Source organism: Augochlora pura, chromosome 10 (assembly GCF_028453695.1).
Source record: "Augochlora pura isolate Apur16 chromosome 10, APUR_v2.2.1, whole genome shotgun sequence".
Classification (NCBI taxonomy): domain Eukaryota; kingdom Metazoa; phylum Arthropoda; class Insecta; order Hymenoptera; family Halictidae; genus Augochlora; species Augochlora pura.
The window spans coordinates 23719506-23863684 of record NC_135781.1 but is presented as its reverse complement, the minus strand read 5'-3'; the positions used below and the strand labels follow the sequence as shown (position 1 = coordinate 23863684).

The 144179-nt window shown below is 42.5% G+C and overlaps 7 protein-coding genes across 10 annotated transcripts in view; 3 read left to right on the top strand and 4 right to left on the bottom strand.

Moving 5' to 3' along the window:
* LOC144476450 (U6 snRNA-associated Sm-like protein LSm6) overlaps nucleotides 1–163 on the top strand; it is a 696-nt gene extending 533 nt beyond the window's left edge. Inside the window, exon 3 of the mRNA XM_078193396.1 lies at nucleotides 1–163. This exon is cut by the window's left edge and continues 96 nt beyond it. Coding sequence (XP_078049522.1) covers nucleotides 1–53 — 53 coding nt within the window. The 3' untranslated portion in view covers nucleotides 54–163.
* LOC144476447 (TIMELESS-interacting protein) lies at nucleotides 69–1159 on the bottom strand. The gene has a single exon (XM_078193393.1). It carries the CDS (start codon nucleotides 1157–1159, stop codon nucleotides 245–247), a length of 915 nt encoding a protein of 304 aa, XP_078049519.1. The 3' UTR covers nucleotides 69–244.
* A 1710-nt stretch (nucleotides 1160–2869) lies between these two features.
* On the top strand, nucleotides 2870–17652 carry Bgm (acyl-CoA synthetase bubblegum family member 1). 4 transcript variants are annotated; one of them, XM_078193387.1, is made up of 13 exons: nucleotides 2870–3083; nucleotides 13032–13099; nucleotides 13196–13250; nucleotides 13339–13546; nucleotides 13705–13839; nucleotides 13912–14107; nucleotides 14174–14275; nucleotides 14354–14500; nucleotides 14570–15045; nucleotides 15168–15382; nucleotides 15475–15626; nucleotides 15699–15824; nucleotides 16086–17652. In XM_078193387.1, the coding sequence occupies exons 1-13, from the start codon at nucleotides 2885–2887 to the stop codon at nucleotides 16278–16280; spliced, it is 2274 nt and encodes a 757-aa protein (XP_078049513.1). In that variant the 5' UTR covers nucleotides 2870–2884; the 3' UTR covers nucleotides 16281–17652. The 4 variants fall into 4 exon arrangements, with proteins under 4 accessions (XP_078049513.1, XP_078049515.1, XP_078049516.1 ...); XM_078193389.1 differs by having other exon boundaries at nucleotides 3022–3216; XM_078193390.1 differs by lacking the exon at nucleotides 2870–3083 and adding an exon at nucleotides 3321–3343.
* Nucleotides 16196–20559, bottom strand: Endos (endosulfine alpha). Its single transcript, XM_078193395.1, has 3 exons — nucleotides 19856–20559; nucleotides 18950–19066; nucleotides 16196–18566 (listed from the first exon to the last, which is right to left on the bottom strand). Exons 1-3 carry the CDS (start codon nucleotides 19895–19897, stop codon nucleotides 18396–18398), a joined length of 330 nt encoding a protein of 109 aa, XP_078049521.1. The 5' UTR covers nucleotides 19898–20559; the 3' UTR covers nucleotides 16196–18395.
* LOC144476448 (uncharacterized) lies at nucleotides 20149–21811 on the top strand. The gene is made up of 3 exons (XM_078193394.1): nucleotides 20149–20247; nucleotides 20736–20979; nucleotides 21044–21811. The coding sequence occupies exons 2-3, from the start codon at nucleotides 20962–20964 to the stop codon at nucleotides 21809–21811; spliced, it is 786 nt and encodes a 261-aa protein (XP_078049520.1). The 5' UTR covers nucleotides 20149–20247; nucleotides 20736–20961.
* Nucleotides 21811–23512, bottom strand: LOC144476446 (proline-rich protein PRCC). Its single transcript, XM_078193391.1, has 3 exons — nucleotides 23073–23512; nucleotides 22935–22991; nucleotides 21811–22772 (listed from the first exon to the last, which is right to left on the bottom strand). Exons 1-3 carry the CDS (start codon nucleotides 23418–23420, stop codon nucleotides 21894–21896), a joined length of 1284 nt encoding a protein of 427 aa, XP_078049517.1. The 5' UTR covers nucleotides 23421–23512; the 3' UTR covers nucleotides 21811–21893.
* Nucleotides 23513–51877: 28365 nt separating this feature from the next.
* On the bottom strand, nucleotides 51878–114854 carry LOC144476119 (fibroblast growth factor 8). Its single transcript, XM_078192724.1, has 5 exons — nucleotides 114808–114854; nucleotides 66379–66424; nucleotides 62852–62984; nucleotides 53253–53359; nucleotides 51878–52549 (listed from the first exon to the last, which is right to left on the bottom strand). Exons 1-5 carry the CDS (start codon nucleotides 114825–114827, stop codon nucleotides 52106–52108), a joined length of 750 nt encoding a protein of 249 aa, XP_078048850.1. The 5' UTR covers nucleotides 114828–114854; the 3' UTR covers nucleotides 51878–52105.
* Nucleotides 114855–144179: the final 29325 nt, after the last annotated feature.

The window sequence follows — 144179 nt, the reverse complement described above, 5'->3', positions numbered from 1 at the left end:
TTATTCGTGGTAACAATGTATTATATATAAGTACACAAAAACGTAGAACCTAAGTAAAAAGAAATGTATAACTTTTATGAAGTTTTTATTCATTCAACCTACATACGCGAATGCTTAAGAAGAACTACATAATTTTTTATAATAAAATCTTTTATTTACTGTACTTATCCTTATCTAAATGCAATGACCAATACTTTCGTTTAACAAAACTTATTCAAAAAGCAATTTTAACGTAATGATTTTCTCAACTCTCTTTTTCATTTTCTACTTTCCGTAAATCTTCAACTTCCATATTCTGAGTATCGTTCAATATTTGTGCATTGTTTGAAATATTTGTAAATTCTGTACCACTACTTCCTTCTAACTTTTCCCTCTTGTCTTCTTCCAAAGCTTTCAATCTCGCTTGTCTTCTTTGAAGAGCTTGTTGCCTATTCCTTTCTATTTGTTCTTTCACTTCATTGCTTAGCTGGGAAGGAGTAGTATTTTCCTTCACAGGCTGAGAGGCCTGTGAATTATTATTCGATTGTGACATTAATTTATCAAACAGATCATCGGCTGTAGACTTGTTAGCTGATTGTACATTAACTTGTTTCTGTTTCTCTATCTGTTCAGCAATTAATAAATCAAACTCATCTATTGGCTCATCTTCTTCCTTCTCATTATCATCGTCTCCTTCATCCACATTCAATGCAACATCATCTGTATTAATCATACCCATTCTATATTTTTTTATAAACACCTGAAGATCTCTTTTGGTACCCAGTTTTTCGACTCTCTCCAAAAAAGTATCGAATTCTAATTTTGGAAATAATCTATGCGACCAATGTTCCATTCTTTTTAAAATTCTATCCAAATCAGATTTCTCATGTCCTTTACCATAAAATTTAAATCCTTCGAAGTATTTCTCAATAGTTTGCAATCCTTTAGGGCCTTTTAAACGGTCTGCATTTAATGTTGGTATAGGGTTTCTCACGCTCGGCTTTTTAGAGGAAGAAGGATCAACTCTTCTGGGAACATTGTTCTGATCTTGGTTCTCCTCATTATCAGAACCTATATCTCTTTCTTCAGTGTTCTGTTCTGCATCCAAATCATGTCTTTCATATTCAGCTACTATATCATCCTCGTCGTCGTAGTCGGAAGTATTTGACAAATTTGGCATATTCAACAAGTAGTACTGAAACTGGTTTCAGTGTAAACAAAAAGGCAATTCTTTCACTATGAAATCGAAACTCCTCGGCTTTAGTTCTCTTGAATAAATTTTAAAAACCCCTACAGGAGAAATTCTTGAACTATGTTTTCTCCTCATGAACGTGCCTCAATAATTGCACGTAACGGTAATCTTGTCGTTTAGTGGTATGTTAGGTTATGTTTTACAGATAGTACATAGAGTTTCAGTTAAAACTCGCTATCATCCTGAGAATTACGATCGAAGATTTCTTTCTCCAGAAACTTGTCGAACTCACCGTTTGACTTGTTCATGCGTTCCAATAATGATACCAACAGTTTTTTATTCAAATGATCGGTTTGTGTGATTTCCCGCACAACGGGAACGGGCTCGCAATTCGTATTCGGTTGCCGTTCCGTCGTTTGAAGCTTCTCCAATGTATCGTTTTGTTCCCTCATCGGTGTGCCTGGCATTTTAATAAATAGATTGAAATTTTATAATCCAGAATATGAAATCTCTCGGTATTCTCAGCAATTCTATTCGGCCAGCAATTAACAAACTTATGCGCAAGAACAAATACTGTACATATGTGTATCGTTTCACTTGGCTGCGATTTGTGTTCGTGATGCGATGTATATGTATCTGACATCGACTGCGCATGCATCCATAATCCACGGGTATCTTACGCGCCATTATACAACTCTGAAATTGTATAATGTTATTTCGTTAAAGTTCATAAAGTTTACATACTGTCCTATATTGTTTACATATTGTCCTACCAATTATTTTTGTATAAATGAACTTTGTACTTCCTATTCTATGGAAATATAAATATAATTGAATCTTTTTATTAGGCGCAATCAAATTAAAACATTTTGCATTTGAAAAATGCCTTTATTTTCTGCAGTCTCTAATCGCGCTTATTTATGTCAATTTTTGAAGAGGATTTTATGCTACTTTTAATGATTCACAATTTTTATTATCCGCTAGATATAGATGGTTCTGAGATTTATTTTGATCACTGTATTCTCCGTGACACTTATCTCTCGGTGACTCATTTATTCCACAGAATTCTCTATTTAATGATCACTGGCTTCTTTTCTAATTAACAAAACCGATATGATCGCGCTATGTTAAAAATAATTATACGAGCATCCCTGACATTTTTAATTTAATAATATTAATAAAAACCCCATAACCGAGTTCTCGAATTTGCTGGATTAGTGTGTAGAGGCTGTCTTATAGAACGTTTTTTCTAGAGAACGTTAACATTATGTACATATTACAATGATTTCAAATTTCAGATTTTGACCCGACTCCGTATTTGCATAACTATACATTGTAGTCTCATTTCACAAATTTTAGTTCCAGATAAAACGAAGACTGTGGAACTGATAAGTTTATTGACTTTCGCACGCTTAAAAAAATCTGAAGAAAATGTGGTCTCGTAGTTTTTATAAATATTCGTGTTGCATTAACATTTAATCGACTATGTTTTATTTATAATTCGATACTGTCAATAGGCATATCAGAATCGTAGAAATGTGAATAACAAATCATACGATAACGATAATTTAAAGTTTTGCAATACGCATCGATAAATGCATATTTTATTAAATAGTTCTGTTTATCCGATTAATGGATATCTTCTGTTAATCATTCGAAAAAAAGTCAGAGTTAAGCGACCGGCAACTCGTACGACCAGCCGGTCCCCGCCACATGCTCACGGACAAAGGGGCTCCGGGATCGAGACTCACAAACTCACGGAATAGCGGCAGTGTTCCGTCGTTCCGTGTCCGTGTAGATCCGAGTAGATCGCGAGGCGAGCGTGGATTATCACGGCGGAGACGGCGTGTCCCTGTCAGTATCGCAAGAACGTTCGTGTCGCGTGGAAGTTGTCGGCCGGAAGGAGCGGAAGGTACAGAGTCAACGTGAATTGTTCGTTCGTTTGTTTTTCAATTGGTTCGTTCGTTCATCGGTTCGTTGCCTCATCATTTCGTTCATTCCTTCGTGGTCACCGTAACATTGAGATTCAACGAACGTCACATCAGGTACGTGCCCTTCAAAAGTTGCTACGACTCTGAACAATTTCGCGATCTACCTTACGAGATACATCATTTTTTAGAAGACATTAAAGAGAAGAAAAACGTAGAATCGGAAAAAGAAACTCGAGAAAGGGTGAGCCTGCAAATATTTGCACGTCGTCTTGGTCGACCCGTCATTTGCATATTCTCATGTCCCATTTTTTGTTGTTTTTCCTAATTTAACAATAACTTTATTGTCAAGCGATACTGTTAGACGAGCAAACGATGAGGATTTGTAAGTCGTGAATACGGCACTGATTTCAAAACACTGAGCGGATTCCGATGTGGCGTGATCGTCGGTAACGGGTTGTATGCTCGTTCCCCACTTTGCGGAGGATCCGCGCCGATATCGCCTTATCTTGAGAATTATAAATTCTCGAACCAATACATGGCGTTTACCATGCGCGTTGTTTCATAAATTTCACGCAGACGCAATCTTGTATATTGTATACTAGATTGTAAATGATCGTTCTCGTTGTAGAAGCAAAAATGTAACTACGTCAGACGATTAGCGCGAACGGTAACCCGGAATCGGATGTTCGAATCGACAACGGGAACGGACCAATCGTACCGCACAACGTCAATGAAAAAATTCAATGATTTCATCTGCTAGATATTACTATCGTTTACTTTGAATCAAGCATATCGTATGTAGTAGAAAATGAGAGATATTCGCTGTCCGTGGATGGGTTGCTGAACGCAACGTGTTCACGTTCACGGTCAACACGTGCTCGGTCTTCAACTTTTCTTTTTCGGTCGAACGAGAGCTGCTACGTCGACTTTCTTTCGATGCAAACTGTTCGGTCCAGTGAAATTAATCAGCGAACTGGTACCAAGTATAATCGTCAATTTCGTTACAGATAACTAGTGACGATATCAGAATATAGTTTTTTCTGTAATGAACGTCACTTTCCTGCTTTCAGCTTTTATTTACTTATTTATTTGACAGTGGTCGTGTCAACATGCTTGACATTGTAATTGTAATTTTCTTAAGGGGTTAGTATTAACGATCCGCGAAGTGTCCGAGTTTTTACGTGACCAACTGTTTACTATATGTATGACATTAGTACTAAAAATAATGAAATTAAATAAATGAACTTGAGTAAAAGGTTCCTGTAGACAACTAATTCTCAAATATGTATATTTACTGAACTCTGAATTAACCCCTTGCCCTGCCATTTTCTTTAGAAGTTATATGATTAGAATTCCTCCGATCGCACTAATTTCTTAGATGAAAAAGGAAATTTTATATTTATCGTGCGCTTATATCTACTTGAATGTTTAAATATTGGTAACGAGAGAATAAAATTTTATTCCTAGTTAAAGGAACGGGTGAATATTCATACCTAATAGCTTATTACTAGAAATCTCCGTCACTAGTCTGACTCGTTAAAGTACGGCAAGGGGTTAATATTACGCGATGTGATTTATCAGAAATGTAAATTACCGTTATTATATGTTATCGATGCATGTTCATATTTTTCCCTATCTTAATGCAATCTGTTATCGAGTGGATGGTTCATAATCTAATACTCCATCTTCAACGCTACAGCTGTTCATCAGTAACGTTATCACCATTCATATTTTTGTGCTCCGGCTTATGTTTAGATATCTATTTACAATCGTTTTAAAATACCATCATGATTAAAATTGTTAACTAGGTTGAATACGTTTACATTTTACGTTTTCCATTTAACGAAACTTGGTCACATTTTAATTTTATTTACCTCATTTCAATACACGTGTAAATAATATATGCAGTAACATTATCGCAGAAATTGTATATTTAGATATACATGCGAACAAGTTTATGTAGTAAACGGTAGTCAATGACAATTTTTTTTAATCACAAACAAAGATACGAGTACATCGAAAATTCATTATTCTCGTGTACGATAATACCTGTTATGCGTGATTAGATCTACTCTTACGAATGAAAATAATCATGATACGTAAGTTTTAATAAGGGGATATTGATCAATCATGACACAACAACGCATTTCCTAAAACAAACAAACATGATTCGTCGTGTTGTTTTTATTGTTCATGATGTAATACCTGTAGAAGCACTAATTATGCAAAGTAAACTTGAAATAGTATCATTGTCAGGATGCTGGGTAATTGTACATATACACCTATTACGTCTAATGCAATGACTTGAATATTCAATATTTAATTGAATGCTTCGTTAACATGTCCTGCTATGTCATTACCTTCTGTCGCGTGATTCCACTAACGTTCCATTTCATTTGTATCGCGCTATTTCGTAGCTATCACTGTACTAATATGAAGTCTGTGTAAACACTGTGTACTAATTTTAACAATGTCTGTTCAAACATGTTACCACCACCCGGCATTAATTGTGATATTTATAAGAATATGTTTTATCGTTTGGAGCTTTCTAATGACTTCGAACTTCGCTGGCTCAAATGATTTTTCAGACTAAATAAAATGATATTTTGTAAGAAATCTCATATTACTATCAATTATAGTATTATAGAAATTACTGTCCTCATCCCCGTATGTATAGTCACGCTTCGTTGCAATGCAAATCATAGATCATTGTTTGCGATCGATATAAGTGTTACTCGTCCTCGTGGCATAGTAAATAGCAGAAATTTCTATGTTAGGTGTTTAAAAAAAATGCGGAATAAAATATTCAAAATGTTACTTTAAGTAATAAATGCAAGCTTTTAGTAAAACAACAGTCTAATAGCTATAGATTGTAGTGTCAATGCACATGGCATGGTTACAAGTCAATTCTACTGACTCTAAACGGTATAGAAGGCAACATTTTTCACTGATAATATATTGTAAATCACTGACATACACTTACGTTGAACGCGGAAGTGAAAAGAAAATGTTTGTAAAATATGCGCGAGTTGGTGTACTTATCACGGAAAAAAAGTTTTCCGTCCAGACTTCGAACCGAGTTCCAAGCAATTTTCATAAATGAAAAACCATTTAATTGGCTTCCGGCCATTACGATGCCATTGGAAATTATATTAATAACAATGTACAAGTTCTCTTTATTTACATCATCTTATACGTCAATATGTTAGCGCATATACACAATTCGATGCGTTTAATTACACAATTTATAACAATTCTAGTTTCTTGCAATGGATGCAGGAAAACTTCAATAATCAATTTCGATAAAAATATTTCACATTAATATTATTCTCTTGCAAAGACTACTATTTTTGCAACATTTATTATCCATTACGTTTTACTATTCTTTACTGAGCACTGAACTTAACGTTTTTACGTGTAGCTTTACTCCTATTATGTGGCTACTACTGTTTGCTAATATAAATTCAGAATTCATTACGCTATTATTCATACATGGTCATACAAATACCAGGAATATCGTTGGTCAATGAGACTATTATAAATTTGGAAAATAGTTTCAATGTCTTTGTTGGATATTTTACCGATTTATCGGAAGTTCTTTATTTAGTACGTCGGCAACACGTCGATACCAGTAACTGGACTTGGTTCGGTAATTCCATAAAGCAAATTATTCGAGCGCATAGACCCACTTTTCGCGTTCAAACGAATCACCGGCGCGGCGTTTAACGGTACCATCTTCAACAGAACACGGAGGAAGAAAATTACAATAGAAGAAATGTCTGCTACGACAATGTCAGCGAAAACACATTATTCTTAACTCTGCATATATATATCAATCCCGAATCTTTTGCAAAACATTGTTTAAACATAAACACCGTATAATCGCAACCACACCTATCGCTTTTGACCTCGAAACACACGGATTTTGAATGGGTCATATATTTTTAACCAAAACGAGTCGCAAAGTTCTGATAACATTTCTTACTTCTTGTTTATTGGCTTCTGGTATCCGTGTTTATTATCCAAGATTTTACACTTTGCACAATCGAAAAAGCTATATTTAAATTGTAACACGTGGATGTTAACTTAATCGATACGACCTAATTAATTTTAACACTGCGAAAGGCGTTGCAAATATTCTTTAAAGTAACACATACAAAATGGTATCATTAGAATACGTAATTGACAAGGAATTTAATATTGGTTCACAAACGATATTGCTACTACTTCCTGCGTCAAAAATTACTATGCTAATTATTCTTACGTTTCGGTAAGTTAAGATTATTTCAAGGCTAAAAGCATTCAAAAGAGTCAAAAAAAAAAGTAAACAATATTTAATATGTATAATTGCATTCCTAAATTCCGGCATACCAACTATTAACACTTTATCTATTAACTGAAATAGAGTTTTTAGTTTGTTGTTCTTTTACTTGCAATGATTGTTACAAAAGAAGAAATCAAAATTGATGTAATTATTTCGTCGTGTCAATTGATTATCGTATGGTTCAGGGAATATAAAACAGATTTTTCGGAAGAAAAGTATTAGAAAAAGTGAATTTAGCAAAAACGATGGTCGCATCCACTATAAACAGTTATATTGGCAACTCCTTCGTAACAATTAATGGATGTGCACAACGTAAAATACATAATGTGCATATATTACATGTACATATATTCAATTTACGTTACAAAAGAACATTCTTGATATTTTTATGGCCACGCAAAAATACATAACAAATTTACTTACAATTAAATTATTTGATTCAATTAAATTCAAATTTCAATGCGTGTAGTCAATTATCCAAGAAATACTAAAACCTACAATCTTCTACTACGAGCTCTGGATGGCTACTGAAAAACAAGTCACCAATAACATCAACATGTTTGTCAGCCCCGAAATAGTAACCGCCTAGAGTTACTTGCGTTTTTACTAATACGTCAAATATTCCTTCATAAAAACTGACTTTATGTGCTCATTAAAATCTACTATAGAAAAACTAAGGTGTCCAGGAATACCTTAAAAAGTATAATGGCAAGAAATGGATAAAAAAGGATTATAAGTGAACATAAGCTTATTGAATGCGAATTTATTGTAATTATTAGACGCCACGAGGCGGTCTTGACCAATGTTCTTTTGCTCCGTAATTGTTTCGCGATGTCAAATAATATTTATGATGTCACATAATTGACCTTGCCGTACACTGTTTCAAATTGCATAATTTGCATATGCATCCTCCGTCAGCATTTTTTTTTCCAGCTGTGGGTCCAATGACGTGCATACCTGCCGTATGAAACCATGCGACTCGACCGCTATGATTCGTTTCATTCCAGGTTTTTTCAATCTAATGAAATATTAAAATTCGCTTTCGTCATGTAAGCAGATAGTCATCAGCTACATAGCTCGCTATGGCGTTATGCAATACTACAAAGGAAATCGTTATAGTGTTTTGTTTTTTGTTTGTCATCTAAATATCTAACGCAGCACAGTTCGCATGTGCTTGACGGTTTAAAGTTTGGATGGTGATTTATTACCATCCTATCGTGTACCATAAAAATTCTGGTCGCTTTTGTACAGTTTGTACAACTTCTATAGTTTCTGCAACACGGCTCTCGCGCTACTATCTGCAACCGAGGGGCGATTATGCAAGTACTCATGTGTTGCATAGCACGTTTTGCGAAGTCAACAGGCTGCAGTTTCGGCTCATTACAATGAACCTTGGGTCGTGCAAGGTTTCCGTAAACAAACTTCCCCCGATTCTCGTTCAAATTATTGTTGTGATCGGACACCGGGTTTTATTCGCCTAAACAATACGAGAAACTCGAATTTTTTGTTTCATAGTTACTGAAATAACGATGATCATTTTCTGTTTGACGTTATCGAACTCTTTGATTTACTATCTTGTTATACCTACACGCTTTATAATACCATGATTTATAATACAAATTTGTTCACTTGTTTTGTGTCTGAAAAATTCTTAAAATTCTTATTGATATTCGAACCAAGGTTTTCTAAGCAAAAATTGTTTTGATTACGACACCGTTTAACTTCTGACAACAATATGTTTCTCTGTTTAATTGGCGATTGATAAATACGCTTATATTTCTTCGCCATGATCGCGTACCTGTCACATTGTGTTTAAAAACAGTTCTGAAAATTATTCAGTATCTTCAGCAAGAGAAGAAGCAATATTTTGATAAAATATATAAACTAAGTAATAAATAACTTTAGAATCTATAGGCAGTACTCTCATTATACAAGAATGGAGAATATTTTAAGCACGTGTTAAAAAAAATTTAACACTTAAAAATTACCAGAGATGTTTCCCTAAAATCGAAACTTTACTACTCGTCCAGCAGTTTTTAAGAAATTTCTTTACCGACGCTATCGATTAACAGATAGCGCGCCTGCACTGGTTATTTAAACTTTAAAGTCTAGATTCTAGAACAACGTGCGATTATATAATCCGAAATACAAAATAGCGTCGTTCTAATTATTCGGAGAGTCAACTAAATACTTCTGTGCTGTAGAGATCTTAGTGTTCGCTGTTGTCGAAACGAAATATCGAACTCGTGAATAAAAGATGACAATAATTTTAATTCTAATATTATTGTTAATCAACCATCTCTAACTAGCAAGTCGTGCAGTAAACGTCTCCCTTTTAAGCTTCGAATAATGGATAAGAGATCTGCCGGTGAGGTACTGTCTGTGCAGAAAATAGATTCTACGCTGCCGCAAGTGCATCTAGCACCCCAGTTTGTTTCCACGGTTCTCAGGGAGACAAATGCAAGTGCAAACGAATGAAATATCCATTCTACGTTTGAATGTGCCGCCGAAAGGTGGTGTGATGTTCTATTATTGATTTTGGCGAGTCCGTCAGTTTCGTTTCGCTCGTGGAATCCTAACGCGCTACCTCGAAAGCCGCCAAGATGGTTATTCTACTTTTTAAAGGTAATTCCACTAATTTAATTACACCGAACGGCTCATCCCTCAAGCTAAACATTTGCTATCCGAATATCAAAAGTGCTCCGAGGTAGCATCGCTTTCAACGCAGATATTCGCTTCTGGGAAGATGGCACTGTCAAGAACACATTCGTTCGGCCAATCTAACGTTAATAATTTAATAACTACGCATTACACTTTTTTGTTGTTGCACGAATTTCTATCAGAAACGCGCGAAAACGTTTGCAGCAATCAACGAATTAACACTCGTTGCTGATCCGCGACTACTTCATTAATGTTTCAGAATTTTCGGCTAAATAATTTGTCGTAAATTATTCTCGATCTACGATATAAATTTCTCTTCGCCATGAAATGTAGAACATTGTTAAATAAATAACGAATTTATTCAATGGTGAACAAAAGGAATTTCAAATTCCTTCGATTTCCCACAAATTTAGTCGCGGCTTTTTAAATCTCGAATATTGTCCAATCAATTCAGATTATTTTCATGAAGTTCTGTCGATCCTTTATTGGCGAGTTATTAATTAAAATTACAAATTAAAACGTAGTTTATATTTTCGGAAATAGATTGCAAATGCGTGAAAGTGCTCGCTATTTTACTGATTTCAAATACAAGAGAATTTGAAAATATGCTTTTCAATTTAATGAACCGGGTCATTTGTGTCTATCAGTTTAGAAATAAATCATTTTTTCCTGACCTACATATTACCACAGCTACGGTCGGCCCAACGCGACGAAATTATTCAACAAGATTCATTATATGTACAACAGTGGCGTGATAGTCATTGAATAAATAAACAAGTTGGTCTTCCGGGTGTAAGTCGTAAGTATAAGTACATAGATGCTATAGCAAACGTGACTATGTTAGAGACGCGTGCTAGTATTCGCGGGGCGGCAATTTCAAAGGATTCCTAAGTCTCTATATTCCGCTGAAAAAATCTTTACCTATACGACATTAGTTGCAACAAAGTATTCGATTTGTGTGACATAGCACTGAACTTTAGATTTTTAAGCTCTACTTTAAATTGTAAGAATTGTAAAAAGTGATCCTTGGTGGTTAAAATATAAAATTTACACGAAATGAGGAACGATTAATGAAATCATTTGATCAGGTTATCAATTCTCTTGATGGAGTAAAGAACACAAACAAGACATTATTTCACTATTAAATGATTTCTGAACATTATTATTCGAACATGCCAGCACTTTTTCGAAACGTTCGAAAACCATAGTTTTATTATTACATTTTATATTTTGACTGTGCTAGTATCGTTAGCACTCAATTATTGGTGAGAAGTACATACTTCCATTACGTATATGCGCATTGAATCCACTATGTAGTGAATTCAATGCTTTATGTTTCGTTATCAGCGGCCTCGGAAATGCACTCGATATTACTAATCGCATGTTCGGATAAAGGTTCAACGAAATAGCGAGTTGTCGCCGATCTTTCGCCGACTGTTTCAAAGATTCTAGCTGGTCTGTCGCACGCAAATCAATTGTCTAATTGAAATCGATCGGTTTCATTGGATTGCGGGCTCTATGTTGACGTTGACCGGTAACACGCGCAGCAAATATCATCCATGTCAACGATTCGGAACAATAAACGTTTCCAGTGTTGTTGTATCGATATCGTCGGTTGGACGTGCTCGATACGAAGCCTAGCTAACAGCAGGCAGTGATCTATTCGCGCGTGATGATTTCACGACTCGAGATCCACGATCGACGACCCTGGGGCAACCACAGGCAGGGTCGGTCCCAAACAAAGTCCCTCCATTTTTCGAAATTCAGCGTTTGTTCGAATGATTTATCGATACTTTACGTAAGAGACTCGCGAACGCCCGTAAATGGTGATGTATAGCATGTGCACTTTGCCCGTGCATCGCCTGATACACGCGGACCAGTGTTAAGACAAAAAAGGAAGCACAGAAAAGGAGAAACGATACGTAATATATTCAAAACACCGTTGATAATAAACGACTCTCCATTGAGATAGTCGCTTTCTGATTTAGAAAACATTGCAAAATAGCTTACAATATCGTCGTCTACACTTATTTTGGAAACATTCTTCACGAACAGGTTGGGATCTTATCTCGACGACTTGGAATATCTTATTAACTTGAATAATTTCTTAAATTTAAAATATTTCACTAACGTGAGAGATTACTAACAGTCCATTCGCTTCTCCATCGATCATTCGAACAGTATCATTTAAATGTTCTTGGTTGTGTAGTCAGAAAGTGATACTATGACAGAAATGTTGAAAAACTATGAATTACAAATGACATGAATTACAAAGTTCAATTGCCTAGAAAAAAAAACTTGACTCTACCTTTCAATGATCGGTTATCTACACGGATCCATCAGAAGTTTTCCCACAATTACCACTTGATCTTTAATCTTATCCGATTTCCTTGGAATATTTCTTTTTTTATCGCATTTCCGCAGTTCACTAGACCAAATAAATAATAGAGTCTGCAGTTCATTATACATATGCATCGAAAGAGACGGTACGTTATTGTATTGTATGTGGATAGTGGGCAACATGTTGTTGTTTTCCGCGTTTCGGTAAAAGCTTGTCACTTCTATAATCAGAAATCAATTATCTGTGTAGCCAAAATAAGATTTGATTCACTGTTATCGGCATACGAGCAAAATATCATCGATGACCTTTAACATTTTCTAAAGATGAATCGTCAGAATATAACGACGAATCAAACATTTCTTCGATTTAATAGAATCGTGGAAATTTATACATACGTGGATTTGTATTTGAATTTTTCATGAATTCATTCTACAATAAACGAAATACTTTTTTAAAATGTTGCTATTACTTCGTATAAAAGTAATATTAAAGAACGTCACTTTTTTATCTGAGCCTGTAATGAAAATTTTAAAAGATATATTTGGTATTTTCGGTGATTAATAATTTCATTAATATTGATGTGATAATTATTTATTGTTTCAGAAAACATGACAACTGTGCAGCCGATTCAATCGAACGGGGCGGTAAAAGGATTCGCGTTGAACGATAAGGTAAAATAATTTCGATAGAAACTTGGAAAATCAATAAAAGTTGAAAAATAAGAGAATTGTTTTATTAATTCATTTTTCAACGATTAATTCTGTTAGGATAAGATGGAAAAGAGTAGCTATCATGCAAATCACAGCGTTACCGGTCTCGATGGTATGTACTCGCAAAATGTTTTATTTAAGAATAGCATTTCTATCGGAGTGTGTTACATACTATTTTAACTTTGCACTTGTTGCTGCAGGTCCGGATCAGATCTTGTCAGCGGATTCAACGGTCGCAACGCTACCGAATGGACGCGTGAAAATCAAATTAAATGGCGAGGGCATTAAATCGGTACCACCGATGTCGGTCCCTGGATTATTAACAAGGATAGCAAACACACAAGGTCATCAAACTGCATTCGTAACGAGACCCGATGCTGATGGAAAAAGAAAGACGTACACTTACAAGTGCGTATCCTACTTGATTTTTGAAAGTGGTCCAAGCCTTTTGGTTGATTTAACATGCTCTATTGGAATAAATATTTGATTTTTGTTTTTTGAAATTCTCCTATGAAAGCATAAAATGGTAACTGGAATTTATTTATTTGTTGGATTTTTTATTTTAGGGAATACGAGAGCCAAGTGAGAACTGTAGCAAAAGCTTTTCTAAAACTGGGTCTGGAACGTTATCATGGCGTTTGTATTATAGGATTTAATAGTCCAGAGTGGATTATCTCAGATATTGCTGCAATTTATGCAGGGTAAATACAATTTTATCGAAATTTATACTAAAAGGTAATATAAAATAATACTCTCGTTTACTACGTTTTTAGAGGTTTCGCTGTTGGAGTCTACACAACAAACTCTCCAGAAGCGTGTCATTTTTGTGCCGAGAACAGCCGAGCGAATATAATAGTTGTTGAAGATACAAAACAGCTGGAGAAGATACAGAAAATAAAGAAAGACCTACCTTTATTGAAAGCAATTATCATGTACGAGGGAGAATCTGAAGACAAGGATGTCTTAAGTGTTAGTAATTAATTTTATAATATACAATCATTTGCAGAACTTCGTTATAAAATTTATCTATTGTAGTGGAACGATGTGATCAAAATGGGAGAGGCAGAGTCTGATGATAAATTGAACGCAGTTCTAAAAACTATCGGCATCAACGAATGTTGTACTCTCGTTTACACGGTATGAAAGTTCAAATTTATTTGACTAAAAAAAAGTTTAATTAATAATAAAGTTAATCAACTCATATTCTGCTTATAGTCCGGTACAGTTGGAAACCCAAAAGCTGTGATGCTGAATCATGACAACTTAATATATGATGCAAAAAATTTGATTGATGCTTGTAAATTTGAGAGTAGCACAGAAGTCTTAATTAGCTATCTACCATTATCTCACGTTGCAGCACAGGTAAGCATTATGTTTAAAATAGAAACAAATTTCAATTCAGTATAAACATGCAAATCATGATAATTTCAGGTTATTGATATTTTTTGCTGCATGACAATCGCAGGCACGTTGTACTTTGCCGACAAGAATGCACTGAAGGGTACCCTAGTCGAGACCTTAGTCGTAGCGCGACCTACTGTTTTCGTTGGCGTGCCCAGAGTATGGGAAAAAATTTATGAAAGAATGCAAGCAGTCGCACGGAACAATGGCATAATAAAAACTTGGATTGCTTCTTGGGCAAAAGCACAAGGCCTTTATTACAATCTGAATAAACTGAAAGGCAACGATTTTAAGCACTGGGGCTACTTGATCGCTAAATGGTTAATTTTTAGCAAAGTGAAAGCGGCACTTGGACTAGATAGATGTGGCGTATGTGTCACTGCAGCTGCACCTTTAAGTACTGAAATTAAACAGTATTTCCTAAGTTTGGATATTGTTATATTGGAAGCATATGGAATGTCAGAATGCGGTGGCGCACATACTTTAAGTACAAATGATCGTTGCAGGTAAAATTTACCACTTTACTTCTTGAAAAGTTTTTAAGAAATTGATCACTTTCACCACTCTAGCATAATACTGACATAAAAGCATGGTGCTTCATAATATCTTTATACATATATATATGTAGACTTGGTGCTGTTGGCCCAACACTGGATGGGTTTGCCACAAAATTGGATAATCAAGATAGTACTGGTGAAGGGGAAATTTGTATGAGTGGCAGACACGTGTTTATGGGATACTTAAATGAACCAGAGAAAACTGCGGAAGTATTTGATGAAGATGGATGGTTGCATACTGGTGATTTAGGAAAGGAAGACTCAGACGGATTTTTATATGTGACAGGTGAGTTTCTTTGAAATACAATGTAGATATTGTATGTTATTTTAAATCAATTGATAGTGTTCCAAAAATATAATCATTTCATTCAATTTTAGGAAGAATCAAGGAATTGATTATCACTGCTGGTGGTGAGAATATACCTCCTGTTCACATAGAACAATTAGTATTAGCTGAATTACCTGCACTGAGCAATGTCTTATTAATTGGCGACAAACGAAAATACCTTACTACGTTGGTTACTCTAAAGGTAACACCTTTGTGATTATATTATTGTTAATTATATGAGCATTATTTCTAACAATTTATTAAACATTTTCAGACTGAAATGAACAATGAAACTGGTGCACCAAAAGATGAATTTACCCCAGATACACTGAAATGGTTGCAGTCTATTGGAAGCAAGGCAACAACAGTTACTGAAGTAATACAAACTCGTGACCCTCTTGTAAGTTGATCGTTACAATTCATTAATTACATTGTTTAAAGCTAACTTTCTGTTTGGAGGAAATGTCTTGCAAGAAATATTCGTGTGGTTTTTACAAATAAACAGACAAAATTCGTAATGTTGAAAATGAAAGGAAAATTGACTTTTGAGTTATTGTTTAACATATTGAGATTTAATAGAATCGTCTATTGGTTAACATAACAAAAAATTGTATCCGACAATAACATTACAGTTTATATTTTATCAAAATATTTTTTTCAGGTATATGCTGAAATTGAGAAGGCAATTAAAAGAGCAAACACAAAAGTTATAAGTAATGCACAAAGGGTTCAGAAATTCCAAATTTTGCCACACGATTTTTCAGTACCAACTGGCGAATTGGGGCCAACCCTTAAAGTTAAGAGGAACGTTATTCACAAAATGTACGAAGGCCTGATAGAAGATATGTACAAGTAAATATGTTACATAAAAAAACGTGCTAAATGTCCGTCAAAAAAAGTTCCAATATTATCACGAAAATACATATTGAAGCAACTGCCAATCAGCCTATATAAAACGCTTTAATACTTAAAGTAATTGTGATATTATACAAATTAAAAAAACGAAGAAGAAAACGTACTTTTACGGCAATTTACTTTTCACATTTCTCAATAATTAATATTTGAAGCACCAAATTGAATTACGTTTTTGCATCAAATAGCACAGTCCTAATTAGTCTATATTTCGATGTAAAGAAATTAATATGGGGTATATATAATTGTATATTTTATAAGAAACTTTATTGTTATATTCAACTGAGAAGTATGTGTAAATTATTTTTTAATAATTGGCCGTATATATGATATGTATCATATTGGATATATTTGAAAATATATCCTCTACACATATATGATGAAAAGAATTTGATATATCTTTTAATATAATAAAAAAATACAATTTGTTAGTAGAAAGTACTTTGTTACTAATATATCAGTTTTACTGACAATAAAAGCCTCTTCAATTATCTTTCGTTAAAATTTTAATAGAAAATTAAGAAAATGTATGTGAAATTTAGAAAATTTCGCAACATGATAATAGATAAGTGCCTCTGTGTGTATAAGTACAAATAATATATAAATATTAGTATTCAATAGGATTAATGTATATTAAGTACTATTATACTATTTACACTTACACTTTTATAAAAAAAATAGTATATTTAATGCATCAATGGGAAATATTACTTAAATCATACGTATGTTAAATAATTTATGTTGAAGAAAATAGATAAATAGAATTATTAATCTTTTGCTTGACTAAAGATATTTTATTAATATGTGAGTAAACTAGTTTAAACAATACATAATATTTTTCATGAACTAAGGCAGTGAAACTTTGTTCTGCAAGTTATGAATTAAGGATAATGTGCACATACTTTTTTCTGATGTTACTATATTTAAGTATTAATGTGACAACAAACACACTACTTAAATAATATGTATAATACAATCTAAAGTCATTGGTGATGTTATAATAAAAATTATACATGCAAGTTTGTTCTGTTTCAAATCTTTTTATTCATAAGTGCACTTCTGTTATTTTCGAATATATTAAGTTCTCAAATACAAGTGAACAGATTATTAAATACTCAAGATTGTTATTCATACAAAAAAATAAATTTATTATATTTTCTACATACTTCAACACCGAGTAATATGTATATAATAAAAATAAGTAGTGGAAGTCTATAATATGTAGAAGCTTACTTTATAAGTATTTTTTCCTTGTTTCTTTTATTTCATTATTGTAATAACGGATGGGTAACTGAATAAATATTATTAAGTTTAAATAGCAATATATTACTAATATAGTTTACAATAACCAAAACAACTGCTATATTTAAGATTGTTTTATGCTACATACACATTCTTATGACAACCTGACATCTTATAAGAAAATAGTCTTACTAAGCACATCACAGCAACTTTGGAAATGCAGATCTGTAAAATATCTTATCCTGAATCTCTATTGCATATACAAGTGGTTACATTTACATCATAATCCCATCTTACCAATTGTAGTTTGCCTTGTACTCCTAAATACTTAGCGTCATTGCTTATTTATACAAAAAACTTTTGAAACCCTACTTTCGTGCATTCCTGAATCTAAAATCCAAATTTATTGCTGCCTAGGAAAGTAATTGAAATAATTAAACGACGGGTGAGTGTTATTCATATGCAGACACTCCCATATTTAATGAAAATTTAGAACATAAGTGTTTAGTACATAATGCAAAGTTATAAGTTATAAATTACTTCCATTCTTTTTTCCAAGTACCTTAAAAAGAACTTTCAAAAAGTGCTCTTATGGCACATGTAATATTAAAAATTTTATACATATGACTGCGAACAGAAAATTGTTACACTCAATTCTGATCATTGGACAAGCATCTAAGTAACATTACAAAAACTAATCTTTTTAACATAATACCATCTATCAAATATAAAGACATTGGATTGTTTCAAATTCAGATTGCATACAATCGCATTGTATCACTGGAGTTGCAATACTTTAAGAAATCTTACAAAATACTTATGAAGTACTCGAAGTATTAAATTTTTGTTGGATTATAGATGTTTTTCGTTGTGGTACAGTTTCCGGTGTAGGTATAGCATCACCTGTTGGCAAAACACCAGCTGGCTTTGGTTTAGCTGTATATTTTTGTTTTGCCATTTGATAATCCCCAGAATCAAAATATTTTTGCTGAAAGTGTTTTACAGATTTTATACAAACTGTCAATTAACCTAGTATTTTATTAACAATTTTTTATTAGACTTAACAGTGTATCATACTGAATATTGTCAACTGTTGTCAATGACACAAAAATGCACAAGACATGGGCAATAGATATATCGTCAATATTATCTTATGTTAGCTACAAATTTTATGAATTGCTAGTTTTTTTTACCAAAAGAATGATTTTACACAGTAACAATTACCATATATTTTCATTTCTCAAATCAAACGCAAGTACTACTACTCTATTAATAAATTCCTTAAGTAATAATATTATTGTTCAACATCTCAATTTGTAAATAAACCTGAAAAAAAAACTACAGTGAAATATATAAGGTTTGTATGTTTACCCCTTTAGCTAGCCTCTTCTGTAGGAACGCTGAATGTCCACTGATGGGACGACCAGTATTTGGGAACTTTGCCATTAATTTTGCTTCCTCTAACTTCTCAATGTCATTTGAAGATAACTGCAATAAAAGAATTATTTTTTTATTTAAAATATGTAAGTATGTGTTAACATGGAATATTAATTCTTTATCAATAAAAATTTATTCTTCAAATGAACTCATTCTATTTAGATATTACTAATTAGTATATAAGATTTAAATTACCAAAATTCAATCATATTTAATCCTCTGTAATGCAGTGTAACTTTGAAATTACATACATATCTATACTTTTTTAATATTATTTGATATTTCTAACAGGATAAGTAGAGATAAATTCTTGCAATTATTACAACTATTTATTTTTAATAGTACAGATTCATCATATAGTAACTATTCTTTTACTCATACATACATTTACATAATAAATTTATGTAGTGATTATTTAGTTTTGCAACTTCCATGCCACATAGTAGCTGTAACAATAACTTATTTAATACATTTTACAGCAATCACATTTTTCTTCCTCATTTGTTTTATAATATTAAGGGATTGTAATGATGGAACTAAAACTTTGAACAAGAAATATTAATGATTATAAATTATACAACATTTTAACTTCAACGATTGTAATTTCAAAGTTACAACTTGTTTCTCTTGAAATAAAATATATAAAAATTGTAAATCAATTGTTAATTTATACCATACACTTAATGTTTATTAATATCGCGTCACATAATTCTATTCTGGACGCAAAAAGATAAGGTGATCTATAAAGGGTTAATAGTTACATGTTTATTTGTATGGCGAAACCGACATGTATTTAAAACGCACGAAGAAAAGAAAAATATGTTGTTGTGCAGTTTTTACCTCAACTGTTCGAGCCAATTCACTTCCTTGATCGTTGCTCATTTTTGCTGTTACTAACCAGTTTTTCGGTCACCTTTTAAACACACGTTTCTACAGAAACGCGTGAAATACGCAGTGCAGTCACAACGATTTCCTTTGTTCTAGCCTAATTTAAATTCGGATAACTCCGTAAGATCACGATTTTCTAAAGTTTTTCGTCATCGGAAACAAATGCAAATAACTGTCAATGTAAGCGTACACGAAAGACAGCAACAACGATTCGTGCAGGGTCACGCGTTTTCAGATGGCCGTTACCGGAATTCGATCTAGGTGCGAATCTTCATGACGTGTGAAGGCGATAAAAATCACAGTTTAAATAACGATTCGTGAACACATAACACTTATTAACTTATGTAAGTATACTCTCATCAACTCTGTCATTAGTAAACTGCACATGTGCATTTCTGGTCGATAAATATAGTTAAAACAAAAATTCCATCTCGTATGATCGTTCATTCTCAACGTGGAAATCGATCTTAAAATTTTTAGCTGTCATCATTGAATTTCATTAAATTGCTTTCAAGTGGATGTTACTTTATATTTGTAAAAGCAGTTGTTACCTATAATATACGACAAATTTAATTAACTGCTCTGGATTTATACAGAAATTGAAAAACTACATACATTTTATAATATATTTCGTAAAGAACTTAGAAAGCATGTACATATGTACGTCGCATGACAAACTACCGAAAATTTGTGTATTTAGGAACTCTTCAAAAAGAGCGCTATTCGTACGACATAGAGTACATAATAGAAAAACTTCGTTGAAATTCTTGGATTCATAAAATATTCAAAATCTTAGATACACAATGTGTAATTTAACTGTATAACTTTATAGGCATATCAAGCTAAAATATCCCTGCTGAAAACCCAGCAAAATATCTATATATTCTTTACGTTTGAATCTTACAATCACTATTGATATCGTAAAGTTCTGAACCTATGTTCACGTTGGATGTGTTTTGACAGTTTTAACTTCACAAACATGCGCATTGTAAAGTGTAAATAAGTTTTCAAATCCGATTTTTTAACACTATAACTGATTGTAACATAACGGATTCGACATGGATCATATTAGCGAAGTGAGTTTTAATTTACATAAGAAAATTATCTTATATGATATTTATAACGAAACTTAAACAACAGGTTCCATCATCCTCACAAAATGATTCTATCTCCAGTACAGCTTCGAATCTAAAATATCGGGAAAACAGTATTTCATCAGAGGAACAGTCGTTACTTGAGCTCGTGCAGAAAGGAATTACCGAGGAAACCAATGAAAATATTGCATTTCAGAAAGAAATCTTACCATTATTATCTAAGTTAAAATTAGCACCAGAATTTTTGTCTAATGACATTAAGGACGGGCTGCAGAAAGTAGCTTCAATCTTAAAATTCGAGAAATTATCTGACTTTAATAAGACTGAATTGAAAATAGTTTTCGAAAGAAAGAAAGTGGAAGAAGCACATAGAGAGCGAGAGGAAAAACAGTTAGCATTATTGTATGATAATCTTTATAGAAAATATAATAAATTTTCAAAGAAACTTATGACTTTGCAAGAAGCCGTGAATGACATAGAAGAACTTGTGCAAGAAGGTCTAAAGGATGAAGAAGATAGGCATTGCAATCAAGTTTTTCTGAGTTCAAGATTGAAAGATTATAAAGAAACTGCAAAGATATTGGAAGCTGATATATCAGAAATGCAAGTCGAAGATCTTTATCCTGAGAAAATTTTAAATAAATACAAGAAGTATTTAGAAATGTCTGGTGAACTAGCAGAAATCGATCAATGTCTTAGTCAGTATAACGATTTACCGCCTAACCTATTACAAGCGAAAGCGTTGCTCGAAGTTAAACGAAAGGAATACGAAACGATAGAGAAAGAGTTTTATGAAAGGACTACCAACTTTTAACACATTTCTCAAACAAATAATCTAATTTTTGTACAATAATAAACGACATTATATTTATATTTTTTATACAAATATGTACGATTTAAAACCCATATTTCGATTGTGTTTGTTTTCTGGTCATCCTGTTTTGTGCCCATTGATTCTTTAACTCCATTTCCATTGCTTTAGCTTGGTGTGCTAAATATGTAATTTGATGCTTCTTTTTAGATTGCGAATTTACTCCACCCATCATGGAAACAGGTCTTTGTACAGGCTCTTCTGTTAATGCTTTGACCAACCATTCTCTTTCATCTGGTTTAATATCTTCGCCATTTATTTCAATAATACTTGCTTCATCAATTTCTTTTGCTTTTCTCTTTATACTTCGTTTTCCACAAAGGTATTCTATAGCTTTCTCATCAAAAGCCACATTGCCTTCGGTATCAACATTATATTCTTGCTCTGGTATAGGTAATTTTGGACCCACCTCAGCTTTATTTTTGAGTAGTATCTCTTCTTTTGGTAAATTCATGATATTACTCACTAATGTCTTCTGGGAGGCAATACTAGCTTCTGCTGGTTTGGTAAAACTATTAGGTAAGTGCTCACTACTTGAATCGTTTTTAAGCACTGGATCTTTTTCATCTGATTCTTTTTTTAAGCTCAATTCATCCATCAAAGCATCAGATATAATAGGAGTATCGGTGACTGACAAAGCAAAAAAGTCAGTGCTGGATTCAGTACCACTAACAGTATTCCCATCTTCATCTTCAGAGTTTGAATCATAATCTATACCTATAGAACTTTTCGTTGCAGCGATTTTCATTATTTTACTTGTATCTGAACCTTTCGTATCTTTAGTTATCGAAGGTTTGATCTGATGTATTTTTGTTTTATTAACAATACTAGGAATTAACTTATTAGTAGCCTTGACTTCAGCTCCCTTTGGTAGTGGCAGAAGTGCAAAGAGTTTGGTACCTTTCTGGAATCACGGAATCAGAATTACATATTTAATTTTAATTTTGAAAATTAAAGGTCATTTCAAAGTCATATCGGTAACGTGTATTTTAGTCTTAGCTATAATATGCAAGATCAAAAAATATATGTTCACTTTCCAAATGACTCGATATTTATATGTACTTACAGTGGAAGGCCTAATTCTATTGGCCCTTGCTTCAGTTTCTTCTTCCACATCTTTGAACTGTAATATATAGAACTCAGTAATTTTGTGACAATTAAAACATAAAATTAAAGTATTTGATCGTATCATTAATATACATACTTCAGATAAGGAGGGAACAGTTATTTTAACTGGGGCACGACACTTTTTAATCGGTTTTTCAGCTTTAAATTCTACCTCCTTTTTCGGAGGAATGTAATCATCTTCTATAATATTTTCTGGTTCGATAAATATATTTTTCGGTTTGGGTAATTTATCAAAATGTATTTTGTCGTCATTTTCACTAATCTCTTCTGCGATTTCACCATGTTTAGGGGCAGGTAAACACAGCTTGTCATTTGTTTGTTTAATTACAATTTCTTCTACAGTTTCATTAGCTTCCGTTGTGTCACATTTGCTCCCTTCTTCGTCTGAGCTTTCACCGCTGCTTCCGTATGCAACGAGACTCATTTTTCAAAATAAAATTCCTTTTCATTTATATAAATTAACCATCATTTTTTACGTTACAAGTAACATAACCTAATAGTATAGTCACGGTATGAGAGAGGTGTAGTTTTGACACAATGAAATATAGTAATCTTTAAATTCAAGAACATCTGGGGGCAACGATGCACTTGAATGGAGAGACTGCAGCAATTTGCTATGCTCTGATTGACTGATGGTTCACAGCTGAACTAGTGCCTTAACCGAAATATGCGGCGCGATATTCGATTTGTACTTTTCACCTCGTAGGATTCTCAACCACATATGTCAGTGAATTTGAGAACAATGTTCAATGATATTAAGATATATTTTGAATGTATGTGTTTGCAGGCAATATTTGGACAAATTGAACAGGATAAGTTCCAGATAATTATTGCATTGCCCTGAATGTTAGCGCAAGAGAATGAAAGATTTAGAAGAGATTTAGGGCAGATTTAGAGTAGTCTTAAGGCAGTCTGTCTTAAATCTATTCTAAATCTACCCTGAATCTACTCTAAATTTGCCCTAAAAGTTCCGTAAATCTGTTCTAAATCTGTCTTAAATTTGCTCTAAATTTGTCCTAAATAGCCTTAAATCTGCTCTAAATACGCCATAAATTTACTCTAAATCGAGTGACTGGGGTGGGTGTTGCAAAATTTCATAGGGATGTAAAGGGACAGCAATGTATTTTTAAAAACCGGCAAGGCTGTAAATTAACCACCTCAGATACACACTTTTCTGTGTTGCAGTCAAACGTAGTTCACTAGCTGACCGTCCCATTTACATAGAGTTCGCTATGGTACCACAGTATTTTTTACAGAGTCGGTAATTCAGACCCCAAGCAAAATAAAACGTTCCATGCAATGTCTGTATGGATCCTCAGTCTGTATTATTAGCTCATTGTGAGTGAGCATGCATAGTAGAAATGATGTATATAAGATATTTGCTTCTTGCTAACTGGGTCTGGTTTCATAAACTGTTGGTAACGTCAAGCTCGACATTAATATGGTAAGGTAATTTTTTTATTGAATCCGAATAAGCTATAGGTCAATGCTGGTCCAAAAGCAAAAGTAATAACTTCTTGAAGATTACTTCCAAAGACAAAAAAGCTTATATAAGATGTAATGTCTGTACAGATTTAACTGCATAGATCTTTTTTATCTTTGTAGAATTTCGCCTCACGGATAACAGTAATTATGGTGAACAATTGAAACAGGCAAATAAAAAAGATTTTTCGGTTAGCTACAGTTTATACATTCTGTATTATCTATAAGTAAAAAGATTATGAGGAAAGGATCAGTGAAGGTTGGTTAACCTTCAAGCTGATCGCGAAATAACATCGGATAACAGAAGATGATAGTTTGCCTTGATTCGTGGTAAAGCAATAAAATTCGCAGTTCCAAATGGGAAATGTTGGTTAGGTGGTCAGTGGAGGTTGCAACGAAAGGTTAGGACAGAAACAAAACGTAATTGCATTATAAACGGCTGAATAGCTCAATACGCCCTCGGGATAAGAGGCGCGCTTTAATCGAGGACTCTTTATCTCCAGCGCGTAAATCATGTCGAGCCGTCAAATCGGGCCGCTGTTCGCGCAACAAATGCAATAAGCTCCTCTGGCAATTACAACAAATTAACCATGAAATGGCTCGTTAATAAGACCGTTATTCTTGTTCATAACACTGCGCCGCAAACTGGTTCGCGGATCCTTTCGGATCTGGCTATTCGACTTTCGATGAAATGCAAATACTCGAGGTATACATCCTATTATCGTATCCTATCGCTTCTGTATTGATTTTATTTCTCAAGTAAGACATCGGTTAAACTATAAATGAATGTTCAATGATTTCATTACCAGTTTTTATTGTTTCTAACGTTGGAAAAGGCGAGCACGGTGATTCATGAGAACATTTACGTTATATTGCGGCTAGGATTACATGCTTGAAAACGTTGCGATGTTTTACGATCAATAAATTTCCTCGTAAATTATCGCTCTATGATACTAGATAGACACAATTATGCAAATATAATAATCGATCGTAATTACAGCGCATCAATTATTTTTATTTTCCGACGTTTAACAGTGGCCAGAACAATTTTCCATCGAAATTCATATTCTTTATGATTTTCGAGCATATAAAACAAAATGCACTCAATATAGACCCTCGTGTTCAAAAATTCCTACTGAATCACTTCTGTCAATAATTTATCACATGCTTCTACCTTTCTCATTATCAAAAGTACAAATTGGATTATGAAAAGATCATCAACAAAGAAAAATTCTTAATAACAGGATCGCGTAGAAAGAAATGTATTGTTTGTCGTTTTCTTCTTAATTTTCGCTAAAATAAACAGAAACGACGAGATTTGCGATCAGATGGAAGTGCGACGGAGAGTAACGTGGAAGGTCACGGTACAAATAGAGCTGCTGTATAAGTAGCGCGCATGGAACAATGATAACCGTGCGACAGAACAGCGGGTGGATTTTGCGAGTAGACCACAAGAACTCGTGTCTGGCTCATGAGTGGCTCAGAATCCGCACTACATTCGGTTTTACGTTACAAAGTGATTATATGTGCCCCTACAGCGTAACGCAATATGGATTTGGACGGTTCTTTAATCCGAAACAAAGCGGCGGCTTCGATAGGCGTACACGTTGGTATGGGTGTGGGTGTGAGTGGGGGGAGGGAGGAAGACCTCACACATCGTTCTACATCTTTAGAGAATTTCATTCCTTTCCATTGGGCGTGTTTTCTCCGTTGGCAAAAATGCAAAGAAGTAGTTCATAACGAACGACCAACGACCAGCTGCATCGGACGAGCATTCGAAAGAATGATCGAAATGCAGTCGGTCATCCGAATGAATGCAATTACAATAACAGAAGAACTGGCTGGCTTTAGTGTTCGGCATTTCTGGCGTCGTTGAATGAGAGATAATAAGCCCGAGAAACGCATAGGGCTCGTTCATATCAGCGATGAGTAGGTTGCGCTGAGATTTCAGGATTTCGAGACTTTGAGTTCTAAGTTCAAGTGTTGCAGCAATGTTTCACGCGTGCCGCCAAGCCGTGTGCTCGGTTGGTATTGGCGGTGAATGCAGGACGCAGCACGCAGCGCGAAGCACGTGCGTGTCTAATAGCATGTTCAAATACAACGGTAAATTAGCGCCGCCTCAAATTAGCTTCATTTTGAAACGCAGGTTTTCGCCGTAATTCGCAGTGCAAATACTGTACGTATCATGCTCGGTATTACTTAATCCGGATAAACGGATGCTATCGTTAAGCGTATCAAGCGCATCTGCTTAGGTCAGGTGCATATTGATCATAACGTATAAATTACATACTCCAAGTAGCAACACTTTGAACGTGTGGGATTGTCGTTAAGACAATTTATTTCAACAAATAAAGTGTAAAATCAGCTATTAGCAAAAAGAAAATGATATTTCTAAGACATTTCTATGCGTGTAATAAAAATGTGTAAATATTTCAACGTAGAAAGGATATAACAGGAATTGTTCCTTATCAAATGTCAAAATATTCGCGTCCTTTAAATTGAAATAAAATTCTAAAACATTAAATATAAATGTTTCGCCTCGCGTAGATATTTATTATTTAATATTTATATTATTTACTATTTATTATTTTGTATTTATTTAGTATTTAGTCCGCTCAACTATTTCTGGAGCGCGTGAGAGGTTCGAACGATAAATGAAATTCGCAGTGGTAGAAATAAGATGTATCTTACGATCTGAGAAAACGTTGCTAATGGAGCGCAATCTACCGGGTGTTGTTTGTCGTTAACAAATGCAACGCGATAAAACGGAAGGGTGATGGAGGCCCGTGCAAGTGTCGTACGTGTGTAATAGTGTGTACAGCAGGTCCAACCTACCACGGATAGGTTGCGTGGGATGGTAGCGTTGCAGGTCGGATTGATACGTATCGATAGGCTGAGATCCGAGACAAGATCGCGGCGTCGATATGCTCGGGCGTACGGCGAACGGTGTACGGAGAACGGCGAACGGCGTACGCGGAGCCATTAATACGGCGCGATATCGTCTCATAAATATAGCCTCCGCCTTCGATACGAAAAATTGCCGGCATCTAACCTGGGGATGCGACCCGGTAAATCAATCCTTTTTCAGCCTCCAGCCAATGCTACCTCCACGATATAAATAGCATTTGTCAAACTTTACAACGAAAGAAACGGTAGCATCTTTATGTTTATCGCGACCACCGGAAAACAGATCCGAATTTATCGAACGCTCAATTGCTCGATTCGATAGTTGTTTGTTACCTTTTTTTTCTACAGAGAATTTCTCACATGGAAATTATCCCCGGACTGCGAATAAATTGCTTTACACAAAATTCTTGTGTTCCTCAAATCCCGCGAATTATCCGGATTTTTTAAACTGAGCGAATTGTGCGGATTATTTATATTATTTGAATTGAAAAGATGAGTCGAATAAGAATGTCTTTCTTCAATTAATAATTTCAGTGAATTGTGAAATAATGCGTAGATGGCTAAATGCATAAACGTCGTAGTCCAGTATCAGTAATTCAATCTACTGCATAAAGCATACGCGAGCCTAATTTCGGTTTCCGATCTGAATGTTTTCTCTCCTAATAAAGGCAGCGCCGGTGCAGGCTACGCATTAACAGTTTTACAATACGGAATATGAAATACGACGTGTCCTCGTAAGGCGGGATATGACGTACGTGTAATTTATGATTCGGGAAAAGTGTGTCTCACTGGGACTTCATGGAATTCGGTGTCCAATGACCAATACGTGTGAACATTCTCGTGCTGGGAACATTCGTGAATGCTGTTGAAAAACTGCCGTTGAACGATGTTTGAAAATCTGTTGAAAAAGTACCAAATTTACTGAACCACCGAAAGTTACCATGTAGATATTTTATCTTTTCTTTTGCTTCAATAATTTCGTATTTTCTTGTTCATTCGTTTATTTTTCATCGCAGTCAAATCTTTAATATCGGATGGCGAATCAAGGAAATTGATCTTTTTACGTTCGTTCGATTTCTCATGTTTCTCAAAAACGAACACCAACTTCGATCGTTCACTTAATATTTCAGTAAAATCGATATGGCAGCTGTTCTAAGGAATGTTTAATACGTTCTTGATATATTTGTACATATTTGAAAATTAATATCTCAGTAATCAGATTTCTCTTAAGCTTCCTGCTTGTTTGTAGTCTGACAACTGAAGAGAACAAGTAGCTCGAAACGTAGAAATTGTTGTTCATAAAACTTAGAAAGGCAAATCAATTTGATAGTTGAGAAGTGTGTAGTCTCGGAGAATGTAAACACCATTGTGAGAGATCTTCCAACGTGTCACGTATAAGATAAGATTACAGCTCTATTAGTCGCGTTCTTCTCAGCACCGAGTCACGTGCAATGGCGGAAATTGTTATTAGTCTAATTGATCTGATAATTAGCAATCGATCGAACGTGTCAAGTACTTAAACTAGTATTCATTAATTTTAATTAATCCTGAGAGCTCTCTTATACTATACGTTGGCAAATTTTGATTTCAGTCTTGTTACAGTACAGATGAGGTTAGATGAGAAAATAATAATATTTATTTCTTTATCATTATTTTGAACAAAGCAATAGAGAAAGAAAAAATGAAAGAAGAATGAAGGATGAAGGAAGAAGAAAGAAGAAAGAAGAAAGAAGAAAGAAGAAAGAAGGAAGAAGAAAGAAAGTAAAACAAGAGGCACAGGTGCTTTTAGCATACTAATAAGTCGAGCAGATTAACTGGTCCCTTACTCTCGGTTTTTCTTTCTTCAGTGATTTGTAATTGTTTCCAATTAGCTTCGTTAATTTGATATAGTTGGCCACGGCAGTTGGTAGCCAGCATCGAATACCGAAAACAGTCGGCTGATTACATCCGGGACAAAGGCGGTAATGATTGTCGAACGACGCGGAGGGACCTGGCCCATGCGAATAGGTCCATCAGGAACCCTCGAGCTCGAGCTTTACGATCTTCGACGGCGCCGCGCTGCGCCGCGCCACGCCACTCCGTAGGTTAATCATTTCAGTCTTCCATTTTGGTCTTCGATGGAGTTCGTAATCCCTTCCATTTCATTTCTTTCTGCTTCCGTTCGGAGAAACACGCTTCTGTTTCGTACCGGATCACGATCCTGATCCCGCTCCAGATCCCGACTCCTGCTGATAGGTACTGTCTTCGATGATTCAAGAGCTGAAATCCAGAGATCGATGGACGCGAAACGCTCGTCGGCTTTCGCTCCGTAAGATACCGTCCGAAATTCCAGGAGCCCCAGGACCAGCCCGAGTCCTCCTCGAGCCTTGAATCACCCACCTACGGCCGCAACGTCGCGTCGCAGAGTAGCGGGTCGTTTTCTTAAATCATGTCCCCTGAAAGGAGCAATTATCACTCGTCATGCACCAAGATTACTCTGTCCACCATACGGGACATGGGGGTAAGGGAGGCTTCAATGATTCTGGTCAGCCTCGTAATTTTATCAATTTCATTAAGTACCTTTATATGTACGTCGACTTCTGCGAAGCCGTCCATAGTGGCTTTCTTGGTGATTTAACCGCAAAATGATTTTATCGACGCAAACAAGAAAATTCCAGCGGTTAAAACCAAAACAGGAAAATCAAATTACATTATCGTGCTTCTCCCTTTATTACTATTAGATATAAATCATGTAAATTATATTAAAATAGAATACCTTTTTATGATCATCTTTAACGAACTCGCTTGCAAAAGTTGCATGTACGTATGCGCTTTCGTTTTATCGCATGCATTTATAGCATTCTTCAATACGTGGCATGCAATAAAATAATTACTCTCGCAAAGTTTAGTACTAAATTAAACCGCAAGTACTACAACGTGAGGTCTCGCGATGACAGCAGAACCTAGTGACTTCGTCTAGTCGTTTTCAATCTTGCGAGGAAACAACGTGACGAAGCGTACCGACGGCTCGCGTCGCGTCGCGTGGAGTCGCTCGGTCGGAGGAGACGTGCAAATTGATTTGCGGTTCGTCCTCAGCCGATATACGATTCTGGCGCCACAACGGCATTCCGGCATTTCCGGACTGGCTTAGCTCGCCTTCTCCTCCTTATTCGACTCGACATTAACGTGGGCCTGTTAACGAGAGAGGAGAATCGGGTACAGAGGCGCCGCGCCGCACCGCCTTCGGTTTCACGTCCGTTTCTTTTTTGGATGCCTCGGGATCGGGACGATAAAACAGTGACACCGTAAAAATCTTTGTCGATTCAATCCAAATAAGATCCAAGGACTGCCCCCTCCTGCTTGCACCGTTCATACGAAATAAAACAACCGATCTTTCAGTTGACGGCAACGAACGGTAAATGGAATAATTATGGTAAATCGAAAATTATACAGAGATTTTTAACTTCCGGTAGTCAAAATTTAGTATACGAGTATAAAAATGTTTTTTCCGACGTGTGAAGTCATGTTACGGCTAGAAACGTGACAAAGGAGTACGCGACAAAGAGTTACGCCGAACCAAAGAGGATTAACTCGTTCCAAAGTTCCCGAAAAGAATCTACGCCGTGTTCCGTTCGACTCGCGTTACGAATGCTCGGAACTCCGGGCGCGTGGCGTGGCGGAAGCCGCATAAAAGACCGTTTCTAAATTGCGCGCCCACTTCCGTATTAATTCCGTGGGTCCTAAAATCCCAGGGGCCCGTCATCGGTACGAGCACAGCGCGAGCACACGGGCAGCGCTCGGCGCGTCGGCGCCGCTCTCTCGGTGACGAAAAATTGTCGGCTCGTCGTAAAATTCCGCGACAATCTAACTAACTTTGGAGGGCGTGTAAAACCGCGGGTGGCTGGGTCGCGCGCGGCAGTGTTCCGTTTACAGTTTACACCCGAAACGCGAGTGGTCTTAAGCCGGGTCGGAATAATCTGTGGGAACCGGGACCGTGGCGCGGTACAATGGCGAGCTTATTAAAATTCCTGACTGTATTTTATGCTCGCGAGATGGTGGGTAACGTCGCGTGAAGGTACGGAACACAGAGTGGTAGTAGGAATGGAACGGTGCAAGAGAAACCATAGAAAGAGGGAGGCGAGGAGAGCTGGGAAAGAAAGAGCTGGGAAAGAAAGAGCTGAGAAAGAAAGAGCTGAGAAAGAAAGAGCGGGAAGGGAAGGAGCCGGGAGGGAGTTGGGAAGCAGCCGGGAAGGAAGGAGCCGGGAGAGAGGAGGACGGGACCAAAGGACCAGAAGGCCGAGAGGATGCGGACTACGGTGACTCGAAGGTGAAACGAGACAGAGGGAAACGGAAAGAGAGAAATCGTGGAGCGTGTACCGAGAAATGAAAGGGTTTACGAGAAAGAAGGAAAGAGATACTGGTCAGATTAAAAGAGAGGAGGAGAAGGAGGGAGAAGGCCACGCGACTCCAAGAGCAGGCATAATCTCGCTACATCTACTACACCCACGCTTACTATATGTAGAACCGGCCAGTATACCACCGAACACCGCGAGAGTATTTCGCCTTGTCCACTTCGGGTCCCATCCTTTCTTCGGCCTCATTCTTTTCTCTCCCGATTCTCTTTTTCGTTGCTTTCTCTTATTTCTCTCTTTCTCTCGGTACAGGAAATTAGTGTGCCGCTTATAATCCGTATAATCCGTGGAGAACATTAACCTTCTTACTGGCTGTTTGCTTCGTTTCTGGCTGCTTCTGTATCTAATCTATATCGTCTTAATCTGTTTTATGTTATGTACTAGAATAATGGAAATGATCAAATTGGCGATGTTATGAATGTTCAAATTAATCGTACGGTACAAGTCTCGATTAGTCGAATTATAACAAGGCGCGTGGCAAGAATACTCATCGTATTGTCTAATTAAACAAGAGTATTCATGCTTAATTATAGACAGAGTAGAGTTTGCAATTTTGCTGTTGAAACTGTTGGTAGACTGCTGAATTGTGAAGGATTAGGTCGCAGATCGATGTTTCGGTGTTAGTCGCGCGATGTTGGAACCCTTAAGCATCCTAAGTTCAGCATCGGAATTAATCAACGCTGTGAAAATAAATTGCTGTTGAAACGGGAGCCGAAAGACGGAATGCGTGGAATGTTAGTGGACCCGTCACGGGGCCACAGAATTCACATAAGCGAAGGTAAGCAATTCGCGTCACCGGAGACCGCCGTGGTCGTTGAGGAGATGAGACGTCGATTAGGTTCGATCGATCAAACGATTAAGATGCTGTTGGTCGGTGCCACAAAGTCGTTTGGTTTATACGATTTCCCCTAGTTCCAGGTTCCAGTGGCCGTCCGTGGTCATCGTGACGCGTTCCTTTTCGTTTGTTTTCGGTCGCTTTTTGTTCGGCAATATCTCGTAGAAAGGGGATTGCCACCGGATAATTTATTAGCATTCCGCGCGAGCGTGAAGTTCACTGGCGGCTTTAATGCACTTTTGCGAGCAACCTACGGCCATTGCTTATCTCCGCTGTACTCTCGAAGCATACATCTTGTTGCGAGCATTCAAAACCCCAACCCATTCGATTACTTCATCCCATTTGCCTTCTAATCTTGTCACTTACGAATTTCTTACCGCACACAGTTGCCAGACCTAAGCCAGATCCCAATAGTTAGCCCGATATTTATAATCTCGTTAAAATAATGCGAATCGTTCAAACGATCAAGTTTAACTGGATCTATTTTACGATTCATGGGTATCTATGCAAGTCATTTCTCTTTTGCAATATACAGAAGAAAATCAGTCGATAGATACAGAGTACACTTCGCAGTCGAGTAGGGTGATTTTATTGGCTACTGGAAGGATGCCTAAGAATCGAGTAAATAAAAACAGGTTGTCGAATAATTTGTAATTAGGCAATTATGCAGAAGCATGGTACAGCGGCAGCCTCGTGGGTCGGACGATCCATGTGAAAACGGTTGTCGTACTGGAAGCGGACACCGAGGAGACGCGGCGCGGCGCGGTGATCGTCATTAACGAGGCGCCATGTTAATTTCTTTTCTTATTTATAGAAGAACGGTGTTTCGTCTCGAATTGCACAAGACCGTGACACGGTCCTCGTTAACGCGCAGCACGCCGTCCTATTCGGCACCGATTTTATAAATAATCGCAGCCACGTGGGCCGCTGGACCGGGGCCAGTCACACCTAGGAGAATAAATAACAATGGTGTCCCATTGAATTCGATACCCTCCGGGCTTCTCGGGTCCAACTTGTTCGTTTCACTCGTGGGTGTGGGTAGAGCTTCGGCGCAGCACCTTTGCCAGCGAATTCTTTCGCCGATGTCCCATACCAACCTTCTTCTTCTTTTTCCTCCTCTTCTTCTCCGTTCTTTCATTCCTTTACTTGTTCCAGTAATGCGTGATTTGCTGATTTCCAATAAAAACTGTCCCTCTTTTCCGTTAAAGTAATTTGCTACTGGCACGGGACCAACCAAACAAGAGCCCTTCTCTGGAAAATCTTAGACGCGGAATTTCTCCAAGATATTTGAAATAAAGGGCACGTTTTGCGATCAAACGATATCTTTCCCGCGTTTCCCAATGCACTTTCTCCCTCCCGTCGACAGTTATTCTACCGACAACAACGTAATCTACCTAACTGTAATAATAGATCACAGAAATGTTTTATTATGTTCTCAAGTATAGTATTCAGCTGCAACACGTGTTTCTAAATACCTGTGCGATCGGCTTAATGGCACGATTAAATTGATTACGAAATCAAAGACGCATTTCGAAACGTGATCAACGGAAAAGAACGATACAGTTATTATTATATCATTAGATACACATCGAGAACTTTCAACAATCATTGATAAAGTGTATCAACCTTGTCATACGACGCCACCGGATATTCTTAGAAGTTTTCTTAGAAGTTCTAACATAAAAGAAAATCAATTTATATCGTTTTGTTCAGAATTGTCTGCTGCTAGAAGTGTTCTTAGAAGTTCTAACGCGAAGAAAATCAATTTATATTGTTTTTCTCACTATATTCCGCGGAAGAATTTTATATATAGCACGACTGTTTCATTTTGATTAACGCCGTAGTATAAAATTTCTCTGCAGTTGATAATCCTCGTATTTACTTTGATAAAAATTACGTCAATAACATCGTATTGATGTTAACATCAATTGATGCATTCTTTCTTAAAGTTTAAGTACATGTAACACAATAATATGTTTTAAATTTATGTATGAATAAAAAATAAATAAATAGCTGTGGTAGTTGAGATTAGACGTACGGAAGGGTTAAACGGTTATTAACATTTGAGGGACTAAAATTAAATATAGGTACATACACATTGGTTTTTTGCCTTAAAACCGTACTTACCTTTATAGCAGCGAATGACGTATATATACGTCGTAAAGAAGTGGTGACTTTACATTTTACAACAAAAATACCCCTCCCACGTTTTCGATTAAAATGATCGTGCAACATATTTGTAAATTTCGCACATTTTAAAATAGTTTTAGAACAACTTGTTAAAACACATACAAAATTTATCTGAAATATAAATCGACGCAGCTGAGTGGTTAAAGTCGTCGAAGGATTTCCAATTGCAAGACGATCCATCGTTATTGCACGGATGCTTAAAAAGGATCTTTACGGGACTATTCATGTAAATTGTCCGTAATGGAATAACTTCCACGTTGGGCGAAACTTATACCGCCATTACGTCCTCGCGTGCTGCCGGATAAAATCGAAAACAGTCCGAGGAGAATCCGATAACGAGCCACCTTGCGATACACAGCGAACCATGGAAATCCTATCGTTTTTATCTGTTCGCCATTCGAGCGCACCATTCGAGGACCGCGTTGACAATGAGTGCAGCATTGCGCATTATGTTCGCCAAGAGTCTCCCTTATGAAACGGCCTATAGCAAACACACACGCAGACATAGGGACCGAGTGCGAGTGCGTTACCCTCGTGTATCGTTCTCTGTTATCGCCCGACAACCGCTTATCAAGCGCCAGTCTGGCAGACTCCCTCCTCGGATGAATACAGGTATATACGTCTACCTATAGTCGCACCTATCTGCAGTAGGGTTTAGAGAGAGAACGCTCTTTTTGTATCTTCTCCGTTATCGCGAATTCCGGAGCGTCGAGCTTCCATCCGCCACGTTAAGTCAACGGTAATTGAATTCTCGGTACTCGCTGATACGCTTGCACGTACCCGTGCTGTCGCGCGTTGCGCGTCGCCGTCGCATCGTGCCCACGTATCATGCAAAAGAGCATCCGCCTCCCTTGCACCGGCTTGGTAGCTCCATAAAATCCTGTTCCTAATTCGATGCTCGCGTGTTCGCGTGCTCGAAAAGCCCACCGTCCTGCGAGAGCGGTATTAGTTGCAGCGGAGATCGGGGTCAGGCGCTATTTCCAGAAACGATTTTACTTTCGATCACAGTTTTCCGTAGGAAAACTGTTCCAATGGTAGTAAGACCATCGCGATACAAATACATAATAATTTAGAATAAAAATTCCAATATACATGTGTATCCACGAAAACACCTGCTTTATAATTGTTCGATGAAGAAATTGTTCAAATACAGTGTTACAGGCGCGATGCATATTTGTTATAACTATTGTGAAAGAAAGCATATTACTGGTACGAATTTTACAACATTTTACGATATTCGTACAACGAAATAAAAAAGAAATTTCAAAAATATTTCTGGAAGTATCGTAAATATGTGCACAACGGACCTCTGTAATCTTTAAAGTTGTTTAGAAGAATATAGAACACGTTGATTGTCTTCATTAGCAATTATAGGCAGGCAATAGATGGCGGACAAAAAGTAGGAGGTGGTTTCGTTTTTACGGGGAAAATAGAAGCATTCGTATTTTTCCGCGGAGAAATTCAATTTCGCTGCTCGCCCGATAAGTGATCTTAAAGTTTCGAGTGCAAAAACATTAATATGTATGCGCACATGTACCCGCCGAGTTAACGATAGGGTGAAAATAGGGCCGTGAATGCCGTTCGCGTTCGTTATGGGTTGAACGCGAGGGGACTGAATTGAACTCCATGCGACTTTCTGCCATAAGCACCTCCACCGTGTGTCTTTGAGGGCGTTACGGTGCTCTCGAACGTGGTTTCCATGGACCGTAACAGAGGGATATCATTTGCTACGCCTTATTGCTGTTCTGTACCGCTGCAAAATGACGGAAGGATAAATGTAACGAGCGAGATGAATATTTATGGAGCCTGAAGACCGAGGATTCCGTGCGGGGAAACGTGGCCGCACGTTTTGGCCCAACCACTCGAAATAGCGGAGGAACCTTTTTTTTTCGTACGACAATGGGACCGCGATAATAATTCCCGTGGAACATTACGAATAGTTTTTCAAGGAGGGGCACAAAGGGAGCCGACGCGACGCCACCGGTCGAGATAGGAATCGCGTGATTCGTGTCATTACTTGATTCAAAGGAAAACCATCCGATTGTGATCAAGCCTTTCATTTCGGCTCGGGATGACTGGTGAAAATTGTAGAGAATCGACCGAGGTTCACTGGAAACTTTTCTACCTCCGCCATTTTGTCGCGGTTTCCACCTGGTCAGAGTATCTCTGCTTGTCTCTGGTCTTTCTTTCACTATACAATGTTATCGAATAATAATCAGGAACGGTTCTTTTATCGAGCAATTTGTTGACTTTGTGCTACTACAGTAATTTATAACTTGTGAATAATTAAAGTTATCGCTACTTTTAATTCATAGGAAACCTGACGCATTCTATAGCAAATCCTTAATTACAACATTCTAAGCTTTTACACCAGTTAATAAATAATAATTCTCTTAATAGTACAAGAGAAATTATTGTTCCTTATTGATCCAAATTTATCTCAATTCCCAGATTTTGGCAATAGACAATTCATAATTTGTAGACGGCTCGTTGTTATAGCGCAAGTGATCAGAGGGTGTGTGTTTTTTTTACTTATTAGGTATACCGTGACGGTGGAATTGATTTTGCCTTTCCCTAGAGATTGGGGTCTAAACAATCGTTGGTCGTTGCGCAGGTCAGCAGTCGCGTATGCATTCGTTTGCGCGTTCGTACGCGCTCGTACGCAGTTGCGGTCGCGGTACGTGGTAGTCGGAGGTGTAAAACGAGTGAATGCATATATCATACAGCCATAACGCAATATCGGCTGGGCCCTGGTTGGCCCAGGGGTCCGACATCGTGCTCGTATGTCCGTGTAAGTATAAGTAATGCCTGTTATTTGCCTGGTATTAGTTTTTGCGCGAGGCTAACTTATCGTTCTCGTAAACTGGCGCACAATTACCTGCCTCTACTGTGCGAGCAGCAGCCGAGGAGCCGAGAGGCTCTCCGCAACGAGTCTTCGTCTGTCACTTCTGAGGGGCTACCTCCGTGAAATTACATTTACGTTCTACCGATGCAATAAAACGACGACAAGACGAATGGACAAATCGGCGAAGACAATTATACCAAAGTGAAAGCGATCGCGCATTATTTGGAACACGGATTCTCTTGTCCACTTTCTTCCATGATACATCGTACCGCACTGATATCTGTAAAAATGTCGATTTCTATTTATCGGAAAGATAATTAACGTCGCGTACATTATATCAATGAAAAATAGCAATCCGGCTTAAAAGTTGACGTAACGTCAAGTTTGACGCAAATAACGTTCGGAAGGTAAACGAATAAAAATCAAACGAGTTAACGCAATGAATAGTTTGCTACAGTTCAATCGAACTCGATGCAATGCGATCTTTGTCTTAGCGGTGAATAATGATTGCCGCATAGATCGATGCCGCGCGAGCCGATGATTTACTGGTTTTCACATTATTGTCTTCTGTAAACGTCCATCATGACAAATGTTAGCCTGTTAGACGCATTTCAGACAGCCACCATAGATAATAACAACGTTCGGCTTCAAGTAATGAACAATTTGCGTTATCGGAAACCGAAAGTATGCGCGTTTCGCGAAACGATCATAAATCGTTAACAGGTTCGCCAATAAATCGTGCTGACCATTCACTTGACTGACAGATTACATTCCACTCGTTTCGACTCCGTCGTAAAATGTTGTTGTTTCGCGCGACATAATCGAACGGATTTGAATTATCGGCCTCGACCATTTTTACCGCAACAAGCACCGAGTTGCAACAGGCGTTTCAATTTTCGCGATGAAAACGGGAAATTTCCGTAGAAACGTGTTCCCCTTCGTTGCAACCTTTTCTCTTTCTGTTTTCGAAAAATTTGTCGCGCTTGTTTATCCATGTTCAACGAATTTTTAAATAATTTTCCTAGCGATCTAGTGAATACATTTTTATTCCGTTTTAATTAATTTCTAAGCTCACGAACAGACGATTGGTACTTGGATACGCGTAGACGATGTCCCAGGCCGCACGATTTCCCGTGTGGACGACCGTAATCACTAATCACAGACCACCATCGCAGTAACTCTGATCCAACAGCAAACACGATAGTGTTATCGAATTTACCGAATCAACGAAATTATCTGATTTTCTTCTCCTGTCCGGTCCTCCCTGTTTTTCAGATCGTTCACAGTCCTTACCTTGATTCTTTTTCTACCTTTCTCCGCGCGCTCCCTCGCTCCCTCGCTCACCCGTTCCACCGTGTAACCATTTAGGATCGACGACGTTTCCGGTTACGAAGTAGCAGCCGTTACGAATAACGGCCCGATAAGAACGATTGCCGAAAGAGCGGAGTTTATTGCGCGCGTATGTGTGTGCATACCCATGCCCATGCTCACGTTGCTCACGGTTGGTCCAATTAAGACTACCCGGTAGCACAAGATCCCAACGATTCCTGAAGATTTGTCCTTATCCGAACCCGTTGCGGGGACCACACGCAGACCAATGTATCTTTCACTAGCTACTCCGACCACGAAAAACCCGATTGGCGCAAGTCGCTTTGTTATTACTCGATGACCGATCAGAATCGATTTTCAATTCTGGTAATTATTCAAAGAAATCATGCTCCATTTATTAGATGAAATGCCGAGTCAAGTACTATTTACTCGGAAACTTGGAGGAACTTCTTGACCACTTCGGACAGTTTTCAGTCTTCAGAAATATTTTAAACAATTTACAAATAATATCATAAATGATGCCAAACAAACTTGATTATATGTTTGTCAAACTGTTTCATCGCTCGAGGGTTAAACGATCTACTATGATGCATTTTTGTTCGAGAAAGTTTCTTTTTTGGTTTCATTAAAAAATATCAATTTTCACGGTCTGGTTTATAATAATAAGTACCAAGTCTTAATCGACAAATTCGAAAATACCAAATAATACAAAGAATGCATATAAGAACGTTATTAATATTTGTTAATACACGACCAGAATCTCTTATAAATACAAAAGACACGCAGCCTGCTATTTCGTTTAATGTAGAAATAAATGACAGTTAAGCTGGAAATTGACTTACCCTCTAAATAAAGCTATAAAAGGTTCCAACGATCGTCTTAGTTGGTGATAAATCGAGAAAAGGCCCCGCAGTCCGAGGGTAGGAAGCCTGAATGGCTCCTCCAGATTTATCGAGCGTGAAACAACCGGTGTTCGGCAATTATTTGCGATTAGAAAAACTCGCGCCTCTTGTTAACGGCTCATTCAACAACGACACCGAGAGAATGATAGAACGGTTCGATTGAAACCGTCTAATGACATGGGAAATGTCTACGGGCGAAACCGGGGAAAATTCTTGCCGGTTTTGTCTAGCCTTTGTTGCGCGAAGCTTGAAAGGGAAGGGAAAGGGAAAGGGAGCGCAGTAGACACGGAGGCACGTTAGGGGTTGGTTCGTGGGAGAAACGGGTCTTCAAGGGTGAAAACGCAGCAGTGAAAGTACACCTGGCGCATCCATTATGCGCAATAAGTATTAAGCGGGGCTGCTTCGGTCCGGGGCGTGGTAATTCGGTGACGCGCGAAAAATCCACGCCGGATTTCGTATAGCGAGTTGCGACGGGTGTCGTCGGAGCTCGGGTCGTGTGGCCACCCAGAAAGTCCGCACATAAATTCACCCATGACGGAATTTAGAACGATTGCAGGCGGAGGAAACGACCACGCACAATGCTGCGGGCTGTCCACTGGATGTTTACCGAGGTCAGCCAAGTCAAACCTAGCATTGTCGCGGTGGCGACGACTCTGGTCAAGGAATGCCGACTTATTATACGGATTTTAGGGAAAGCTCTGTCCAGGCTTGTTGGGTTGAGCCGCTCCACTGGATACCAGCCGGGCGTACTGTTGACTTCAATTTCAAACTCGTTTCCCCGGGGATTCGAGTTCACCGGTGTCTAGATCTCAGCCCTTAGTGTCTGTGTCTTCTCTGCCGTCGCGCGGTTCTTTGCGGTAGTTCCGGATGCGTACCTTCCTCCAATCCTGTCGCAGGACCGTATTGTCGTCGTCGCTAAACCGTTTCTAATTCGGCGACAAACTGTTGCATTGTGATTGTGCCGATTGTGGGCAGTATATCATCGAGCATCAATGAAAATCACGTTCTAAACGTTTCCAAATGGAATAGAAAAGTCGTAATCTATTGCCTCCAAGAAAGTGCCCGGTTTCTTTGAGTTGCGTTTCTATCCGGATGTGCGGTAGCAACTTTTGTAAAATACCTCGTACTGAAAGATAAATTTAAATTACACATTTGTCTAATGAATAAATAAATAAATAATATTCTCCGGGGATCAATGTTCTCGCAATAGATTACGCGAAAAATGTAAAAGCAGATAGAAAGTAAGAATGTGAAAGAATGAAAATGGTTACGTGGAATAACGCGTTATGGTTAAATTAGATAGTTGGATAGCGGCGGAAGACTCGAGACAATTATTGTTTTGAGAAACCGCACGGTTTCGCTAACGGTCGTCGATAAAGTTGACCGGCGAGACGAAATCATGTCTAACGATCGTTAACTTAATATTCCATGGATGTCGGTGCTCGATTTAACGAGGGCGTGGCCGCTGCGGGCCACGGTGGCCACGCACGATCGCCAGGATCGCCAGGATCGCCGGACTACGGTGGCCACAGTGGCCGCGGATCGCGCTTCTGCATGCGGTTGAAGCAACGGCCGAGAAATAGACCGGCCATTCTCGATTCGAGCTGGTTCCTTGATCAAGAAACGTGCACCGCTGACGTCAGATAGCCGCAGCCGCCACCAGAAGAAACGTCGGGAACCTGCCCCGGACAGGTCGGTAGATAAGCAACTGCGAGATAAGATACGCTAATTGAGAGATCTTAATTGGAGGCTGCACGGACCCTCTCGACTCTTCTGCTCTCGCGGACATACCACTACACCACCGACACCGACGTCCACCGGAGCTGCACACTGTGCAGCGTGGGCTCGGCCTCCGCTTGGCCTCCTCTGTGCCATTTCTTTCAACTCGGTTCGAATCCTTTAATGTCGTACCGAAACCGTGTCCACCGAATCTAAACTATTATTTCACATCATTTCCGATATTTTATTGTTTTCTTGGGTAACCAATGTACAACATGGTCGTTAGTTTCCTAAAAAAATGCTATGCCACGCGAATTCCTTTTACAGGAAACGAAGAACTATTAGCGAAACGGTATCGAAAACTAATAAAACATATTTTTGTAATTAAGAATAAAAAGAAAGATAATTATAGGTTAAAGAAATATATAAGACAACTGCGCGCAGTTATTTATGTTGCAGCATTCGACGGCGATAAAATGTTCTTTTCTTCCTGTACGCTATAGAATTTCTGTAGAATCCTGCCCAAAATGGTCGCGTTAACGGGTTAACCTCGATAAGTTTCTCGATTTGACTTGCAGTCGGTCGTGCGAGCGGTCCTTGCAAACGGTAATCGTTTAATGCGAATCCAAGGGCACATCGCGGCGTGGCGAGTTTCACGGGTGACTCGCAGAGCTCCCTGTAGGGAGTGATCTTGTATTTTTCGTGGTCGATAGCATCTGGCCTGTAGTGTAGATTTCACGTGGATCTGTCCCGGGTGCAGAGAGACACTAGTTCGCCCGGACGAAAGAGGATCGCAAAGCAGGTATTATCCCGTAAGATAAAGTTTCCGGTGGCGGAGCACGAAAACGGCCGCAGCCACGGCCGCGGCCGACGAAGAGTAATCTTGGGATCTCGATGGGGGCAAAGGGGGTCCGTTCTCGGGCCAGTGGCGCGTGAACCTATACACACGTGTGTGTACATACGTATTCTAGTGGGGACTTTCGGGGGGGTTAGGGTGTCTAGGGGGAACGCGGGATCTCCGTGGTAGAAGAAAAGGGGTAGACGCATCGAGACGAGGGTGAAACTTAACGGCTTTGCCCACGTTCGTATCCCGGACTCGTGATTTCTAGATCAAACACTCGAGAGCGTTAAGAAGGAAGTTGGAAGTTGGAAGGGGTGGGTTTATTCGAGTCGGCCGCCCTCGTGCGAGAAAAAGAGGTGTCAACGAGCTGCCATTGCTACGACCACGAGGGATCGGAATCGGGGGACCTACTCTTTTTTTTTTTTCTCTCGGCTCTGTGTTCTCCGTCTCTCCGGCGTTGTCCTCGTCCTCGGTCCACAATATATCGATCTTTCTTTATGCTTATGCGATCAAACGGGAGAGGAAAGCTGCTGGGGGACGTGGGGATTTTTCGACATTATTTAAGCAGCCCTTCAGATGCCTCTCCCGGATAAATCAACGGTCGGAATTCGAGTGTACCTTCGAGTTCAGCCTTGTATCTATACATTTCGCCTTTTCATCCGCCGAACACTGGCGACCGTAATACGTTCTGAATCATCGCGGTAAATAGAGTTCCACGGACCGCGTCTGATCCGATCGGGGCGCGATTTCTTTGATTTTAGCTTTCGGGCTCGGGGTCTCGAGTGATGCGAGCGGATTTGCGCATCGATGGACAACCGAGGGCTTTCAACTTTCAAGGTCCGGCAAAGCCATTCTAGGAACGATTAAGGGCTACTTTATCGAATCTCGGCGAGATTATTTTCTATCGGGTCTCCCACGAATTTTTCGGAACCTTCCGAACGGTTTTTAATTGTTGTTTGTGCTCGCTAGGCTCTCGCGGAGATCTTTGCATTTACTGCCTTGCAGTGCGTATAAAGATAGTAAGTACGAACTAATCGATGCTAAGCTCGAACACACGTACGTATTATTAATAAGTTAGAGAGTAATCTGACATAACAGGTGTGAACGTGATTTAATAAGAAAAGATACGAGCCGTTTATTTTATTAAAAAATAAGATATAGAAATATACGTATACGATACCAATATATAATATGTATTTAAGCGACTTTAATTTACAATTCCTATTAAAATGATAGCAGTTATTAAGTAAATAATATACACGTTACTGCAGTCAACAAAAAAGTGACAGGCTTAGGTCACTTTCTAGTCTAGTCTTGTATATTAAAATAATTAAAATTTAAACTGCGTGGCATATAAATTGCTTTTAAATAATGTTTTAACGATGATTATTCGGCTGGGAAAGTGGTAACGATGTGGGCGTGGGAAAGAATAAAGATAAGTGCACAAGGTTTAGCAGTGTATGAGCGTGTATTTGACAGTGTTTTTCCTCTCTCGTACGGCGACACACATTATTAGACTTCGCAGTACGTATGCGATTTAAGGTGGAATGTTATATTATTGCTAATTGCTGCCGGGCGTGTTGTGCTCGTTTTGTCTTGTGATACTGTTTTCGATCGGGAAATCGAAACAAAAGATTCGGTAAACTTCCAATCGGAGCGAAGTAGTATTAGGTACATTGAAAAAACGAACGCACCTACGAATACAGAATTGATTAAATACGAACCGATCAACGATTTCATCCATGTCGTTTCAATGCGCCACAGTGTTCGATCTCTAATTTAACGTAACGCAAACACCGATATAACGCAACACTCTAACGTTTGTTTTCTAACGGACTCGTTGGACAAGCGCGACACGCTCGAGATACATCGACACATCGATTTAATGGGTAACGGGTGGGCCTCTATGTTACAACGCGAATTATAATGTAGAATATCATCATCTTCATCATCATCATCGTCGTCGTTCATTATACAACAATCATCGTAATAATTATTATTACTATTATTATCATCGTTTCATCGCGATCGATCATCGTGGTATGTCTAAGACAAGTCGGTATTAAATATCTTACAATACACATCATCTTTCATATATTTATTTATATATATAATATTTATACTTTACCATTTTTTCTTTTATTCATTATGTATACTATCTATTTATAGGGTAGTCAGATTCATCTCTTGCGTTCCATTCATTTCTTTTGCCGTTCTCATTTGTTCACAGTGAGAAAGTAAAAAAACGAAGGAAGAGAGACAGACGGAGAGATAGATAGATAGATAGATTGATAGATAGATGGATAGTTAGATAGATGAATAGATGAATAGATAGATAGATAGACAGACAGACAGACAGAGTGATAGAAAGAGGATGAAAGACGGAGGGAAAGACAGAGAGAGAGGGGGGTGGCAATGGTCGTTTAGGCGGTGCTCGACGTCAGATCACGGGGCGCAATTCGTCGAAATTTGTGCTGTTCACCGCCGCGTGTCTCGCCACGATCGGCTCTTCCTGAAAAATGTCCTCGCAAACACGCTAAACGCAACTATGTGCCGCAATGAAATGTCGTACGATCGTAGAAAAAACGTCAAGTATCATAATATAAAAAACTAAACGCAAAGTGATCTGACGCCGAGCAGACTGATGAGAGAGAAAGAGGGCGGGGGGAGGTCTCGCGTGAATTCATACTTGTCGGGAGTTGTTCTTTTCCAAGGAGACTCGTGATCTGCGCGAAAAGGTCCGCCGCGATTGTTCAGCCACCATTGTCTCCGTGACTTTCGACGCGCCGCATGGTGACCACGTAATCTTCGTTGTCACCCGTCGGATAGAACCGGCGCGGATTAGCTATTCGACAGAGTTGTTGACAATATCGTATCGCGATAGAATACATCAGACATCGGACAAATTCTCCGGCGCAATTGGATCGGTGTGCGTCGAATTCATCGTTTTGATCGCTGAACAACAGCCGCAAAGATTTGAATTTTGTTGCGGCGCGCGACACGCGACGCTCTAAACGCGATTAGGTTACGCCAACGCGCCGGTCGACGAAGCTGCAAAAGAAACGAGTAAACCCGGTGCTTCGCGACTTTTGTCATCTGTCCCGCTCGGAATAGAACTGATGCGAAACGTTTCGTTTGATTTTTCTTCGCCGAGGATAAAAAATTCAGAATAGGAAAAGGGTATCAAAAGCTACGCGAGAAAATCGATTCGTCAAATCATCTGCGACGTGTTTCCGGTTCGTCGACCGGTGCGTGTGGTTTCGTCCTCTACGATTCGCTTTCGCTGCCTACGATGTTTTTCGGTTTTCGCTTCTCGTTTTTCTTTTTTTGTTCGTTTCTTCGTTAGTTTTCAGCGACGCATACAAACACCGTTCGTTCACTTGTACGAAATAAACGATAATTAACTAAACGAGTATTGAGTATTTTCGAATTTAACACTGACAACATGAGAGTCGCGAGGCAACGTTGAAATGAAGGCGACGACGTGGGTGGGGGAACAGTATTTTCACCGAGATACATAGAAATTATCGGCATTGTTCGGTGGCGTCTCCGTAGATCCTTGTACAAACCCTTACGCATTCGAAGACATCGGTGTTCGGGGGGACGTTTGTACGTTCACTGGTACTATTTCGGCTTTCCGGTTCCTCGGTTTTATTACAATCGTTAAGGTATTTGCGTGCAGAGACTTGAAACTGGTGTCGCGACGGAAAACTTGTACCGAAAATGCGGCGATCGACTAAATTAACCATAAGTATTATTCTAGATAATACAGTGATTCACAGATTTGTTCGAAATTTCTCAAATCGATGTAAACATTTTCGTACGACACCTACATACTTATTGCTGTGTTCTTAATTTTAGCGTACGTAACGTTTGAAATTTTATATACAATTTCAACAACATGTAAATGTAACAATTTTCTCGGAACAAAATGTGTGCCGCTGTATGTACACAGTGAGATCACGAGCGGATAAACGAAGTTTTCAATTAAGAGCAATTTCGGGAAAGTATCTCGATCGATTCGTTATAAATTTTCACTCGGTAATAAATTATATTCGAATATGTTCGAATAAAAAAATAAAATATGTTCGAGCATATATTCGACGTATATGGTCGACACCTTTTATTTATCGGAACCATTGATCATTTCAAATCCCTGCACCGTGGATGACGAGGATAAGCCTACGAGTTGTCCATTCGGTCGAGGACTCGTGAAACAAAAGTTGACTACGAGTGATGGGATGGAAGAGCATCGGAACGACTATGAGGGTGGGAAAGCGTGAGTGATCTTGGCGAACGTAGAAAAGTAAATTCTAGACGAGGGGGGCGGGTGGTGGCGCGCGAGGAATGAGATGATTCTTGAATGAGTAAAATAAAAGAGAGCAGCGCACATTTCCATACACGTACGAGGAAAAGGTATTTTTTTCTCGGGCGGTTTGGTTTCCGTAATGTCTAAACGTGATTTCAATAAATAAGCTACCTAGGGAGCGATTTCTTTTCGGGAGAATTAGAGCTCCTTGCGTGGCGAGTCTATCGAGAACGAGAACTAGCGAATCAGGGGTGGTTTTATGCGTTCGAAATTTGTTCGATCTTTCCGCGTGTCCTTTCGTTCTTCCGCAACTCCGTGCACGGGTCGTTTCGATCGGCTCGGCCCTCCTGGCGGGACACGCACCACCGAAAACGGAGGAGAACTCACCCCTGACTCGGCTCGTCGCGTCGCGTCGAGTCGCCACCGCGTCATATAATCGTGTACCTAACCTAGTAATACAGTCTGCGATAGCGTCCTAAGGGTTAAATTCAGTAACGATCATGTAATATATTACACACACTCACACGCGTCCAGAGGTAAATACATACGCACCGCGGAAATGCACACAAATACAGAAGCTCGTACACGAACACGCAGTTTAAGGCCGATATACATTCTCGGTAAATATTTTACTCTTATTACACTCTCACTCCTATCAGAAAATAGACGTTCTGTGTGAAATGACAACGTTTCGACGCGACGCGTGGTCGCGATAGAAAGTAATCTCGTTTATTATTTGTCGGAGGGTATAATCTTGTATAAAATTGTTCGGAGATCCCGTTTACTGTTCGTCCGTTTTCCCGAAACTTTGTTTTGCCGTAGTTTTACTAAAAATATATGTATATCGTATCCTCGTTTGTTCACTTATGTAGACCGATTGTTTTTTCCTTTACGCGAAACTCGAAACGGGTAGACTGTGTCGGGTGTCTTTTGTGTTTTGGTATTCGTGTTGTTGCATTTGTGTTTCTGTTTTGTGTTTGCGCTTGTATTTGATTTGTATATGTATTTGTATATGTCTTTCTTTGTATTCTTGTGATTGTTTTGCGTAGGTATTATTTGCGTGTTATTCTTTTTTTTTGTATAAGTAAATAAGATTTATTTGAATCACGATAAGACCGAGATCCCGTCAATTTTCATTTCAGGTAACTGTATAGAATTGCCTCATCACCATTCCTGCCAAACGGTACCTACATACAATACCCTTGCACACCAAATTTAAATAAAGTCAAATAAACTCAAGATAATAAGTTCAATACAGTGATAAAACGTATAGATATTACGAGAAAAATGAAAATTAGAAATCTAATCCAGTTTTACGTAACTCAAACAAAATTTATACAATTACATAATGTATTTGGAAATTTTCAATAATATATACAATCTTTGGAAGATCTTTAGAAACCGCAAATGTTTGAAAATCGTCAGATCCCTTATAAAAATGATTCGTAAAAAAAATATAAGTGGACGAAGTTGGAAAAATATTATAAATAAATCGATGACAAAGAATAAAAAATCTACGTGTGACAAAGAAAATAAAAGCGCGTCTAGATAAATGAAATCGATTTATTGTCCACTTCTTTTTTTATTGTTTATTTATATTTCTATTCGAGCAAAAATTCGGTGGAGGGCAATTCTGTCTCTTAGCCCAATTTCAGCTTCAATTTCCAATGAGTGATCAAATTCTTATGAACAGCTGAAAAAAATGAAACATTTCCGTTGTTCTTTAATATACCCCTAGAAAATTGAACAAACTAGTAAATAAACGTTTTAAAAACCAAATGTCCAGAGTTCTCCACCTTCTTCTGTCAAATATTTGAAACACTGCGTATCTTACAATTAGTATTATTAAATTCCTCTGACCGTATTCCCTGGCTAGATTTTTCAACATTTAATAAACACATAACAATACGTTTCATTTACTTCAAACAATAAATTTCCGTGTGAATTCGGAGTTTGCAACTAAATAAAAGTCGTCTCCTTTCTTTAATACTGCTCGTAAGTCAATTTCTCCATTCATGTCGATCACAAATGAATAAAATTCTCCTAATCTAATTACAAAGGCTCCAACCTTGAATAAAAAGCTATCAAACTCGAAGCGAACGTCGATCTGACTGTGTTCATAGCAATTTGACCGGTCATTCTTCTATCATCTATAATAAATAAATCATATTCGTGTATCCCGTATGTGTACATGTATGTGTTTCAGGTTGCAAAGTATGCGCATCATGCGTGTGTGTACGTACCATACGCTGTTGAAAATTTCATTCGGCAAGAAAACGTAACATAAGGATAAAGAGAGCGTAAGGAAACGAACATTAGTCTGCCGTTCGACTCGAAACCGACATCTAAAAAAATACTCTCGACTGACGATACACGATAGAACCTCGGCCATCCGAACGGGCGCGTTCTACGGTCGGGTGTACAGTGTGAAATGTACGAGCCTCTATTATCCGAACTACGATTTAGAGTGTATTTTCAGTTCTACGAACACGGGAACAGAGAAAGAGAAAAAGATAGTGAGAGAGAGAGAGAGAAGGAGAGCGAGAGAAATTCGATCGACTAAATTTTTCCACAGTCGGCCCCTGTTATCGGAAACAATAGGAGCTAATTGGTACACCCTCACCGTTGGCCCTTCCGGTCAGTTATCCTGTCCCGTCCCAATTTCGAATGAACAAGATTCTATCGCGAAGAGATCGTCGCGCGACGATTACGATTACGATCTCGTTCTCGCGATCGTTCGATCGAGATGGTCTCGAAGCCTATTTCCCGTTCCGGATGGGAGTCGAAGTCCTCCCAGCGGAAGTGTCAATCCCCAATTCCCGGTGAAGAAGTTTTCAGTGATTGGAGCAGTCGTGAATAAAATAGCGATTCTGAAGCGACCGCACCGCGAGCTTCAACATCGACGCGACGGTGAGAACTGCGTGTACGTCGCGAGCACGTACGCAAGCACGCACACATTATTCATACACGCAGGCAGGCAGGCAGACAGGCAGGCAGACAGGCAGGCAAGCAAGCAGGCAAGCAGGCAGGCATGTAAGCAGGCACGCATGCACGCACGCACGCTACATTAGGCGGCGTAATTAGCACAGCGAGCGAGAGAGTCGTACGCGGGCGGGCACTCTACTGCGCGAACGCGCGGGAGAGTCGCGTTCTTCTCCGGAAATGCTTTCTTCCTTCTCGAGATCCGAACGGGTGGCTCGTCGGCGTTCGACGGGTTCGCCAAAAGGTTCGAGAAAGAGAGGCCCCAAAACGGCTCGAAATGGCTCCAAAAGATTCGAAAAGGATTCGGATTTGTATCGCGACGATCGCGCAACGACGGCGACGATCGCTCCACGATCGAAGCTGAGGGAAAGCATTTCCAGCCACGCGCGTTTCTCCGTGCTTTATTGCGGTCTGACATAGTTAGTTGAAGCACAAGCTGTCCGATTGTGCAACGATTTAGGCCGATCGCTAAGGTGTAGGTCCTCCGCCTAAAACGCTAAACGACCGTGCGTCGGTCGGGCGTCGGGCTTCTGTCTACAGTCCACAGTTGCTAACAGGGCTTGAAACGGTTAGGAAAATAACTGTTTCAAATTCTTTTGTACAGAGTCGGATTAAACCAGTTACGATGAACCCTTATACGGAATCGCTGTTACGAACGATCGAAATTTCCTACACTCATCCGTTTCAGTTGCCGCTCTTACGGTCGGTCCCCCGTATCGATTTCATAACCGCCGTTTCTCTCGATTCCACTCTTGTTGTATGTCAAAGCGTCTTCGACACTTTTTTATCCTCATGGGAAATTCCAAATTGCCGCCGCTTGCCGAAAAAGGCAGACAGTATAAACGATCACCGATTCGTTCAAGTTGACATGATTTAAGTTCAATTTCAACGTCTCTGTAGATTGCGTTATTGTATTTCATATTATATGTTTGTAATATAGAATGAAATAAAAATCAAGGAGTTACGCTAATGGAAAAATTCATGGTTCTTCGTACAATTTTCGAAAGACTCGAGAATATAGAACTCCGTGTCGAAGCGATTTGTCAAAATTCTGGCGAAGTACAGCTGTAATACCATGGTAGATACTAGCAAGTATGCTTTTTGGAATGGCTGTCCAGGAATTATCGTTAAGATCAAACGATAAAGAAAAGTTCGAATTTTCCATTTAGTATTGATTTTCGGAAGAAACAAAATGAGTATACATTTTTCAGTTTCTGAGAAATATGTACTCGTCTTAACAATTTAAATGCTCCGTTAGAAATCAATGATATGTGTAACCTTTTCTCTCGAATAATTTTGTGAAAACTATATACAGATGTGCGTACGCACATCGACGGCGGAGAGAAATCGATAAAGGGATCAATCCTGCGAGCATTCCGTTATAGAACAGGACAGTCGAAATAAGAGCCGCAACCGAGCCGGACACGAAAAATTCGATTTTCCCTGTGAGATTCGATCGGAAGAAATGTTGTCAGCTCCGGTAGCTCGTGACCGTTTCAAGAAGCGAAATCGACGGTTTATTATCGCGACACAACAACTTTCAAGCCCTGCTTTTCCGACGAACTCGCGCTCCCTCGAGACTGTTGTTCGCTTCCCGTTCTTGGTCCGGAGCGTGTGGAGCAAACTCGAGAGTGCGCGCGAGAAACGATACTTCGATTCGTGGAAATGAAGAGAGGAGAAATGATCGGTGTGATGGGACACGGATCGGTGTCAACTAATGAGAAAGTATTCAGCTACGGTACGAAACTGAATGGAACGGAATGGAACGGAACGGAACGGAATGGAACGGGGAAATTAATGGTAGCGCGCGTAACTTGCCTGAAAGGATTCAGTCGGGGCAAGTGTGAAATAGAATCTAACGACGCGTAACGAAAGCTCTATCAGGTAAGATCGTGTTCCTGCTGGTCCGCCGCAGTGGCTCCCGCTTTTCGTGCCCATTTCCGATCGCGAAGATCGTCGGGTGTCGGGAATCGGCAGCCGGGAATCGGTAATCGAGGCTCCGATAATCGGTCCCCTCGAGTCCGTTCCCGACACCGAGCCGAGGGATTTGAATGGGATGTTTCGGGGAAGGCTCGCGAGCCGGCAGGATCTGCGGGATGGGAGTGGTTAGGAGAGGGCAGGAGAGGGCGGTGAGGGCGGTGAGGGCAGGGCAGGCAGGAGAGGCGGAACTCGCGGAAGGGCGATAGCCAGCTTTAATCGTTGCGATCAATCGAAGCGCGTGCTTCGCGCCGCGCGCGCGTTTCAAGTGATGCCGCTGTTCTCAGTGGGTTCCTGACATCGCGACCGTACGTTCTACCAGCGTATTCGGCAGTCTGATCTCAGGGTCTCACGGGTGTGGAGGAGGCAGTCTTGATCGGCGAGCCCTGACTCGAGCGGCTCAATACTTGCTGGCCTCGACGAAGAGACGGCTTTCGTGCCGTCTTCGGGGCGCCGAGAGCTTCTCGTCCGGCCGCATCTTCCAGCGATTCGAGTGCCGGTAACGATGCGTCGTGTGGATGATCTCCCTCGTGCTGTCGATCTGCAGCAGGGAGTTCTTGGTGGCCCTCATCACCGGCGACGGGTTCTTCGAGCCGAGATAGAGCTCCCGGGGCTCCATGCCGCCCATGTCCGCGTTCATCAGACTGTTGTGGTGGTTGATGTCCACGTGAGGGTTGTACTTCATGAAGTTGAAACACTCTTGCCGGCCCCACGGGTTCTTCATCGGCATGCCGAACTTGTTGAACCCCAGGTACCGCGTACTGTCCGCCACGCTTCGGTACCTAAAGTACGAGCCGTTGTACAGCTCGTTGAACTGGCACATCGGCCCTTTCTGTTTCTTCCGCTGCAACCAGACAACACAGTCGTCTTTAATATTTTCCCCTATACCCACAACTACGATCTATTTCCACGGATAAATGTACAGCTGTCCCCTATATATCACTAAATATCTAATTTTCTTCATCGCGGGAATCTACGTGCTCTTGGAAACTCTTTTCAGAAAGAGTACCAATTGGAAAACCAGCATCTCAGCGAGCGATAAATCACATATTATAGCTTTGGATGTCTACGTGATGTCGAATATTCCAGAGAAAAATAGTAAAAAATGTACGAAAGAAACCTTTTTACAATTGGAAAAATTTTCAAATTTCTATAGTTTTAGTAACTTTAATCGATTCAATATTTTTTAGAAAAATGACGAACTTTCTCGCTTAAAAGTGCCAGTAAAAATGTTTCAATGAAAAGTAATGTGTGATTAATTTAAAATCGAAATTATAGATATTCGCGTTCGCGATGGTATCGTGTTAAATATTTTCAAATTTATTGCTCGGATACTATGTCGAAACAATTGTTACGTTCGAAGCTGTCACAGTGTTCCGCCATGTAAGATTTCCAAGTCACCCGTCGCTGACTGCTGACGGCGATAACGCGCGCGATTAATCTAAACGTCCTATCTGCGCAATCCGGTGCATTTTCTGTCGCATATAAATCTACTCGGTCGGTCGCGCCGATGAAATATGTCTACTAATTGGTAGCCGTGTAATTACCAGGCCGACAAGTCGCCCCCGTTTGTTGAAGCAAATGTATCGCTGGCTCTTTTCCGCGAAGATGTACAGTTTCCTACTGAAGTCTTCGGATTGTGTCGTAAGTTTTTCTGCAACATAAAAATACAACGAATTCGATTAAGGGTACGCAACCAGACCTATCGTTGCAAGTGCTCGCATTATTGTCGATACAAAAAATTACTGCGGAAGTTCGCGCGAAACGAGATTCGCATCTCTGTACCTGTGTTCATGTATTCTCGTTGACTCACATTTTTGCTATCAACTTATTAGTCAGATTTATAAGCAAGAAAATCCTGAAGAATTATTCTATTTGAACGTATCATTCCCAAGTTGATGAATATCTTCTAAATTCCCGTTTCCGCACAGATTTTCGCGCGCCCGATTCTCACGGGACTCTCGTCGGTCTCTCATGGGGCTCTCGCGGAATTCCCACGGGATTCCATGGAACGCTTGTGTAAGGACAAAAGACGCAATCGTCGGCGAGGTTCACGGAAGAATGTCGCCGTCACGTCGCGCCGTCGGCTCGGACTCGGACACGGAAAGCCGTGCACTAACCAGAGACATCAGTTATCGGGACAAATGACAGAATGCAGTAGGCAAACCGTTTTGTGGTTCAGTATGCGAGCAGGCATATTTCCGAGAAGAGATCTCGTCGAGGTTTATGGCGCGAGTTGTACCTACATCGATGCTTGGGGGCCCTCTTCCAGGCAATCCCGGCACCGTTCGGCACCGAGAAAGGCAGAAAAGGTTAGCTAAGCCTACCGCCGCGGCTAGTTGGTGCTAATGAAGGTGGCACAGACTGACCGGTGTGTACTTTGCCACTTAGCGGGTCCTGTCGTGCCGTCGTGCCTCGACCCCGAAGTGCACGTTGCGCTGTCTCTTCGCCGCGTTGCAATGCCGCGCCGTGTCATGGCGTGGCGTACCGTGGACCACGGGTCTTCCGTGCCGTATTTCCTTTTCTCTTTCTTCGCACTAGCTATTACGAAATTCTGCCGACCGAGAAGTACGAGTCCTTTGTTCCAGAAAACGAAGAAACGGACGACCGCGGGGCGGCGCGCAGGTGCAACATACCTCTCACCCGTGGGTCTCTCGGAACGATCGGCATCTTCGAATCGAAATAAACGATTTCCACGAACGCCTATGTTGCGTTTTGGAAGCTGATAGCTTCCTGCGTGCGGCATTTTTTTAGACGATCCGTCTATTGCGTTTATTAATGGCGATGCATCTCCTTTCTGAGAAGCGATTTTCACGTGGCTTAGACTTAGATTGCGGTATTTATGGACAATTTCACACAATTTATAATATGACACGAGCACTAGTGATACAATTATAGTCGTAAAAATAACGTGAAAAGTAGTCGTTTCTTCTGTTATTGATTTTCATTTTTGCCAGCCCCGAAAAGTTTGACAGAATGGTCGCTGGTAAATCAAATAGTTGGTTTCCTCGAGAAAATATCAAGATTATTTGGTCATGCGAACGATTACACGACACGTAAGTATGGACTATTACCGTTTGAACTGCAACGCACAAACGATTCTTGCCTTCCTTATTCGGGATGGGATACGGTAGGAACGGTGATCATCGTTTCAGGACGTACCGTCGAAGTTTCGCCGCGATTGCTTCGCCGCGGCGGCGACTAAATAGGTATCGGAAGTATAGGAGTTTGGTAACGGGTAACTGGAACGAGCAAATAGCACGGACGTATCATCTTTTGAGTCGGCGCGGCGGTATTAGTTTCGGGTTGTTATCGCCGTGCTTTCTTCCGTTGCTACTTTCTCAGGTAAATACATCGCCGGCCGCGTAATGCTCGTGGAAAGCGGACGTCGCGAAACGGAAACAGGGGATTCCGAGGATAGTTCGGCTGCTTGTTTGTCATATTTGCGATACAAGTTTCTCGTCGATAGCGCTCATTACGTGCCTGTATTAGTCTGGAGTCATTCGGTAGACGGCCATGAAATTACGATATTTTTAGACTCGCTTGTGATTGCTGATTCGATAACTGTTGAAGTGGTGCTCGGAGTGATACCGTTCCGCGAAACTTTATCGAGATCGCGTGAATAGACGATATATTAAGGTTAACAATTAACGAGTCGAAATTTATTCACCAGAAAAGGATCGTCGAGAATTTCTCGTATCATTTTCATCCGTTTCGAGAGGAACGTCGGTTCGGAACTAATAATCTGATCGTAAATTCTGAGCGCATCGTTTACCAAATCGATCGCAAGTTAATTTTTCGAGAAGTACCTATCGATTAACGGTACTTTATTTGATTTATTCTCCTGCTGGTATCGTTATACCGAATAATAATTTACAAAGAACTCTAAATCTATTTACTTAGTACTTTTACATTTCACTTGGAAAACGCGCGAATGAATACATTTTGTTTCAGTGTAAAATGTCAAGCCTATGCAAGCGTCAGAAGGACATTATATTAACAACAGTGTTTTTGTTTTTTAATTTGCAACGGTTAGAAAGCAATTGGCGATTCTTACATTGTTAGTTATCGATTATCGATTGTCGCATTGACGCGCGTCGATGCATACAAAATATATCGTCTTCGCTTGTGTAACGATTAATTCTCGCTCGGTCAGATAAGATTACCGGCGGTAAGTCGAACAAATTTGTCTTCGGACCGAAGGGTATACCATTACGATAGACATCCACGGAGAGGTGAATCCAATTAATTAAGGAAAGCACCGCAATTAATTGGCGCATTCTATAGACTATGGTTAGGTTTGTCAGAGAGTGACAGAGAGAGATAGAGAGAGAGAGAGAGAGAGAGAGAGAGAAAGAGAGCAGAGTCTCAGATTAAGTCCTCTCTGGTTTTTCTGCTTTTACTCGGTCCTGAAGGTAGAGGAGCCTGCGAGAGGAAAAGAAATATAAGAGAAAAACGGAGAGAGAAAGAGAGAAAAGGAGAGAGAGAGAGAGAGAGAGCGATGTAAGAGAGGGAGAAAGAGAGACTTTACGAGGCAGTTCGGGGACATTCTTGATTTCGATGTTGGGAAGGCACCCGACGAAAACCACTTGAATTTAACGAGGCTCCAGCAAATGGGCCACCCTGCAGACTTGCCTCCTTCCTTTTCTCTACGCATGACGCTTATACCCACGCTCGTGTGGCCCGCAAACCGAGGCAGAAAAACCCAGGGATCGTGACATCGTGCCTTTTACCGTCGGCCGTCTATCAATTAACACGTCGGCTGCCGAAATACAACCCCAAAAATTCCCGCAAGGTAATTCCGTTCGAATGAACCTCAAACTTCGACAGTTCAAATTTATCGTAGCAGATGGTATCCGAACTCTTCTAATTATTCGTTTCCTCTGTGTAATTTCGACATATTTTCAACTGTTAAAAATACACAAAGTTAAGAAGAATCGAGGGAAAACGATGGACAAAATGGAGAAACTAACTCGGAATAACAGAGATTTTTTCAAAGTGTATTGCAATAACTAGATTCATCGCGTATAGATATATTAACAGTCTAGTTAGAACGATCGAAAGCATGTTTAAAAAAAGACGAATTCATGCTTAAATAGATCGATTCGGTTAAAAAAATCGTTTAGCGATACTTTGTTGGAACAAGACAGTTTTTATTCACATTGCGGCATAATCGGCCAATATGCAACAAGATAAAACAAGAAGGGTGGAAGGAACTCAATTTTTCGCCTGGGACCTCTCTGCCTTCTGTTCCCGGTGCCTCCCCACCCCTCTCGCTCTGGTTCCTTCTGGTTCGCTCTGGAACCCTCTGGTTCCCTCTGATCGAAGCCGCCACGAGATTAGAGGCTGCCAAATGAATTAAAAGCCAATTTTAATCAAAAGCGGGCACCGGCTTTTAGGCACGATTACCCCCGATAATAACTGGTAGGACGGACCCGCGCGCAAGTAGGAAAGAGCGAGACAGAGGGAAAGAAGAATGGATCCCATATATTACTTCTACGTGCTGCTCGCGATACAGGAACCAATTCGTTCGTTATAGGTTCGCAACTAATAGCTTTTTTCCCATAGGGAACCGATGCGATGATCGCCGGCCGGGTCGCTCAAAGCGGTGTCAAAACATTTTTTCGTCGTCGCGTTTCGGAGGGTAGCGTGCGAAGGAACGTCTCGCGCGAAAACTCACGGGCACCATCTCCGAAATGATAATCGCGAAATAAGGGTAATTCAAAGGTAATAGCAATGAGAATAATTATCGTTCACTTTTACTAGCCCTCAGATGCAATTGGAAAATACAAGCTGCCCCAAAAATGTCTAACAATCCGGAAGTGGGAGATTCCTGAGGTTATTTGAAGCATTATTTTTCTTTTACAAAAATTTTGTTCGGGGCATCGTTAACGAGTTATTAACAAAAAAGAGTGACCAATGAGAGACGAGATCTTCCAGCGCGAGGCGACCGAGCCAATAAGCAGAACTGGGCTTTGCCAGCTCGTTGGCTCAGCTGTTTCGCTCCAGAAGATCTCGTCTCTCATTGGTCACCGTTTTTCGCTAATAACTTGTTAACAAAGCCGTGTATTGTATTTTCGTTAAGGAAAAAGTTGCTTCAAATAAGCTAAAGAACCCCCCAGTTCCCGACTGCGAGCGACTTTTACACCCTGTATATTCACATTTTATACATTTAACTTTACAATTTTTATGACCCGTAACCTTCTATTAATTATACATTGAACATGAACTTCCATACGACTTCAAAATTCCAATTGCATGTAGAATTGAACATTTATGTTATCTAGACTTGATTATTCCTCAATTTATTAAATATAAATAGTAACGTAAAACTTGCTCGTACTTAGAATACGGTAAAGTCGATAGGCTCCTCGTAACCTCTATTCGAGTGTAAAGGGTTAATATTTTCGGAGCCCTTCCCCCGTTATAAAGTACCTTTTGCCGAGCATTTTCTACGGAGATGAAAATATAGGGTAATTGGGTTACAGAAGGTTAAATCGAAGCAGAGTATCCGAATTGGGAGCCAAGGACCGTGCGCCGAGGGCCGCGGGGAATTAGGTAACCCAGAGTCGATGAATTGAGAGCCACTGGGGCGCCACAATTTCACGGCGCGCGGCGCGCGGCGTGCGGCGTCGGCAGTCGGCAGTCGGCAGTCGGCGTTATGAAAGCTATAATACGACGCGAAACCGAGTAGACCGGTACCGACTGCGTAAGCGTAATCGTAAGCGGAGAAACAAGGGTAAAAAGAGTTATCCGGAGGAAGGAAAGACGCGGGTAGGTTAATAGCGATCCCTGCCGTTAACACCTGAACCGGCCCACGACGCAGAAGCGTCCTCCGTCGATGCACAAAATTGCAACGGTGCACAAATAGAGGAAATATGGCCAGTTGTCCAAACTTGGATCAAACCTGGGACGGCTGACGCCATGATTTGCCGGGCTGACGCGATAATCACAGTTCTTAGGGACTAGAATAATTAAATCCCAAGGCGAACGAATACCGCGGCAGTCTCGACGTCTCTTTCTTCCTTTTTCGATGTTGTTCTCTTTTCCTCCCTGCATCTTTCTCTCTCTCTCTCTCTCTCTCTCTTTCTTTCTCGTTCTGTTCCTTTCTCTCGACTCTCGGTAGTCCTGTTTCTTCGTATCGAGCGGCGAGGTGTCGCATCATCGGCTATAGTGACTACACGAGACGTTTAAGAGGAACGAGACCCTTCGCGGGCCAATTAAGGCCGCTCCACGCGATAAAAATGTCACGAGGATCTTATGTAATTACGACTATTCACGGCGGCGACCGTTCGAGCTAGCTGGCTTAATTAGATAATGAAAAGTCGGTAACTACCGCCGGACATCTATGAATTATCATTACGTGTCTATTGATATGTTCTACCAGCGCGGTGCCTCCATGAAATCTATTGTTTGATGAAACGCTCGATAAAACCTCTCCGCTGCACGGAATTAAACGTCCGCGCCATTTACTCGGAATTTTTAAACGGAATGTCCGTCGGAAGAGATTTTAGCGTACCCGCGCACTTTCAGTGGAATTAACTGTTTACCGAGTACGATATGGGGCAATTAACGCATACGTATTATCCGGTAACACGGTAACATATTAAACGAAGAAGTCGGCTGGTTTTTCTGAAAGCTAATTAGAAAATCTATTATTTCCCGAACGTCGCTCTTTATTATTTCGTTGCTCCGCGTCAATTATTTGAATACTTGGACAACGATTACAAGATCAACGTGATCTACCACAAGCCTCGCGAAACTATGCAAAAGAACAAACGAATTGTTCCTATGGTAGACGTTATATTAGCTCGTTCATCCTGAAACTATCGCGGGGAAGCGGGTACATACTCGTTAATTAGCGATCCGGATCGCGAAACAGCGGATCGTCCCGACAACACCGGCATAAAACAGATTTATAAAGTCCAGATGCCTAATTAGTGGCCGGTCCGCAAACAAACAGCTTTTCCACGCGATGCTAATTATCACTTGAGCCTCGTCGGCGCGGAGCGGGCCTCGCGAGAGGAATCCACCGAGTCACCCGGCCGCTCGGCCGCGGCCGCAACCACGGTTAGGATCCAAAGTTTCAAGGACGCTCTCACGGTGTCTGAAACCCCCGTGCAGAGGCGCGCGGCTAAGTTTGTCCGTTTCGCGGACGGAGCTTGAGTAATCGAGGCATCGAGGCACACGGCCGGGAGAGGAGAGCTCGTCCCGCCAAGCCGTGCCGAGTCGCTCGGCCGAACCATCGCGAAGGTAGGAGACGCGTCAGAAGGAAAAGGTGGAAGTGGACCCGGTGGAGGCAGACCGGCAGCAACAAGAGAGTCCGTGGAGGTGGAAAAAGGAGAAAGAGGCGGACGAAGGTGCACGAAGGTGATGGATCTCGGGGAGGTGCAGACGCGGCGCGATACCTGGCTCCTCTATTTGCACAAGCCTTCTTCCCTCCTTTCAGACTCGGACCATCCTGCCCTCCCTTCCTCGCCGGCGAGCCAGCGAGCCAGCGAGAAGAAGAGGAGCCGAGCCGCCTCGCACTCGCGCGATACCTGCTTCACGATACTAGCTGCTCGCACCAGAGACAATTCGGCTGTGAGAGAGCCGCCACGAAAGGGACACTATTGTTTCGAACGTGATAGAAAGACAGGATCACCATTCTGTTCGTCCTTGGTTCCACTGCAACTATCGGACTAAAAATTTACGTGGTGCCATTAATCTGATTCTATGTTTACAGTTTCCTCGATTTTCCAAAAACCGTGCTAATAACGTTAGCTTGGTTTTCGAGATTATTAGGAGGTAATATTAAATCTATCATCGTTGGCCAAATAATAGGTCCTACATTTTTAATTTCTTAATTATTGAAGTCGTAAAGCTGCTTCTATTAAGAATTGTTGAATATACTTCTTTGCGCAGGCACACGTTATTGTAAAAATGGTAAAGAACTGTGAAATATCGTTATTGTTACCGGCCGATTTTTATTGGTCGCTTTTAAACTACGGCAAGTTTCAAAAGAGCTGCCAATTAATTAAAGTGTGATTAAATGAGGAAAAATCGCAGCGATACATAATTAACGAATGTAATGGACGAGATATACGGTATAACGAAAGAAACTTCGGAGGGAATAATCTACATTACGAATGTAATAAGAAAAGGAAAAAAAAAGACGGGGGACGGAAAAACGTAAATATTATATATGGAAACAAAAACGTACATCCCCCTTCACAGGATAGAAAGCAAGTGACATAAACGTTTTACTACTACTAGTAAAGATATGTTAGAATCTTATTCACCGTAAAATATTAGAAAACTGCGCCAGCGAGAATAGATTCAGTTTTAATGCGAAGATCTATGGGGTCTCTGCGATTTTATCTATAATAGAAGAAACGAGATATCCTAAGCGTATCCTGAGTGTAATTTATTCCGAGTCTCGAACCTCAACCGCGTCTGACACAATCTCGCGAGGGTCAAGGGGTTAACCAATTAGTCCCGTTTATTCAATCTCGGCGCGGTTTATCGCGACTGCTTTGACACCACTGGCAGCGGTCGTGGATAATTTGTCATTGTGTATTAGCCTTCTATGCGGAACGACAAACGACTGGCCAGGGCATCGAGCGTGTTTCTTCGTCCCTTTCCATTCGCTCGATACTTCCAACGATACTGGAAACAAGAACCATTGCTGAAATAACAAGACTATGTTTATCTACGATTTTTACTGCAACTAACATCATTAATATTATTATTGCTGAGTAACTACAGCCTCCATTATTTAAGCAACGGATCCGTAACGTTGCGTCTAGCCTTTAGAAAGCCGACACTTTTCCATTAATTTTGACATTCCCTTGCGTTCCCCGTTCGTAGATTTTCTTTACGGTTTACGATTTTACAATACCGAAATGTTTAAAAACTGTTTCGAACGATACATTGATTGGGTAATTAGCGATGAACGAATCCCTCGAATCTCGATATCAGTGATTCGAACGGGTTCCCGTAACATGTGTGGACATAAGTACGTGTTCTAGTGAGTGGTAATAGGGTGAACGCGATGCTTAGGTATCTGGGAGAACGACCGTGAACTCTATAAGCGACGCGGCGCGACGCCGCGCTGATAAATAAGCGGCGAAAACGAGCGCGGGTTCGTTTCGGCAGAGCGAAACGCGAGATAAGTCGGATAAGCGTTGTCTAGTCGAAAACAATCGCGACGAAACGAGGCAGCGGGACGCTGTAACTCATCCGGGGTCCTCGATGACCGGCTTCTTTTACTCCTTCGGTTCGTTCCACCCCGTGGTACGCGCACGTAACCCGGGTCCGCGGAAATAGAGCTTGGTTATTAGTTCGTAAAGATAAAACTCGGTCTCGGAACCTCGGAAGGGAAGCGAATAAGAGATAAGGCCCTGACCCTAGGTCGATCGATAAGGATCGCTATAAATTCGGATCTTTAGTGCCGTAGACCGAGACGTTTATTTCTTCGAGGAGTTCGCCACTCTTTTGTTCGGAATCCTTATTAGTCGACGAAACTATCGATTCGAGGAGATAACGTCACGGCCGCGGCTGTGTCGGCCGTCGGCCGGCTACCCGATCCGATTCAATTAACCGATCGACTCGTCCTGTGTACATATGTACAGCGAACCCACACGATGCAGCTCTTCTACCTATTCGGATTCGGAAGCTGCCTTCTGCCTTCTGTGTCCGTCTCTTTTTGTGCCGATGTCGCGTGTCGACGACGACCTTATTCTTAAACGAGACGCCAAAGCTATTCATAATTCATGTACCCACGCGGGCATACGTATCTCGAACACACCGAAATTTTTCATAACTTCGAATATAGGACGCACACGTATTTTCCGTTTACGTGTTTATATTCTATTTTACGGAATATGTACTTATAATCGTGGATAAATCTTTCACAGAAGAGAAAGAAATCGTGTATGTTCGTAGTCAACGAGAACAATCCTTCCGCAGTAATGTTTTGCAAGCGAGCGTACCACCTAATGCAACCAGTCGATTAGCGCAGCTGCTTTCTAAGAAGAATGGAATCGTAGCGACTTCGCGAGCAAATGGACGAGGTGAAGAAAGGGATAATTGAAATGGCTGACATTTTGAAAATCGCGGCGAATTTCTTTGTTAAAGAGACGCGATTAATTACTGGGTTACTTACGGTAGGGTGCATTGTGATCATCGCGTCCAATCGCTTTGATCGAGCGGCCCATTACGGTAACATTGCCGCTGCTGCAAGTTGAGTATAGACTCACGGAGCGCACCATTGCCGGCACCGCCCCGCACATCACCACCTGCAAATTGTGAAGAATTTCGCACTGTACAAAATGATTGCCAACATCGCGGGACATCCGCGAAGACGCCGCTACATCTTGTTACGTTTGACAAGAAAAATATCGAACCGAACACTTCTTGAATTAACCGATCGTACACTCGAATAACTTGTATCGGATACCTTCGAAAATTATGAACAAATGATCGGCAGCGTTTACATAATAATTTGCGGAAAATCGAGAAACAGAGATAATCGTGTCTGCCAAAAATAATAGGGACGTATTGCGGTCGCAACGCGCAATATCTGTTTGCAAAAAGAAATATTCTAATTAGTGCAAGAAGCTTGGTCAGCTTTCCGGCGTCGATGCAATGATCCGCGACGATAGAAGCCTGCGCAAAGATTCGTGGTCCAGCGATTTCTGTCGAGCCTTTCTTTCGCATGCGTCGCCGCGAAGGGGGACCCGCGGATTCTTAAAATCGTTGGAAGAACGCGAGAGCAAATAAGAATACGCGGAACGTGTTTTCGGCGCGACGGCCGAAAGCGAAATCGTTAAGGGCGTCACGGTCCCTTCGCGACTACAAACAAGAAGACTTTTACGAACGACTCGCATATCACGGCATCGAATGATCCGTCCGGTCGTTCGTTCCTTGTGCGGCTTTCCTGCGATTTCGCCCGCCGAAGAGAAAATGCCGAGGAAGGGGACAGAGGCATGTCGTTATAGCGGAAACTACAAAGGATGTATAGCGATGCTGAAATTTGTTAACGAGCGAACACGAGCTGTCCATTAATGGCTGTAGGATTTGCCGTTGTTTTATTTCAGAGCGTCGCGTCGCGGTCGTGGCGACGGCGACGGCGACATTACGATGCGATGGCAAGACGGCGGACGATCTTTATTCCACCGAATCTGATGTCACAGCAGGTGCCTGAGAAACAGCATCGTATCTGGGCTATCGCTCCAGGAATTCCGAGACATAAACTGCTATAAAATTTGCGAAATTTCTGTCATTCAAATAATATCCTTTTTCTGATAAGAAACGATAAAACTTGGCCGACTATGAAATAGGATTGCAGAAAATATTTCAGAATAGTGTCACAAAAATGTTTGAAGTCGCGTATCTGCCGGAAAAATTAGTGCTGACAAATCTCTTTGTTAATCCTGCATATGGGATAGTTTGAAACTTTCGATACTGGAACGAATTCGTTGCACGCGTGAAAATACCTGATTATTTGAAAATCTAGATTAAATTTCAGATTACAACTCGGGCGGGGATTACTTGTCCGCTATCGCTATCGGTTAAAGATGTCGCTTACAGAAAAAGAAATCTTTAAATGAAAATCCCGTTCTTCTGTTCCCGATAGAAAACGATCGCCGTTGCATTTTTCTACCTCGAGGTATTTCATTCATAAGCTCTGCTGAGTAAATATTTACCAAGTAATTGAGCAAAACAAAGTGAAACAAGGTTAACCGGGAAAGATGCGTCGGAAACGGTTATCGTGATGATAAGATTTACAAGAAATATAAGAGCCGCGGTAGATATATATATATATAAATCAATGATTTTTTAAATATTCGGTTTAGACGCCACGCATTTCCTACGCGATTATACTAGCTGCGAAGTGTGAAGTAACTCGGCATCTCGCATTATCGACTGCGCGTGGCGCGTATCTATGAAATGAAATTTCCATATGAATAAGCTTCGGCAGATATTGTAAATTAACATAGGATTGTAGCGAAGCTAACGAATATTACTTCGTGTCCAGAGAAACGTTAAATAAACACGGCGACAAGCCAGAAGCAGGAGTCGTTCTTTATTAATTACCAGGACTACTTGAAACTTATGATTTAACTATGTACTTTACATTCTTGTATTCAGTTTTTCTACTTAGCTTTCACTTGGAAAATGTCTGATTCGGTTCTTAGAAATTTTTAAACATTCTTCAATATCCGTTTCGACTCGTTAAAGAATTTCTGTCCCACGATAGATCTAAAACATAACCAACCGTGATATCATTTATTTATCGCTTCTTTACAGAATCGATTGGCGCCAGTGTTTCCGCAGGTCCGACTTAGAAATCGAAGCTTTCGAACGGATGATGCTGCAATTTCTCTTGCAACCTGATCGTACAGATATAGACGGTCACGAACCCGGCACTTTCTTGGGTGCTACTGCGGTTAAGAGGTGTTTTTGTCAACTTTTTGTAGGCAGTTGCACGCGACGGAATATTACACGGGCGCTTTGTACTCGCGCTGTCGTAATAAAGAGCATGAATTGCAATTAATACGGTAAGACGAATCATTGGGGGAACACCGCGGACGACGAGAAGACGAGGAAGCGAAGGGCTCGGGACCGACAAAGGGCTGGTAGAAAGCGACGCTCTAATGCGTAGGAGTGGGTTATTAATCTATGACAGGTAAGGCGCTCGGCAATTTAGCCGTCGCGTCGCGTCGCGTCGTTTTACCAAGGACCTGGATGAACTTTCGGCACGCCATCCTACCCTAGCCTAAACGCCAACCCGGCCGCGGCGGTCGTGTACACCGGGGTATCTCCGATCTGACCTAGTCACCGTTCAGTCTACAAAGCTCTGGCACGTATCTTATATCGCTTACGTATCTGTCGGAACAAGTAAAGTATGCAAGTTTACGAATCGCGCACGAACGCGGCCAAAGCCCTCGTTCAAATTTTACACGGCTCGTTAAAGGTAACGTAACCGGGTCACTGGCGTATTCCCGAAAATTATGGATACAGCGCGAAAACACTCTGGCCGGCTCGAATCGTTTTTTCTTTTTTTTTTTTTTTCGACGGAACCGTAGGTCACTGGGACGAGAAAGATAGCACACCGTGCGATAACGCGCGATATCGTGAATTCGGTTGATGCATAAACCTCTCGTGGTTCAACCGGATAGACTGCATGTCGCGTCGCGACCCAATAAATAAATTCGATTCTCTGTTAATGAATTCTTCCAAAGCTTCAAGCTTATCTATACAGTTCTCGCGTCTCCAAGCTACGTGTTCTCAATTGGCTGACACAAAATCCTCATTATTTTCCATAATAAAAATATATTTTCTGTTCAATATTCTATCTAGAATCTCTATTTTAAACGACTGCAATCTCTATTTCAAGCAACAATTTACAGTGTCACTGTGCATTAACTGATAATTTCAAAAAAAAAAATCGTTGATTCAGAGCCAATGATTTTTGAACGAGTATCTGAATAATTTTTCAATCGAACGCCAGAAATCAAAGCAATGATTCCCACGTCTGCTGTAATTTAAGAGAAAATGATCACCGGCGCGGTCGTTGGAAAATCAATTAACGCGGCCAGCAAAGCGCGAGCAGACCATCAATAATCTTCGAACCGGTAAATCGTGAAGTGTTACGTTCGTGGGCTCGTATTGTAGGGGTATACGTACCATCAGGAGGCACAAAATCTTCGCTAAAACGGCAAACTGTGGTAACCTGGAACAAACGAGAACAAACGTGTTAAATGCCCGTTCCCTCGATTCGAAGAACACGTTCTAAATCTACGGGACATGAACGGGTGCGTGCGTGCGCGCGCGCGCGCAAAGCGATCGCCTATGTAACGCGCCACGGACATTCTCTATCTTCGGACCGGTATTCGCCATTTGCTATTGCACCTGCGAGATTTCAATTTGTGGCACGCAAGCTAATCGCTCGCGATCTCCGCGTGATTTATAGCATTCAAATAAGTTTCGCACGATTACGAACCGTGGCCGAATAAAACGAAGGTTACTATTAGCAGCGGTGCAAATTGAAAGCACGGGACGCGCGGCGCGGCGCGGCGGATCGCTTCTGACAGATAAGGAGGAGATATACGAGATAATTAGCGGCGGAAACAAATTATACCGGACAAATTGTATCTTGTAGCTAGTTCACGATTCTATCTTCATTCACATCCGATAATAATATTGCTACGAGTGACGGACCGCCAGGCTATCGCTCTGGCCGATCTTTTTCCTCGGGACTCTGAAAATATTCGAATTTCATTACCGCCGCGTCGCGTAAGCTTGCGTCGCGCTTGTCGTTCTGGTACTTGATTTATCGAAATCATCCGTTAGAAACGCTTCAATTCGGTTCAATTACTTTTCGTGTAATTATCCGAATGATAGCTATCGAAAATGTTGTCCGGCTTTTAAACGGCGATGCTGCTGGTTGATTTTAAAACCATTTGAAACCTGGACTACGGGAAAAGTTTTCACGGTGAGAGGCAACATTTTATGTAAATCAATTATAGATTCTGTTGGTTTTTGTTAACCCGCTTGCGCTATAACAACGAGTCAGGATCATGACGAAGACTTTACATAATAATTCTTCAATTTCTTCCAAATCGAAACAGATCCATCATCTTCTGTTATCAAAATTTATGAACGAAGGTTGACGAAACCATAGAACGAAAAAATAATTGTCTCGTGCTATATAACTAGCCAAGTTCACTTGTCGTTAATATTACTTGACGCAAAGACGTTCGTTCTATCGAATATTGTTTGTAAAGCTCCGCATTAAACTCTGTGCACGTAAATAAATCTTCAACAGTCGCATCCACGTTTTTGACAATTCCAAGCGTTTTCTGCTGTGGACAGCGAGAGCCAGAAAAGGTCAGAGAGCGTTATGGATTAAAACATCGAATCAAGGTTGTTGGTTGGTAGCAATGTCGGAGATTTGCGCCGACGCGGCGCGGCGCGGAGGAAATCGAGAAACGCAGAAATCAAGAGTAACGCCGTAGAGTGCCGCGAGTTGTAAATAATAAGCCAGCTGTGTGGGAGCCGCGTGCGGTTCGCCACCGCAACGACTTGCGTAATGCGAATGCATCTCGTATTACAGAGCACAGGTGAACACAGCAGTGCTCGCGTCGTGCTGCAACGAGCTGCAACGAGCCGCCCGGTACCACGCCACGCCACGCCACGCCACGCCGCGCTGCCACGGCACACCGTGCCGCGCCGCGCCGAGCCGCGCCGTGGTACCAGTGACGTCGGAAGCGTTCATTACACGTTCGGTTTAATTCGACTGGGTTATTGGCTCGTTGGTGGAGCAGCGGGGTGGACCAAACGTACCTTTCTTTCGCGCCATCCCGCCTACCTCGTTCGAGTCCACCTCGATGCGCTGCAAAGGAATTCCGTTGGCACGCCGGCGCTCTTAAAACGCTTACTTTAGATTGCCCGCGTCAACTTTATCGACGGAATCTTTATAGGAAACCATACCAATCTCCACCGTAAGAAAATTAACAACAATAAGCTCGCTTCTCTTCTTGCGTAGAGTAATCTCGTTTACTCGCGAAGGAAACTTCTCTCGCATTGCTTCTACTTTTTTTCAAATCATGTCCGACTCGAACTCTCATTTTGTTTCTTAACCCCCTACGCTATATAATCAGGCTCGTGACTTTGTATATAATTTCGTGAACACGACTGCCAATCGTTTCTATTAAATTGAAACAAAATTTGAATCTTCTGTCATCGATATGAAACAAAAGTCCTCTCGCTTTATCAAGAAAATGAAGGACGAAAAAGTGCCAACGAACGCGGTTCTGAAATAAGTAGCAGCGCGAGGAGCTCCCGAGCTTGCGGATGATTCTCGAGCACAGAGTTTCGTAAAATATGTAACACTTGACTCATCGTAACAGAGGCAATTGAAACCGGAGCTGGTTTGAATACTGTGTGTAATATCTATTAAAACTTGCGAAGCTCTCGGTCGGAGTTAAACGAACGCCCCGCGTCCTAATTCCGGTGTGTCGGTTCCATTAAATAAGATTCTCGTTCTCCAATAATAGCGAGGGTCGCGTGCTTTTTGGTCGAGCACGAGCACGAGCACGAGCGGCGCGGATCGAGCAGCACGCGTGCATCGCGGCACAGAAAATGCAGCCGACTCGTGTTTCGTGGTTTAATTGCATCGGCACGGTCGGCACGGAAGCTTCAAATGGATACTTGACCGACTATGAAGTGGCCGACATTCGCACGCGAGTGTTTCGCGGGAATGAACTAGCGAAGAAGCAGCAACGTGTTGCAAGCGGTGTGCCCGAAGGTGTTCAAGTCGATCCGATTATAAAATTATTAATCGATTCATAACAGTAATAAAGGGGACGGATAGTCGATTGATATCGAAACTATTGAGCGAAGAAATGGATGTCCATTTGGCTAATTGTTTCATGTAATCGGCGCAGAAAGATTTACATCTTCCATACCGATTAGTAGAACAAAATATTATTCCGCGTTTCGTTGTATAGAATTTATCCAATGGGGATAAATGGGTTTATCAGTAGCATTGTCGCAGTAATAAACGGGTTCCATTTATTCGTCCCACCCTCCGCGACTTCGTACTTTGTATTTCAATAATTGATGAATCCATACGTATCGCAATAATCGATAAACCCACGCCGCAATATGTAATTGATTTTCAAATATGGCCATCGCGGACGGTGTTTATCGGCGGTGTAGAGCGTGTACGTGTCCACAGGAATCAGCATGCAACAAAATATAAGTGACTAATTCCGAAGCGAGTCGAATCGCGTCGCGTCGCGTCGCGATAGCGTTTCGTGGACATCGGCTGCCAGCTGGCTCGTTAACGACCATCTATCAAATTAGTCGGAGGAATATGCTTGATCGTACTTCGATACAGCGGTGTATCGGTATCCATGCCGCGCAGAGGCGTGGGGTCCATTAAAATTCAAATTCGCCGTTACGTAACGAGGAAAATATTAAAACGCGTGGTGCCACGGTGTTTGCAAAGGGGGTTGCGGGGAAAGGTGTGGGCCGACCAAGGAAATTACCAACAGCGAATGGCAGACGACACGGCACCGTAACACGCGACAGCACCGAGAATCCTCTCCGTGAAAAATCCAGTATTTCCAGTATTTCTACTATCGATCAGAGGAATTCCCATCGAGGCCGAACGCGAAGGTGAGTCTACGGGGGCAATCCGCCATTCTCAGAATTTCCAAGACGCGCGTTCCACCGATTCGAGCGAGGATCTATGCTCCATCCCGGTTCACCATAAATAGCTCGCGCAAGTATTTCGAAATTCATTATCCTTTGAAAATTGAAGTCCTCTGTGTGCAGGTGTTTCGAACCAGCGATGCACTTCACTGTTACGCCTAGCCTTTACTCGGGACTTATTTTACATTTCCATCGCATGCTAGTACAGAAAACACGATTTTAGACGCGCAGTTTCGTTGATTATTGTCTTAATTGGCAATCGTTTTCGTTTCACGTTTTTCAAAGTATTTTCGTCGCATTGAAAATTGTTTTACAACATTTATATTACTGCGGACACTGTGTTCTTTCGCTTAAGTAATAGAAAAAGAGTTATTAACATTTTTGGGAGAATCGAATGTACTTTGAAAATAAAGATAGATTGTTGAGACCATTTATATTGTATATAGTAGGACAGTGCAATTAGACGTGTTCTTTAAAAGGTTGATCAATTACTCTTCAGAAGTAGATCCAATTGCATTGGAACTATTTTATCATCAACGGGAACAGTACAATTGAATCCAGTGATCGAAACTACTTCGTCTATACAATATTACTTGCGATCAGTCGTATAAGTTTAAACGATAAGTAGGATCAAGCCATTCTAAATAAATCGTATTTTATGGGAACATAAGTGGCAGCTATAAATTGTCAACAGCTCCGGCTCAATGAATAAATCACGTACGGAAGGTGAACGGAAATCATCAACTCTCGATTATCTCCGTTAATCCGACCGACGGTATTTCACGGTGTTTAGACGTGGTTATTAACACCTTCCCATAACTTACCGAATCGCCGTAAACATATCTGCGGGTCGCCGCTTTGAACTGTCATTTCAATTTCAATCCGTGCGCCGCATGTTGCCGGGATCGTGACACTAATCCGGCTTAAAGATTGAGATACTCTCGCTTGCATTCAGCAGCTCACGACATACTTTTTCTTAGAGGTACAACGGGAGCTGCACAGTTTATGGCTAGTAAACGTCGCACAGTCGAACGGGTACCAACAATGTTTTCGATTTCGATTTCGATCACTATACAGCTCGAGCACGTATCTCGAGCACGAATCGAGTGGTTGGTTGGCCAAAATCCAAGGTGCATCGACAGTTATCCAGAACACTCGGGGGATCCATCGGGAACAGTCGGCGCGGAGATGATCGGAAGAGGATGTCCAACTTGCGTTCGACGGTACGCGAACGAATTGTCTCACCGTCGAATTTCGTTCGCCGACGCGGTCGCAGAACAGCGATGGAGAAGTGCAATCCGGTGCAACGGATCTCGGTAGTGCTGGCGCATAATTAGCTGACCGGTCTCGCGATCCTAAGCTAGATAGCCAGGCGATTGTACTCGGAGATCCCGCGAAGACCAGCCTAATTGGGCCGGGAAACGGGAAAGTCGATTTAAAGCCGACCTCGGCGAGTTATGGCTGTCGTTGGTATCCCGGAATCTGCTCCGATACGATCGTCGTCGCAGTTACACCGGTATCAGATCGCGGGACCACGGATCACGGACCAGGATTCGGAAAGAACGAATCGCGAACGCGCTCGCTGTCACCGGCGTGAGACCAGCATGGTGAATGTTCCCGGGCATAGGATCCAATGTGACATCCCCAACCTCGTAGGGACTCATCTAAGGAGGATTTTAGTGGGGATATTTGTCGCCTGCCGCGTGAAAAACTGCCAACACTTGAATAGGCTCCGACACACCGATGAAAAACGCGGCTACCGACTCGTCGCGACGCGCGACGCGCGACGGCCGCGACGGCTCTCAGCTGGACACCGGCTGTCGTGTCGGGTTTCGGGTTTCGGGATTCGAGATTGATGCGCCGTATCAACTCCGTCTCTCGTGGATCGCTTGATCGGACACGGGTCGAGATAGAGCTACTCCTTCAGAATTTCCGCACATGTTGTATCACGTTCCGAAATAATCGCCAAATTTATTTACCATTATCCCTTTCTGAATTTCTCGTTGTTTCCTGAATTCTATCTTATCTATTCATTGCTAAGGTGTTCATATCAGTGATGTTTTCTTAATTAACTATAGGTAAATAATAAAGTTGTGAATAGCCCTTTACGGTCGTATATCTGCTCTCAGATGCCAAAGCGATTTATTAGTATTTTATTACCTTCATATAAAATCTTACACATTACGTATTACTGATTGTTCAACTTCATACCGATCAATATGGCACCTATGCATAATCGTCCGTAAGGGGTTAATAATATTGTAAATCTGTAGCGTTCTTAATGGTGAATATCTCGGGGTTAGAATCGGTCGTTTCCTGGCAGCGGTGGTACTTGAATTTCCCCTAAACTAATATCGCGTTTAGTTTGTCGTAAACCGTGGCAGATTGGTAGCGTAACGCATCCCTCGTACAACGCCGCGTTCCCTCGTTCCCGTCCCATCAGGGCCACCTCACCGCGGCAATACCCGAAGAAGGATGACGACGTCTCCATTGAGTCGACCACAAAATTTACTACCTTCCTAGCGAGCAAAGCACGAGCCGACGATCCGACGAGCCGGCCGGCCGGCCGAGCGACTTCGGCACGCATTCAACCTAGAAAAATGTCACCTGGCGTCCGCCCGACAATGGCCCGACAATAATAATAGCCCCGGCGATAGCCCCGAGAATGGCCAGCTCGAAAATGTTTCCCAAATAGGCATGGCAAATCGTGACAAATCGAGCGGTCGATGAATTCCGGCCGACACGACAGTGGCAAATTGCCGTGATAAATCGTCGGATTGATGCACCGCGTCGACAGCGATTCGCTCGAGATTAACGTTCGACGCGTGCGATCCTCCGGTTCAATAAATCCGACCACTAAAAGCCCCTAACGGATCATGCTCGCTCAGGGTCCACCAGTATACCTACTAATCCAACGGAGTGCTTGATTTATCGAACACAGCTTTCAACGATCGAGAGAACGATTCTCAATCTTTGGATCCTCGATTCTAGAACAACCGACATTCCTGATCGACGGGGCAACATCCGCGGTTGAATTCTCTATTAAGCCTTCGCACTCGAGCGGTGACTCCGCTAAAATTGTTATATCACGTTCCAAGATAATTTTATATCATCAAAGCTTGGACTTACGGAATTAACAGCGTAACTGTCGCAAGAGTTATAAAATTAAATTGGTTAAACCACTGCGAATAACCACTGTTACAGAGATCGCAGTTACAAGAGCGCAGTGCAATCGAGTTACAGTGTTCGACGGACGGTGGACGCGGCCGTTGCGCGACGTTGCTGTAACGATTCCGTGAAAAGCCAGGCAGCATCATCGAATTCGTCACCTCGTTCCACTTAGCGAAAGTTCAATTAAATGGGTAACGAGAGACGCGGGTCGCCGGGCGGCAGGTTGCATCGAACCGAGTCACCGAGTCACCGCGAGTCACCGAGCCGCTTTTTCTTTTTCAGAGGCGCGTAACGCGCGCGGCATGCAAATTATCTCGTTGATTGAGCCGAGCATTTTTTTCCACGGCACGATGAGTACACTCGCGGCTGAAGGCTGCTGGACAACGTGAAGTGGCAGATAGTAGTCGCCGACGTCGCCCGCTTTACGGGGAACAGCCAAGGAGACGAGGGCCGATTCAACGCGTCCTGTTCTGGGACCTTACACGGAGGACAGTCGCCGTCTTAGTCGCCGTCTTGGTCGCCGTCGGAGTCGTGCGTCAAGTGCCCCATGCCCGGCGAAGATAACCTGAGGCGGGTGGGAAGAAGAGTAAAAGATGAGGAGGAAGAGGAAGAGGAGATAGAGAAGCCGGGCAAAAAGAGGAGCCACGCGAGAGGAATACGCGACAAGGTTTTTGCTTTGGCGCGTCACATTCATTCTGACACGCTCCTCGTCACCCTCTGCCGCCCCGCGCCGCGCCGCGTCGTACCCGCGCGCAAAAACGAATCGCTATTCAATGTCTATTAGGCGGACTCACACTTACGCGTAATCAATTATTCCCGGGTTAACCCCCTGCGCGCTTGTGGCCAATCAAAATGCATGAATGTCCCCTTCTGTTGACTCCGCGCGGGTTCTGCCGTCTCATTTCTCCCCGCAAGCGTTTATGACAAAAATGAGTAGATCGAATACAAAACGGTAGAATCATGAAAATCATTTACAAATCCTGTCGCATTATACATTGACGCGAGCGAGGCTCTCGCGAAGCAAACGTTGTGGCCCACAAAGGGGAAACTGCATACGTTTGCGAACTCGTTTGTCGTTTTATACTTGTTACGTAGAAATTTTGTTCGTTCTAGTTTAAACAAAGGTAGTATCGTTATATTACCAATTGTAATTGAAAAGGAAGGATGACACGTGCTCATAGGTTTTTCGATCATCGGACAGATGTTGCATTTCCACCGCGCGCGCATCTCGTTTCGTAATAAACTGACACTCCGTTACTTTCACCGCCTTTAACACCTGCGGATCACCCAGGTACTACCAATTTGTTGTTTCCCTTCGAATCGAAAGCGGGCGGGGCTCGACGGCGGCGGCGCGGCCGCTTGAAAAGCGAATTTTTCTAGCCGAAGTGATTCTCGCGGCGCGGCCGCCTCCTTTAATCTCCCGGCCGTATAGATTTTTCTGCCCGGTGTCACCAGAAATAGCCGGCGATGAATCACCGAAGAAACGGATCTCCTGCCCCGGCTTGGCCGGCTTGGCGATCAAGCACCATCGAGCTGTTCCCCGCATTCCTGGCGTTTTACTTAGGCCTACTTAAAAGGGTTGGATCGCTCGGTGGAAGGCTCTTAGGGCGGATATCGGGTTCGAACGGGAGTCCTCTCGCACGGGAGAGACTACTAAACAAGGCTTGTCGTCCTGCGGGACCATTCATTTGCCCGGCTCGGCTCGACTCGTCTCGTCTCGTCTCGTTCGTTAAGCGAGCTTCGGTTAAGAAGGCCACGGTTAATTGAGTTTTAGGAATTCATTTGGTCACCGATAACCCGGCCGCAGCGCGCCGCGCCGGTGGCCCCGGCTTCGTTTGCGTTCGTCACGTCTTCGTGACCCACCTTCAGGAATTTTCCACCTCACAATACCTTTCGAGATCTTGGTAAAAAGCCCAGAATGGGAACGCGGTTCGGTGGCGTTCTTACGGGGGAAAGCGGAGATCCCGGAAATTCTATAAATTGTGGAAAAAATATTTCAGGTATGTATTTTTTTTATCGATGCACGCGCGCATCCCTCTGCAAGTGATGGGGCGCTCACAGAAAATTAATGTACCTTTGAGGGACCGATAGGAAATTGTTGTAATTTCTTTAATATATTTCAAAGTTGTTCGTATTAAACTATAACGAGTACGTGTATCTGTATTTTCTTCCTTATATTATAATAGAAATAACTTCAATTTTATAAATGGAAGGTAAATTTTCTCTTCGACGATGTATGCACCGCCTTTTTAAATTACTTCTTGTATTCTACTTAAAACTATCTATTTAAAAGACAGTTCGAAAATAAGAAAAAGTAGGTTGATATAATGTACAATAGGTCTGCAGACAACGGCAATCCTTAGCAAAGAGCGAGACATTAAAAATCGCACACTATTTAATTAAGTGTGTACAAGTGGGGCAACAGAGTTCACAAGAACATGATTCATCTATGATTCTAACAAAAGTGAGTGAGCAACAGGAGCATAAACCGTGAAAATGCGTGAAACATCGTTTTAAGATCGGCTGAGTAACTGTTCTCGTTAATATTTAAATTTTAAGGAATAGTTAGAACGAATTTGTATCTTTTATTTTCTGCGAACCTAATTTTTTGAATTTTAAAAAACTATATTCTACATTGCAATAGAACGTAAGATTTTCAATCTCGTTATTGCGGAGAGAATATTAAAAAAGAAAGAATGTACATACTGAAATTAATTAAATCGACAAGAAGTTGCCCATTTCCAATAAGTTCCCTTACTTTGTTTCTGCATCGCTGATTCCACTGTTGAAAGAACCGATAATAAAATTGTTCATAGATTAAAATGGAAGCTGTTTGCGTCGTACAAGATAAAACGGACCATTTATTCGAAGGGATATCGCCGTTCGTTCTGGCTCATTCGCGTGGACATTTGTTGTTCAACCTGTAATCTTTAATGGACTCTATAGGCATTTAAATAACCATCTCGCCCACCCACCGTCACTTAACTCTCTCTCTCCCTCTCTCTTGGTCGTTTCTCCGAACCCTCGCGCACTATCTGGACCCTGAACGGTGTCCGCTATGACGACAGGAAGACAACTGCTCTTCTCCCCGGCCTTTCCACATTTTTACCGTTAACGCCCGCGCCGGCCGGGGCACCGAACACCACCACCATTATTTCCCCTTTCTTCTGTTTTCACCGGCTTCTCGTTAATCGGACCAACGGAAATTACAATAAAACTATAACAAACGCCGGCGACATTTTACTCTCCGATACGTACAAAGCACCGTCGCTCGGACATTTTATACCGCGAGCTTATCGCGAATGTTTTCTTATCGTACATTCGAATTTCTCTTATCGCGAATTGAATAAAAATCGCTGTTGTCACTGGAAACCCTGTCGATGGTGTAACGAATAAAATTGAAAGGGTAAGAAGACGAAATGGAATGAAAGATCTATTTCTTATGCGATAATTGTCGTTCCTACATTCATTTGGCGAAGCGGATTGAAAACGGAAAACGTATTGAGAAATAAATGAAAATGGAAACGAAGCCTAGTTTCTTAAGCATTTTTCCTCGAATTCTGTGAATTGCGTGTGAAAAAAATAACGAAATGGTAGAGAGCAAATGAAATCGTGCTTTGGCGTAAGCACACTTTGTTGACCGAATGCCGCGGGAACTTGAAAAAGTGACGTTTTCTTGTCGAATCGTCGAAGATGAGTCAGCGGAGTTAGTCATACGAAACTGGGAGCCAACGAATCCACACAAGAGCTGGTGCACTTTTAGGGAAGTCTCCTGGCAACTTGAGCCAGCCCAGCGGACCGAACTTCGCCGACCGATCGATTTGGCCGATGATCGTACCAATTACCTACGCTCCTCGTCTCTATCCGAGAAGAAAATTGAATCCGATGACCGTTCAGAGCTTCTAATTCGGCTCGACGCATCGCATGCTCGAAGAAAAGGATCCACTTTGCCCCACTCGGTACGAATGCAACCATCTTATGATTTACAATGCTCTATACGCTCTTACTGTTAAAGAAACTCCACGAAAAAGTAGACAAACGATTTCTCAATTATATCATTGACAAATGCTCCGACAGATTCTACGATCATTTTTCTAAATAAATCATTTCTAAATTATTTCGGTAGTAACTAGAGTTCCATCGTTTCACCAGATTTATTCGTACCGAGTTTCGCATTTTTCGAACAAATTTCGCGACGCGCATCGTAAATCTTCCGCGGTTATTTTCGGCTCGTTTCAGGAAAGCGTTCACGTGTGGTAACAAGCATTTAAGAATTGTCGATAACAGAAGCGTGGGAGTATGCTGACAGATAAGCCCGCAAAGTGGATGGCGGAATTTGTGTAATCGTTCTTAGGAACTTCGTGGAATCGGTCCGCGTCGAGTAGTCGCGTGGAGCGGCCCCGAAAAACGAGTATTACGTCAATGAGTTAACGTGCATCGCCGGCATACCTGACGGTGACGCTGACTCTGACATTGCTCAACGTCACCAGGACGGTTTACCGCCTGTTTACTTACCCCAGAAAACTTATCGAGCGGTCATCGATGTTGTTCTCGGCCGCGATAATCCGCGCCAATCGTCTTATTTCGCTGGAATCTGCGCTAGAACGTTGAACGCATTTTCGTTCGCCGCTCGAATTTCTACGAATTTACTGGTGGAGGAGTTACGCCAGTTCTCTCCTATTTAGTCAGTTACACGCTATATATAATTTTTGAGATTATTGATAATTTAAGGACTTCATTGTCTTCTATCGTTTCTGGCGATAGTTTATCGCGATACTTGCGTTCGCGTTTTGTTCCCTTTCTTCTTTTGCAATCGCTACATTCAATTCCCAAGAATTCAAAGTGCAAAGAATATTTTTTGCAGATGCATTCAGACAGTATAATTAACGGTAAGCATCCCGTTGCTTATTTCGGCTTCGGTTCATGCTTGTGTTTGATGTCTCAACGCGCTGCAATTACTTTTACCGTATTATGTACGCGCGCACACATTTTGCATAATTGAACGCAAAACCCGATAAATGCGAGATAACTGAGCATCCGGCGTGCACAGGGAATGCTGCCGGGAACTACGAGAATCCTATAATGGTATCGGTGTTCATAATACTAGTAGTCGCTACTGTCTTCGAAGAGGACTAAGTCACCCGGACGAAACTGTCCACGCGATCGGTTTTCGATGTAATTAGCGAGTGATTTGCGCAGAGTAATGATAGCGGCTCGCCGGTAGAGGGGCAAAAGAGAGAACGCGGTGGTATAGTTATAGTGGTATCCCGGACTTAGAGTGGCGAACTGGGAACCAGTTTAGAGGCGGATGTATGCAGCCGCGTCGAGTAAAACGATCGATCCTCTCTCGGAGCAGGAGGGACTTCGTCATGGCTCGGTGATATCCAATCGGGAGTAAACGCACCGAGAACGTGATATCCAATTGGCGGCACGTAACGCCGCTAATTAGTCTCGATAGTTCAACGACGTTCGATGATCTAACTGCGTCTAGGTGGTCCGGCCAAATGTTGTTTTATTACCGCAAATTGTAATTCTAAATCAACCTGCGCGGCTCGGCGCACTCGTCGCGCACTTATTGCCGATAAACGCGCAGGTGAAAGTATCGTAAATTACAACACGCGTGACCGCTATAAAATATATCATGTTACCATCGCAACACCGTAAATCGACGGCATTGTCGATGAAAATTTACCATTGTCGCGGCCTTCGAATTATTTCTTCACATTGCCAGCCCTCCCTCTCTCCTCTCTCTCAACTTCGATACACTAAATTTATGTGCGTTTGTTAATAATTCTTCAGATAATATATGGTAAACGCTACAAGCGACTGCTTTGTCTTATCTTAGAAAAATTGTAACATTCAGCTATTTATGTTGTAAAAAGTATCTTCGTTTCGACTATTCTAAAATAGAAAGTTATAAATGGTAAGGTTGAAACAACTTTGCTACGTATTTTTAATGAAATGAAAATTCGAACAGAATCTTATGTGTAAATCGTAAATCGATATCGACGAACGAAAACCGTAGCAGATTTTTAATGATATAAGATTTTTAAATTTTGCTGTTGAAAATCTCTAAAACGCTTGCTGTTCTATTATGCTCTGCGACCCGTTACCAGAACTTGTGGTTTACCCTGCGATTTCTTCTTTGATTTGTTCGAACGCTAAAGCAGTCTCGAACATGCCACGTCCGGAGCATAATCGAGCCAGCGAACAATGAATGACCGCCTAACGACATCATGCCTCGTGTTTCGTCTCGCGTGCAGTCCGCTCGATGCCGCAAATATAATACATGCGAATCCGACTATTTTAACAAATCCGGTTTTCGTTTGCGTTTGTCTTCTACAAAAAAAAAAAGAAAAAACGTGCTAAAACACGGTGGCTTTTATGCTCGAATATTGGTACATCGCGCGCCGGCAGCGTGTCAAAAATATTCACGAAAACGATGCCCCTCGAAAGCAGCCGCGGAGAGATCCGCAGAGAGTACTTGGTAATGGAAACGAGTGGTTATCGTTGAAAGTGGGATTCCACGTGTTAATCCTCCCGTCGGTGGTTGCTTTGAGCGGCAACCGCGCGATGGATTTCATTTTTCGTCGGATCTATGGTAACCAAACGCTTTCGAACAAATTTGATTTTCTTTCTTCATACCGTGGATTTCTGTACTCTCAATTTTCATCGATTATTCGATAAAAATAAGAACAAGGGAAACAAGTATCCTATACAAGTAGCCTATAAATCGGCTTTTTACCCTGAACGATAACCTATGAATCGGTTGCATGATAACCAATAATTTAATATCTGTTATTGAGATAAATATGTTAGACTGTACTACCGTAGGCTTCAATACTGTTATATAAGTTTTTAAATAACAAATATCTTTCGCGATTAATAAAATTAATAAAATAAAAATAGAAACGAAAATGTAACATTGAACTAAATTTTTACGGCCAAATTCCCGGTCGCTAAACTGTTAACAATGTTTCGAATAAAATATTGTTAAGTTCACTAAATGCTTTCGTTATGATTTCATCGAATATAAACGCTCTGGGGAAAGTGTATTTAGTTGATAGAAAATGCGCGAATGTTTTGCACGCGAGACGCGCGACGATGTAGAACGATTATTAGCCGTAGATGCAGAACAGAGTGGCCTCGCAGAACAGAGTGGTCGAGCATGAGTACAAGTAGATAACAACCGCACTAGTCAGACACGCTAGTCGTGCCGCACACTTTCTCCGTGCGACGAGCATTTAGGCTTAGGCATTACGAAATATTCGAGTGACACGATTGTCCGGCGCACAAGCTGGAAAATTGCCGCAATTAGGTTGCACACTGTGCGACAACAAATTGCAAGGTTCTCGTTCTTCCAGTTTGAAAAAGTTTCACTTCGCTTTCCCTGAAATTCGACAAAGATTTTGCATTTAAAATAATATCTACCTTTCTACACTTTCATTTCGCTATATTTCTGTATTCTCTACCTGCCTACATTATTATATTTCCATATTTGTCTCCGTGCGATCAATCTTTCAAGCTTGAATGATCGCAACGGGATCGAATCGACGAGAAAATTCGAGGATAGTAATTAAATCGCAATATGCTCCGTCGCGGAGATATTTATTTGTCAGAGATTTACCGTCGAGATGAACGCAGCCAGAGACTTCGGTCGTCATGCCGCGCGTTTATGGCGCGAGTTCGTTACATAAAACTCCGCGCAAAGGAGGATATTTTGGCTCGCAGGGTACCGGTCCACGCATGCGTTTTTTCACTTGAATCTCCGAGGAGGATGCAGTTAGCCGGACTTTTATACGTGTCGCGAGCGTGTCTATGTGGCCCCGCGTTGCCGGTGCCTGAGGAGACCCGGGACGGCGCGTCGCGTCGCGTCGCGGCGCTCGAAGTAGATACCTATCTACACAAATATCAAGAGCCGTTCGATCGAGATACTTTTGTTTTTACGACTTTACAAGCCGTATCACCGATTGCTCCGTTTGTTCGGGTTCAACGGTCGGCACCCGGATTCCAAAGACGGTTCATCGTTATCCAGAAACTCGGCGGACGCCGTCTACCCTCCGAAAGATCCTCGTTTCTTCTCCTTGAAAGCTCCGCGCGGCGTATGAGAAAACTTAGGCCATTAGGGTCCGCGATGAAGTTTGGTAAACCGTTCGGTCTTCCGAGGCTTCTTGCTCGTTCGACAAATTTGCGAGTCCCTTTCTGAAAGATGTCGCGAGATTGAAGGAGACGGACAGGCAGACGGATTACCGGCGAAGGAAAGTCGATGTTCGGTCATCGCGACGGCGTTGGTTGTTTTCGACGCTTTGAGTGGTCGTCGAATGGGTCTGTGGGTAATCGTTGTTCTCGCGGTTCAACGGAATCGGAGGATTCGATCGAAAAATCCGTCCGAGACGAGAGCGGTGGCAGAGACCGTTCAAAAAATCTGTTCGGAAATTCGCTGGTGGAAGGGGCGAGGATAGGGCATAGCTTTCTCGTGTCGTATTCCCCGAACTACACGTGTGAGTGGTCGTGTAAAGGTATCGATACACACCCTCCGGTAACCGCAAACATTGTGTCATTGTCACGAGAGCACGCGTAGTATCGCGTGTAGGCAGACGCCAGCCAGTCCGCACGATGAATTATACATCGTGAATGTTTTCGGGCTCGAAATTTGCATCGGCCGAACGGCTACCGCCTGCTATTCTTAGCCGCTCCGTGGATCTTCTCTCCTCTCCGTCTCTCGTACGAGCGCGCGCAGGCCGCTCGTCCTTTTCCTCTTCCTCTTCCTCTGTTATTCGATGTCGAAAAAGGAAGAAGCCGCGAGAGATCTCCCCTCCCCCCTACTCTCCCTCTCTGTTAAACGACGACAAACAACCGAGCAAAATGAACGACCTTAGGCCCTTCCATCGTTTCTAGCTACGGGTCTACGTCCACAGGATACGCCTAAGCCGGTTGCCGATGCCGCCGCCTCGCTACGCGATCCCGTACGTGCGCGGCCCCCGATGCGATCTCCTTCCACCTACAAATTAATTATCCGCGATCGCGTGTCTCTACTAGACGGAATTAACGAGCCGAATTTGCAGGGGGTCTAACCCAAGGATGAGCCGCAGTCGCCGCAACTCGCGTTCCCCCAACACGCCAAAATTAGAACGTCGCTGGAAACGCTGCGCGGCCGAATGGAAAATTATGCCACCCCCTCGAACATAGTTACTTACGCCCCCTCGGCGGCATGTAACCCCAATCGGGGCTAGAGGTATTCGCAAATTGCTGTTACATGTTCATCACTCGCTCGATTGCCGTGTCGTAACTAGTCCTTTCAATGAATCCGTCGATCGATACATATCACTTTTCACTTGGTTTCGAATGTTGCGAGAGGGTGGAAGATAATTCGCTACTTTCATATATACCATCTAACTGAGAGGAAGCTTGCGTAGCACAGAAAATTATTTAATAAACAAGGCGTGCGATTTCGTGTAATAAATAAGGCTGTAATAAATACCAATGATGACTATAATAAATACCAATGATGACTATAATAAATACCAATGATATAGTATCACCAATACTAATTAGCAACTATTGTTCTCTTATATCTCAGCTATCAACGAGGAAAGCTTCGATCGAAAGGGAACGCTGAGAGAATAACGAGGCTCGACGATTACGTTCAAAGGTTGAAGCGAATCTGCGTCCGGTCGACAGAATCGATTGTCCGGTAGAATACCCAGCCGTGCTAACGACAACGACAGTTTACGAGATTGCAGAACGCGAAGCAGAAACTCGAGCGTCTGTCTCCAGGCGCAACCGGATGCCTCTGGAAATTGTGCTGCTTGTTCCGCCGTTCTGACCACGAGGACGGCTGAATAAGAAGAAGAAGAAGAAGAAGAACTAGCATCGAGGGAGGACGCTTATCGCGAGACGCTCGCGATAATAAACGTCTGCTTTCCGCGCTCGTAAAGCAGATATGTCGCGGCAACTGTATCGAGTAAACGAAAAGACGAAAGAGGAAGGGGAACACCGTGAAAACGGTCCATGAACGGAGCAACGAACGTCGGGTCGGGGTCGGGGTCGGAGTCGGGTCTCGGGACACCGAGGTGCACTGGAAGAGAGGGTTGGTGCTCGCGACTCGACGCGACTCGACTCGACTCGACTCGACTCGACTCGCGTATTGCGAGCCGTTGCCGTTTGTTTTGCACGCGCCGGCGGAAACGAAACTCCTCCGATAAAAGGCGGAGTTACGATCGGGCTTGAAGCAGAGCTGGAAAAGAGATTGCCGACGTAACGGCAACCGCGCTCTCGCAGCCTGTGTAACACGATTCAGATCGGTATCGCATTAATTGCATGCCTTACCGATTGTGTACTCGTGGTTTTAGTAGGGGAGCCGCTGGTGACATTCTTTGCTGCACCGAGCTCTTCGATCGTGATTCCGAAAGAATCTGGGTATCGAGCATAATACTCTCCCTACCATTGGTACGTCTGTATAAATTCTTTACCATTAGCACGGTTTATGTCCGATATCGAACCGTTCCGTGAAACGCAGCAGATTGTATTGTTTTACAACATATTACCTCTTTCGCAATTTTACAATCCCCACTGCGTATTTCGCAATATCGTGTCTTGCGGAACGTTGTTCGCACGTAGTAGATGCTGGCTCGTGAATCAACAAGCCATTTCCAATTAAATCAACCAATTAATCATTTCCTCCGCGATCACGCTAAAGAAAAGGTGTTGAAAGTTTATTTGGGACACCGCGGCCGTCGGAAATCTCGTCGACGTGACGCCGATAGCAAAATCATTAGGAAGATCTCGCGGGCGAGACATTACGGGCCGCGCTTTCACCGCGAGCGAGTCAAGCGGAGCGCGGTCTGCGCTTATCCCCACAAATCAATGAATCGAAGCGGCAAATTGCGCGCGATTCCGTTAAATCAGGTCAGTGGACATTACCACAACTATGCGCGGCTCTTCTGACAGATCCCTGACACGACGCGGACTCCTCAAGAGAGAGAGGGAGAGAGAGAGAGACCGAGCCATAGAAGTATTTCACTCGATAGCTGTGGTGGCAGCGTCTAGCCGACAGAAAGCCCCAAGGACGCGTCCGCGTCACCCTAAGTGCATCGGCCACGGGGGCGAGAGGCGGGAGGTGGGAGGCGGGAGGCGAGAGGCGAGCGGCGAGAGGCGGGTGACGAGAGGCGGGAGGCCAGCTAACGCTTTGCTCCGTTTGCTCGCCTCGCTCGTTTCTCGTTCCTACTCCGTTCCCCGTTTCCCGAAAGAAGGAGCAGGAGGAGACGAGAGAACGCGCAAAAACGCGGTTGCAGAGGCGCGGAAGAAATCGGGGAGTCGAACAGCGAGAGACGAAAAGGCGAGTCGCGGCCAAAGAAGAAGAACAGTCGGAGACGAGCTGGGCGGGGCGAGCTGCACTCAAAACAAATAACCTAGGATGTCTCAATCTCAATTCTCCCAAGTAGCAGACGTCGTCGTCTCCTCCCTTTGTTGCGATCGCTTCTCTTCTCCACCGGCGAAGAAACTCGTCCGCGACGATCGTTCTCGACCAGTCGTTCGACGAAAGCCCGAAATCGCTGTAAATTATTGCCCCGCGGACATGTGGCGTTTAAGAACGGATAATTGATTGCCGGTGCCTAGGAACGGGTGAGAAGAAAAGATCTGCTGCCAGCGCCACGGCCTCGAGCTACAAATTATAATTAAATTAGCTCGAGCTCTTAATTAGTCGGCTCCGAGAGGATCCTCGGCCCTTTCCAAACACGCTCGAGCAATTACACTTGTTTCTGGCGATCTCGGTTTCCTTTTCTCCTCCCAGCGGGGCGTTTCTCTCAGATTTTGCACTCCGCCTTTGTGTTCGGTCGGTCAACCGCGTCTCTAACTACCTATTTATTTAGCCATCGTGACTTTGGACGATCGCGTTACCGTCCCGAAAATGTGGACAAAATTTGTCTACAGCAGATTCGTAACAAAATTCGATTTTCTGAGACGGATACCTCGCGTCTATACTATGCCAACCTTTGCTGCAACGTTCAAATATTGATGATGGGAAGGGTAGAATTTCATCTCGATTTGAAAGACGAGAATAAAATCCACATTTAGCAGATCTCGTTCCAAATCTTCGTAACGTTTAAATATTGATAACCTGACATAACGACGGGGTAGAATTTGATTTCGATTCGAAAGACGAGAACGTCAATATTTAATAGATCGTGTTCGAAATCTTCGCAACGAGCCTGAAACGATATTATAGGACAAGTTTGGTGTCCAAAAGACGAAGCGCGTCCATATTAAAAAAAGTACTGAAATAGAGAAAGGGTAATTCGAGATGCTTAAATTATTCTTGCCCGATCAAAAGAAATGTCCGCGGTCGGTTCTCAGAGAGCCCGAGCGTTTCGAAAGGTTCGATTAAAATTCCACGTTGAAATTGTCGCGTAGAAAATCAATCCGAAATGACGTTTGTCCACCTCTGCCGCGGCGATTCTATCGAGAAGCTTAGCTCCCGCTGTTTCGAACGGCTGTACCCGCTAATCTGACCAACAGCCTCGGCGCAACGACCCAATCAATGTTTTCCTCGAATGGCTCGAATACCTCCGTAAAGGCAAACAACCGAACGATTGGTCGCGCTCTAATCGTCGGGGCAAATATCAGTGTGACCGGCGCGGCGCGGCGCGGCGCGGCGCGAGGCGAGGCGACGCGAGGCGACGCGACGCCGCCGCAGTCATGGTTGTCGTCGCGGTCGCCGTCGTCGACGGCTGCCACTGCCACTGCCACTTACTGCCACTACCGCCGCCGCCGCCGCCGAAATGCAAATTAGGAGAAAGCTTTGCTCTCTCACGCACCACGGATTTACCGAAATCCTCGCGTGACACTGCGCACCTCGCCGATTCCGGGTTCCCTTCTAGGGAAGATACAATACAATCGATACGCGTCGCCGTCGAACACGTTCCACAAAAGAATTTCGAAAATTTTACCCACGAAGAATTTCTGGTACTCACTTACAAATCTATCCACCATGATCTTTACAATCAGAACGACGTTACATGAAATCGTGAGAATTAGAAAACAGATCCAAAAATATTTTATAAATTTTAATACAAAACCGATGTACTATCGATCGATTTCGGAGAGAGACAGAAATGAAAAATGTATTATCTACCACAATGATTTAAGTAGAAAATTGACGTTTTGTAGTAACTGCAAGGCTGAATAAATTAGTATACTTTCCGTTATTCTTCATTATAAATAGCTACGCAATCGATCCAATCATAGAAAATGCGAGACCGGTGATTTCGTTGATTGCGTTAGGTTCGGCGTGGAGAAGACAAGATGTCCGAGCTGATGTAGCGGGCATCGGGATCGATGTAGGACGTAGGACGGCGTTGTTATCTTTTTCGTGCAAGAGGTAAGAGAAAGTGGGAGTGCAAGAAAAAACGATCGTCTCGAAAGGGGCAATGAGCGACAAAGAGTCCGAACTTGGTGATCGCGAGTCTAGACGTTGACAAGAGGAGAAGCAAAGAAAACGGAAAAGATGTGCTTCGTGTTCCCTCTATAAATACATTTACTTTGTTTGCGGAGCACTTGTAGTTGGCGGCCTGTATTCGTGGAATGCGACTCTCCTCGTGTTTCGATCGGTTTTCTCCAAGGGACGCGGGCTAGAATTCTGTCGAGTACGTCCGTCAACCGGTGCCTGCTTGCAACATATCGTTCGCCGTTCGCCGTTCGACGATTATTAACTCTGGTTACCGTGCGTTACCCGTCAATTTGTCCGATCTGAAGCCACCGTGGAATTTTATATCCGCTTTATAAAAAGAATTATTCTATAGAAGATTTCGTTACATGAACAGTGTCTTTTGTAGCAGCCTTCTCCGAATTTGTTCATTGTTCGCAATCGATTCAAATATATGTTATTCTACCCTCGAAAATAAAAAAAAAACCGATAGTGTTACCAAATTCCAAAATATAATAGTGAACCAAATTCACAAAATATTTATATTTCGTTAAAGCTGCGCATATAATTATCCAATCTCGGCTCGAATCTCGGAACGTTTTCTAACACGAATTAAAATTGTCGGAGACAAGCGGCGATGGTAACAGGTTGAATTCACGCGTAATCAGAGCGCCTATTGTGTGTAAATCAGTTATCTTTATAGAAGATATCGATAATTACCTTCTTAATTATTAATATTATCGTGCTTGTCACGGGAACGGCGCGATAACAGACGCCGATAATGTCCGTTCTGCGGTGTATATACCGACAAGATCGATTTCTTTCTCAAGTGGGATTCCCGTAAAACATTAAAAACTCGATCAGAAAACGATCGCGCAACACCATTAATTATTATTGGTCGATCGCATGGCGTAGAATGAGGTTTATCGGTTTCGCGTATCGGAACACTGCGCATTCCACTTTTCAATCGGCGCGGCGCCTTTACGATCTATTATAACGAACGCAGGAGCTTGCTGAATTTGCTGAGCACCCGTTATTGCTGTCGGGTTATAGTTTGGTCGCCTCTTCGTTCGTCGTGTTACTAGTTCTACGGAATTCGGAGAAACGTTGATCCAATTAGCTTACCGAATATTTGGTCATTAGGAATTTGATTATTTACACGTAGAATTGAAATTAATTTTCCTGCGTATATTTAATTCGAACAAATTTCTCGTTTTCCCATTCGACTTTTCTTCGAATTGTTCTAAATTTGTTCCGGCGCAACAAAACCGATTACAACAACGAGTCCGTAACGTTGTTGCAACAGTAATCCGTTCACGTTGAAAAAGCTCGCCATTAAATCCGACTCTTGTTTTCCCACTTCAAACAGCGACTCACAATTTCAATAGTGCAGGACAGTGACACTATTTAAGTCTTGTGTTTGCCTCCGCTGATAATGAAGAAGAACACATCGAAGCGATACGGTCGCATACCGCGTTGCAGCGATTACTGCACCGCGACTGCGCCGCCCTGCGCCGCGCGCCACGTCGAAACGCGCATTACCATAAAAAATTGTTGAATAATACTAATTGCTCGCCGAACAACAAATGTGCCCGGTGTCGTTTTCATCGTTTCTGTCGAACGATTGAAAGCTGTTACCTCTTGTGTACATCGCGATGATTGGTTTCTTAATTTCGTTTAATGATCGGCGTAAATACGCACATTATTTTTCAGATGCCGCATGAATAATTTATACACGGCGAACTGTCCCGGCACCGCAGCAACATATATTATACGTCCTTCTGCCGATAATGCCTTCGGTCAATAGTCGTCAAGCCCGAACGACACGCATGTAGATGCACTCAGGAGGGCATACGGACTCGCAGCCTTCGCGGAATGCTAACAGGTCTTTGCGGAAAAAGTTGGCGCCAAAAATATTTACCGTCCGACGGTCGCCGTATATAAAAGCGCTTTGACGAGGATCGAGACATCTGCCTCCATCGAATCGCAGTCGCAGCGATTTTCCCTTAAGGATCGTTTCAGTGTACCATGGGACCGATCGAACGAGCGACAATTTTTCGTCGATCAACGCGTCAATTGCCAAGCAGTAGGCCTCGAGCGTTCGACGCGAAATCTGAATAATTTGCGACAGTTTCAATGAAACGGGAACTGGTATAACCGAGCTATTTCGCAATTTTAGATTCTGAAAATCTCGGTGAAAAGCACTGGCGTTTGAGAAAACACGATACCGCGTTCAAGATTTTTCTGACAAGTAGTTTATCGTGATATCTCTCGGCGGTGCACTCGAGGAAACACGAAGAAAACACGACATCTCGATCGAGATCTCGTATTTTTACATACCTGCATATCGACGCGAGGAATCGTGACAATAATCGATAGGACAATAACGACGAGAACAATGCCGTGTAATGTAATTGCACGTTCTATGGAAGGGGACAGATAAACATATTTCTCTGGCGGAGCTCGGTAAAAAATAGGAGATCGTTTGTCCCCGGTAGATTTCCGTAGACTGTAGACTGTGCCGGTTGTCTCCCTAGATCATCGTTTATTGCACATCCTCGCCTTGCTTCTCCATTTTCCAAGCTTACATTTCATTTCTACTTGCCACGAATTAAAGGGTGTCCCAAAAGTCACGCAAGAAGTAATTTGGATAGAAAACACAGATTTATAATTAAAAATTCTAAATTTTTTATTGATTTATATAGTATACAGTATAGGGTTATGTATGGAATAGCATATCGGGTAAATGGCCTCCAAGACTTTGCTGACACATACGCACTCTTTTGTTGAAATTTTCTATGATTGTTTTGCATAGATGTGGCTGAATTTCGTTGATACAGCGCTCAATTTCTTCCTTCAAGGCGTGGGTGGTCGTGGGCTTGTTGACATAAACCTTAGACTTTAAAAAACCCCAAAGAAAAAAATCTAACGGCGTTAAATCGCATGATCTGGGCGGCCAATTCTGATCACCAAAACGGGAAATTACACGACCAGGAAATGACTCATGCAGTAATTGAATTGTTTCTCGGGCTGTATGGCATGTGGCACCGTCTTGTTGAAACCACATGCCGTCCACATCCATATCTTGCAATTTTGGCATAAAAAACTGGATTATCATGTCGCGATAGCGAGCACCATTAACCGTTATTGCCTGACCAGCTGCATTTTCGAAGAAGAATGGTCCGATGATGCCTCCGACCCAAAATCTGCACCAAACAGTTACACGTTGTGGATGCATTTGTTTTTCAACAATCACTTGTGGATTTTCTGAACCCCAAATGCGACAATTTTGTCGATTAACAAAGCCATCAAGATGAAAATGAGCCTCATGTTGTTGCGAACTGTTGCTGCGAAACTTTCATTATTTGAAAAATATTGCTCAACAATAAAAATGCGTTGTTCTTTTGTGTAGCGCTCCATCTTTAATAACCCTGAACTGTCAGCTGTCATTCTGTATTTTTTTTTTGGTTGGCAACACTTTACCGCACAAATGGCGCCAAATTCAAATCTTGCGTGACTTTTGGGACACCCTTTATATGCGTAGATCGAACGAATTCGTTGCCATAGCGTATAATGCGAATTGATTCGAAGGAATCTGCTTCGCCGAAAAGATTTTTGCTGACCGCGGAATCGATTTGCATTATCAAAATGGAAAACGCAGCGAACTTTGCGCAGAATAATTTCAATCTCTCCGGTTATTTTCATTCTCTCCGACTTGCAGACGCCATTGTAGGCGGCGTCGATAATCTAATCTCGTGATAATACGTCGCTGCGCGTTTCCGTGTGAATGCGAGTTGCACACGGTCGCGAGAAACGGGAGAACAAGGAGGAAAATTCACCGGAAACGGTGGAACCGCGGCGGAACGACGCCGTAAAAAGAGCACGGGATCGAAGAAAGCGGAAAGGGATCGTCGAAGACGATACAAAATCTGATCGCGTGGGATCTTCGGGAAATCATGCGGTCGTCGATCGTCGGTTACGTAAACGCGATACAATCCTCTTTGCCAGATGAAAATTTAAACTCCGCGATCGCTCTCCTAAACATCCTGCAGCAATCCGGGTTCCAGAATCCCGAATGATACAGAAACTGCGAACACTGTACCGTTTACGTTGACTCGTCGATTTGAAGAGTAAATTCAGGGTAAGCAGAATCTGCACGTTCTTTTGGAAAAGATTTCTATAAAGAATTTGAAAACTGTTCGTGAAGGTATGAACAAATTCGAATAAATGACAAAAGAAAATCAGCGTGTTAAAAGCATTGCTAAATTCTGTATAATCATAGATATTGTCTTCTGGTTGATTTCTGAGTGAAACAATCGTATTAGGAACGCGTTTCTTCCGGTGGACAAAAGACTCTATATTACAAAACCAATAAAAAGGAATTCCATTAGTTTTCGTTGATGGCAAAGTAGGTTCTTAATTTCCCCGCGTGTGTTTTACGTTTACTAGTCGGCATTCATACAGCTTCGCTATTCAATTTGATCGAACTGTACGATGTAGAATACGATCTAGTGCATTAACGACAGAAAATATTTCTAAACATTTAACGGTTACAGACACGGAGTTCCAAATTGCCTGAAATATGGGCAGCAAATTAAACGCAGAATAGTTCAGCGGCCTCGCATGGATCTCGAAACTTTAGTACGACTTCCGCGCCTGTTAAATCCGTCGATCATAAGAAAATAGTATTGTTGAGAGCGAGTTCGACCGCTTCGTGCGCTCGTGTCGACATTATATATGTACAGCATCGTATCTTGAGGAGCAATTATTCCCAGTATCGAGAAATGTTTACCTCTCGATGCGGGGATGTACCTACTTCAGTAATATCGAGCACGAGCCGCGATCACATGCGACGAGCTGCATGCACGTACGTGGCCTGATGTGCTTGTACACAGGGAGTCCGTTATGTTGGCACGAATGGTATATCACCGAGCTTTATCGCGGCCATTAAGGAGACATTAAGTTGCTCTGCCAAGGGAACCAGTTTGACGGAAAGGGTAAAAATGGCCTGGTGGCTTCCGCCTTCTCCAACCCTTCGTACGGTTGCGTCGCGACTCGTCTCGTCGCGACGCGCACCGCGCGTTCGTTAACGTTAAATCAATGATACGATTCGGTAAACGTAACGCCGCGCGAGTCGCGCCGGCTTTTCCTACGTTTATGTTTATCTTATCGCTATCGGTGTCCTATCGACAATTACATTCATGTCGTAACAATGGGAACGTGTTGCGAGCTTTTTGCGCGCGTTTTTGCAATCGGTGAAAAGACCGAGAAACGCAAACGTTTGCACCAAAACCTGTTATCTGTAACTTCAGGCTAACAGTTCATACGCTCCGACATCGCGACACGCACCGGCGATGAAGATTTCGAATGCACGTTATCGATTTACTTGAAATCAAAATAAGTTTTAATTAGTCCGTTATCGTTAATCGATCGGTAGATTTAACACAAGCACGCGATAAATATAACATTTCCTATATTTTTATAATGCATCGCAATGTATTTTTAAATCAAGCGCGTTCTCTATAATGAAAAAACGTTTCAAACAAACGTTGAGAAGTTGATAAGAATACGTTTATTCGGCTCGCACCTTTCGCACCATTTATACGAATCACATCAGTTCCCTTCTGTTTACGCGACGGCGCGTCGCGGCGCGACGGTCACCGGTGGTAGACAGGCCACCTCTCTCCCCCTGACATTATTCATTCCCGTTTCCCGCGAACCGGATCGATTGATTTTCTTAGAAATATCACCGGGCGAGTCACTCGACAAGTTCCCCTAGACTAAGCGAGTTTCGATTCCAGCCGGACTGTTCGTTGTTCGGGATACATTATACCCTTGCAGAACCATATACCCTTGCGTAACCGTTCCCATGGAACTTGCGTGTTTCAAACGGGAACTTTTCGAAGAGGAGCAAGTTACGAATTCCGGAAGCCGTTCTAAATTTAACCAGGGATCGATCGCTGTTCGTTAAGACGCTGTCAATCGTGTGAAACTTGGACGAGCAAGTGGCAAATGTTTCGCGTTCCTTTTGCCTTTATTGATTGTTAAATTCTGTACTTGAAGGGAATAGTGTCATTCGCATGCATTTGCGCATGTATTTACGGCACGCGTAGATTTCTAAAACAGACAGCGATTTGATTAATTTTTAGTTTTTCATTTCTCCAATTTTTGATATCTATAAAATTCAGACTGATCTTGAATTTTATATTTAATTAATTTTAATTTTATATTTATTTAATATAGTATTGAATTCGTGTATAGAAAAGACTTAGAAAACAATGCATTCCTTTATTATCTTTCTATCCGTTTCGACGACTCGTAAATGCATTTTCAGAAATTGACGAGATCGGTCGCAAAGTACTAACGGAGAAAGGCTTCTCGTCAGCCGGGAAACCGCGAATCTGATCGTTCGTGAGAAAAAGAGGATCGACTGTGTCCCCAAAGATTTATTTGCCTGCAAAAATTGATCGGCGAGAGTGAACCGAAAGAGAAGCCAAGGCGGAGCCGAGCGACGCATTAACATTCCGAGCATAATTCCGACATAAATATCGGCTTGTAAGATATGCAAAGTGTGATCAGCAGAGAATATCCGGCAATTACATTTATTTTGGATGCCGCCTGCGTCGCGTGGTAGCCGGACGCGTCGTGCAACGATCACGTAGTTGCAATTTTCGTGGAAATTGTGATCGAAACTGTAATCGAAATTGTAGCGGAACGAGTATATACGAGTTGACTGATAGTTCAATCTTATGTGCTCTGCTATACTTTGTTGGAAAAGTGCAGGAATTACATCATGCTAAACTGTCGTTCCGAGTTCTCGATTTCTCTCGCGTAATAACTTGAAAACGATGACCGGAACGAGATAAACGCACGGTAATCCGAACGGATGATCGATCGAGTAAACGAAACAATATGTCCGTTTCGGTGATGTTTGCACTGTTATCGTGCATTCGGTATATCGCGTATTAGAATCACAGTGAAACGGCAACTTGGATATTAGTTGCACTGGTCCAAGAATAGCGCCTGCCCCCCGTAATTTTTACAATAATACTAGAACATTCAAAGTAATTCTAATAGCTTTCTGATTTTTTCTTTTACAATTCCCGATATTATAGAAATGTTCCAAACAGAATTATACGAACTTCTTTATGCAAGCTTATATCTCGATCAAAATCGTACGAAGTAAATCACCGTTTCGAGATATCGTAAATCAAGTCTTGCCATTGTTATAAAACACGATATACATTTGTCATGTTCTAGACTCGATAGTTTGGGTATTAACATATCATACAAGACGGATGTAATTTATACAAATCTGTCTCGAAGTCCTTCCTTTTATGTATCGAATATTTTTCTCAAACCATGCAGATTTTTTGAATAAATTAACGCAGAGTTCGCAGCGACTGATAATGATTACCGAGCATTTACGAAATTGTCAGGAAGTTGTCGCGCATTATCGAGCCTATCAAAATGTCATCCGAAGTATCGAAAACAAGTTGCGTATCTTGAAACGGGAGAACGGAATTCGTGTAGACGTCTGGAAACGAGTTTACTCGAAGAGTCATTGAAACAACGAATTTATGAACGGTCTTAACTTATTAGGCTTTCATTGGAATCGTATTACATAGCTTCATGTAAAATGATCCTGTCAATGGCGATTAACTTGGGCTAAACTACGCTGCATCATCGGATGAAAGCATTAACGAACGTGTGCATCGTGTTTGTCGCACGATTATTCAATGATCGATTATTCATGCTCGATGACAAAACCAGATAAACGAATAGAACGATACAGTTAGGCTAGATAGTTACCGTGCCGAGAACTTTTATGCATTTATGCCGATTTTTGTCATTGCATATTTACACCGTTTATACGAAAACATTGCCACTGGCAAATCTTGGCGCAGATTTTTTTTGTTCCTTTACTATAGCATTTAGAGGGAATAACGAAACGAATTCTTTCTTCGTTCCAGTTGTTAATGAAAATTTGCATAAAGTCAGGTTAGAACGAGTTAAGTGGAGTAGCATACGCTTTGGGAGACACGATAGTTTGTTTTGTCGAGAACTTTCTACAAAATGGTTTATTCTTTACCGTGTGAATAGGATGCAAAATTCGGTACAATTTAATACAGTGACTGTGAAATAGGCGTGCAAAAATATTCAACGGATTTCCAATAATTTGTTACAGCTGTTAAAACTGAAACTAGAGGACTAAAATTCATAGTGGAGCTCGAACAAATAAAGGTAACAAATGGACAAATCTGTGGATCGCTGTGCACCTTAAAAATAAATAATGAAAGTGTTAAGAAATATAAAATGTTGATTACTCTCAAAAAAGCGATGCGAACCAGTCGGTTTCAATGGCTTATGTTTGCTTCGAGAAATGTCTAGACGTTGGGCGAACTTCGAGAAGACAATTTCAACGTAAATAAACGAGTAACAGGAATCTGACAGCAATACGGCAAAATTGTTAGGAACTCCTTTCGAGTTCGCGTATAATTTGGAAGATCGGTTTCCGTTATCACGTGCGGATGAAAAAAAAAGGAAGGATCGGGGTCGACAGAGCGGAAGATAAATGAACACGCGTCGTAACGTAGAAGAGAAAAGCCGACGTCGCGCGTCGGCCGCATAAATAACGAGTGAAACGTCACGTGCGGCGATTCCAGCGGACGCTGCATCGGCCCGGCCCGGCCCGACCCGGCCCGACCATCCACGCGGATCGGATCGCTCGCACTCGGCGGTGCACGGTGCAACAATTTTCACCGTCGCGCCGCGTCGCGTCGATACAACTCTGTGATTATCAGTTACGGTACTGATATATCGCCGCGGCAGTTATTATTCTCCGATTGAATATATAATTGCAACCTGGTGGCCGCGAAATAACTGCCCATTAGCCCATTAAGCACGATCCTCGGCGAGAAACTGCACCGCGCGCTCCCGGACGCCATGTCAAGCATCCTCATCCTCGTCCTCGCATCGGCTCTTTAATCGACGAGGTCGCCGGATTAGGCAAACATTCTAGTCACCATTGCAGCTTCGCCATGGTCTCCGAGTACTCGGAACCCGATCCAACGGAAGCCAGCATTTGAAATTTCAAGTTCGAGAGATCTCGAAATTGAAAAGGGACAAGCGTTAGATCGATTTTTATTTCAACGCGAACGGTGTAATTAAATCTACTAACATTTTTAGATTTTCTTAGCATTGGCATTAAACAATATTTACTTTGTCTACTTTATTTGTTTTATTCTTATTTTATTTATTTTATCACCGCGAAAGGTATCTAATATTTAAAAAATTATAATATAATATTGTAGCTGAATGTTAAATTTTAATTTCTACTTTTATTTGATTTATTTTACTAATCGTGCAAGGTACCTGATGTTTAAGAAATTATATAAAAATATTGGAGTTTACAGTCGCACGCTCTAATACTTTTATCTTAATAATAGATAACAAATTATTAGATGCCATGACAATCAGTTCGCAAACAACCGATTGGTATAAGTCGGTGAAGTATTAACTAAACGAAATACTATAATATTAAAATTGACACATTTTTTTAACGAATTTGGTTGGGTCTTCCGTAGGCGTTCATTGCGTACATTTCTCCAAAATATCCCTAGATTTAAGTGTAATTAAAGTGTAAAACAAAAACAGACGAAGACCGTAATAATGTCCATTGCGACTCTCGATCATGGTGTTAATTGTCGCATACTTATTAGAATATTGATCTTTTAATTGCACGTTGCATCGGTTTTCTCGAAATAATGGTCCACCGGCATCGATTACGCGCAAAATCTTTTCTCGCCGGCGATCGAGCCATTAAATTCGTCAAACAACAGGTTCGCGAACATCCCCGTCGGATAACCTGAAATTTTCGGAGCGAACGCAACATCTCGCGTTAGGTGGTCTCCCTAACGACATGCAGGCAGCGATGAAAAATTGAAAAGTCGTTTTATGGGCCCCGATGTTCGACGATCAACGATTACAAGCTAAATTGCGATACTAGTTCCACGTTTTCTTGGTCGATTTACGTTCCGTCTCCGCGGCCTTCTACACCGTATTTATTTAATAACTGGGTTATTAACTCGGCCGCCACCCCATCGCATTCTAGATCATAATCAATCTACGTATCTACGTGTTAAGTGATACGCAAAGGCACAAGTATTTTGTGCTTGCGTCATTCGATATCGAGCGGTGGTCATTGAAACACGTAACTTAATATTTCGAACGGATCAGAAGATAATTTCTCAATATTATGTAATAACAATGAAATACGTTTGACAGACATGACATTCATTTTTTACTTTCATTTTTAACAATTTAATCGGGCTGACGTTTTTGCCAAACGACAGAGACAATTTTAATTTTGCACGAATATCCGCAGTCGAATTATCACGTATTGTCGCAATCAAATGACGGTACACTCTAATGCCAACAATTATAACTAGAATGGTTTTCGAACATTCGAATTTTGGAATTGCGAGAAAATTTGCCCAAAGTCTAATAGCGTAATACAAGATTATTCGGCGGGAGCTGTGGATTTGAAAATTGGTATTTCGAGATCGAAAATATTTGCAACATCCGGTAGACACGACCATCCATGGCACGGCCATGCATGGGCATGGGCATGGGCATGGATATAACGGATGATCTTGTAAATACTCGACAAGCATTCTGTAACTACAAGTCGAGGCCGCCCGCGTCGCGGAGTCAAGATGTTTATTTGGTTTTCCCACGAAGAATGTCGTGAAGAACACTCGAAACTTAGACAACCGTGAGCGTCGAGCATCTGAGAGTTTCCAAGACTCAATACTTCGATCGTCATCGTCGTCTCAGGAGCCAGGGGAGCCAGGAGGCGCGGAGGCTCAGAGGCAAGCGCAGGTGCAACGAACACCGTGGAGAGCCAAGTACCGTAACGAACTTAGTTACCGATTGCGATGACCGAGATAATGCACATATTGTGTACAACAGAACAAACAATTCTTTCAAACGATGCTCTCCCTCCGATTTAACACGTTCGCGCGAACGTCATCGCTCAACTCGGAGCATTTCGCTCATTTGTTGCAACAATGATGTAACCGAAAGATCCACGGTTTCATGGAACTCAGCTTTTACGCTCGAGATTCTTGAAATTTTCTTCTAAATAACGCGTCAACATGCAAAACATTCGCGGAATAGGCGAAGTCATTTACGCGTTTCACTTAACGCACTTAACTTAATTGGGGGATCTTTATGTGAAATAAAAATCGTCAAACCCAATTGCAAGAAATAAGAATTAAGCGAAAACGCGCATCTTTTAATGCGATGAGGGGAGGAATTCTCCGCAACCTTTCTAATAAATGCATTAGATCCAAATACATCGTTTCGCGCTCTGCATACCGAATTGAAAAAATCACATAGTGCTGACATAATTTTTATCAATTATATTGCATAATAGGCAATATACTATTTTTAGAATACCTCAATTATATTTTCTTGTAAAGTTTATCTTATCTGTCATATTTTATCTTATTCGTACATTCCTTACATGGTACATTAATACTTGCTTCGAGGCTGAACGCAACATTTTATTAGATGTCTAATAACGAAGACATTTGCATATTGTAAATACAAATATAAACGTTCCATTCTTTACTTAAATTTTGATAAATGTTCGTATAATACACTGTAGCAAACTATTCGAACAATTGAAGTCGATCGAACTCAATCGCCGAAATTCCAGCTATGGCGAAACACGGCGAGGGACAAGCGAGTTCGAAACACACGTGTCTCGAATGCGGCTAAATTCCTGGTATTATTACAGTCGCGTTATAATCGATAAAGGATCGTTGGCAGAAACTAATCCAATAGACGCGAACTCGTGCATTTTTTAAGACCTTGTAGGGGGTCGACGTCACTGTAAGTCGATAGCCACAGCTCAAATGTCATGGTTTGGTCTGTGCTTCGACTAGCGCTACTTCAGGGTGCTTTCAACTCTCCTTTGCATTGCAACGATCGCATGCACGAAAACTGATTGCACGAGCTACCGGGAAAATATTCTACACCGAAATACGCAAATGTTAGCTTGCCGACGGAAACCGTTAATAGAAATTCCTCGTTTAAATATACAGTGCGAAGCAAAAGTCGACGCACGTAAAATGGTATCACTTTTTATCAAACTGGTCAAAAAATTTCAATTTTTCCACGTAAATATTGTAGGGAATTCACTGTATAATGACTAATATTGTTTTTTAAATTTTATTATTACTTGGAATAAAAAAAATGTAAAAATACTCTCGCTTTTTCGCTTTCTTATCTGAGCGTATAATGAAAATTTAGAAATACATTTGGTATTTTTCGGTAACTTGTATACATGTTGAAATTATTTAAGAAACAAACTTTGTCGCATAAAGAAGTGTTTTCTTCGTTTAAATTCGTAAAATGGACAGCGTCTTGAAAATGGAAAGAGGGTGATCCAAATTTTTTACAAGAGATAAACAGCCAAATTTATCATTTACGAAAATTAAAAATTTGATGTCTGAAAAATGGAATCCCGAAAGCTTCTTTTCAACGCTTGTCGAAATGAGAACTGTCGTTACAGAGTCGACGATGGTTGAAATCGCGGGTTATAGGAAGCCTTTGAAACGACTGACGAACAGAGCGAAGATAAATGAAGACAGGTCAATCGTCCCTCCGGCAGTGAGACGGCGCTCGCGCCAGCATAGCGTCCGCGATCGGTTTCTCGACAACACTGATAGCGTCGAATTCCAACATTGATCTCGCTTTAAATATTTAGCTTCCCGATCACTGACCCGTCTCAATGAGACCCCCGTTGTAAACGCAACATTGCGATCGCACCGCGTAACTACAGCACTGGGAGTTCAGCGCAGTCGGCCATCGCAGCGCAGCGCAACTCGACGCGTTCGCCACCGAAAGAACAAGATAACGAGCTAAACGTATTACGATATTATCGCATCTGTATCGCGTTTCCAATCAGCGCGTGTCAGCATCGTGGATCATCAGCATTCTCTCCGGTTTGCTCCATTTCTTCGCTCGATTTGTGAAACGTTGCCGCCTCAGCGAAATTTTTGCGATTTCGGGCGAAACTAGCGACAGCGAGCAACGCATAAAAACGTCTGTTCGATTCCGTGTCACGGATTCAATGATTCCACTTTTCAAGAATTTCCAAAGGAATACAATTTCTCGAGATCTATGTTACACGGGTTGATTTTGTTCATTTCAGGGACGTCGTCGAATGTTCTCGCAAAGACCAGTAAATGTAAAATACGAAAAGCCCGTTTTCTATCCGTCAGTATCGCAAAACTCTAGCTACGATTCTAGGCGTCGTATCCATGGGAGATCGTCCGGAAGGATTTTTCGCCGGCGTTGAAAAGTTGTGCGAACCGTATCGTAAATTCCCGACCCTGCTCGCACACGAAAAGAATCGAAAGGGAGCTGCCGGGCGGCCGCGGTGGTTTCTTCGCGGCCGAGATAGTTTGTGAAATGCGCATTTTCATGCACGGTTAAAACTATCGAAGCGAAAACTCTGTCGGGTCCGATTTTTCGTTTTGCATTTTCCTCGTAACCGTAGCAACAACACACAGCGACCGAGCAATTCGAATTTCTACCCGGTGGCGGCGTCGTTCTCTAGCAAGTTACGTGACGGGATTCTGGGTTCGATGGCCGTTCGAGGCGGCGCGGCGCGGCGCGACCCGCCGTTGGAGCGCCGAGGCGCGGAGCGGGGCGAGAGCCAGGGGGATGGAAACGCGGACAAAACAAGACGCGGGTAACTCGCGACAAGTCAGCGGGATAAAGTTTTCCCGGCGGCGGCGGCGGCGGTGGCGCCCGAAAACTTGCAGGAACTGCAAGTGTCCGCTGGACTCAGGGTTACCACCCTCGGAAGGGATGGGTTTGGGGGGGGGGGGGTGGGGGGGGGGGGCGAGAGATGGAAGTCAGTAGGGGCAATACTCTAAACTAAAGTCGATGACTGCCGTTACGAAGGAATGGGCACGATCGACTCGGTAAGTTCAATTTGTAAACAGGACTCTCCATAATGGAGAATTGTTACACCCCCGAAGGTCTCTCTTGCTATTCGATGGAAAAGGGCTTCGGGGAAACGTCGAATCTAAATAGCCGATGCGGAAGGTTTTTTTAGGTAGATATTTATGGAACATCGATGTTGAAATAGTTGAGATTTTTTCTCGAAAATTGACAATCGAAATGGAAACTTATTCTTGCTGCTAATACTTTTAGTAGCTTCAAAATAATCTATTCAGAGTTTTCAAGTTCTTTACTCTTCCGGATATTCTGAATTGCTCGATATTAAAACCTGACCTATAAAGAGCCGGCGAGAATGTGACGTGCAAGGGTGTAAAAGAACGAGCAACGTCCCCCCTCCCAGTTTGAAACGTGCAAAAAGGTTCACCTTTGTGTGAGCAACCAAAATGCACGTGGTTATCGAGCGACCACGGTACCCTTCATCCTATGATCGTCAAGATAGTTTATACTCCCTATTTTTATTACAGCATTATCAAATTCTTTCCGTTCCTTTCCTTCTGCAAAAATGACGATAGTTCCGTTCGACCGAAGCAAAGTGAACAAGGTATTCTAAATCATCAAGAAAACACCCAAAAAGTGGACACCTGAAATTTTTTTCTTGGTATTTTTATTGGAGCATGGGAGATTATTAAAGGAAAGATAATGCGATATCCGTTAAACTTCGAGATAAGAGTCCAATGAAATTCCAGATAAGAGCTTCGGTAAACACAGATCCGATATCTCCATACGTTATTTCATACTCTTAAGTCTAGGGTTTATGTTAGCGTGTCTGTATGTTAATTTGTAGAAAATTAATCCGGGGTAGCGTGACTTTACAATTATTCGAATGGCAAAAATGTTAAGTTACGCTGATAAATATATATATTCCAAAGTGCTAATAATTTATCAGAGCTATTCTAACCTGTTTCAAGTAGGTTTATCGGATAACCCCAAATGTTTATGAATCAGCAGCGAATAAGATATTGGCCACATTGTCTTTACGAATCTCAAAGATTTGGATTGTCTCAGCAACTTGGTAACTTAAAACTGTTTCTACCAACCCCCATGATTGCTTTACACGTTAAACCGAATATCGAAGCGTGCGCATGTATTCAATTATTCTTAAAAACATGTACTATAAATGTATAAATAATCCATAACATATTCAAAGTTTATGAATGAGTAAATTCAGTACACTCTATAACGAATTAATCTCATCTGAGATTTTAAAGTGAATGAAAATCATTCTAATAGAAAGCCATTTAATAGTTTTATTTTTCTTTATTCCTTAATAAAAACAAGAGCTTATATGATTTTCTATTAGAATCATTTTTACCCCATGTAATATTACCGCGATAATAATAATATGACCAAACCGATTCGATCAATGTAGAGTTCACCCTTGTTAATTAATGATCGATCGTCCGGCGGAACATAAAAATCAGGTGTATCACAGAGTTCTAGAGAGACGGCAGGTCTACGAGTTTGAGTATTACTAAATTAACCGGCGATCACGGCCGGGTTCTTCTTGTTTCGTCTTCGACACGGTTGTCATCACCGTTGGCATTCCATTAAACGTTGACGGCGTAAAAAATGAATTGCCGTCGGGTCAGTTTCTGCAGAAGACACTCGTTAGCGGGATCCCGGATCACGGTAACGTCCGGCATAGTATAACAAAAACAAGAACTGGGCTATGGGGGCCGACTTTCATGTCCTGTCCTGTCCGTTCTGTTTTGTTCGGTTCCACCCTTATAGAAAGATGGCATGGCGTGGCGTGGCGTGGCGCGGCGTGGCACGGCATACACGGTGGTAGTCGATTCATCGGCCGCGTCCCGTTCGTGTTACGCGGCCGTTCACGGTGATTTACACGATCATTAACAATATCGTCCAGAGAACGAAAGATTTACACCGTTCTCCGAGGGAAACTGCTGTCTCTAGGCTCCCAGAGGATTTTACCACTGTCTCGAAGGACGGGCCACAGACGAATATTCACCGACCAAACTTTTTACGAGTGGTCTAGCTCGTTATTCTCCAGACCGAAATGGAACGACGCGACGCGTCGGCTCATCGCCGCTTTTTAACCTAGGTTATCGAGCGGTTTTTTTCGTTCTACACCAATAAACGATTCATAGCTGACCCCACAGCGTTTATATCGGGCTGTAAATCTACCTTTATAGCCGCCTTTCATTTATCCTTAATTGAGATATCACCGGTCGGAGCAAATCTGTAACGCTCGCTGCCGATTCTCGTCCAATTCCAATAATTAGACGCTCGTTAGAGGCTACCTCTCGTCGGGTCTCGTCGCAACTAGGCCATTTTTCGGAATTTATTGCGGCCGGGCTCGATCGTGCGACGTAAAACAACTTTTTTCCTACGCGTCTGGACATTGTTCGATACTTTAGACTAATTTTTTCTCCTATAAACCGAATCCTGGACAATACTTATCTGCTTGACTCATTCGTATTTTCATACCTTTATTTCGAAACATATAAATAAATTATTTACATCGTTCATTGTTTGAATGAACCCATTAAGCAGAGAAAAAATTCCTCAGTTTTTTTCCAGTTTCGAATACATGTATCTTAATTATTATGTTTTTGTCCTCTTCATTATTTTATATTAGAACACGTATAAGTATTTCTCAAAACCAACGACGAAAGAGTTAAACAAATCAAACTAATAGTAGCCGTAGTTTCTTCGGAGAACCAATTGCCAGGTACATCTGTTTACTGTGCGAATAACAATTAGCCTCTCGAACGGAATAATAATTGTAAATGGCCAGGATCGAAAATCATGCGTCAAGAATATCTACGTACGAAAGCCGTGCTCGTGACGCGTCGTGACGCGCCGTGCCGTGCCGTGACGCGCCGTTGCCTGCCTCGCCGTCTCTCTTTCTTCTCCGCTCTTCCGAGACTCCTCTCTCCAGCGGTATTCCTCCGAGAGGATCGCCTGATCCGTGGAACGGGCTGATTAACTTTTTAATTGAACCACTGCGCCTGCCAATTATTTGCCGTTCCTCGATCCCTCGTTCGCGTGTTTTGCACGCGTGAATACCGTCCCAGTGCTCCCTCCCTTTCTTTACATTAATCGGAACAGTGATGAACGGTATGATTTCATCGGGTTTCGCTACCTTTCGTTCTTATTCTTCACAGATATCGCACGGTGTCAAGAAATTAACACCGACCGGCAAACATTTTCCGACACGCCTGGACAATGCGATATCGATCGAAGAGATACATCGTTCGCTTCGTCGAAGAAATCTTGTCGAGACGAACGTGTAGCGGAACGAGTTAGGGGCGCCACGGTGTTCTAATACACCTGCGAGAAACTCTAGTTAGATATCCGACACGTTCCTCTCTATTTGTTAACGCAAAACTTTCCACTGCCATGATATTTGCCCATTTGTGGTCGCATACATATACGTACGCGCGCGTACATTATATGCCCGTTGTTTGCATGTTAATTTACGAGTCGGCCATGCCAAGAGTCAAAACAGGGAAACGATCACATCTTGTCTCGGCCGTTAACAAAGGATCGTCACAATTATCCCGGCTCGATGACCTTCGAAAATCAAACTTTTCGTTGGAGCTTCACAGGCACGAAGTTAATAAAACCGTGTAAACGTCGGAACCTTGTGGAATCCGTCGATAGTTTACTCAGGGATATGGATACGTTTATTCTAAGAATAAAAGTGAATTCACATGGCTCGGTATCGGATCGAATTGATTTTGAAATTATCGCACCGGCACTCTACGAAATAAAGATCCATTTCAAAACAACGATAACGCGGAATCGTTTCAGAAATAAAACATTTATTATCTGCCATCGTACCATTTACCGTATATCGAGCCAAAAACGTGTTTCCAAAAACTCGAGCATTTTTGTCAGCGTCATTCGATTCGACCAATATTTTTGAAATCATTTGAGCCGAAGCGCATCGCGCAACGAGAGCTTTAAACATTCGTTTATTAGACATGTCGACGATGCGAAAGGTGCAGGTAAAAATAAAAGACGAAACATTCGATTAACGTTGCGTCCTTACGTCGGAAACAAGAAAGGCAAGAAGAAACTTCAAGAATATACAAGTACTTCTCTCGGACAATAAAATCTTTGGAAAAATGTTTGATAAGAGTGAAGGTAGATATAAAGGCTTTGTTATCGTTTTCTTTGTTCCAATGGTAAACTGTTAAGCGGTCTATCGCAATTTCTCTAGATTAACGATAGAAACCGAGGACTATGTAGACGGTTCGCATGAATAAATAAATAAATAAGAAATGATCAATGGATCCAGAGAGTTTCAAGCGTCCAACGAACAATAAATCGTTCTCTTCTTGATATTCGAATAAACATTCCGATAATATCTAATTCTTATGTTCAAAGTCGAAATTCAACAGTTTCCATTACTTTTATTCGAGAACGTATTATAATAGACATTGTACAAAATTTAAATAAATCCAATTCTGGCAACGTTATAAAACAATATTCATTAGTTCTAGTGTTAACCCTTTGCACTCGAAGACATTTCAACTGCAAATCTAAAATAATTTTTCTGGCTTCTAGTATTTCTATTTTATATAACAAAATTCATTTTATGCATATGGAATCGAGTCTCGCGACTCATATAACAATTACACTTTCAACAAATATTTCGATCTAAGCTTCGGTGATATCTATAAAAATAATTTTGGAAGGTGTTACAGCAATTTTAATGGCGCCGCAGAGTCGCCACTCGGGCGCTAAGGGTTAAATAACGTATCAAAATCGAGCATGGATTTCATAAATCGTGGGAAGTCTACGTCCGCGCAGTCGCGATCGGCGATATTCTACGAAAACACCCGATCGAACAGAAATATTGACCTCGTAAAAGAGTGCAGAAGCAGCACGGAAAAGAGCGGCGTTGATACGAAAAGCGAGCGAAACGAAAACGAATAGGAATCACCGACGATTTCGCTTGGCGAGCGTTTTTCGCAGGTGCGCAAAAAACCAGTTGTTCCGTGACACGTCCGAATAAAAAAAAGGAAGAAAGGGCGGCTCGCGATCGATCGCAAGAAGAGCTTTACGTATTAGCTCGCCGTCTGTCGGAGAACAATGAGTCCTGTCACGCGGCGCGTGGGCAGAGAAGGCGAACGAACCATCTCCATTATTATTATTATTTCGCGAGGGTGGCAACGACGCGCGGCTCGCTACTCGCTACTCGCTTGATCCACGGCCCGTGGCCCGCGCGGATCTAACCGCGATTGCGAGTGCGAATCGTGGCGGCCGTATTCTCGCAGTCGTATGTCCTTTTACAGTTTCGGACGGGGGTCTCCTCCATATGGCCGGGGGTTTCTTTTGCGGCGAAATCTTGGATATTTCCCAGGGATGCAACATTAAAAGTGCAATAGCCCGATCTCGATGCGGCCTCGGCGTTCGGTTAACGACCGTCAGAAATGGCTCGCGTCTTGGCTCGCCTCTGCCGACTCTCCGGCTAATAGTGAAAAAAACCGAAAGAAATGAAAAGAGATACCGTAATGGACGGGCTAATCGCACACGTGTCGTTCGACGATGGCTCCTCCTCGTTTCCGGAGTCCGGAGCGTGCCGAAACGCCGCGACGCGACGGCATTCGAGTCCATCAACGTAGACACTGGACGCTGTCGTTCCCCGGAAACCACATTCTAAGGTTTCCCTCGAGAGGGTTGGCTACTTTGCCCGGCATCCTTTGTGGAACCCGGCGCGGCCGATTCCCACCGACGGATCGATGGCTTGATGGCTCTATCGCTCCGCGGCTCTATGGCTCTATGGCTCCGCGGTCTTGTGTTGTGCGAGGATCACCCCGGTCTCCAAGAATTATTTTCTCTTTCGATAATGTGCTGCCGGCCGGCGATACCGGCTAAGCGAATTGCATCGTTCTTTCTGTCTATCCGACGATGTTACGATCCACTATCCACCTATTGCATTTCGAGCTGCACAACGTCCAGAACCCATTTATTTCTCTACGTACTGAACTAAACGAACGTTCCGTTTATATTCTTCCCTCTATCCCGAAAAATCTTTGCATCAATCGCAGGAACTCGAACGGAAACGGAATGAGAATTTCGTCGTATTTCTGACATGGATGTCGAATTGCACGCAAAGCCATCGAATTATTTGAGCCCCGTCGAATCGAAGAGAACTTCTGATACGAATAAGAGATTGCTGGCCTTGTCGGCGGAGGGAAAATCGACTTTGTAGTCTGATGAAATAATTGATAAGGAAATGACACGGTAACCTGAGCAGGGCAGCTTAACGCTCGAGCCGAAAGTAATCGGCGAACGGTAAGTAGATTAGCGGACAGACACGGCTGTTTCCACGAGAGTACGGGAACACCGGTCTTCGTGGCCACGTGGGGCCGCAAGTGAAATTCTGCCGGATCGGTTGTCATCTTACACCGATTCAACTTATGACCCGTAACGCACACCGGATGTAAATATCCTTCGAGGCGGCACATTACTTTCTACATGCACAATAAGTACATACATCTACGCCACCGCTACCTGGGAACACCGGTAGCGAGCGGCCGCAAGCACGCGTCGCGTCGCGGCTCGCGGCTCGCGGCTCGAGCACCTCCGAGACACGTTCGCCTCGAGGTCAAAACTCAATCTGACTCCAGACTACAGACCCGACTCTACTACCAACACGAATAAATCAACTACCGTGAACAGTCAATTTCTCGCCTACATTCGAGTGCTCCTTACCTGTACAAGTCAAACATTCTTTTTCTTTCTTTTTTTCAGAGATATTATTCTGGCCTCACTGAAAAACGTTTCCTTACTTTCGAGAAATATTTGACGCTAAAAAGCTAAAAACTTATAAAAGTATATTTATTTTTTATCAAAAATTTCCTACAAATTCGATGGTGCATATTTTCCACCATATACTGTAGGTTAACGATTAAAACTTATTATTCAGTCAAGGCGTTATCTTTTAGACAAAAAAGACTAGCAGTATTTAATAAATAACGAAATATTAGCTTTTCCTTAATTTGTGTCAATTTGTTTACGATGGTGAAGTTGTTTGAGTTGTCTGTGTATATTAATTTGTTATCGAACATTAATTTGCTATCGATCGGCTGATATTTTTATCCCACTGTTATTATTTGTTTATCAATGTTCGTGGAACATTTAGCATTTTGCATATTTCTCCGGGATGGATAGGTCAAGAGCTGCAGCAGTTTCGCTGCGAAATTAAACTCGCAGAAAGTTTCTCCAGCCTTGACCTAGCACCCAGTCATTACCACGTTTTTGTTTGCTTTTTAAACAGCGCTGTGCGCTTCGCAGCTTTGAAAATGGGGAAATGAAAACTGCTGTGATGCAGTTAATGTTTAAATGGCAGTTAGTCGCTCATTCTGTGCCGCGATACTATATTAATAGTATAATATGTTAATAATATACTATATTAATAGTACGTTATATTAGTAGTATACCATATTATTAGTATATTATATTAATAGTATACCATATTAATAGTATATTATATTAATAGTATACCATATTAATAGTATACCATAGAAATAGTATACTATATTAATAGTATAATTTATTAGAAACAGAATTCGCCTCGTATTCCCTTCTAGTATAGAAGATAATATAACGGTATCGTGCAAATAAACAATGCACGCGACAGGATTATTACCGCGCGCATTCTACTTCTATAATTTTCGCGGATTTATGTCTGCATACCGGTTTACTTTCGTACCGATTTGTCAATCGATTTGCAAGTTAACGACCGGAATCCGTTCGTCGGCTCTTGCATTTTCACCATAGACATGTATAACGTTGTGTGACATTTACTTTTTCTTCCGTTATTTGCACTGTTACATAATGTTCATAATTATACTCCGCCTTGTGTCACGCACTACGTTCCATTCATTATTTATAGACTCCTTGAGCAGCCCGTACTCAGGATGCAAAGTAAACAATTTTTTTTTCTCCTCCCGGCGATTATAACAGCGCGTACCCCCGTTCTTACACTTTTAATAACAATAGCGGTAATTTATTAGTTAACGGCGACGCATTATTAACACGTTAACGACGCGGAGCATATTTATTAAAACATTCTAACAAATATGTAATTAACATATTTTAGTGAAATTTTCAGGAACTATATATTCTATTATCAGAAAAACACTAAAATATATATGTTACAATGAGTACAATAAACTGAGAATTCTCCTTTTCCGAAAACAAACAACGAATTTTAAGCGCAGCAATGTTTACAATAAAAATGTCGGACCAGAAACAAAGATAACGACGAAAAAATCATGTAACAGAAAAACGAGTACAATGCGACAAATTGTCGCACTAAAGACCTTGTACATTTGGAGGCTAGCCTATTACAATCTTCTTAATTTGATTAGGATCACAATTATAATTCGCTCGAATGGAACGCTTTGATATCGAATTGTTAAGATTGTTATCGCGGCAGTTAGAGCGTAAACAAGCGAAGAAGGATTAGCATTTCGGTCAGCCGAGCGCGGTGACCCAACGTCGCGGAGAAATCGCGGGGCGTTCACTTAGATCCATAAATATTCTTTCGAAATCTGTATCCTCCCGTTTTAATAAGCCTCTAATTCACTTAGGTGTCACTTAACCGTAAATATCGGCAGGTAGTGTCCCTTAATTTCCGATTAGAGTCCGAGGACGCTGAGAGCGCTGAGTGGCGAGAGACTCTCCGACATATTTGGTGGTCTAATAGAAGATCCATTACCTTTATCGTCGTTTCAACCTTCGATTCCGGAGTAGAGAGCACTCACTGTTACTACCGACACCGTCAGGCAAAGACGAGGACGAGGACGAAGACGAAGGCGAGGACGCGACAGCACAGGAGTAATTTTCCCAGAAATCGTCCGGCAATTTGTTATCAGTAATTTGGTCAATTACTTGACTCGATAATGTGCTGAGTAAAGGTTCTCGTTCGCGGGCATTAGTACTTCTCCCTGGCTATAGCAGGTGTACGAGAGCTTCTCTAACCTTATCTGGCAGGCCGGAGGACGTTAAACGAGTAGAAGCGCCTATTGCACGATAACAGATTCCTTCTTTTTTTTTTTTCGGCGTTCCCAGAATTCCAAGTATTCGATGTTCCGAGCGACACGTTTCGAACTGCTCGTTCGAGTCATCCAGGTGTGAAGTGATTTCAATTTCTGCTGCAAACTCGTGCTGCTCGACTCTTCCTTCCGATTCTCATGCAACTGCTATTTTTATAGGCCTTTGTATTTTCTATGCTTCGCCCCCCCCCCCCCTCCCTCTCTCTCTCTCTCTCTCTCTCTCTCTGTCGCTCTTTTTCTCCATCTCTCTTGGAACGGATGAGCTTTCAACCGTGAGAACTAGTTAGAGAGTCCCGCGAGCTAGATCTCTCACCCATTTTTGCTCTTTTCGCTTTAATTAACGCGTTCGCAGGTTCCGCAAATGGGTCGCGGCTCGCGACTCTTCAGCCACGATACGGCCAAAGGTGTTTCGTCTTCTATAATCAAGATGGCTAAGCACCGCGACTTTGGACTCCTCTGCTTCGCATATCGGAGTAGATTGAAATTATGATTCCGTCGCTAATTTACACCTAGAGATCGATATTTACCGGTTCCGCGACGCGTAAGTCGCGTCTAGCCATTTACAAAACTCGAATCGCGGAAGGTTAAAGCTTTCGAAATATCCTTTGGACACGAGCAGTGGACGAACGACTCGCCGACATTTTCGTACGAGATGTATGTTAGAGCGGTGTACACTGAGACAGTCCATGGTATTGGTAAAAAATTCACGAAGATGGAAATATTATACCATGTGTGGCACGTATGCTAGGATTCTGCTGATTCGGAGGATTCGAGGGAAAAAGTTGAAGCGCTGCATGCTCGCATCGCTCGGAGTTGTTTTACGAAGCCTTTGCCGTCACAGTATTTGATATCAATCCGGGACACGAGGCGGATAATATCGTTACTACGACCTTGCTTTCCTGATTGGATTGCCCTCGTACTTGTACCGATATTGCCTACCGTTCGACGTCTACGTTCCATGTACACTGAAACTCGGCGCAAACGCTAACGAAACAGAACAATCGGATATGCATCGCGTCGTCCGAGAAACATTGAAAAATAGCAGCCTCTCACGTCTCTAACTCAGACTTTCAAATGTTTCATAGAATTTTCTCTACGATTTTCGGTCCAAGGATTGCTTCGGCGACTCCAAACACTGATGACACGTTTCGTAAGTAAAATGTTCTCTGAGCCACCCCTTTCGCTAACAATTGCAAGAAACAAGACAAGAAATCGAGATTTCATCTCTTGTTGAGTTACATTTGACTTCAATTAGATTAATGTACTTTACACATTATGAAAAAGAAAGTGAAAGTTTTTTGTTGTTAGTAATAACGTGGCACCACTGGCAAAGTGTTAATCGTTTCTCTGATAGAACGAGACAATTTTTCTGTTTTCTTTCGGATGCCTACTTTTACTTTCACGCTCAGATCTTTATAAAAGAAGAATCAGTAGAAACGTATGACGATGAAATCTCCGCAAAATTTTCACGAAATCTTCGTCGTCGCAAAGCGAGATTATATAGAAACTCCGGAAATGAGCTCGGAAATATCAGCGAAAGCTGTGCCTGTTCGAAATCTGAACATCCGAATGACCACTTGCAGAAACGCTAGACACGAGTTGCGCGGAAGAGACGCATACTTCGCCGATCGTACGATTATTCTGATACAGATTTTCCTGTTTGAACCGGCAGGCGCAGGTGGATGATGCACTCGGCAGAAAAATTGCGAAAACGTCAACAGGCAAGGTTCAAAGCGATGACGCGCGCCGATAGTTGATCGAAGTGCATTATCGATCGGTACAACCGGATTCGAGCCCACTAAAATCTTTCTTGTGTTCACTTGTTATTCATATTAGCACACGAGCCGACGAGTCTGCGATATTCGAAATATTGACGCGTTCGTGGCGTAGGCAGAGATTCCTCGGGTTGGTCGCGTCATTTTCACGGAATACTCGTCACTCGGATGGAAATTTCTCAAGAACTCCATGAAAATGAAAATGACGTCTCGTCTATGGGCCGGGTGCCGGCCGGGCCGATCGCTTCCGATTTTCTGCGGCTTGATCGCGCGAATATATCGAAAAAACCGAAAACTGAACACCGAAGAACACAATTCGTTGCGAATGCGATTGTCCGCAGCGATAGCGGAGGGAGAGGTGGAAACTGATTGCGTTATCTGTACGTGTGTTCGGTATGTATAAAAATAATCTTTGAGCGCACGTCGCTAGAAAATGTAGCGAAATTCGTGGAACCTTCGCTGGAAGTACATACCTCGTTGCATTACCGTTGCGATCAACGGTAGGAAATCTACTTGGTTCGCGAGTCGAACGATTCGCACGAATTTCTGAAGACACCGATAAGTTCATCGATCGATTACTATATAATTGAAGTACAATCCACAGATTCAGAAAATTATAAGAACAATTTTATATTAGTTCTTCTGGTGTGTACATTACAAGAAAATCATGTTCAACATTGGTAATTTCATGTTGGGTGAAAAAAAGAGCAACTGCCATTTTTGTGCCACTTATTATTCACTAGCAAAGGGTAGCTTCATTATAACAAAGATCTTCAACGGATAAGATTGCAAGATTTCATCGATAAATAAACGGTGTTGTAACTGTAGCTTGATCGAGCTACGTATACCCAAAGAGACGAAAGACCGTCAGAAATTCTTGTATAATGCTCCGGAATGGAAATCCGCAGGAAGCCTGACAACGAGAAAGAAATTTAATTATTCCGATCGCGGTGATTCGTCATTGGGGAGATAGAGGCGCTGCACCAATTGATCGGAACGTCGTTTAAGCGTTTCAGCGTTTAAGTTTAAGGGAACAGGAGAGAAGAGGAAGAGAGCCAGAGAGTACGGGACGATAAAACGAGGCGGCGCGGCGCGGCGCGGCGCGGCGACGAAAGTAGAACAGAGGGACGAGAGCGTGGGAGCGAGACGGGCAGATCGAGAGAACGATCGTTGCTTAATCGAACGGGGCTCATCCAGAAAGCATTTTAATTGCGCGTTTCACTTATCTAAAATATGTCAGGTTATCGGCGACGTATCGTCTGATTTTCCAACTGACAATCCATCGCTTTCGATAACCACCAAAGTGACGGAATCCTATCGACGCGGCGACCGTTCGCATCTGTGGACGATCTCTCGGTGTCCGTCGGACACGTGAAACACGAATCCGTGCTCGGCCATCTTCGAGCGTAGATGCTCGAGTGACCGGCCGTCACGCTTCGTTTTCGAGAAATCGCGAATTCCGCAACGATGCTCGCGAAATCGAGTACTCCAGCGATCTATTTATAGGATCCACTCGTAAACCGCCCGCCGCGTCGCGCCGCCTATGGCAATCGACGGCTTACTCTGTCACCTGACGCACCGATCCAACTTCGAAATCCATGAATTTAAGCGCAATCGTGTCGCAAACCGTATCTAGGTCACGATTAATCGGCCGATCTTCGCGCGAGCTATAGATCATTAATAACATATCGGAAGGCGTCAAGATCCAAGATGCATTCCAATATTTCATTGTGGCGTGTTTCTAGAAAAATTCCGGATGCCGAACACCAACTTGCAAAATCATCGAAATCGAAATCGTTCGGGTACGATAACCAGCTACAGAACGATGATATCGTGAGAAAAGCGTAACGGTACCAAGCGAAAACTCGAAGAATAAACTGGAGAACTTGCATTGTCGTTTCGCGGCACCGTGAAATCTACCTCGCTCGCGCGCGCGCGTCCCATCATTTTTCAACGGGGTCAAAACAGCATTCAGCCTCGGCCGAAGTATTGCGAGACCGTGCACGACGATCATGCTATCAGCAAGTTTCATTCAATCGGTCCGTAGAACGCTTCCAAGAAGCACGAAGCACGAATCGCTCATAAAACGTCGAATACAGCGCCGCGAATTCCTGTTTTACATAACGTGATTTCCTCGGCGCACGAGCGCACCGGCGCACCGGCGCACGGGCCCGCGAGCGCACGCGTGTGTGCCAACAAACATTAATATCGCATTAAACGTTTCTTTCGCGCACTTTGTTGAACGTATCTGCCTAACGCTTCACCCCTGCCAACTTGGGTATTGGGCATAGTATACCGTTAGCCAAGCATAACGCAACTCGGCTCACTTTTCACTCGGACGTCGCGAACGCGAGTTTTTCCTCTCTCTACCATTAACGGGGGTATTCCATTCAAACGGATCGACGATTTCCGTCTATTTGCACTGTTCGCATTTCACTCTAGCTGTTCGAGCAATTTCGATCAGAATTTTTTTAAGAAATCTTGGAACATGATTCGCTCATTTGGCAATAGCCACGACAATTTTCAATGTAATGTCTTATCACACGCGTGCCAAATAATTTGTTCTATCATCTCAACTTGAGAATGGTCACATTTTCCTCATATAGTTTCGAACGTCCTACAGCTTGATGAGAAGAAGCTGTCCGGCGTCGGTTTCCTTGGTTTTTTTAGAACAGCCGGTGAAAAGGCGCGTTAGCACGGCAACGCTTAATTGCGATCGCACGGAAACAACGATAGGGAAGAAGATCTCCAGCGGCACCAAGCGCTTGGTCGCCCCACAGTTGCGCATGCTAGGACACTTACATTTGGTTCCGCGTTCGGCGATGTGGATGCGGTGGATGGACAAGATCGTAAAAGGAGCGCGTAATCCGAAGCGGACGTCATCCCAGTATTCGTGTTCGAAAACCTTGGTCGGTCCGGAGTCGGGAGTCAGGAGTCAGGATCATTTACCAGCGGTCGTAGTGCGCGCACTGGCGACCACTACCACTGCCACCACCACCACCACCACCAACAACAACAACAACAATAAGAACAAGAACATGAACAACACCTACGACGCCACTATCGTCGGCCGGGAGCACACAGCGTAGGCCGATCGTCTCTGAAACCATTCGAATCGGAATCGGAGAAGCACGCGTGAGGCACGAGCCACGAGCCGCCAGCCACGAGTCCCGAGTCCCGGAGCGACGAGCCACGAGCCACGAGCAAACGATCGCTCAGGTGTCCGAGTATCGTGGCGGAGAAGTCGAGATCGCCCTTCTACCCCTTCGAATCATCTTCTCGTTCTCTCCGAACGAACCACCCTTGGAGCGCAACCCCTCGGATCGCTCGAAAGAGAGGAGGAGCTAAAACGACGAACGATCTCCCCTCTTTCCGCGGTCCCGTCGCGCCGCGTCGCCTAGAGTCGCGTCGCGTCGGTCGGAAAATCAAAAACAACACTCACGTGCTTAAAGTGAGACGCATCCAGGCGCGTTGCGTCAGCAGCGTCGACGCATTGCGTCGGGCTGGCCTTCTGGAGCTACTTTCAAAATCCTTGCATCCAGGCGGGACTCCTTTCTTCCGAATCGTGTGTGCCTTAACGATGACCGGTAATTCTCTCTCTCTCTCTCTCTCTCTCTCTCTCTCGCACAGTACGATGCCTCTCCCTCTCACGATGCGGTCTCACTAATTCTCCGCACTGATATACACGAGAAGAACAATGTTCCCCCGATCGATCGATCGATCGACAAAGATGTATCGTTTACACGTCACATATCCTTGCCGCCAGCACTGTGTCGAATGTCGAGCGGTCATTCACTGAAACCGAGACCGAGACCGAGACCGAAACTGAAACGGAAACTGAAACGTAACGGGCGGTCGTTCGTGGATCGTGGATTGATTCGCGCACTTGACCGCGGGCGCCGCGGGCACCGCCGCTGCCGGTGCCGGTGGATCGGCCGCGGAGGTTCGGTCGTAGGATCGGCCGCGAGATCGATCGCGAAATCGGTCGCTGGAGCACGCGACGGAGCGGTCCGATTGCTCGCATCGGGCGCTTCCGGTTCACCCCCGGAAGAGCTCTGCGCTCGCACGCGACGGGATCGATGACGGCGACGACGAGGACGAGGTCGATGACGATCGCGAGGACGAGGACGTGGGCATGGGGGCAGCGCAGGTAACCACTGTGCGCTCTTGGACGCGAGCCAGAAGCGTCGTGACGAGGTGACGTCGCCGGGGATTGTTGGCGCTCATCCAAACTGCTGTGTCAAGGGGCTGAATCAAACGAAAAAAAAACCACTCTCCCGCTCTATCAGCCTTTCTCTCGATCCCTCGAACTCTAGCGGTCTCTCTGGATGAGGTGAGAGACACCCTTCGGGCAACCTGCGGCACGCACTTCTTTCCTCGATTCACCAACAACCGGAAAAAAAACGGGAAACACACTAGGGGTGCGAGGGTCTCTTTCTTTAAGAGATTCGAGAGGATTTACGAGTGACGAAAGAGTCGTAGCGTCGCTGTCGACGGTGTCGGTGTCGATGTCACTGCACGAGCGCGACGGCGGAAACGGAGCGGCGACTGCAGCAGCGGCATAACAACACGACCGTACCACGCGCAGTGCTTCGATATACAACCGCTGGTTGCGAGACTTCGGGCGCTCGGCTCTCGGAGTTCGGAGGCGTGCGAGTGCGGTCCCACTATTGCTCGCTCTCTGCTCGCTGCTCTCTGCTCGCTTACCTGGCCGCTGCCCTGCTGCCTGCGCCTGCCGCCGCCTGCCGTCGCCGTTGCCGTTGCCGTTGCCGTTGCCGCCGTTGCTTGCCTAGACCCTACCCCCACCCCTCTTTCCAGCCACCCCTCCACTCGCCTCGCCTCGCCTCGCACACGAGGTTGCCCCTCCAGAGGCTTTATTCTCCCGCTACTCCCCTTTCGCTTCTTTCTAGCTGTTACCCCTTTTCAAGCGCTGTCTCGCTTCCTCCACGCCGCCGTCTCACCCCGTACTCTCTCCACGGGAGTGCACCCTTGCTACCCTACCGATCAGACTACGAAGGTAAGCGACACCGAGGAACGAGGACCGAGAAATCAGGAACGAAACATGGAGAGTTTACGATCGGGGCCTGCTCGAGCCGATTCGCGATGGTTTGCAAAGTGGATGGGCACTTTCGAAGGGCGGCCGCTATCTTCGTGTCTTTTTTTTCTTTCTTTTGTTCCGAGCGCATAACATACATTCTGTCGCGATTGTTACGTTCGTTGAGCTTGGAACGCTCTTTATTCCTGAATTTTTATCATTTTTCTCGTGCCGCCGATAGTTTATTATTTTGTATCGTAAACCGAGGATGACGATCTTGTGGTATAAATTACGGTGCACGCCTATAGACTGTCTCGTTCACCGTACTCGCCCGGCCATTCCGAGGATGACGCGTCAACGTTACGCAATCGCAAATCGCAACCAGTCGAGGTTTGTTTTCTTCGGAGAGTCAACGGCACGATTATTTCGATATATCTCGATAAATGGCGAAGCGTAGCTGTTCGCGCATAGTAGACGCGTTCTCCTTCGCCGATTCGACAGGGAACCGAGAAAAAGCGAAAGGGGGAGTGAACACGGACAGGCGGAACTCGGAGCTGTTCGAAGCGATCTTGGAAACTCTTTTCGATCCACCCTACAGGCTTTTCTCGATCGTTCCTAAATCGATTTCATGCTCGAGCGATCGGTTCGCACCTTTGACCACGGATCAACTAAATAGTTTTGTCCTCCGCTAATAATAACAAAGCCACTCTTCTAGGTAGAACGTAACATTTTTCTAAAGGACTGCCGAAATTCATTTTATACAAATCGCAGCTAGACAACTGTCTTTCACTGATTATTCCAACACTACACATTTAATATCATCGAGTTTACCTTTTACAAATAATCGAACCACAACCGCACGCATAAAAATGGAAACACCACTTTTTCGAGTCAACACTGGAATGAATCGCGTCGCGAAGAAGCGGGACACGTTGTTGAACATGAGATTGCGGAAAATTGGAAGGGCTTTGGGAAAACTCTGAAAAATGGTAGAACACTGCGAGTGTCGGCTGATCTGGCGCGGACGAGGATGAAGCACTGGCGAAACGTGATGGACGAGCGAGAACGATCGTCGACCCAACACGCCGCGATAATTAATTATCAATCGAACCGCTGGATTTTAAGCGCGGCGCGTACGGCCTGCAGATCGCCCCCCCCCTCCCCCTCCCGCGCCCCAGCCCCCCTACAGAACGCATTCAATGCAGTCGGGCGATTCGCGTCGAGTCGCCGTTGCCAGTGATGGAGAATCAGATTGTGCGAGCGACCGGGCATATCGCATAGGTTCACGTCGGATTATCTCTGCCCACAGGTCGCGCATAACCTACTCCCAACAAACGCATTTCGCGATTTTTCTAACGCGCGAGAGCCAAGTCGTGGATTCCGCTTATGCACAGGAAATAAGATAACCGGCACTCCAGATAGCGCTGATACGCGCGCCGTCCAACAACTTCTCGAGCTCTTTACGCGGACCAAATTTCGAGACTGCTCATCTACCAATTGTTTCAGTAAATACAGATAATAAACTCAATTGTTGAATCGATTAGATGAGTCGTCGATAAAATACCTGATTTAATTAGTAATCGTTAAGTCGAGCGGGGTCTTGCTATCGGACGGATCGGTGTTTCGTAGGAATATTGTTAAAAATTCTGGCAGATAATTGTAACATTTATCGATACGGCGAATCTTTTGCTGACCTTCGCGGATAAAAGGTTAACGTGGTAAAAGCTTGTGTAGTACCGAGGAACGAGGGAAGAGAAGCTCCGAATATTTCGCGAACGTTGATACAGATAGATGATAGACAGATTCCGAAGAAGAACGAAGCTTCCGCGTCTATTTCACGCTACTAAAAAGAATTGTAATTATGCGACATGGGTGAAGAGGTTAACAAGGCTCGTTGAAGACGAGCGAAAAATCTCTGGACTGTTTAGACCTGCTACTAATTGCAAGTAACAGAAAACCTGATTCGGACTATTCGATCGTAAAAGAAGATTCGAACGGTTCGAAGCAATTCGGGTTGGTCTCTGCGAAGGGAAAACTGGCGGCCAGGTATTTTCGCCGAGGCTGATAAGCGTGACAGAGGTTCTGTCGCATTGTTGGATGATTTACGCCGCCAGGTTTCAGGTACATCAACCAGGTACTTTGCTGGATTGGGCCTCGGCAGATGCCGGTACTTGTCACCATTGAAAATTAAGTGCGCACCCCAATTCACCAGCCTTGTGTCCGAGCCGCCCCGGGGCCTCAGCCGTATCTCTCTCTCTCTCTCTCTCTCTCTTTCGTACCTCTGCCCGACTTCCTGTCTTCAGCGCTAAACTAACTGCTTGTTCTGCTCGAACTCGATCTCGAACCCGAACCCGGCAAACTGGGAAACGGTGTAACGTGTCGTTAGGTAGCATAACACCAGCGGCCCAGATAGCGAGATAAAGATCCATGTCCGGTAATGATCAAACGCGCCGATCTACGGCGACGTACGAATTCTCCCGAGGCTTCGCCGAATCCATTCGGAGCCAACGGAAGACTCTCTGTCATTTTTCTAATTAGTACAATCGATCCGATGAACCGTAACGCTCTTGCGAAGCCGTCGCAGTTTCTCAACCATTCCCGGATCGGGATTCGGAGATTTCACGAAACATTTACGCAACATTTACGCAACGGCGGGACGCCGCGCCGTGGCCCCCCCAGTGTCAATAAAACACGGCCCTGCGAGGTGTTAAAATTTTTCTTGCAGCTGTCCTTAGATTTCGACGGATTTTCGAAAATAAAAACCGACAGCCATACCTACGGAAATATCGCGGAGGATAGATTCTGGAATAGCGAAACGACTGAAAACGGTTGTTCAGCGATTTTCTGAGATTACGGCCCGCGTTACGGTGAGTTATTTGACAAGATCGACCTGGATGAGGCAGGGATGTGTTGCGACAAGTTCATGTCGGGACCCTTATTTGTTAGAAACGCGACAGCTAACAGATTGCAGCGAATGCATCGATTAGTCGGTTTCGTTGCGGCTTACCTGCTCGGAACTCGCTCCGAGCGCAGAACTCTTGTCCTTGTCCGTTTCGCATATTTCGACAATTGACAAGCTGATCCGCAGCTTCTAGATTTTAGGCAATGTTTTTAATTGAAAACGCGGTTGCGAAGTTTTCTACTTCGTTTTTCGATACTTGGAATTATTATGACCTTATCTCTCTCGCGTTTTTCTGCTAATATATTAGTATTATAAATGGATCGGAAGTCCATTGGATTGCGATTGAAGTTTTACTTTTTATTTTTAAATAATGTCGACGATGTCAATGTTATAAATAAAGAATATAACCATTTTCTACTTTCTCAACTGAAAACTCAATATGTGGTATAATTTATAAATAAATTCGCAATTTAATAATAACATGAAGGATGACAACGAGTTTACAAAACAATCAAGTGTTAGCCCTTTGCAATCAAGTAGCGACTCTCAAGCTTTACTAAAAATAATTACATCGCGTTTCAAAATAGTATTTACATTGTCAAATTCGTTCATATTTAAACAACTGTTCAACGCTGTTCTAACACTCGCGATCAAAAAGACTATTTTTAATTTGGAATTAAAGCGGCTTTCAGTGCAAAGGTTTATAACTGTAATAACTTAAACAATTTTTGCCAATTTCTTTCAGTCGTATCTTTCACATTTTCATAATTATAGAAAAAGTGTGAGCAGAGAAAGCTCTTCCTGGTATTCAATATTAAATTGCATTTATTAAAACAATATTTATAACGGCGATTTGAAATTCCGACGGTGTCAAAACTATTATATATTCGCGAGGAGCCTTGAAAAATGATTAAAATATTCGCGTGAACAAAAAGAATGGACTGTATAATTACGTATCTTACGGATATTTTAATATCCCAAGAAAAAACATACGATCATTAATTATAGACTGTCGTAGTAAATAAATGATTTACCTATACCTTCCTTTTTGGAGTGTGCAACTTTGATTGGACAGGTAAACCGGGACAACAGTCGAAAGCGGGAACATCGAAAACGGATTATCTCATGTAAATTATTTTACGATAGAAATGCTGGTCCGTTGCACGAACAAATCCTTCAGGGAATTCAACATTAATATGTTATAAATTTATTAATTTATCATACGAGAAACGCTTCATTACCATGCAAAAAGGAACAGCCTCGTTACTTTTATATGCCAGTAATACAACGCTTTAATATGTTCGATGTCCTATATATTGTGTTATTTAAACACTTCAAATTTACGAAAACAAATTTTCGTATAACCTTGAAATATATGAAATTCCACCTAATGGATACCAACTAATTGCGATCATATGGACTACGAAAATTAATAAATGAATGCGCTGCTAGATAAAAAACGATCTTGTAGCGTACACGAAGAGACAAGAATGAACGACTAGGCGAAAAAATCAATTTTCGAATCCCGAGCCTTGACAACGGATTTCGAGGTCGTAGAAAGCGGCGGGACCTGTCCTACGTAATTGAGAAAAATATTGTCGCAGGCGGATCCATAAAAATTAGTATCTGTTTGAGTTTTCATGTGACGTGGCGTGACCGGTGCCGGTGTCGGTGCCGGTGTCGATCACGAGTCCTGTGGCACAGCGGCATAACCTGGTCAGACCGCATTTAATCAGTTTGCGGTCGCGGTCCGCTCTCTTATATCCTTTTAATACGTTTTCTTCTCTCCTCTCATTCTTTCCTCTCGCACCGGCACCGCGACGTAACTCAACTCCCGCATATAAGCTCGCCGCGCGCGCAATACCAAAATAAGAGTGCGCCAGGGTGTGGAGAACGTTTTTAGAATGGCACCAGGCACATACAACTTGTGGTACGGATCTACACGGTAGCGTCGAACTCTTCGGTACCGGCTTCCGTTTCTGACACACGAGACAATTTCCTCTGTACCCTCATCTGTACAGTTTATACATACCCGCTAACGGGAACTGTTCGATGCGTTGTTTGACGCACCGTAATTTCTCTCCACATTAATTTACACAGTTTGCTACGTCAAAAGACTTTCCGTTTTGAACAAATAAAATCGACTTGGAAATAGATTTTTGAAATTGCACGTAAATAAAGTCGAAAAGAATGTTCAAAATTTGACTGCAGACGATGATACTACGCGTGTAAAGCGTGGGTATATATTAACCCTTTGCATTCGAAGACCCTTCAATTGCCAATGTAAAATAATTTTTCTGGTTTCTAGTATTTTCATTTTATATAATTTATTCTATTGATATTAAATCATGTGACTCGTGTAATAGATACGCTTTCAATCATTCCTGAAATATAAGCTTTGGCGATATCTATACAAATCATTTTGGAACGTGTTAGAGCAATTTTAATTCTACTTAAACTAAATTTTAAGTATACCTATTTCTATCAAGACCAGCCAGAAAGACTCGTCATTAGAAAAAGTGATTAGTGGTGTTTCCAGTCTTTATTTAATTTAAAAAAAAATGACAAAAAAGTTGAATAATATTAATTTTAATACAAAAATTAATTTATAGACATTATCGGTTAAACAAACGGTAGATAGCCAAGTGTCCGGGACCCAGGGGGAATCTTATGCGCGGCCCAAAAACCTGAGTACATATAAAATTTCAACGGCCACTACCGTACTGCATCAGAATCAGGATTTTTCCGGCATCATATATTCTGTCCCGTAAAAACGTTGCAGTACTTATCAACTATTGTAGTTGCCCCAATGCCATTTCAACGCATAGAAACATGTACCAGCCATTTTAACTGGTAAAAGTGCCAATAGCAAAAAATATATTTGTTACGAATACATATGAAATAATGTAAAGTTCATGAAACTGATTCTTCAGTTGTGGCTACAAAAGTCATGATATAGTTTGGGAAAGAACATGTTACATACGGTAGGAATTTTTTAATTGAAATTGTAAAACCAGTCACTTTAACCGGTCTAATAAATCTATTGTTAACCGTTTTAGTGCTAAGCAATTTTTGTAAATATGTATGAAAAGTGCTATGCCTATTTTGATTATTTTAAAGGAAAGAATAATGGTGTCAAATGATACACTCTAATTCAGACAAATATGATTTAATTATTACAATTCTTTTTTATTATAAAGGAAGATCAAAAGGTGATCAAATTAAGTTGAAATTACTAAACGGTTCGATGCTACTATTAAGAAGAAAGAAGAAAAAGCAAAGCGAATGTGACATTTCCTAGTTTATCCTACCGGTTGTATCGGTTTTTCGTAGAATTCGGGAGTAAGAAAGTCCAGCGGCGATTTTTAAGAGGTTTTACGCCTGTTCCAGGGGTCGGCCGGCAATTTACTGGAATTAAATAATAGTCCGTCCCATTAACGTAACGACGCGGCCGAGGATGTCCCGCAGGATCCACGAGAGGATTTCGAAAGTGGATGGAGGCATACCAGGTACGCTCACGTTTTATTTCATCGTAACGTGCCAAGAGGTATATATGTATACCTTCGTCTCAGGAGTCAGGACCCTCCAAGGATATATCCTCGATCCTGTGTGGTCCTGAATGGCTCCTCGAATTATTACCAACGGTTTTTCGGAGGATTCTTACGTCAATCTTGAAATTTGTCAAGAATCCCCCTTTTACCGCTTGTTTCCTCGACCTCGTTCGCATACTCCAGAACCGAGCACTCCGTCTACTACCGTCGCCGGAACAAAACCCGACAAATTTTCACCGGCGACACCGTTCGTTAGAATTCCGAATTTCTCCCGCTGCGTCTAGCAGCACCCGTACGAATTAACGGCTTTCTATTTGACGTTATAATATCTGGAAACGGTGTACGGAGACGCGTACGGTTTGCAATGCCAGAGAAATTCCGACTTTGCAAATGTAACAGAGACGTTTAAATAGATAAAATTGCTAAGCGTTTTAGAAGATGCGGTGTGAAAAATGTACTTTTACTTCGATTGAGAAATGCGACCAGCCGATAGCAATTGAAATGACGGCGAACGCGAGAGTCGGTCGTGCCGAATGCAAAATGAAGTCGTTGAGTCGCGTCGGTGTAAGGGACACGCGAAACTGACAAAGAAGTGATTTTCGGTCGTTGATGCTGCTTTGAGGACGCTGCGGGTGAAACTCGAGCTCCTATAACTATAACCGCAGGAATGTGACGCCGAATGTTACAACTCGCTACTCTACGGCGTCTCTCCCGTGGCAAATTTGCAGCCGGGATTGTTAGCGAGTTTTCTCGCGAAGGTGAATGAGAAGCAGGAGGTGGTGGGCACGTATTTGCCAGTGACGATATCTTTAGGTGATCCGCACAACGGCCTGGATGCCGTAAGACGCAAGACCCACCGCAGCTTTGTGACACCACAACTTCCCGCTGCAATAACATTTGCGCCTTTACAACAACAACTCGTGCTCGCGGACGAGAGACCCACTCTGCAACAATAATACTGCACGTGTGGCCGTGTCAGTGGTGCTCAGACTTCCAACGTTGTTCCGGCATTGAGCAAGCCAACCGACGCGTTACGCGGCATCAGCCTCCGTTCGTTGAGTACGCGTACTTCAATATTTATTTACGAACTTTCAACTTTATTTATGAACTTCAAATGAAATTTCAACATTTATATATGCAATTTTATTCGATCGAATCCACCAACCGTGATCACGTGTTTTCAACATGGTCAGGTCATCGGTTCGTTAAGCATCGTTTCATCGAAGTCGAACTAAATTTATTGTTGCACTTTTTATTTGCGCTCTAGAAAAATTTGGAAAGCGATAATGATGCGCCAACTTGCGCAATTACATCGAGTACGAGAAGGTATTAAACGTGATTAACGCAAGAACGACAAACTTGTAAGAAGCACGTGTAACTCGTTTTCAACAATCCGTAAATTTATCGTTAATAAATGTGGAATAAACGAATCGGATGGCTCTGCCAGTCGGCAGTTTCACTTTGATTGGTTTCTTCTCGAATGGGTTCGGTAGGTTGTTCTCCGCAACATTTTGAAATCGCCGTGACGACGGGTCCGCGCGGCGCGGCGCGGCGCGACGCGTCCGTTCGAATTTCAAACTGTTTCGCAGGATCCCGCGCGCAGTTTTTACACGCGACGCGGCAATGATTGACGGCGCGAGGGAACTGAAAAAGCGTCGAGAGAGCGGTCGTGAATGGAAATCTTGCGAAACTCTCCGCACTTTCTGCGGACAGAAAATCCATTCACACCATTCGCGTCCATTTGAAGAACAGGGAGACAGTCCGGCACTTATCAAGGCGCCGCGCCGTCCTAACACGTCTATTACTTGTTTGCAAATATTACCTTCGTAGTTTAGAACGTTTCCCCGACGACGTTCCTACATCGTTCCGTCCGACTCGCGGTTCGCTTACATTCCCGCCACATTATGACTATTTTATAAAATTTTATAGAAGCGCTATTCCGTCCGTGAACGTTCCACCGAACAAGAAGGGCGCCGCGCGTGCAACTGCACCTCTTCCACTGGGTTTATTAGGGAGACAGATTTATATTCGTCGACAGCTAATATAATCAAGCAAATACCAAATTATCGCTGTTTTTAATCGGATGTTATTAAACATAAACGCGCTTAATTAATTGCTAGAATTTTATTATATGGATTGCTTTCACAAATATCTGCGAACGCGAGGAAAGCCGCTAGAAACATTGTGAATCTGTCGGTTTACGAGAACCTTTTTCATAATAATTTTGGACAATGACAACAATTATGATTTCTCAGGAGAAATAGGTATATCGAGCTAATTATATAATGGTTTTTAGATACAAATACTTTCTTGCTACGGTCACCGATCACTGTTGAACATAAAATGATAGTATGTAGAAGAAAATAGATAAGAAAAAATAAAGATATAAGTACGCGAAGTTTTGAATATGAAATAATTGTTATTCAAATGTAAAACGATAATGTTAGTTTTTAAAAATATATATTAAGAGTCTAAAACTTTCAGCACAGCAATACAAAGTCGGGATAATATTATTGGACGAATCGAATGGATGGAATTGCGAGAACGGTCTCGTCGTCGTTCGACGTATCGTCGGAAATACCCGAAATCAGTGACAAATTGCCGATGGTTACGTTCGCGCGAATTTAAATCACAAATACAGCTTACTGTGGCTGATAGTGGAAGCAAAACAATCGGTCGGCTGGAATGCGTTCGAGCAAGCGGAAAGATACGGGGACTACAACGCGTGTTTATAATGTCAGGTTTTAATCAAATGCACGCGGGTGAAATAGGTTGGAAATTAGCTCTTGGTCCGTAAACATCGATCAAAAGTTATTTAGTTTAACACGTTCGTTTGGACAAATAACGGATAAACGTTTTCATATATATCATCTCATACGTAAACGATCTCACTCTCTCAATTTCTGCAGCTTATTTCTTCGAGACTATTCGTCGATTAAGCTAATAGAATCTCAGCTATTTGAAAGAAAGCCAATAAACGTAATGTCAACGCATTATTAAGACGAAACTTTAAAGCAGACAATTAGCATTGCTCCATTTCGTTCCTTGCGAAAATCGCAGGTATATTAATTAAAGACATCACAATGTAATATAAGACTTACGGTAATCGCTTCGCGAAATTATACCAATGAACTTTTCGATGATTACTACATTTGGTAAATCCACAATGACGTCCATGTTTTCCCTGTAAATCGGGCAGATCACAAATTGTCGCGCGATACGGGAAAGAGTATTTGTCAAACGAACACTACTAATTGCTAGATAAATTGAACCGATTAGTTCGGAATTCCGCTCTCCCTCGTTATCAGAAAAATCAACTGAAATGCCAATTCGCACGATCGGAAAAATATTAGACAATGTTCTCGAATATTATCTGTGCACCGTGTTATCTTCTCGCGGCGGCGCGGCGTTTAAACGCGTCGCAACACACACACACTGGAGAATAAAGAAGGAACGAGTTAATTAAAATGATTTTGGCTTTCTTTCAAGGAGTGCGACGCGACGTGTTAAACAGTTGTGAAAACGTCTGGGCAACAATAAACACGCGCGGCGGATGCTTCTGCGAAGAAGTTAGCCGATTCGCGGGGCTCGCTATCAAAGTTGATAGAACAACAGCGATTGGTCGGCGCAGCGGTGTGTACGCGCCGCGTACCAAGAATAAACGTGTCCGGACGCGGACAAAAGATGCTTGATCTTTTGAAAAACGAGTCTGGCTGGATAGAGGTGCCGGATAGAGGAAGCTGGACAAGAGGGGAATGAGATGCGCGACCACGTGGTCCAGCAGCGATCGAAGGTTACGGAATAGTCTCCAGGTCCACGTGTCGTGTGTGCGTCGTGTCGCCGCGCGTTACAGCGCTACAACCCACGTGTCGATGAGACTGGCCCACGCGAACGCGTATGCCGTATGCCGTATGGCGTATGGCGTATGGTGTGCGCGATTTATCGGAAGACTTAACGCGGCTGTTTACGCAAGCGCCGGAGTGCTCACCGTGACGCGGTGATCGCGGCGGTGTCGGCGCAAAGCTGTCTTATCGAGTCACTTGCCGTAAGCTGTGCCTAACAATCGTTTAATCGAGGATCAGCTTTCTGATCTTATTGCCCATAAAACTGAGGGTTCAGGAACACGGGAGTACGGTCGAAGCAGACCCTATCTATCTGTTAGGCGACTTTCGGCTCGGGATGAAGACGCGTCTTCTCTCAAGCCTTAACCATTTGCGCTATCGCCGAGAGCCGGATTCGCGATGAAGATTTCATACGCGAGCTATCAAATGAAAGTAAGTGAAGACATGTGTGCAAACGTGGCATCGATGACACTCTCAATATTCTTACGTTTTGCGGATCGTCGTCGGAGAGATGGGCTAAACATTCGGTTTCAAATCTGGGCGAACAATTTGGCCACCCACGCGTGGACGACGTTAGCGATCCAACTGTTATGGCCACTCGTGTTTCCTGCCTATCATTCAACGTAATAATCAATTACGAACCTTTACGAAACGTATTCAAACATCACGAAAGTCATCCGAAGACAATGCCCGACGAGTGTTGGATATAAACGATTGCCGAGAATGACGTGAAACTGACCATACACGTGTAACAATATTACGACAGTGTTCAATTAGATTTCTCTGTTTCAACAGAAGTTGGAGTATAAATTTCGTAGGAAAAATGATCGCGACTCCAAATACTGTTGCAAAGGGAAACACATTCGTCATTCACGAGTGTAATCGTACGAGTCGGGTACGTAATACAATCTATACGTAATTGCGACAGAATCGTTGGAGCGCGCGACGGGATACAACGTGCCGAAAAAGTCTGATGGATCGTCTTATTGTTGTGGTATAATTAATTTTACTCGGTGCCGATCGATAAAGTTGCTTATCTATCGATTGAATTACTCGTAATGCCAGCAAATGTTCCGCATTGTCGATAAACCGGCACAATGTTCGGATAAAATCGGCCATGGTTAAGATTAACCATCTTATCTACGATGTTATTTCGAATAAAATACCAACGTTTTTTTCCACAATACGTGAATTACGAAGTGAATTCCAAAACTAAAAAACATTTCTCTGTTCGCACACGGAGTTACGAGGGAATCCCGTGATCTGCCGTACCGAATTATATTTATTTGCGCTATTTTTACGCGTAAGCTGTTATCTATACATATTTTGCCCGACATGATTTTTCTTTGAAGAAGAACGAGCGGAACCGATAACCCCGTTGTCGGTCTCGCAATTCGAGGTAAATCGCAATAAAAGACTGGTTACTCACTGTACTTCCTTGATTGCATGAAACGCGGCCGATGACACGCGTCTCTCCGGCACGATGCTGATTTTCCCGGAACATTACCGTGCGGCTCGATTGTGAATCAAGCAAAGGAAGTGCTTCTCAACTTGCGATGATGAAAGCGAATTCCGTTTTCGATAACGCGTGTGCCTATACGATAATAATTTGTTGCAATCGTAAACGTAAATCGTCATCGATTTTTGCAGCTCTGCAAGAAGAGTCTCGTTTTACCATACATGGTTCCTTTGAGATAAATACTACAGAATTTGCTATTATTAGTATTATTAGTATAAAGTAAATTCCAGGGAAAATGTTTGATTCAGAGCCATGCTTGCTGGCAGATTTTTGAAAAATTTACGAAAAATATTTTACTCGAAAATCAAACGTTTGTACAAACGTTCTCCGAATATAGCTTCATTTCGAAATCATTGAATCACCGCGATTTTATTCTTTCGTTGTCAGCGTCTTGTTGCTATCGTTGACGTGTAATTTTTCAAGATGGTACAGAGAAAACTAATACCGATACTTGTTACGAGAAATTTCGCTTTCCAGCTCGCTAAATAACTGCGCCGTGATTCGAGCGATAGTGGAATGCGTCGGACAAATACCAGCGTAGACAAACATAAAGAGGCTACACCGAAGAGGTCGAGAGAAATGTTCTCCGTGGGGATATAGCTCGACTGGTCCCAGAATGTCCGGTTAAAAGTGTTTGCATAAGGGTCTCGTCCGACTTCTTCGCCGTTCTTTCGAACCAGAAGTCATCGCGAGGATCCATCCTTACAGATTACTTCCGACGTACTCTTTGTCAAAACGATGTCCGCTAATCCTGCAACCGTAACCGATCTCGAAAATAAAAGAACGTTTGATATACCACTAGCTACCGTACGAATTTTATTAGATATATTTCACAGTAAAATATCACTGTATTCATGCGTTATGCGTTTTATGTAAAATACGAAATCAAATGTTTTACGGACACGCTTTCAAACTATTCTTTAACTACAACAATTAAATAAGCTGCTACCTTTATTTTCACATTGACTGCGCAAGACAATGCAAGAATGAACTTTTAGACCCATAACTTCTAAAACTATAGAAAAACTTTTCTTCTTATGTGCTCATATTATTTATTTATTAAATATTACATTGTTATTAGTATAGAAACTTGACGAACTTTGAACCAAATGAGATTTATTCGAAGTTTGCCAGTTTTTAATCCGTATTCGAGAATTCGAATGCAAAATGTTGGAAGTCGATTTTTTAAACGCTGTATTTCTGGTACGATGAAAAGAAAGCTTCGCCTCGGTCAAATTTCCGCGAATTTCCAATGAAAATTGTGGAGATTATAGGCGAATCTTTGGTCGATTTTGCATTATAGAAAATGTCTGAAAACCGGGGAATGCCAGAGGGAAAGGGTAATGAAGGCGAAGGTAAATTCATTGAATTCGGTGTTTAATTTACCGAGGACACCTCATACTTTCGAGAATGCACGGTCGCGTCGACACGCGGCGCAGAGACAAATATGTAAACGTTGACGGTGAATTGCGCGAGAGACGCCGAACACTCATCGATTGAAGGCTTCCGGTGGGGTGGCACCCATCGGCATCGGCATCGACATTCCGTTCTCCCGTGTTCACGGAAAAGGAGCGCATTCCTATTTGTCTGTCACAGATAACGACTGCAATCGCCATGCCAATAAAATATTAATCCCTCGGCTATTTGCTAAACACGCTCGGCACTTGTTCTTCCCCTCCGATATATTCTTTCCATCGGTGCAGTCTTGCGCCACCATCGATAAAGATTCTAGTGTACGCAGAGAGATACGCGATCGGCGCGTTCCTATTGGAACGATTTCAATATTTTCAATCGTCCGCGACGTATAAAATAACGACCTAACAAATAAAAGAAATATATTGGTCGTTCTTAAATAATATTGTCTTTACGCAAGGTTCTCAGCTATATTTATTCTCACACGCGTTCGATATTAAAGCATTGTCTACTGGGAACGATTCGATACTTTTCTAGAGTTTCTAATTTCCAATTTTTAAAGCGCGTATTTTTAGCAAAGGTTTGCAAGTGTGATATGCCGATATCGTTTAGGATTACTGTTTAAAGCTGTGAATCAGGGATAATGTGGGAAATGATCGATGGCATTTGACCTAACAAGATTCGAAGATGAACATATCGGTGCGAATGGCCGGCAGAGAAGATCGAGATCCACAGATCAGTCGTCGTCGATAAGACGTGGATCCGTAAGCAACGATCCAACCGGAGCCAGTAAGGAATTGGAAAACAAGGAGAAGAGGAAGAAACGGGATCGATGAATCGGTCGGTCGGTCGGTCGGTCGGTCGGTTGGTCGGTCGGTCGAATGGACGCGGAGGTTCCCGTCGGATGTTCGATCGCAAAGGTGGCCGCATTTCTCGACGCTTGGCGCCGCAGGGCCGTCGCACCGAGTCCGGTAAACACGGACCACAGTCAATACGTCATCAAATCTCACGCCTAGACTCTAGACCATCGGCCACTCGCCGTTCACCGTTCGCCATTCGTTGTTCGTCACTCGTATCTACAATTCGCCGTGAGCCTTGTAGGGTTTTGATAAGTATAGAAAAATCAAAAAAAGCGGTAGCCTACTATATCCGTGTAAAACAGGTTCGCCGATATAGTAAAGCTAAAGTGTAAGAATTTGAATAGGCTTCTTATTAAACGTCGTTGTCCATAGATACAGTCCGAAAAGAACTTCAAACATTCATCAATTAAATCCGCGAGACGATAAAATGTACGAAATTAAAATCATGTGACGCTTATGCAATTTCCAGATAACTATCCAACGGAGCTCCAGATAAGCAATCCGGTAAATGTAGATTTGATTTCTAATTAGATTACGCGCATTAAAACTAGGATTTAACGAGATTACCGCGGTGATACGCGAAAAATAAAATTTGCCACGATCGATCGGAATACATATTTTTCGGAACACAAAGGAATAATCGTTTTACAGGAATTTCTGGATAAACGATAGAACTTCAGGGAATCGATCGGTCACGGTATTTAATTCTTGGGACAGAAGAAATTCCCCGAGAAACCGCAGGCCACACGTAAGACGGGCCCACGAAATTGGCTGACATCTTTCGCTGCGAGAAAATACTTATTGTTAGCTCCTCCCTATGGGTATACTATGCGCCGCCTTGATACGTGTATGCGATCCTCGAGAGAGAAAAAAGAAAACGAACGAGCTGGTGTGCTACTCCGATTCTGTTACTCCAACGATTCTCACGATTCTTCGATAATACTTGAATGAAACGATAATCACGATGCTGGAGAGTTCCGAGTAATAAATCATGAACGGAAATTGTTCTTTTATTGATAGCACGAGCCTTGAAACCGAGGTAATCTTGCATATAAATAAAAACAACGATATTATTTGATACTTAGTATCTGCAAATCCTTTGTTGATAATGCAATGAACGTTGCGCGACGATCTCCTTGAAACTTGAAACTTCTCTGATTTCTGTTCCCAAAGTCAGACCACGTTCATCTCGTTTGAACAGATTCAATTTGCTTTCATACGGATCATTATGATTCTCCAACGTTCAGAAACTTCAGAAACGTGAACTCCTTTGTACATTTCTTTGCAAATCCTTCCCTTCCATTTCAATTTCCTTCGTCGATGTTTCCATCGTCAAAATTTGGAAACAATTGCTTCATCTCCATTAACTTTTACAATAGCAGACAATTTTCACAAAACCTTCGGATCATTTTTTCCATTTACCTCGAATATTACCGTAAATTTGCAGGTTAATGATTGGAAATTATATTTTCAACGTTTAGCGGACTTCGAAACGGTTCGACGCTTTCTACAACGAAGACTTCTTTCAAATATGATTTTTTGCTTCCGGCACATTCTCTCCCACTTATTTCTCGAAATCTTCGATTCTGCGGATAAAGCGTAGGAGAAAATTACTGTTGGAGAGCCGTTATCCATCCATTTCCATGTGACAATAATTCGTCGGCAATATAATGAAGCATCGTGGATGAATGCCTCGTATAACGCGGCACTTAAACGACGCGAATAACACGGGTGCTCGATAAACCCGGGGTACAGATCATTTTAGATTCTCATTCGTCCGCTTTATACATTTTCGAAAATAGGTACATCCCTGTCGAAGTTGAAACCAAAATCGATACCAGATGATCGTTTGAGAATGATCCGTCAACGAGCAACCAGGCCCGTTCGAACGAACTCCTTGTTTACCCGACGTAATGGTCAATGACCGCGCGGGCGACGCACTTCCATCGGAATCAGAATTATAAAAATAGTTGTTATAAAATTCGTCGAATGTGGAGTACATGGGCAGTGCCGTAGGATGAACAACACATTAGTCAAAAGCAGTTTACGTGGTCGTCGAGTACGGGCTGGTATTTGTGAGCTGTCTACCAATTTGTTTCACCGTTTGACAAATGCATTCGGGACCAGTATGGGCAAGTAGTTCGGCAAACTCGTTTGATGGAACGAAACGGCGGAGGGAAAAGTGAGGAAAAATAAAGTGATACGAGTACCCGGTGCCAGTGAGGAGGTGGATGCCGTGTCGTGTCGTGCCGTGCCGTGGACGCCGCCGTGGACGCCGTGGACGCCCGCCGTGGACGTCGCGGATGGTGGTGGTAGTGGTAGGTGGTAGGTGGTAGGTGGTAGCGGCGAATGGTGGTGGTGGTGGTGTCTGATGGTAGTGGTATCGGTATCGGTACGAGTCTCTGGATACCAGGATTGACGTTGGCATTTACGTTATCGTTGGTGTTGGTCTTGCCATCGACGTCGGCGACCGTGTCGGTGAAATTCGTCGGCTGCGATGATGTTGGTACCGATGATGACGGTGGAGGAAAAGAAGCGCCCGTATTGGTTGGAGACGCCGGCGTCGCGCCTCTCCTCGCCGCTCCTCGTCCCGCCGAGCCGCGCCGAGCCGCGCCGAGCCGCGCCGCGCCAGGACGCCGGTAGGGGAACAGGGCTCGAAGGGGAATAGAATGGTAGAGGGTGGCGAGCCGCCACCGTGATTTGGGTTACTAAACTGTAAACAAATTCAAACTTTTTGTTCCATCGATTATCGATCGGGCGCCGAGTGCACGGACCTCCGAGTACACTGGCACGCCGCGCCGCTTCATGCTGCTTCATACCGCTTCCACGGTGTGCTCCACCACGCCAACGGCGCACGGTGTAGACTTTAGATGTAGACGTAGACGCTGCTCCTATGAATAATACGGGCCGTCTCTAAGAATACTCCTCTTCCGTACCAGAAATCGCTAACTCTGCTGCGGAAATCTTCGCGATTCCACTTGCGAGTCAAAGTCTCCCACCAATCTCGAAATTGTCAAGCGTCCTTTCATCGCCGAACCTTCAATTAGATCGCTGATTTCCGAATTTCTAGTTTACTTACGACTAATCCCTTCTTTCAATTTGTAGACGCGTTACCTCTTTTCAAACTGATTAGAACAGTTTCGCAGCATTGAAACAGAACTATTGCCACAATCTCGTAAAATCGAGGAACATTCAATTTCGTTGCTTTTAGAAGGCGACGCGTACGTATGCGTACCATTTACTTTATTCACTTTTGTTTATTCACTTTATTCACTTTAGCCTTTGCGGTGAGCCTTTTTAGCCTCAGTCGGTGAGAAATGTAAAAAGGGACTAAAGCGAGTGGGAAGACTGGGGAAATCCACAGGAAGATTACCATTTGTCCAGCGCATCGTCATGGTTGCGGGTCTCGGTGTACGCGATCTTGTTTTGCTCCTGTGGTTTTATAGTACAGCCGCTTTCTTCTACACCATTATAGCGCACAAAGTGTTCCTTGACGCGGGCTTCCAAGCGATGACGCGGTTTGCACCCTCAATCCGGTTTGAACTCCGATTACGCGGTAGTCCGTACTCCGGACCAGGGGTATGCCGCCGAACCAAGCGGCAGATCTTCGTCCTTTTTCCAGTCGTATTATGTTTGAGTTGCAATTCTCGCGCGTCTTCACAGGCGTCGCGTCGCGTCGCGTCGCGTCGCACCGCACCGGTTTACGATCGCGAGCTGTTTCCTCCACGGTCCACGGCTCACCGCGCGCCTCTCGCATTCGCATTTGCATTTTTATATTTACCACGAATGAGCGGCGCGCCGCGCCGGTGTTCCTCGCCCTCGATTGTCATCGATGAATCCTCGTAGGTCTTGTACTCGATAAAAATTCCTCTCGGATGACGTTCGACAACGTCGCGTTGTATCACCATGCTCCGCGAGAAAGTTCTACCTGCTATGACGTCAAGATTTCCCATCGTAAGTATACCACTGATTCTTAAATTGGTTAGCTCGGCCAATATCTTCGTTTCGAAACGATGAAATGTAATTCGTTTGAAACCGTGTAGTATTTTCGCTATTTTATAATGTCGGAATGTAATATTATCTTGTATTCAAATAATGCAAATATTTTACGAACAATGTTTCTCTTACATTAACTTATTTTGAAAGGAATTAGCTTCTAAGCTGGCATCGGTTGAAAAACACCACTGCCACGAACGGGGGTCTGTGATTTTAGTTACATGTCCCAGCATGTTAATTCTGCTTCCGAGCGAAATAGGTATATAAGCTTGTGCCCCGTGGCGAAATAGTGCATGAAAATGCGAAATGGCAAAAAGGAGCGCCAGCCACAGCTGAACAAACCGACCAGGAAAAGGTCCTTTATGTTGGCGCAGATATCCACAACGAGTCTCAATCACCGGCTGCTAAACGGCAGTCGAGTTAATCAGCTTAACCCGGCGAAATCTCTTCTCCCTCTTTTCGCCTCTCTTCCCTCTCCTTTCTTCTCCGATGCCGGTTGCAGTTCATCCTGATTCGATTATACGACCGGGAAGCCGTTGACACTTCCGACAATGTCCGTTTGTCAAGGATTTACCAATAATGGGGCAGTTGCCGGTTAAACTCGTATTCTGTATTCCCATTCTCGCGCGGCCGCGAGCCAATCTTTCACGCTTAATTGGATTTCAAGGTACGGAGATGTAATAATTCTGCGACTCCGCAAAAGTCGTGGTTCGACTGGGCAACCGATACACTCGCCGACAAAAGTTTCTCAACGCGGCGCAATTTTCCGTAGAACTGCGCTACCCTCGATGAAACATCGTTCTGGTGTAAGTTTGCTTACTAGGTTCACTCTTTCCTATTTTGCCACGATTTCATAAGGCTAGTGACAATGAAACGTGCTTACCAAAAAATGATTATTATTATTTCCATCGTGCGGAATGTATTTGTATTTAATTCATTTAAATACTTGACAAAACAACGTGTAGGAAAAATATTTGCGAAGCAGTAAAACGTCGAAAATATTGAAAAATTGTTCCAGCTCTGTATAAAGCTGTAAAAGTATTAGAAAACAAAGAAAATCAAAGTTCTCCCCGAAATGTCAGCGCATCGCGTGTCCAATGCCACCATAAACCGTCCGATTTTCACGACGCGACGCATCGAAGCAACTATTTCCGTTGTTTCCCATCTCGTATGATCTATTATTCACGGTGCTAACATTTCGCTACGTGTATCACAACCGAGGAGGAGAGTTTATTTCGCTAGGATCTCCCCGCTAGCGATTTTATGCGGAAACTTTGTAGAGCAGTTTCGCATGTGATTTACGCCGAACCCGGGACTCGTTTCGGTCTGACTGATCGAATAAAACGGAATAAACGGTTGTGGGAGGATCGCGGTGTGCGATCGTCGTCTCGCCTCGCGTCGGTAGCCTAATGAGCTACGCAACCAACTCCTCGGAACGCCACTTAATTGCTCTCGCTAAGAAACGGTGACCCGGCTGGCCCCGCGTCTAAATTAGGCAATTTACGCGGACTGACGCCGGCCGGATTCAACGGCGTCGCTGTTGCTGGTTCCTTTCAGTTGCAAAACCGTGCCGTGCCGGCCATTAGTCGTGCCGGTGCCGGTGCCCGCGCTGGCCGCGGCCGAAAGAAGGAACGACCGCAGGCGGCAGGTTTTATATTCGTCGCTTCAGAGCTCTCCGTATATTAGCTGCAGAGAAAAGGGCTGCGTATGGCGCACGGTGCACACCGTCGTACTGCTCGCTAATATCTTTTGACGCTCCCCTCGAGTCAACAAAAATATTTTCTTGCATTCTATGACGGAGGCGTCGAAAGACTTTTAAGCAGCTACCTTTCGCTCTGCTGCCGCTCGGTTTACCGAATTTACGTCTAGCACACACCGACGCTGCTGCCCAGGTAGGGCGCAGTTCGGCTTGTCGGCCGCCAAAGACAAAATAATATACCTGACGTTTCGAAGTCACATTTTTTACTCTTTAATAATATTCAATTCTTGTAACGTCTAAGCTGTGTTTGAAGTTTGCGATATCTCGATGAAATTTTATTGTAAATTGATCGCTGCTTAGGCAGTCAATTTTCCATGGAAACGAAAGGAATATGCAATTCTGTTTTTACGGTGCATTCCGCGTTGCGAGTTGCGAGAACAGGAGCCGGCCGGTAGTGGTGTGGCGGTGTAAAGTCGATGTATTACTACGTTCCAAAGCGAACAAGTAAATAAGTAAGCGTCCGAATGCCTGCTGCTCCTACCGAACCTGGACCAGCTAAAGCAATTTGTGACACGCGAGGTTCGCAACCATGCCTCGGGCACTCGCCACTCGCCACTCGCCACGCGCCACTCACCCTCTATGCTCCGTTATGTATACATATGCCTATATGGAGAGCACATGGGCAGTCCAGTGATTTCATACCGAATCGCCAGATTGTTATCGGTCCGTCACGATCTTCCCGCGAATTAACCAATTAACCTGTTCTCTTCGTACATCGGTTAACGCTAAAACTACCGTGCTAATCAAAATCACCAGTTTCGCTTTGCTGTTTTTCAGATCGCTGAAATTACGGAGATACTAGCACCTTCACAAAATAGTTGAACAAACGTTTTCTCACCGAATACAAAATAGCCAGTGGTCTGAATAAATTCTATTACGTCATTTTTATAAGACAATGCATGTTTCGAAAACAACTTCGGTTGATCATACTTTTGTCGAATTTAATTTTTCTTCGCTGTGAACTGATTAATTGTTAATAAAATAATTTGTATTGATTATCTCGGATGTTATCGGAGGATGTGTTACCTTTTTATATACGAATTGAAAGTATTACATACAAGTGTAATGCATAGAAAGATTTCCTACAAAGATTGCATACAAAGATTTCAAAAGTTTTATTGTGCTCGTATTAAATCATTGAAAGAATAAGAAAATTACTTTCTGTGAAATTCTGATGAACGGTGAACGTTCTTACTTCCAACAATCTTTGTTACAACAATTTTTGTGAAGGCACGAATTGTGTAATTGTACCCTTCCCTCACGAACTGTGTGTGTGTGGGTACAAGTGAAACGTTGTGACAGGAGAATTCGTGGCTCCTGCTTCGACCCGAGGTTTAAACGGTTTATCTATTGTTATCTATTGTACGTTAGAGGGGCTGTCGTGCCTAAAGAAGATCCGATCCACGACAGCGTATCAATGGAGCCCGACAATGAAAGCTTCGGGGGGGCGGCGGCGCTCGAGGCTTCCGTGGGTAAACAATTTCACAGAACATTATGGTATTTCTATGAAGGTCTCTAAGTACGACGTATATAGCCGAAAACTGCCGGCTATTCGACTGTCTTATAAATATGTACGAACACCATGTGCGCGTATATCACACCGAAAGGGTTGAAAGTCTGCCGGTTTCTTCGGAGCAAGCATGCCAAGCCGTATATCGATCAATGTAGCTCGTAAATACGACTTCGCTCGCATCTGTTTATCGGTGTGGTCTATAAATAACTGTCGCTTTTCAGTCTTTATCATCGATATTACCGATGATAAAATCTCAATATTATGTATATCCCGCGTGCGAACTATTCTTGCAAAACGTGTTATTTAACGAGTTATATTTAACCAAAGGGAACACTCGTACCGATTTTGATGCTTGCGACTTCGTTGGATTATAATATATTAAACTATTCTAATCTACTTTTGGAAATTAATTCGAAACTATTTAAATCGATATGTTCTTCTGGAAATTTGTTGCACGAGGACGGCTACATCTTTTGCGGTCAAATACACAATATACTCAATAGCGAGTCAGACTCGTGATGGAGATTTATAATAATAGGCAGTGTTATACGATTGTTTATCCGTTCCTTTAAGTAGAAAACAAATTTTATTCTCTCATCACCAATATTTAAACATTCGAATAGATGTAAGAACACAATAAATATAAAATTCCTTTATCTTCTAAGAAATTAGTGCGATCGAAAAGATTCGAGTCATAGCAACTGTAAAAAAATGGTACGACAAGGGGTTAAATAATATCATTTTGCTTACTAATAGCATTTTGGTTTCATTCTATAATTTCTGCAACTTCTCGTCTGCTGTTTCTATTCTCGAGAAGCTCGACGATTACACTGTCCCGTGCTCAGAAGACGTCTCGAAGTCACTCGCAGTCCATACTTTTCCATGACCCCACCGAATCTCACTTCTATTGATAAACGAGAAGACCCACAAGCTAATCAACGCGTGGAGCAAGGGGAGATCGGTCGCCCACCCTACCTAATCACGTTGCTTGTTCAGCGCGTAACTTAGCCAATAATAATCAAAAGTCTAGAATCAAACTAAATTGAAAGACCGATTTCCCATGTCCCTTGCGTCATTTAGTTTATGCGTAGTACATCATTTTCTCGTTTGCCGATATTACTCTCAGATCCATAACGTTGTTCGTTAACACAGGCGTAAGATATCCGTAAAATTCCTATACTCGATAAAATACAATTATAAACCTGTGATCAAAAGAATTACTGCACAAATAAAAAACGTGATTAAGACGTGTATGATAACCGTTTAAAAAATAACGTGATAAAACATAAATTATATTATGTTTATTCGGACCATGATCAATAACCCTTTTTCCCCTAATTTTACTAATCGGGAATTTTTCCATGCAAAATTTTGTTTTCTCACTTGTGCGTCGTTGATAACAAATGGAAGTTCGTGTTTTATTGGCATGATTTGCTTTATACCAAGCTCCACTTAACCCCTTGCACTACTCTGTCTTTCAGAACTACTTTAATTACGACTATTTCGTCTTTAATTATTTCCCTGATGCCATGAAATTATTCTTGTGTTCCGATTGTCCTTGTTTACTTTCATTCCCAGATTTCGATGACAGGGGATTCAATTTTTGTATCGATTTAATAGAAATGATTGGCAACCATATTTATCGAATCGTGCACGAAACGATCGTCACGAGTCTGACTCGTAATTATAGTGCAAGAGGTTAATTCCCTATTATTTTAAATTAGAAGGAATAGTATTTTACACTTCAAAACAATAAATGTTTTTAGTGAATTTCTTGTTAACGCGACCGATCGGAAAGTTATTGTCGGGGGTTATAACCTTGGCGATGCGACGCGCCGCGAGCACGCACAAAGGGTTGCAAGAGCCGAACAATGCAACGCGACGGTAGAGAAGGAAAATGAGAACCGCTGAACCCGGATCGTTTGCGCTTGCGCGCGCGCGCGCGCGCGTGTCCGAGCTTGCGCCTCGGCGGAGCCGCGTGGTCGCGAAAGATAACCAAGAGCTTAATTGTTTCTGGTCTGGCAACTCTCCATTCTATGCAGTTTGCAATACGTAGCAGACGAAGGTGCGCCTTTGTTCATCGAATCGAACGCTAAATTTGCATGCACGGCCGCACTTGAACCGCCCTCTGAACTTTGAACCATTCCAGAAGCAAAAATATGATAACAGCACCGTCTCGACAAATCTCACGACCCGCAGCTGTTTCGCAAACGTGAGAATCTTCGATTTCCCCGCTGGAGTCGAGAGAGACTTACAGTTTCCGTTTTATCGGTCTTGACATCTCGATCCTTGGAATTTCAATTGATTCGTTGGCTATTATTATCTCAAGAAACAGGCACGGCTACGAAAGAGAACTCGACCCGTGGGATTCGACCCTTTGTTCATGATACCGACATCGATTTAAACCCTCGGCACTTGCGACCATTTTCACCCGGGGCTATGGACGCTTCATCTAAATAAATACGAATCTTCCTGGAGATGGCAATTATCCTTTGAGTGCAGTTAATGCGACGAAAGAATAATATCAATTTAATTCGATTGTTTTTGCATATTTAATACGATCCGAAAAATTATAAAAACACGTTTAGTTACGTTTCCATTGCCTTTTGCGAAGGTCTGTGCAACGAACGTCTCGAACTAACAAATAGGTTCTCATAGTAGTAAATTAACAAAATTAATTTCTAATATTTTTCTGACCGCTATTTGTCGCTAACTTTTTCGGTCGAGCACAGTAACGAGAATCGCTTGCAACGAATGTAAAGGACGAATTGACCAGCGTATCGCGTATCCATATTGTCTTGTTCGGAATGTGTGGCCACTTTGCTTAGCAATTAAATATGTATTTCATATTTCTAGACTGTGGGGATATTTTGACACGCTGCCAAGCCCACTACGAGCAAATTGGGAGCATCGAAGTGCATGAATCTCTGATTACATTGCAATCAAACGGTACATTAAATGAGACTCCGCTGCAATATAATACATTCAACAGGAGTTACGATTCCTCTAAGGAAATCTGCTGCAATGACCGCGTTTAGCACCGCTGAAGCATTGTTCTCGGGTCTTTGCTATAATTATTTCACACTTTACCGACCGGTGGCCTATAAATCAATCTTTTTCACCGATTTGTATTCTGTGAATCAGTTTTCATGACAACTAATAATTTGTTATCTATTATTGAGATAAACCTGTTAGATCGTACTACTTTAAGCTCCAATATTATTATATAATTTTTTAAATGTTAGATATCTTTTGCGATGAATATAGTAAATGAAATAAAAATAATGAAATAGTTACGGAAATATAAAAATGTCTACAGATCTAATTATCCTATAATATGAGAAATGTTTACGACTGAATGACCGGACGATAAAGTGTTAAGACTTCACATAGAACTTATTTAAAAACATAGAACAATGAAAGACAAAATAGGCCAACCTTTACCCTGAGGAACATGGGAGGATCGGAGAAAGTTTCTGTCCACGCAGTCGCGAACACTATGTGCAACATTCGCCGATTGCCATTGGTCCCGATAGTCGATACCCCGACATCATCTTCGGCATCGTCTTCGGTATCATCCTCGGCATCATCTCCGGCGTTTTATCATCGTGAGAAAAATGACAGCGCAAGAAGAACGTGCGAGCTCCATAAACCTATAGGCTATAGGTGTATGCCGTACGGTAATATACGATGGAACGGTTTACGGTTTGTTACGCGCATGCGTGGGCACCCACACACGCAACCGTATTTGTTTAGGCGGTGTGGTGTGCGGCGCGCGGCCCGCGATGTGCGCGACAACGCCAACTGCAACGGGACGAAGCAAGTGTATACATGTCAGCGCACATACGCGGCGCTTATTTAGTGGCGCGTCGGCGGCCTTTTTCCCCTGAGGGCCCCGAGGTCGTGGGGTCAGTTGGGCGGGGATGGTTCTCCGCTCTCTTCTCTTGCCCCAAGAGGACCCTACCCAGATCGCGTGTCTTTACAACGAATGAATACGTATGGGCTCTTCCAAGTAAACCGGCGCGGCCACTCGCTGTAACTCACACTGTACTCCCCGCTCGGAATTATGATGGACTGCCTCCTACAAAGAGACACACACTTTCATACGGTTTGCTAGTCACAGGCGCATAACCACGATTGACACAGCAACCGCTAATCGGGAATTTGAGGGATGATCTGCGGGGGGTTATATTACGGCCCTAACAATCACGTGCCAAATAAACTTCATCCAACTATAATCACGATCGAAAGTTTCTTATCGTTTTAACTGCGTGTGATATTCGAACCAAGAAGAATTGAGAAATTTCTTAAATTAAAGGCAACGTCGAAGACAATAAAAATGCAACGGGAGTGGAACCGATCTGGCCGAGAGAATTCCGTGAACTTCATTGGGAAGTTAATAAAATCGAAGATACAGCAACATAAAATTCCGCGAGGGTTTCTACTGTCCAGAAACGAGGAGAATAAAATATAATGAAACGTGTAATGGACGGAGAGGAAAAATCATCGGTGAAATAAAATTCTACAGTCTGTAAAAGTTCGGTTGAAGGATTACTGTAATCGCAGCGTAATTCCGCGACGAAACAATGTCGCGTGAACGCGAGAGCAGCCGGATGGAATGCGAACGGTGAAGGACCGCGAATCGGCGAAGAGAAAAATCGAAGAGAACGCGGCGCGGCAAGGAAAACAGGAAAGTAGTAAAGAACGTTGAGGAACAGCCAAGAAACGGAAGCGGAAGATCGACGAGGGCGTGTAAAGGGCAAAGCAGAGGAAGAAATAGATCTGGGGAAGGGCGCGCGTTACGATGGGAAGAAGAAAATATCTAGTTCGATTTACAAAGCGACCGTATAACGATCGATAAGGATAAAGATAAAGATGAAGATAAAGATAAAGATAAAGAAAGGACGTCTCCTCGAGGAAAGCTGCGCTCACGGTTTACCTTGCAGTTTATTTACGAGCGATAGCGGTATACTCCTTTTCGCACCGTTCTTCGGCACTTGCGCATTGCCGCCCACCTTCGCAGCATCGCACCCCGTTGGACTTTACCGACTGTAAATTCGCGACATTATTGTCGGATCTGCATGGCTACCGTCTCGTTTCGCTGGACGAAGCACCTATTTATGATCGGCCTACGGAGCACGGTGACGTTCGACGCATTGTTTTATCATCGCGGCGTAACCGGATAAAAAGGACGGGCGCCGTTCGAATCCTCTGAAAACACCATTAAAACGTCGTTGCGACGCGATACACCCCACCATCGGCCCCACACCCCATATGCTGTTCGAATTCTACAAGATTCCGTCGGGTGAGATACGATCGATAAGCGAATCGAAAAACGATTTAGCTTCTCTGTGCTCGATGCTTAGCAGAGATATGAATTTTATGCATTCCCGATGGTAGTCTCGACGATGATGTATGCACAGCGAGTCGAGCGCCCCTCTTTTTTAGCTCCGATACGTTTCTTACGCATCGGTTGACAATGTTTCAAGCCTTAGAAACGGAAACGTTCGATATACGATCAAACCGAGTATGATCACATTTAATCCGACCTTGAAGAACGCGTGTTAATTGAGCCTGCAAAATTTCTCAATAATCCTAACAATATCTTTTTTTCATAGAACTAGCAAAATTCATACGTGAACTATAGAATTTTAGAAGCATCTAACCATTGGTCACGATAATCGATTTGTTTTCTCAGTTTCTGTACTCTGTACTAATTGGTATAGATTCTACGGTGGTTGCGTCATGATCGAACGGAAAACGAGGATTTTCGTATTCTATTTCCACGAAGATCCTTCGTTTCCGTATGTTTGCCGTAACCTGTAACAGTATATTAACCGGCAAAAGCCTTTTTCTCTTGTTTCTACGCGATCGGTCCTGTTTGGTCGGCGCGCGCGCGTACCTTCCGCACGGAAAGGCTGTAAACATTTTGGCACCGCGACACAAGAACAATAATTTAGTGTTCGCAAGGGGTCTGTCGAATGGCGGCGGGACCTTTTTTGCCGTGGTGTCCGATGTGCCATGCTCGGGCTCTGGACGCCGGCGAGCGGCGAGCGGCGAGCGGCGCGGCGAGCGCTTGTAACCCGGCACGAACGCGAGCCGCGCGCCGCACGACATCGACTTGTCGATTTTTGCGAAACGACGCGTATCCGTCTTGTCCGAGGCGATTCCGACTCGTTCACTTATCGATTCTCACTGTACACCGATACACCGTGGTAGAAGCGGATTCACACGGGACGATAATTAGCAGTAAATCACCGGGACCGATGTACCGAGGCACCGATCCGCCACGCTCGGTACTCCATAAACACGCCGGCGCGGTGACCAAATTATAATTATCGCGCGACGCGACGCGTGCTGAGAAAGATTACGAGACAGCCGGAGGCGTGGTGTATTTGATATCGGTCGGAGCTTGATATCAGAA

Excerpts from the sequence above, each read along its gene's own strand:
- LOC144476447 (XM_078193393.1), bottom strand. The coding sequence starts at position 1,159 with ATGCCAAATTTGTCAAATACTTCCGACTACGACGACGAGGATGATATA.
- Bgm (XM_078193387.1), top strand. The coding sequence starts at position 2,885 with ATGCTCACGGACAAAGGGGCTCCGGGATCGAGACTCACAAACTCACGG. Across the intron at positions 13,100-13,195 it reads GATTCGCGTTGAACGATAAG|GATAAGATGGAAAAGAGTAG; the intron begins GTAAAATAATTT and ends TAATTCTGTTAG. Across the intron at positions 15,825-16,085 it reads TACAAACTCGTGACCCTCTT|GTATATGCTGAAATTGAGAA; the intron begins GTAAGTTGATCG and ends TATTTTTTTCAG.
- Endos (XM_078193395.1), bottom strand. The coding sequence starts at position 19,897 with ATGAGCAACGATCAAGGAAGTGAATTGGCTCGAACAGTTGAG. Across the intron at positions 19,067-19,855 it reads AATTGGCTCGAACAGTTGAG|TTATCTTCAAATGACATTGA; the intron begins GTAAAAACTGCA and ends CTTTTATTGCAG. Across the intron at positions 18,567-18,949 it reads AGAAGAGGCTAGCTAAAGGG|CAAAAATATTTTGATTCTGG; the intron begins GTAAACATACAA and ends AAACACTTTCAG.
- LOC144476446 (XM_078193391.1), bottom strand. The coding sequence starts at position 23,420 with ATGAGTCTCGTTGCATACGGAAGCAGCGGTGAAAGCTCAGACGAAGAA. Across the intron at positions 22,992-23,072 it reads CTGTTCCCTCCTTATCTGAA|TTCAAAGATGTGGAAGAAGA; the intron begins GTATGTATATTA and ends TATATATTACAG. Across the intron at positions 22,773-22,934 it reads ATAGAATTAGGCCTTCCACT|AAAGGTACCAAACTCTTTGC; the intron begins GTAAGTACATAT and ends CCGTGATTCCAG.
- LOC144476119 (XM_078192724.1), bottom strand. The coding sequence starts at position 114,827 with ATGCGTCTCACTTTAAGCAC. Across the intron at positions 66,425-114,807 it reads ATGCGTCTCACTTTAAGCAC|GTTACCACAGTTTGCCGTTT; the intron begins GTGAGTGTTGTT and ends CGTTTGTTCCAG. Across the intron at positions 53,360-62,851 it reads TGATCACAATGCACCCTACC|AAAAACTTACGACACAATCC; the intron begins GTAAGTAACCCA and ends TTTATGTTGCAG.